Source organism: Sander lucioperca, chromosome 21, assembly GCF_008315115.2.
Source record: "Sander lucioperca isolate FBNREF2018 chromosome 21, SLUC_FBN_1.2, whole genome shotgun sequence".
In the NCBI taxonomy this organism is placed as follows: domain Eukaryota; kingdom Metazoa; phylum Chordata; class Actinopteri; order Perciformes; family Percidae; genus Sander; species Sander lucioperca.
The window spans coordinates 21,524,601-21,668,779 of record NC_050193.1 but is presented as its reverse complement, the minus strand read 5'-3'; the positions used below and the strand labels follow the sequence as shown (position 1 = coordinate 21,668,779).

Below are 144,179 nucleotides of genomic sequence, written 5' to 3'. Positions count from 1 at the left end.
CCGCTGTTCATGTCCTTTGTAAACCAAAAGTCAACGTTGACTTAATAAAACTTATGTACGCAAGTTAATTTACGTAGCATACGTACCAAGTATTTTTTTATGCCTAAAGTTAACCAAGTAGTTTTGTTTCAATTCACAACTTTAACCATGTGTTTAAAACTGGAATGAGGACGTGTTAAAATAAAATCTGGGAGAAAATACGCTTCCCTTGAAAGGCAATTGACAATGCAGTTAAGTTGTATGTAAACGTAATTATTAGGAGACAATGCCGATGTCAAAGTCCGATGTCAAAGTCCTGAGCTTTGTATGTCCAACCTTCCCCCCCCAACCCTCTCTCTTCTGTATACAACTATATATATATATATATATATATATATATAACATACAGTACTGAAAGGATGTCAAACAATCAACCTGGACTTGTAAAAACGTCGTCAGTGAAGATTTACATTTCCTCCAAACCATGATGGCAAAGCCAATTACTAGTATATAAACATCATTTTTAGGAGACAGGAATGGCAGCAGTTGAGGAAACAACTCCTGACAAATCTTCCTAAACTGCTTTGACTACAACCATTAACATTACAATGAGTCAACACGTTTAGCCTTCTGTTTGGCCTTGTGTTAATTCAAATAAGAACATAAATTCAGTCTGGTCTTACACTTCTGTAGATTGAAAACCTACACTGCATTAATCAGTTCATGCTCCATGTTTAATTATGATGATGAATAAATATTGATACGACCCCGAATTACATTATCAATGCATCACAGTGGAGACTTTATTAAATATGAAAAGCTACTAAATGGCTGGAATGTTCTCTAGCCTATGTGAGAAGTGATGGTGCAATCAGAGGTGGAGGAGATTTAAGATGCTTTATGTCAGAGAAAACAGATGAAAGTGGAAGGATTTGTGTTTTCAAATACAAGACAAGGTTCATTGTTTACAGACATTACATGCACTTGATTTAACACAGGAACAGGGACATAACCAGCCCCCCCAATCCTAGAGTTGGCTAGAGTGCTGTCAATCTGACAACTGTGATTTCCATTGGATCAGAGCAGTGTCACTTGGCTCCTGTTCTGCCAATCTTCCCAGCCCTTGTCACATGACCAATTAATGTTTCCATGACGACTATCCAAAATTCTGATACCACGGAACCAGCACTGGAATTGTTTTTGAAACAAGTGGCAGACTGAGCCTATAGAACATGTGTATTGTATTTAGATATACAATTTGTTTAAAATGAAAACAAGTGAATATGATGTTTTATTTAGCAGAATTACATTGTGTCCAATATTTCATACATTTCTAAGCAGATTTTCTATGCTGTATTCTGACAAAATGTCCCCCCCTGTGCCACCCCACTTAAAAAATCCTGGAATCACCCCTGGACACAACTTTATGTGAGGGTTTGAGCATATGTCATGTAGAGAGAGTAGGTTGCAGATGAGCACAATTGAGAGAACAAGAAGCCTTTTTGTAATACCAGGAGTAAATGCAAAGGCCCCACGATCAGATCCATTATCCAGATACAGAGCACAGGTTTGTAACAGATATAAACGGGGTCATGGTGGAAATTATCCACAAAAGTTCAGTGCAAAAGGCACAGAGATATTGTGATTCCCAATGAGAAATCAGAAAGGGCTTTATTGCCAAGTATGTTGCACATACGAGGAATTTGTCATGGTGTTGTTGGAGCATGTCACACATACAAATATAAGAAGGATAAAAAGATATAAACAATATAAGTATAAACATATACACACAGTACGTATTAATAACGATAAAATAAATTTAAATAAATAGTAAAATAAGTTAAACAGTAGTGAAAAGGGACACTACAGCAGAGAAGCTTGAATACATCTTCTTTATGTTTTACATTTCATTCACGTAATGTTCAAGAATGCTCAGATCCAGACAGTTCATTGCTTGAATGACAACGTACAGTATATTTAGTTACAAAATATAGACATTCATGCTAATGGGTGGGCATCAGAAAAGTAGATGATGCTGCAGGAGTGATTAGAGAAAATTATATGAATGTTTTCATACTTTGCCATCCCCCCCAACTGAAACTGGATCGCCATTGGAATACATTTTAATCAAAAAGGTAACTACACCCATATAGGGGTTTGATATTCAAAACACAGATTTTGTGTTGAGTATTCCTTTAAGTTGAGGTTTAACGAGCAAGTTATTGCTGTCATACAAAGCTGAACATCCAAATGATTTCATATACTGCCCTCATGTCACACTAAAGTAGCAAACGTGAAACTGCTCGTTTGTGCAGCACTTCATAAATCATGTCATGCAAGTGTATTTATGTCACCTAGTTTGTCAAAAATAGACCGCCTGTCCCGTATGTAACAGTGATGCCAGCATGACATGAATTATTACGTTCAGTGAGAGGAGAAAGGTTAGTGTAGGAGGCTCGACTTCACTCCTCAGACAAGATGGACCGACAAATAACATAACATCGATCCAGTGTAATTACTGGAATGAACGATTCGGCGCAAAGATGCTGAAGCCAGAGGAGGGAGAGGAAGAGGATGGCAAGCGAGCAGAGGAGGTGTAGACATAACATCTTTGGTGTTGGCTAATATAAATGTGACTTTCACTCCCTAAAAAAACCTTTTCTGCCGCTTTATGTGACGCAATAAACAGGACAGCTGAGAGGGAGAAAGAAGGAATGAGCATTTAATTGGCTGAAAATGAATGTCTCTCTCAGCCCCAAAGATTCATATTTGTTTTATTCTAGTCATGGTGCACTTCCTACAAGCCTCTTGTCACATTTTCCAGCATGCTCGTTTAACCTTTCTCCTCAGATTTACACAGTCAGTCTGCTGCCTCACTGCTGGAGGACCCTCTTCTGGTTCATTTCATGACTTGCCTACAGATGGAACAGTCACAGAGGTACAACTGGATGCTGACAGATTCACGGTTTTCTTCTTCAGTTTGCAATAAATGCGAAATGGACTTCACACCATTCATTGTCTCTGCAAAGGTAGACAGTGATGAAAGACAGCAGTAGTATACACCATACAACTGACTTCAGAAGGAATAAAAGATTACCAGAATTGGAAAATGGGGCTAAAAACGTATATCAGACAAGGGCTGAGTTGTGACGCCAGGGCCCGTTTCACAAGATTTTATAACATGAGATAATTTCCTCTCACATTTGAACTTATTTTTCACTAATTAAAACAGACGGCATGATTGCGACCCGTGCATGAGCATCTAACCCGCAATTTCCACCAACTGCGGAACGGCTGCGGATCGGCTCCGCTGCGTGGCGGGTCCGTGCTCCGCCGTCCTTCAGTACCCACCAGGTGCGGATTTGTTGCGGAACGGCTGCGGCCGTGACTGACAGTTGAAGTCACGAGGACCCACAAGATCTTGCGAATTCACGTATGATCGCGTGATATAACAGGATGTAGTTTCTATAAACAAAACCACAAACTTGACTTCAGGCCCGTCTCTGCCCATTATGACGTTTTCAAGGTGTAGTGCAGGGAAATATGATCCGCCGTGAGCACGGTGTATTTTATTTTGAAAATTAACTGGATGTTTTATTTTGTTTCTGTGCTCGACTTCCTGTCCCGCGCAATCTGCCCTGTGCTGAATTGCTGCGGAGCTCTCCGGCATCAGTCAAAAATAGAAGCTCTGTGTATCTGCTCCAGAGGGCTGCGGATCGCCGGAGCTTGGACGGAGTCAGAACGCAACCGTTCCGCAGCCGTTCTGCAATCAGTGAAAATACACATATTGACTTTAATGGAAACCTATTGACTCCGCCGCCATTCCGGAGCGGATCCGCAGCCGTTCCGCAGTTGGTGGAAATTGGGGGTAAGAGTCCCATTAGACATGCAAATGTATCTCCAAGGGGTGCTAACAAATTGATTTTGTGAAATGGGCCACTGGTATTTGCAGAGAACTCTTGCCAAAATCAATTTGAAATACTTGACAGCAGGGTTCTAGGGATGGCGATGTCAGTCAGTCAATAGATCCACTACTTTGGTCCAGATTGCACAAAAAAGTGCAAAGTGAAAAGTAAAGGGATCACCAAAGTCATTAGGATTCATTCTCTGGGAATCATGAACTTCTGTACCAAATTTTATGGTAATCCATCCAATAGTTTTCACTTTAAACCAAAAAAATTCTCAAGAATCACCAAAGTACGTAGGATATGTCATCTGGGAGCCACAAACGATGAACGAAATGTCAATCTAATAGACGTTTCACTTAAAGGGGTGATAGAATGCAAAACCAATTTTACCTTGTCATAGTTGACTAACGACAGTTTGGTGGGTAAATAGGACATACATAGAACCTCAAAATCCCATTGACATCCCTTTCCTCTGCAAATCTCACAATTTGAAACTGCCTCTGAAAACGGGCAAATCTCCTCCTCCTTATTTTGCTCTAGTCTCTACCTTTGTCACGCCCCAACATTTACATAGGCTACACCACTGATCTGAGATCAGGTAGTCTTCTGAATAGGTCACGCAGATCTCAGAAATTGTATACATTATTAATCTGCTATTTTATCATTAAATTCACTTCTGAGACTTTTTTATGCGAGAAATCAACTATGTAGAGGTAGAATATGGGCCGTTTTACGAAAATTGCTGGCTAATTGCAAATTTTGTCCGACTGTGTGTCAGAATTCAGCAACCGGTGCTGCCTGGGTTACTGTCTCGCCGCCCGGCCTGTCCTTCAGACCTCGGCCTGCTGTGAGCTAGATGGAGCTCCGACACAGCCGGCAGCCCACGGTGCTCGATACCTGCGTGAAGTCACCGTTTCTGGGTTACTGGACTACCAAATGCCACTGCCCTGACAGAGCTCCAGGGCCTGCAGCTCTCCTCTTCCTGCTAAATGGCCGGTGTGTGAGTGAGAGCGCAGTCAGCAAGCTTGTTACGCCTGCAATCTCTTACCACAGGTTCCAGTTAATCTTATAATGGATATGTGTGTTGAGTTATTTAAACAAACGATCGGGGAAATAAACGCCTCTTGTCCGCGAGTGAGCTGGATGGAGCTCAATCAAGGAGAGCTAGCTTGCCTCCTCCTAACAAGACCTCTAAAATTCACAAAAATGCATTAAATTGAAATCGGACAAAAGTGTTAGCTAAGCTTTGTAAGACCTTAGGGAGCTGTGATATACATGCCATGACGAAATTCAAACTGTAAATATACAATAGTTATGCCTGCAGCTGGCAGCCGGCCAGCTCCGGAGCTCCGCGGAGCCCCGAGCCCCGGTAGTCCAGTAACCAAGAAACGGTGACTTTCCCCTGGGTATGGAGCCCAGCAGGCTCCCGCTTTCTCGTCAGACTGTCTGGAGCTCCTGAAGTCAAACCAAACCAAATTTGCAATTAGCCATCAATTTTCGTAAAACGGCCCATATTTGAGCTTTATATAGTTGATTTCTCGCATAAAAAAGTCTCAGAAGTGAACAAAATAGCAGACAGACAATGTATAATGTTGCAGTGTCTGAAATATGAGACCTGCCGTCTTGTCTCCAATGTATGTGTATGTGGTTCCTCAACCAATCAGCTCATCTAAATATTCATGAGCATACCATATTTGGAAGAAAAGCTGTCGTTCCAAATAGAGACATTCCACAGGGATGCATAAGGGCCCAAAGAAGAGCAACTGGGACATTTTCAGCCCAACCAATGTTACATACCCTATTAGGAGACCTTAAGGAACAGTGTGAAATACCCTATATAATCATTCTATCACCCCTTTAATACCAAAAATGTTAAGCTCGTTATGGCAAAAAATAAAAAAGCCAGGAGTCAAGAAGGTTATTAGGATTTAACCTCTGGGCATCATGTATGTCTGTACAAAATGTTGTGCCAATCGATTAATAGATGGTGCGATACTTCAAATTTCAAGGCAATCCATCCAATAGTTGTTGAGATATCTCTGTTTGGACCAAAGTGGCACTTCACAATCTCATACAGTAGGTTTGCTTCTCCAACCTTGACCTCTTCAACAGTCATCTCCAGCATGGATTGACCCTTCAAGGCCACAGACCTGGAAGAATGATGATTGCCAGTGTACATGCATGGACGGAGGATTTGTGGCAGCCGAAGCTCGACAATGCGACTAATGAGATTTCAGCGTCATCAATCTCAAATTTAATCTTAGAGGCTGACAGTGATAAAAAACACACACCAACAATGATAATTGCTTCAGCTCCAACATTCAGAAATGTATAATCTGTTCACATGAATCACACGTGACACATTTACATTTATTCAAGGCTATTATCTACATAATCAAAGCTGTAAAAGCTCAAATCACCTCCAGCACAGTCAGCTGGCACACAATGAGTGGACCAATTCCCAATCCACAGCAAAGTCACAAGGTTAACAAACAGATCCTTCATTATAGCAACAACAATCTTCTTCTCCCACACAATTAGTGCCAAAGCTCCCAGCAGAGCCCCGACAGCACGGGGCTGCCGTCTGTCTGCTCCCCTCTCCGTCCAGGATGATGATAAACGTCCTTTCACGGCCCTTTTCTTCCCTCTGCTTTCTGCTGCTGTGCACTCTTAAAAACACCAGACACAGTGTGTTTCCGGAGAAGGCGGTAAGCAAACTAAGCTGAGGCTGCTGAGGATCCCCAAACACATGAAAAAGGAGAACAATGGGTTTCCTTTTTGAAATTTGGTGTCTTCTCAAAACATTATTTTTCATTTCTCTGTGTTATAAACTTTATATTTATATATTTTTTTTTTTACCATTATCGGCCCTGGCATGTTGTCTTCTTGCATTTTCTGCTGCTTCATCTACTCCAATTTAGTATTTCTATCTCTTAAGTAATGTTTTTCTGTACGGTTGCATGCGTTTTCTTTAGAAAACAAACTGGAAAGAGCACAGAAGCTTTGCCAGGTTCTTATTATGGCATTTGTATGGTGTTGTTTTACATGTTACAATCTTAGTTTTTAAACGGTTGTTTCTGTTGTAGGCACAGAAAAAGGTTACAGTGCTTTTATAGCTTACAGTAATAACAAAAATAATAATTATTATTATATGCATTTCCCTGTTAAAGTCATCTTTAACATTCTGCAGGCTTGAAAAGTTGCTATAAGAAGATTGTAATTTGGCATTGGCAGACATTGATAGTATTTGGGTAAATTTAATCTTTCTTAAACTTGAGCATATTTTCTCACCTGTAACAGAATGATCAGATACGACGATCAAAGCCAAAAAAAAGTCTTTAATTGGTAGACTTGATACGCTATTATGTGAGCTTAGTGTATGGTGGTTACTCTGCAGGTAAGCTGGCCATCAAAATAATGATATAATATAATATGATGAAATAATATCTAAAGAAAACCAGAAGCTCATAAAATAAAGAAGCCGTTTCATGACGACTAAAACCTCCCACCCCCATAAAAATGTTCAAAGCATCATCTCAAACAGATGACTCAGTCCACTTGGAAAACTGTTTCAGGTACTGTAACCTACAGCACTAACATAAACCTTTTCTCTGTTGCTTATTGAGCCCATCCAGTAGTTAAAGTTGTAGGGAGTAGGGATGTCGAGGCAGAAGGGGTTGATTGGGTTGTAATGAGGTGTTCAGGAGCTGAACAGTTTGGTCAGGAACGTAAAACGCCTCTTGACCTCTCTGTACCCACCCGTCTTCGCAGCCATGACAACTAATGCTTTAAACAGCAGGCTCATTTTCCCAGCATGTGCTTAACAGTGACGTATGACAGCTGAAGGGGGCCTTGATTCATTGTCATGTTCAATTTGCCCGACAGGTGTGAGCCAAGTGGCTAGTTGAGAGGAGATTCTGCTTGACGGGCCAGGCTTGTCCTCCGAGGCTGAGCCAAGGCAGCCGTGGTCAGGGTTCCCTTCCACGTGTGAATGCGCCAAGGCCTGCGAGAGAATGGATGAGGAACACCCACAGGACGAGCAGTAATATGCTCATCCATAACGCGCTGGGCAAATATCCCATAATTACTGCACACATTGGGGTCCAAACATACATTAGCATTGATCATTACAGCACAAAGCTACCTGTTTGAACCAAGTGATGATACCAATCATAGCCTAAATGAATCACACTTAGCACTAGTGGCTAGTTACCCCAGAGTGATTACTTTCCCAGTAAATTAGAGGCGCACATCTGTCATGAGGTGCTACAGATGCTTTGTACACCCGTAGATCAGCATTACAAACCAGCAGAGGAGCTGTGGATTTCCTGTTGTGGTTGACTGTGCTGAGAGGGACTTTTGTTTTGCTTTGCAGGTAATGCCGTTTCAGTAGAAACAAACTGTTAAGCTTTCCTCCACTCTGTTGGGTTTTCAGAGTGCCTTTTGGGTAAAAGTAAAATATGGCGTCAGTCTCTCCGAGACACACTAGTGCTATGGGTTTTCCATTTTTATGTAGGTCAGCTATGTAAGCTCAACAATTTTTGCAGAAATGTCACTGACCAACGATCTGTCGTTCTTTTTGAGGGGCAGACGTCACAGTTTGAGAAAACAGCTTATTCGGTCTCGTTCAGTGAGTAGCTGCCATGCAGTTTTTTTTTTGGTAGCCTACTTTCTCTCCAATACAGGGGTCATCAACGTTTTTTAAGCCAAGGACCACTTAACTGAAAGAGAGAGAGCAGGGACCCCCGCTACATATTGTATAAAATTGATTTGCATATTAAACTGGGCCTACAATAACGTATAGGGTGGCCTAAAGCCTTTACACATACCTTTTTATGGTGCATAGAATACTACGCTGTTAAAATAATAATTATTGACATAATATTCATCATGTTTAATGTTAAACATACATGTAGCACAGTGAATCCTTAAAGCTTAACTGTATCTGTGGATGGCTAGTGGCTACTTTACCTACAAGGCCAATAAACCAGTCATCAAATTTAAAAACAAATCACAAATAGGCCGATTTATCCTTGTTAATAATATGTTGGACTCATGTTTATGGATATGTTTTGTATTTAAAAATAGAAAATGTTACACTTCATAAAAAAGGTATTGTATACATAACCAGAGGTTTTTGGGCTGGGTCCGGTTTGACTTCTCATTCGGTCCGGATGTGGATCTTGGTCCGGACTTTGAGAAGCCCTGCACTATACCATAAACATCCCAATCCACCATGGAGGATCCAATTAATAATCTCCGTTAACAACGGGTTCTCTCTCTCTCTCGGTCCCACATTTCTCTGCCAACCAGCCCACCTTTCCATGCCACTCTTCCCCTTTTAATTGGCGAGCAAAGACAAGCATCCGACACCAATTAGGAGTCAGTGTGAACAAGAGGAGTTAAGAAAAAGCTCAGGTTGAATCCAGAGGACGCCCAAAATGCAGCCAATCTGCAGCGTTCCCACGGCCGTGAAACAACCAGTGTCTAACACATGCCAAGGCGCATTAGCAGAGATTTAACCTCACTGTTCCCATCTTCCCTCGAGAAGGTAGCAGGAGTGCCGGTCGCCCACGACAGAAACAAAGAGAAGGACAAGAGTAAATCTCTGGACAATTTCAGAGGCAGGAGCAACGTTTCAGAGGGACAAATATTGTGCCGCGTCTCTGTAAATACCAGCCATAAAAACAGACATATTCTTTGGTCCTTGGAGAGCTTTCGAGACAAAGTGGCTCAGATTACGGAGACAGCAAGGGCGGTACGGTTTATCAAATGCACAAACTTGTGGATCATGGGGGTGAAGCGAGCTCTTTGGATGGGACATTAAAGTGATATTTCACTTTCCTCCACCACTTTTACTTTTTACCACGCTATCCAGCAGCATATCCCTCCAGGTAATGAAGTTCATGTCATCCTCGGCTGGTCCAGCCTTCCAACAGATTTCTGTTTCTCACTGCTGATCAATATAAAAGAAACAGGAAATTAGCCTTTTTGAAAACTGTGACTGGAAAAAAACGGACTTATTTGTAATATTTAGTTAAAGAAAACAAATCCACAATTTGAAGTTCAATTTAAAGGTTCCAGTTCCATTCTCATTTTTAGAGCTGCAGCTTTTTGTGCAGCGATTTTGAGCCGAGAATCAACTCGTAAATGTGATTTATGGTCCCATGCAGTCTTTCATCTGGAGCCATGAAGTTGCTGACAGGATCAGGGACAGTGGTGAGAGACAGCAGCGGAAAGCTGAGTCACTGCATCATGTCAAATCTCAATAAAAAGATGAGTAAAATACGACCGTTTGATAAACCTCTCAACCAAACAACAATTATCCAATCACAGGTTATCAAAGAGCTGGATTCCTTCACATGTTGAAGCTAGGATGTCACAATGGAGGTTTGTAACTTAAAAACAATGTTAATTTAACACTAGTCTATATCGACGACGTTCCACTTCCGGGATTGTTCAGGTGCCGCCGGAAATTCCGCCGGATGTCTGTCACCTTCCTCTTTGTGTTGGCATTCTAAACTATGAGGACTATGGTTAACTGCTCCTCAGATCTCTGCAGGGTAAATGCAGACAGCTAGCTAGACTATCTGTCCAATCTGAGTTTTCTGTTGCATGACTAAAAAAAACTTTGAACGTACACATGTTCCACCAAAACAAGTTCCTTCCCGAGGCCATTTTGTAGAGGCAGCGTTGCTCCATCCGATACTTAGCGCCGCCGAAGAAGATTGTGATTGGTTTAAAGAAATGCCAATAAACCAGAGCACGTTTTTCTCCCGTCCCGGAATGCTGTGTGGACTAGCCAGACCCTCCTCTGCAGCGCTGTGGATGAAGGTCTGGCAATGCGAGACTAATTTAACCCCTACCTATCAGCTATCAGAGTTTAGCCTTAAGTTAGCGGCTCTATCCTGTTCTTCATTGGATTTGGGGAAGTTTACACACAAAAACCTTAAAAAGCTGGAGACCGTGTGAAACCAAAGAACCATTGTTTAAAAAATGATGATGAATTCAAATCATAAATCTGTAGTTCTCATTGTAAACTGCGTATGTGGTGTTTGAGAACAAACCTTGACAGTCATAGTGGTCAATTAAGACAAAATACAGATATTCTCTGGAACACTTACACGTCGCCTTGAGCAGAGGTGACTGGGGGCAAGTGAGTGGACGTTAACACGGAGAAGCGACCGTTGACGAATTCTTGGCACATATGAGGCATGATTAAACAGCCTTATTGGCAAGTCATTTGGGTGAGAACAAAAGTCATGGGGGGATGGGTGAGGGGGGAAACACAGCACCTGGAGACTAATTAGCTATGACATCCAAAGCCTGCTATCAATTTGTAGCATACACAAACAGGAGCTCTGGCAGGACTGACCCAGACCAAGGGCAAGGCAGCCAGGGAAGAAAAAAAAAGGAAAGAAGTGCATTGAAGTGTAGAAAAGGGGGAATAATAATTATTACAGTCATGTGACATGAAGACTCCTTTATTTATATATATATAAAATCCAAATTGTTAAAGAAAAACTCCGGACAGCTGACATTCTTATACGTGAAGAAGATTCGGGAGACTTTGACAACTTACAGACACATTTAATGAAATCTTGAGGAGAATTTAGGATTACACAGTACAGTGTAGTGCCATCCCAACTCTCTAAAGTTCCTGTCTTCCTGAAGGTGTATTTAAAGCTATAGTGCGTAGTTTCTGTCGGCCCCATGAGGAATTCTAAGTAATGACAACAAAACTGTTGGCGCGTCCACATGATACACGCCATACGTGATCGCGTACCCCCCCCCAAACCCCTCCTCCACACAGTTGCTAGTAGCCAAGGAGGACACGGAGGATTAAACAAACATGAGGGACTCTTCAGAAGAGGTAATTATCTTCACTCGAGTTTCTGCGCGCAAAAGTCACCGGACTACACTAGTTTCTGAACATAGCCATACTGAGAAATACAGAGAGAGTTGTGTGGTGCTGATAGTCTTAATTAGCTTTGTAGCAACTCATTTAGCAATGGCTTGAACGTAACAGGCGTTCAATAATATCACAAAGTTACGCACTAAAGCTTTAAACTCATGCTGGAGGTCTTAAGTTTTGCTGAAACTTCAATGTAAACAAAGACATTGTGGGCGCCATAAACACTGTTGCTTACCTAAATCTTTAACCCAAACACATCAGCACAGACAGAAAATAATATTGGCCTGCCCGTACTGCCTATCCTTAGGTCTGTGCGTATGAATGTGAGTATGTGTTATGTGTTAAGGATGAGGCAGCACTGTCTTATCATACAGCTGTTACGTTTCCCGTCATCTATGGAGACAGAGTTGAACTTCTACTCTGTGCGGGACAGGTTATGACCGGAATGAGACCTGGGGTTTCACTATGTCAACATGCATAGCATGAGTTCGTAAGCTCAGCTGGAAATTCCACCACAGAAATATCTTCAGGTTTTGGACTGTTGGTTGGACAAACAAGACATTTAAAAATGTCAGTATGGGCTCCATTTTTCACGGTTTGCTTACATTTTTTTGGCTCTTTTAATTTACTCAAATGTATTAACTCTGGTCTGAGAAAAAACAGGCTTATTATTCATTTACTTTTTGATTAATCAGGAAAGTGTTAATTAGATTAGATATATTTCGATTATTTTCCTGGCCAAGACAGCAGCAGCACATATGATGCACATTTGTAATATGATAAATAGAGATAGATATCAGAAAGATATTGTCAAAATGATGAAATAACTATGTACCATGAAGAATTAACAACCGTTCAAAACCTTTGAAATAAAAAGAACATATTTATTGAACACGTTCGGGCTCCTCAGAGGATGAACACCTGTTTCTGAGACGTATTAATGCGTTATGACCTTGAATATTCTTAGAAATAATGTGTGAGTGTTTAGCTCACACATTTTGGTCAACGTAAACGTATCTGCGTGAATTATTAATCTGACATGGTAGTTAAGGGGCCCACACACACACACACAAATAGCAAATTGGTTGCAGGTTGTGACCATCTTCGTGCAGTAATGGCGACTGCATAGAGAGGACGATGAGCTCCCTCTATTCCCATGATTCTTAGTCTTTTGGTCTCACTTCACAGTATGAAGGCGTAGTAGAATGGGGTTTCTCTCAGGGTTAAAGCTTGTGACTGAACCTTCAGAGAAACCCTGGTGTTTACGACAACAGTGATAGTGCCGCTGTACACAATGCAGGAGTGGAGAGGACGGAGACGGGAGGGACAGATGGCTGCAGATGAAAGGTGAGGGGGGGGCGGGGTACAGTATGTCATCAATTCATTTGAACTGCAGCCTGAATCCCAAATGACGCTCCTGTACAATTTCAAAGACGTTGCAACAGATTGAACGTTGAGCCTGCAAGGAAATCCAGGAAACAAGACTTTAATTAGGAGCGCAGACATGCAAATCCATTGCAGTATCAAAGACTGCTTCAATTACTACAAACCTTTTTATTCAGAATATCTGTTGTGTATCGCTGAAAGAGTAGTGAGGATCAACGGAAGTACATTTCCAGGATAATTGCCTGACATGGATGTCCCTCACCTTCCGCTCAATGTGTGTTGCCATTCTCAAACTTTGCGTTCGCTGCAGGAAACAATAACCTTCGAGCTAGCAAGCTACACGCTGAAAATGGCAGGTTTTGAAGAAAATTTGGATCATGCAACAAGACAGGCCTGCATGGTTCTTTCGGGGAATGATTGTAAATATTTATAAAGCATATGAAGAATAATATGTGGACCCCCTTCAAAATGAGATGGTTCATCTTAGGAGGCTTTCCATCAATAAACTTTCAATAATATGTTTGCATGATCTCAGGATTCCACACACACAGTTCAGACTTCAGTTAAACCAACCAGAATTTGCCATATATTCCCTGAGCCAATCACATCATTGCATTCCTGCTTTAAAAACTGTTCTTCTCTCTGCTGCTGTCGGGTGTCTTTTCAGGCAAATCGAGCAATCCTCCAACCCATTCACCTCCAGTCATCATCCACAGCACCCTGGGTCCGCCTCCAGAAACCCCGCTCCCGTAACATCCATCCAGAGCTTCAGGCTCCTTCACCACCACCAGTGTCTAGACTCCATCGGGGGGGATGTTCCTGCCTACTCATGGCTTCTCTACCCCTTATAAAATTATTTACATAGCAATGGAGCCTAATCGCCAAAGGCTCTGTACAGTTCAACCTTGTGCATTATGTGATGAATACACCTACCAACGAAGTCTCTCCTGATTGAAATGACACTGAAGCCAAAGTCAGTGTTGGGACACTGAGGTTCGTCAGTGACCACAGTGGCCTTCATGTCGGCCGTCCCACTGCGGCTGTTTCAGCATCATCACTCTGCAGAGGTTTAAGCCGCTGTCACTTTCACCACTTTGCATTCCGGCTGCGAGTCCTAATGAGGAGCGTGGAGGTGACTCCCCGACCCCCTCCCACCCCGCTGTCCAACCACATCAATCCAAATGATGTCATTTAATCCTCGGTGGACGGGCTCACGATGGAAGCTCCTGGAAAAATGCAGCAGAACCTTTGACCTTCATTTTGCAGAGAAAGACAACGTTATCCAGATGTTGAAAAGACATGGAGAAACTGTTTATGAGTTGTCAAGTGAGTCAGCTGCAGACAGTGACAAACTGTGACTGGATACGTGGCGTTGGATCTGCCCCCAAAAAAGATTCAAGTCATAGCACGAGTGAGTCATTTTGTCACGCTGGAATCAACACGTTCTTGGCTTTGCTGAGAAATTTGATGTGTAAATGTATCAGTGGTGTCGTCTAGTGGTTCTTGTAATTTTGTCATTGAACAACTGTCTGATCCTAGGATCAGTGCTGTGAAATGCCAGTCACCCATGTGGGAACACTGGTACAGCTGTTTAATTAATGCATCAATTAAGGTTTTTATCATCATCATGATTTCATGTCTTCTTCATTGGGAAATCTGTAGTTAAAGTGACAGGCTAAAAAAAAACTGAATTGTAGTGTTGTTATCATGATTAACTAAACATTACTTCTTCATTACAGTACTTCATGTGTGTGGTCCTTCTAATAAAGTGCTGACCTGGTTCATCTTTAACATTGATGAATAAGATACGATTAATGGCGGCAGATGCAGCAATCATCTTTGTGAACAATCAAATGAAGTCAACCCCTCGGTCTGTTTAGGCATCAAATTGCAATTACAAATGCAAATGAAATCATCAATTTGGACTTCATGGAAATCATGATTGAAAAACCTTAATTGATGCATTAATTAACGTATTGCTCCTGCATTAAGTCATGCATGACATACTATTAATCCTTGTACATTACTGATAGTTCATGAAGTACTTCATGTTAATTCATGTACCCTCATTGTTTTTCTGTCGAGCCAATTCTTCCAGAGCTCTTTTCACTTTTAGAATAAAAGACACAAAACGTCTCCACAGCTCCTCCTCTGCTCAGAATAGCTGATGAGTGCCATCCAGCACGGCACAAGACTTGTGGCTCACACATAATGAGTGAAGAATACACTGAATGATGATTAGCAGTCGCCTCTGTTGCCCTCAGGAGGGCACTTTAAATATTAAACAATTAACTTTGTTATCGTTTCCTACAGGTGTGGCACAGATTTCACCCCAGTGAATGAACCCAGACGTGGAGCAGAATTTTAACAAGAAGAAACAGGAACCTGGACACACTTCATGTGTGGTTTGATGGTGTCATTTTATGGGTGATTAACAGAAATTACTTGGTAACAGTAATTATTAACGACACTTCAGCATTACCGGATCACTATCCTGAATTATAGATATACAGGCATAAATGTTTTCATAGCGACTATTATATATCACGGTTACTGAAATACCAACCTGCGCAGGAACCTGCATGTTAATCACTGTCTCCCTTTTCAGTTCAGGTCCAATGAAAAGAGATTGCTCTCATATATTTTTATTACCGACTTTTGTAAAATAGAATAAAAAATATATCAGCTATCGCTTAATTTTTTACGAAAAAATACTCAAGTAAAAAAGTAGACAATTTAAGAATGATGCACACCAATAGAGACTCCAGAAGAAATACATTAGCAGCTTATTAGGCACAGTTGAAGGCCAACGAGTCAAAGTGTGTTTAAAGATGACTGTTACAAAATGGCAGGAAGAAGTAATTTCATAGTTTTGGGGCATCTATTGAGAAGGCCCAGTCCCATGGATGGATTACTGAACGGGCCTATACCGGGCACAGATCAGAAGTGTCACCTGCAAAATGTCACTCAAAGAGAAACATGGGACAACAAAGAGACACAAAACCACGAAAAGATGCACACAGACTTCAAAAAGACACAAAAACAACAACAACAACAAAAGAGGCAAAACTACCACAAAGCCTATGTGTCGTGCTCCGGTGGTGGGATGTCTGTGCCCAGGGGCTCATTGTCTCATAATCCGTCCATGCCCAGTTCCCATAAAACTCAGTCCTGCATTGAGGGACAGACCGGAGCATTTGGTCAAAGGATCTCAGTCACTGACAATGTGATTTGGACCTGACAGCACCTGCTGACGGATCAGCAGGCTTCAGACAGCTCTGCCTCAGCTCACATTCATAGCGTGTCCAGTACCAATACCGTCCCTCCCACGTCTCACAGATGCTGTAGTATTGTGTTGTTTTTTTTAGATTATTTTTGGGGGCTTTTCCCTTTATTCGATAGGGACAGTGGATAGACAGGAAATAGGGGAGTGAAAGAGAGAGGATGACACGCAGCAAAGGGCTGCAGGTTGGAATCGAACCCCGGGCCTCTGCCAAGGACTCAGCCTACATGGGGTGCACACTCTTCTGGGTGAGCGAGAGGCCGCCCCAGTATAGTGTTTTAAGGAGGATCACCTCAAATGTGTGCAGCTGAAGGGGAAAATCTGAAGTCTTGTCAAAGACCTTCAGGGAAAGTCCACTAGTCCCATGTCAAAAACAAACGTAACGTACGGCTGGAAACGTAATTGAGAATACAGTTTAGTTGTATGGGAACGTCATTTTTAGGAGACAGGGCTGAGGAAGTGTAATTTTAAACTTAAATTTTAAACTCTGGGAACCTTATTAAAAGGCACCACGTCTGAAATCCTAAAGGTTATCACTTTAAATCCAAGTTTAGCTCTACAGGTCGGGATTGCAGTATTTGAGGATTTCCTTTGGAGGATATGGCATTTGCCTAGTGCTAAGAAACAACATCATAGCACAGCATAATCATACATATATCTGGCAGAAATACCCAGCACGTTGACACATGACGCCAAGGGGTTCCTGACCAAGCGTCCGTCCGTATGTGACGAGTTTGGAGTGAGAATTCTGTGACAAGTTACTTAGCACATGAAGCTGGCAGCAGAACAACTCTTTTAAAAGGTTAGAAATTATAATAATAATAAAAAACTGAAAAGGTGAGGAGATCCTTGAGAAAACAGAGTTCCTGTCACAAAGTGGAGTTTGCAGCCGACTGTTTGCGTTTGTCTGGACGACGATTCCCCTGACAACGTGACGGAGAGAGAGAAAATACCAGTAGCAGGTCCGACGACGGGAGCTCTGTCTCCAACTGTTTGGTCTTCATGACACTCTGAACACCGACGCTCCTGGGATTTTCTGGGTAGACAGTGACACTGGCTACATGGAGCTCTGCAAACAAATTCACACTGAGGAGATAAAGGCTGCCCGTGGGTTCCCCATCCAACCCTTTTATACTGGAGTTACCTCAACCACTGGGGCTGAGGGCTGTTGCCATGTCTCTCACAGAACTATTTCTAATGAAATAAAATTGTGTTTTTTTTGTGAAATTATTACCGTAAGTAAACTGTATATCACTTTAGCGCATTGGAGAGGTTTTGATAACAATCAGCCAAACTCATGTTCCAGAGGATGATTTCCAGTGTTTATGGTGACCCCTAACACCTTTCTATCACCACCACTGGGACAAAATGTTTCATAATCTGACCATCAGGGTGCCATTGCATTTGACATTCATGCTTTTTTTTTTTTCTTTCATGATTTTAAGATGAAGCCATTTCGGTCAACCAAAAACCTTGAAACAGTCATTTAAGCTTTTATTTAATCGCGGCTATAGACTATCGCAACTCCCTGTTCTCCGTCTGCAGCATAAAGTCTCTCTCCTCTCTACAAGTGGGCGAGTCTCCAGAGGCTGGTTTTACAACGTAAGGGACGTCACCTGTTTCAACAGCCACTAGCGAAGTCCTCTTGTAAAGTCAGCTACAATAAAATGATCCATAATCCATTTATTTCTGTTACAGAAATATAAATGTTTTTTCGCCGATTCATCACTAGAAATGTAACTGTAGCAAGCATCTCACTATCACTAACGTTATCCACATTCATAATTAGACGCAACAAATTATATAGTTAGCTACAAAAAGCCTGGAAGTCAGAAGTTAAGATGGAAGTACAAAGAGTCGTTGCTATGGAGATGATACACCGTCTCGTCACATTGGCTTGAACTGGCAGGTTTTAGAACGCTGCAGACCGACGCGTTGCAAGTTTCAACTTGTCTCGTCGCAAATCTTAAAACATTAAAACATTCTAAATATAGCATGTGCTTAAACTGATATTGATACTTATAACTATCTAAAATAGTGTTTAGCTGCTGCCCCCATCCACAGCAGGACATTGCTTAGCTTCCGTGTCGGTGCTCCTGCCTGCTTCTCCAAACTGGGGGTGTGCCGACCCCCATCTACTGTAGCTAATACACTGACTATTGATGAGTACCTCATACAACCTTACTTCAAAATATCTGAACTATCCCTTTAACACCGGAACACAGAACAACCATTAACTAAACAATCGGATCTCCTTTTGGAGCTTTCAACCACATCGTACAGTCTTCAGCAAAAATCATGACAGAAAAATGCAAAACTAAGACAAGGGTCGTATAAAATAAATGAAAACAGAATGTTCCTTCATTTTTTCCTGTTGGTGCTACCTGCTTCCTTCACCCCCCCAATTTCTAATTTCCCTTTTTGGTAAAGGCCTTTACTTTTGACTAAATTAGTATTCTAAAGTAATGTTTGAATATGGTTGAGATGTCTGTTTTGGTTTTGAAAAGACAATAATCCTGCCATCTGGTCAAAGAGTGAATCTACAAGGGGAGCCGGGCGGGAGGCATCGCTGTATGTTGTGTGTGTTGTGGACTGAGTCTGTTAACCAGACAGGTGTCAGGGTCTCCAGTTCAAGTAAAAGGTTTCTCAGTGAAGGGGGTGAACTGACAGCAGAAAGACGCTTGTTGGCTCAGCAGCTGTATTAGAGAGCTGAGCTGCACGAGACGACGCCCAGGGGCGATTCCAGGATTTTTTAAGTGGGGTGGCACAGGGTGGACATTTTGTCAAAATACAGCATAGAAAATCTGCTTAGAAATATAGGAAATATTGGATAGGATAGAACAACACAATGCAATTCGGCTAAATAAAACATCCCATTCATTATTAATTTCACTTGTTTTCATTTTAAACAAAATTGTATATCCGAAAACAATACACATTTTCTATAGGCTTAGCCTGCCACTTAAAAAAAAAAAAAAAAATAAAAATAAATAAATTCCAGTGCTGGTTCCATGGTATCAGAATTTTGGATAGTCGTCATGGAAACAATAATTGGTCATGTGACAAGGGCTGGGAAAATTGGCAGAACAGGAGCCAACTGACAGTATTCTGATCCAATGGAAATCACGACTACGTACTTCCGTTAAAATATGTGCCAGATTCGCCACTTCCAGTTTCCAATTTCAAACATTGTTGTTCCTAATTGTCACTTAACGTTACACACAAAAAACATAGGAAAATAGGGTCCAGGTTGAAAAAAAAGGGTAACGTTAATTAACTTTACCCTTTTTTTTGACGTAGCTGACAATGCCTGAATAAGACGATGGACGTCATTCACATTTATACAAGGCAGATTTTGTAGGTATCTTGTAAATACCGCTGTGACCAAGAGGAATATACAGACACCGGAAGTTTACACATTGGTGTAGCCAGGTAGCGGAAATGGGCGTGCATATAGCCTATTATCGCATTGACAGCAGTCTAGCCCAACAGATTGGGGGGCCCCCGCCTTCTAGCCCCGCCCTCGCCGTCTTGCAGCCTGTCAGTCCTGCACAGATTGAGAGTTGCAGAATGACAATCTTGTTTTCCTTTTCCATCTGCTGTAAACTCCTTTCACCCAGAGAGAAAGGTTTATTCTCACACTGATATGAACAAAGAAATAAGCTGGCATATAGTTCTCTGAAGCACGCTTCCCCTGCATTTTGTTACACATTGTTAGACATTTGTTGTGGTCATTAAGCTTCCGAACTAAAATTTATCCTGAAGGTGCAAAGACATTATACTGAGAGGATTAGGATTAGACAAATATGGGTTTTTGGAAACTGATGCTGATGCTAAAGTGAAAGTAGTTACCATAAACACACCTCCCCACTGGATGGCAATCCTGCTAAAAAAAGCACAAGGATGCAGGGATTATTGTTTCCCTCAGGATGGAAAAGCCTCTAGAGCAGCATTTAGAACATCAAGTGACACTTTGCTACAATAGAAAGTAATTTTAGTCTCTTTAAGGGCTACAAATAAATCAGTTAATATTAAATAAATGATGAAATACATAAAAAGCCTGCAAACTGATTGGTCTGAGATGGAAAACGTGTAGTGATGAACGACTGCTGGGTTGATGGGGTCAAAGACCGACGCTTGTACGCCTCCTGAATGTAAACGTCACGTTGGTAGCTGCTTGTGCTCGTCTGCACGTTTTGTGTAACAGTTATAAATCATGCACTGACACTCTTAGCAGACGCGACACTAGCAGAATATTCAACTACAGCTTCTGTCAATACATCAGAGAGGAAGAGGAGAAAAGAACAGAGAATGTGAGACATGCTGGAAGTGAGCAAGAAAACTATTTCCAAAGTCAAAATAAAAAGAATACATAGTGTCATACTGGTACAGATCATTCGCTCAGGTGCTCAGCTAACGTCAGTTACTAAACGTATTTTAGACACCTAAAAAAGAAAACCCACCTAAAATCCTTTAAGTGTGCGCAATATTTAGAATATTTTCACCCCTTTACCTTGCCATCAAACAGCACTTTGCGACGGGGAACTGAAGCCGTTATCACCCCTCTCTTCAAACTCACCAGACTCCTTTGACAAAAACATTTCATTTTCGTCATTTTACTTCGCATAACACAGGAGCTTTTTTAAAGCAGCCATATTATGCTCATTTTCAGGTTCATAATTGTATTTTAAGGTTGTACCAGAAAATGTTTACATGGTTTAATTTTCAAAAAACACCATATTTTTGTTGTACTGCAGTGCTCTCTCTCACTGCTGCAGATCCTCTTTTCAGCTGGTCTCTGTTTTAGCTACAGAGTGAGACCTCTTTTCTTCTTCTGTACTATCTTTGATTGCACTTGCACATGCTCAGTAGCTCAGATGTAGATCATGTCAGCTAGCTAGCTCCATAGACAGTAAAAGAAAGGCTGTTTCTACAACTTCAGTCAGTTACAAGGCAGGATTAGCTGGGAGACTTCTAAATGAGGGACCACATGGAAGTAGTTCTTTTGTAGATTATGGTGAACTTGTGTGTTGTAGCAGTGCTTTGCTATTGAGAACGAGGTAGCATGCTACGAGCTAATGGTTGCGGTTAGCCTGCTCGTTTCGGCTTGTGACGTCACAAGCCGTGCTGATTTTGAACAGCTCACCCAGAGACTGAAGGCAGGACACATTCAGAAACTGTATCTCACTCTAAACAGCATGGATGGATTTTTTTTTCAAAGTTTGTATGTGTGTGGAAGCACCAGAGACACAAAAGAACACCCCAAATCCCAGAAAAAGTTTTTTTTTCATAATATGGGCACTTTAAAATGCATGGTAACTATATGGTTTAAGGGACCATTTAGATTTTTGGTTGTATGAGGTTTTTTTTATCCATAGTCCATAGTCTGTATTACCAACAGTAGATTCGATTTTTAGGCCGATGGCATGCTCCCAGTTTGGAGGAGCAGGCAGGAGTTCTATGCTCTCTTCAAAGCCACGTCATTTTACCTCGCAGAACAGGAGTTTTCGATCGGTTAGTTTGTTTGCGCATTTGTGTGACTTTATAAAACCGAAATAACTCTTTAAAACACCAAAGTCACACAATAGCACAAACTAACTAACCTATCGAGGCAGAGGTAGTCCAACAACTCCTGTTCTGCGAGGTAAAATGACGTGGCTTTGATAAGAGCATAGAACTCCTGCCTGCTTCTCCAAACTGGAGCGTGTAGCTTGCTAGCTCGAAGTTTGTTGATGTTTCCCAAAGCGAACGGAGTTTGACAACGCCAACACGCAGACAGCGGAAGGTGAAGCGTGCCGGATGTCAGGCAATTATCCTGGAAATGTACTTCCGTTGATCTCGACTAATCGTTGTTAAACTCTCCATTAGCTTGAATCTTCCTCCACAGTAGACATGCATGGAGTTAGGACTGAACTTTTAAAATTGGAAGTAGCTGCTGAGACAGCTGTGGAAATGTTCTCAGAGTTTGTCTCCTAGACCACTACCTCTGTCCCGCATGATGATCAAGCTGTCAGAGCAGCTCAGTCAGGGCTTGGCTACCATCCCTAAAATACTGTGACCCTAATCTCTCCCCAAGATTTCTTCTAAGCCCTGTTTGTGCTAATGAACCTCACAGCGGCGAGGCATGAGGGAGGAAAGAAAAAAAAAAAAAAAAAAAAGGGTCATTAAAAAAGGGAAGCATCTGTCTAGAATAAAGAAGAAAGCCATCTGTCATTACAAGATGAGACTACACCTGGCTGGTAATGAGTTCCAAATGTGCTTAAAACCTCAGGCAGGGGAAATATTAAATGTGAATGATGTTGGAAAGTAACAAAGGGAGTTGGCAGATGAGGAAGATTGCTACTTTTAATGCCTCTTTGCGATCTCGCCCTTTCGGGTACTTAACTGATACTGCCAACATTCAGCAAACAAGCTCCTGGCATTGCTTTAATGCATTCATGTCTTATCTTGTAGCCACTGTGTTTACTGCCACAGCCTGAAATGACTCTCGTTAGAGAGGCAAGGTGAACACAACCTTTCAGCCTCGATGGTTGTACGGCACGACAGCAGGCGGAGGGAAGAGGCGACCTAGTGAGCGGCCTTGCGACAGGATGCTGTGTCCGATTTCCCTCCTTCAGTGACTCCGGTCTGCAGCAACCACAGTGTCCTGTGTGCTGCTGCAGACACTTAATAAAGGCTGATAGAGTCATAATAGTCTGCACCGCCAGGGCTCACCTGTGGGGGTGAGCAGGTCTCACAGCAGCACCTGAACCAGCCAGAGTAAATCAATCTATATAGTAAAAAAGCTGTGGGCCAGAATGGATTCGACTGCAGATGGTACAGAGTGTGTGTGTGTTTTATGGTCTTCACTCAAGGACAAACTTGGGAGTAGTTGTCCGACCACCCAACTGGCTCTGCAGACTTTCAGTAAAGGGACGACTGCCAGGATGAAACATTGTCTTTTCAGTGGGGACTGCGATCATGCCATCCACACTTAAAAATGGAGCTTTGGAAAGCAGCAGCAGCAAACTGGCAACAATACCACGGTCTCTGGACAAGGTGGAAAGAGCAGGAATGATATGTGCAAAGCAAGACTGAAAAGGTAAAACTCTTTAATATATAAAAAGCTGTATGGTGATGAACTCTGCCTGAAGCGAAAGCATCAGTTTCAGTCTGTGACCGGAAGTGAATGTGTCGCGGCCTGTCGCAGCCCCGATCTGCACGTGAAACCCGATTAGTCACACATGTGCAAAGATGGTTGAGATTAGGCATGGACCATGAATGCTTTGGGTTGGGACAGCCCATTGGTCAGGGGATAGGACCTGAACAAATCAGGCTTCTGGTATGGATCGGGTAGTGACACAGCCCAGTTTCAAATAGAAGTGATTGGGAAGCAAAATCCTGTCTGACTGTATCATTAGTCATACCTCAGAAGGCTCTGGTTGACTTGTCTTTTTTCTCCAACTGCAGCACTACATCACACATTTTAAGTATGACATAGAATTACAACATTCATCTAAAGTTACTGCCGAACATGTGCATAGTAAACAGCGTTCATACATTTATATATACACACACACACACATTTAAATATGTAGAAATAAGGTACAGAGGAATCAAAGGATACATTACGAGAAACATTTCTAAAGAAAATGCAAAACGCATCAAATATACAGAGATATCAGAACCTAACATAAAGACAACACAGGGTACAAGCTACAGACTTAAATTCTGCAGATAATCTCATCTAGTTGCTCCTTCAGTGAAGAAAAGAGCACATCTGCTTGTGCAGCTTTTTAAGTTTTCGTGGAGCAAGGAGTGTAAAAAAATCCAAAATGTAACCTCAGGAGATTTCTATATGTGCCGACAAACAGCAGCCAGTAAGTGCACTGTATAAACTATGCAGCAATTAAACACACTGTGAACTAATTAACCCGTGCAAAGTTTGCATTTCCAATTACACAGTAGCTCTGCCTCCAAACATGCAGACACCCCCCACATACATAAAAGGACAGAGGCTAAATCAAATTACAGTGGAGCAGCCCTGCTGAGAGGGAAATTCAGAGGGGGAGGTTTGGTTTGATAATAAGAAACAGCGATGTCGTATGTCAATACAAACTACTGAGGTGCTTCAGGGAAGATTGAGGTGAACGGAGGTATAAAAAAAAAGATGCCAATTACCTGGAGAGCAGAAGCAAATACTGCCAACCGTGAGTCTGAAATTGTGTAGGACTGAATACAAGAATGTGATATGGCTAAAGTCACAGAAAAGCCGCTGCCGATTCATGCTTTCAATTCCCAGCAGCGAGTTTCACATTTGTATTGGCACCAGGAAAGAAGTGGATTGATTTCTCAAAACAAGCAGCTTGGAAACAGAGTGGTTGTGCTCTTCAGAGCTTGTTGTCCTGCTGTAACGACAGAACTCTGATGTTCAACGAGCAGTCTTTGCCACATTTAAAATTTATTGAATCTCAATGGAAGATTTGCTTTTTGCAACCGAACACAGCTTCATATAAGAGGTCAACTCTGACAGGTTTTTACTCATCTCAACCACTTACCGTATTCCAGTTCCTCAGCTGAAGACGCTAATGGTTACAGTCCTGTTAGTCCGTTTCTTAAAAACTAGTAAACACATTTAAATAAACCAGGATAGTGAAACACAGGCCAGGACTCGGCAGGACCGTTTTTCTGGGAAAATCCAAAGGATGACATTTATGCATGCTCCAGAGTGCCTTGCCTTTCTTCAGCTCCCGTACAGCATCAACAGTATGCAAAACTAGCTAAGGTTAGCTTAGAACAGGAGTCCACTAATGTTATCAAACCAGCACTCACCACAATACAGAATCCAAAACAAGTCCATGTAAGCACAAAAAAAAAAAAGTGTATCTATTGAAGTCCACCTGGCCAAACATGTATGTACATATATACGACTGTCTTGAACAACGTCAGCTAATGACTCCAGACTCCTGAGGCTGATTTGTGTCATGAATTCCACCATTGTTTTTATGTGGTTTTGCTTTGTCACTAACTCTCCTCTCAGGGGCAGATTGGCCATCTGGCATTTCTGGCAAATGCCAGAGGGGCCGGACCATTGTTTTAAATGGGGGCCGGTCAAATGTATGGTTGTGTAATATTAAGCATTTGGCCAGTCGGCAACGGCCGGCCTGGTCCCGACCCAATTAGAGGTTACTTAAATTGGGACGTTCAGTCAAAATCAAGCACGTCACCTTCAAACGGGATCTCTGTTTGCAGGGTTCAGGCTGTACCGGACCCTCCCGGTGATCATTGTGGTGGATTCTGCCTACCCCTCTTTAGGATTGTTAACCTGTGTGAGTGATCTCACCGTTTTGAACTGTTCTGAACTGTTGACTCTGAGTTATCCCAGACAGAGCCACCGACACAGGCCAACATGATTCAACATCACGATCAGCAGCTTACCTTCATTGCAGAGGTTATGCAGGCGATGGCCGCCTGTCTCTCTGGGAACATCTCGATGACCTTCCGTCTCTCCGGAAACATCTCAATGGCTGTCCGTCTCTCCGGGAACATCTCCTCAGTCTCTCAACTGCAGCACAGAGCCCAGTTACTGCCGCTGCTCCCAGCCTTCCGGCCCAGACTCTACCATCATCGGATGCATCTCCTCCAGAACGTTATTCTGGTTCTACTGGTTCTCCTGTTCCTGCCAACCATTCCTCAGAGTCTTCCCTCACGTTTGAGCTCTAACCTTCCGCCTTCCTCACAGTGAGGTCCTGGGAGGCATAGTTTGTGTCTCTTCTCAAAGGCAGAGCTAAGGACCGGGGAAGCGCAGAATGGGTGAGGTAACCACACTGTTTCAGTCCTTATTGACTCCGGTGCAGACACCAGCCTTTTGGACCCTTGCCTCTCAGCTGGGAATTGGAAGGGAGGTTCTGGGGTAGCCCATTCATGCCACATCTCTAGATCCTCTTCAGAGTTGCTGTCACGGTGTCACAGAGAGCAGGCAGCAGAGGCAGGACCCAAATCCAGACGAGGACAGGCAGACTGGTGCAGTTCAATGATTTATTAAGAAAAAGGCTTACAGACAGAGAGACAGAGAGACAAAGGGAAGGCAGGCAACAGAACTCCAAACAGCAATGATGAACCAACAAGAAAGAAAGGAAGTGGACCGGTATATGTAGTATGAGTCACTGATGAGGGAAGTGAGAACAGGTGAGCAGGTGCATGAGCAGGAGGTCAGGTGACTGCAGGGCTGATGAGGGAAGTGGGAACAGGTGTGCAGGTGGGAGGGGATTTCAGGTGAGCAGGCTGGCAAGAGAGTCCGATGGCATCTGGTGGACGGTTCAAGGATGGCAGGTCTGGGGAGTAACAAGCTCCCGAAGTGCAAATAGAATTAATTTACATCTAAGAATCTACGTGTGAATTTTCGTGTATATCCATGGACATTTACATGTCTATTAGTGTGGACACAGTTCCATTACTTCCCCTTCTAGAGGCCGACTCTTTTCCATATCTGCTCTTGAGACCAAGGCAATGGAAAAGTACAACAAGGACTCCTTGGCTTCTGAAATTAGTCGTCCATCATCATCTCCCGCTGGAGCAGGGTTTCTCTTCATAGTGAGGACACATCTCTGCGTCCTAGCATCGACTACAGGGGACTCAATGACATTACTATCAAAATCAGTAATGTCATTCCTTGGTGGGACTGACTAAGATTTGAGGAAGGGAAGCAAGTGAAGGGGGGTGGGATGTTTACCCTCAATCTACCAGTCCTGTCTCATTGTCTGTCTCGCTTTCCTAGGCTCCACATCTCTCCTGGTTTGTGTTTGCTTTGCCTTTTTTACTGCTTCACTCATCCATAAATTCCATTCACTACTGATGCCATTACTCACCACGCCTCATGTTTTTGTAAATAGTGATCTTGTTTGTTTAGCCTGTAATACTCCTAGTGGACATTATAAGTATTAAATTGGTATGACATTTGGTCTCACCAATACCCCTGCAGTCTTCCAGGGGTTAGTGAATGATGTTCTCTGGGATCTGCTCAACAATTCTTTTTTTGTGTACCTGAATGACATGACAACTGTTCCAACCCCTCTTCCTGGTCTAAGCAACTCCTGTGGATCGAGTATGCCCACACCCTTACCAGTTCAGCCACCGGCCTCTCAGCTTTCCAATGCTCCTGCCCTGGGGTTACCAGCCACCGCTCTTCCCCGAGCAGGAACCGGAGGCCAGTTCCACCTCAGTCCAGGCATTTGTCCAGCGCTGTAGTCACACTTGGATAAAGGCTCACTCCACACTCTTGCGCTCTTCCAATCGTTGCCAACGGTCTGCCCAACAGACGCTGCACCCTGTAACACTCGTTCTTTATGTTCCCTTTATTGAAACCTGACCAGGAACAATAGACCCAGGCCAAAAGTACGCTGCATGTGGGCAGGGGTGTCCACAAACATTTGGCCATATAGTATGGCAATGCAATTACATAGTAAAGGAAATATTGAGTTCATAAATGAGCTCATAATTACATAAAATAAGTTTACCCTTCCACATAAGTAATTCTGATAGCAGATAACTGGACTTGTTTAACTGATTTAAACGCTTTAGTTCCATTGTGTCTAGCAGAGTCCTTGCGTCCAAATTCTCCAGTCAGCCAGTGAGTCTTATAAATGATGGGCATGAGGAAAAAAAACTACAAAAGACCCAGATTGTGAGAAAACCCAATTTCCCTCAAGTAATTGAGGTTCATGAGGTTCAGATGAATGAAAAGCCTTTATTTTCTTTGTGAGATAAAAATTAAACAGGGCATCAATTAAAGCGGTAAACATCCATATTAATGACATAATCACAGACTGGCCAAATTATTGTAAGCAAATATAAGAAACAAAGACACAATTTGAAAATACTGTAAACTCAAGGGCAACAACAACAAAAAGTACAAAAGAAATTAAAGAGACAAGAAAAACAAGGATTATAAAGTATTTTGGGGACACAGTGATTGTCAGTTTGATGAAATGGTTCACATGCATGTTTGTCTGGCAAGCTGAGAAAAAACAGCAGTTGAGAAGTTCAGGGCAAAAAAAGAAAGCCCATAAAAAAGGCACAATTCACAACTCCAAACAAGAGTCATCAGAACCACATTTCACATATTCAATATCTTCAACATCTTATTTGTGCCAAAGCACAAACACACATATAGGGCCCTATTTTAACGATCTAAGCGCATGGCGTGAAGCACACGGCGCAGGTGCGTTTAGGGCGTGTCCAAATCCACTTTCGCTAGTTTGATGGCGGAAAAAAGGGTCCGTGCGCCGGGCACATGGTTCAAAAGTGTTGTACTTAGTGTCTTCATTAATTCATAGGTGTGTTTGGGGCGTAACATGCAATAAACCAATCAGAGTGTCATCTCCCATTCCCTTTAAAAGCCAGGCACGTTTGTACCTTGGCGCATTGCTATTATGATGCCGGATTTGCACTGTAATATTTTTATTTCTAATCTTTTGCATGTTTGTGTGCTGCTGCGCTTCCCTGTGTGTAACAAGCATAGTGCGCGCGTGCTGTGCACGAGCCTAGGCGCATTTTACTAATTCACTGTTAAAATAACAATGAAATACTGCACTATTGACTTTAGACCAGGTTTTTGTTGGTTAATGGCGCGACACTTTCCGCTGCCTCAAGATAGCAATACGCCAAGAATTTACCTCAACACACCTCCCTGTAAGACCAGCACGTCCATAGGTGCAGGTGCATTTGCTATTTAAACGACGTGGGTGCTGGACGGGAAATTGACAACTGCGTTGGTCTTAAGCTAGCAAAGACACTTGCGTTGGGCTTTGCGCTGCACTGCGCTGGGTGCAAGATAGGGCCCATACAGTCATATCTTTGTCTCGAGACTGAATTATAACTATCAATCTATGAAATCTCATTCAAATGTTCCACTTCAGGTTAAGAGGAGAAAAAAGACCTGTAACATCAGAAAGCAAACGGCACAAAAGTGGGAACGTAAACATACAAATGACATACAAGATTAAAGTTTTATGGATCTGTGCATGCAGGTACTGTTACAGACTCCACACAGATTAGACAAAAGCTGACAGGTACAGACAGAAGCTCTGCATTGTTTTCTAATAACTGAAATCAGTGATGGTCTCAAAGCTGTGAGAACAGGTCGAGTCCATATTTGGTCCAGCTGACTCAGCTGCAAATTCTGGCTGCAGTTTGGTGAAGACAGAGGTGGGATGGTGATAGTAAAGCCCACAACACCTCGACAACCTTCAATGGTGCTACAAAAATGCTACAATGCATGAGTGGAAATCTTACAGTTGCAGCACATTACCTTTCAATTTAAACTGCATTAAAGCAGTTGATGAAAATCTAACCGCTCCACAAGCCACTGTACACCCTAATACTGGCTTGCATTTTAATGGGCCACAACTGTAGTGACATTTCGCATCAAATGTGAATGAATGAATGGGTCTCTATAAATCATAGTGTGGTCTAGAAACTACTCTCTACTCTAATCTGTAGTGTCCTGAGATACACAACTTCTGCTGTGATTTGACACTATAAATAAAATTGAATTTAAATACAACTGTAAACTAAACGGTAAACTGAAAACTAGTGGTGTTGCAAAGAAGATGAATGAGTGTGTTCCTGCTACCACAATAAACCTAAAGATCCAATTCCTGATAAGAGCTTCAATTTAGCTATTTAAGGGACAAAAAGGGAAGAAATGCTTTTCAAGCAGAGCTGGACAACGGTCATGATGAATACTGACCATATTTGACCTGAGGAAAAGATGACTGCATTATGGGATATGTAGTGTCCATTGTTTTTGGAGCTTGAGTCTGAATGTTTCAGCCTCAGCTGCTTTACTTTTGACCATTCTTTTTAAAATGTGTCTCTTATGGACAGGCTACTCTTAAGAATGTCAATGCTAAAAGTTCCCTCAATGAAAACATGTGTTTGCATCTTGATGTAAAATATTTGTTTTGGTTATGATTATTTTGGTTATGAGGTTGTCAACTATCAAATAGGCTCATAAATGCTGTTTCACCATATAGCCATTAAGACAAAGAAAAGACACAATTTCACCATATCACAACATTTCATACCACAATTCCAGATCATATCTTGGTTAAATATCATTATATTTCTATTGTGTGAACAACAATAGAAAACAAGGTGTGTGGATGTAAGGTCATATTTCCTGCCACCGGTAGGGGTGCTAATTTATGAAACGCCCACATGGGTCGTTTTAGAGGGTAGGAATACAATAAACCTATATCATCATATGGTTGGGCTGACTTGTTGAACAGTGGTCACATTTGGCCCACTACCCTTCACTTTTGGCTACTTTTCCCATAGCTCCAGCTGAAGCACTGTAAATCACTATTATCTTGTAAGGTGTTGGGTTGTTTGATAGATACAGTATGAGGCTGACAGAGTCATGAATGGGTGTTGAGCAGTAAAAGACGGGAGACATATCCTGTGCATGAACTACAGGCGTGGGCGCCTGGTGATAAACAGAGATGGAGCTCTTCCTGGAGGCCTATCTATCAGTGGATCTGTCACTGAAAGCGCTTCATTGTTCACAAAAGGACGAGGAGATCAGAGGCAACGGCGGCTGAGGAATGGCTACACGTCAAGCCATGAAAGAATGATCAAGCCTGATTCGTTCGTTTGTCTTCGTCTGTTGGTTTCTGTTCCAATTTCATTATCAACCTGTGTAGACGCCAAGGAGTTTAGCAACAGAACATGAGAATCAACGTGACAGGCTCTTTTTCTTTTCACTGCTCTGCACTTTCAATTGCTTTAATATATCTTTATTGGAACATTCTGCCCTGATGGTCCAGAGGATAGAGGACATCGAACAGCGTCTGACAGCCCCTGCCCCAAAACTTTCCAGCTTCAGAAATGAGACTTGTTTCCGATAATGTTTGTAACTTTCCGGAACTGACAAGCAATTTTGTACAACTCTTCTTATGACGTAGTTTCAAGCCCACTGAACTTTTAAGATATATATTTTTTGTTAAGCTGTTTTTGTGCAAGTCCTTGTGAAAACCTCAAACTATCAGGTGTTTGTTGACAAAACATCTTTTAATAAATGACCATTTTCAATTCCCTTTCTTTGTTGTCATGCACTGTTCCAGCTTTTGTTGATTGAACAAAAACACTTGACATTTGGTCCCTTTTAAGAAATTTCATAAATTACTCTTAATTACATTTAATATATGCAACAAAAGTCCCATCAAAGGCACACTGTCCAACCAGCAGCAAGTAAGGCCTCTTGTACAGGAACAAAGAGACTGGCCAAACAGATATGCTTTTTTTTGTTTTTTTGTTTTGTTTTTTTTTTTAGAAAGTTCTTGGAACAGTGAGTTCTCATGTCTTGGTGTCAGTCAGGATGATGTTGGCTGTGACGAATATGAGGCAGGAGCCGGCCCAAGCCAAAACAAACCACACCCAAAAGGCGTGGCGGAAGGGAGACTGGTGCTTGTTGATGGCATCCCTGCCCACCACAGGCTCCAGGTGGCGTCGAGATAAATACACAAGGCAGGCCGGGACAATGTACTGGATCCCTGTGCCAGCATAGGATCCTGTAATACCCACCAGGGACTCCAAGTTGTGGGTGCAGAAGGCCACCACGATTGGGGGCACCAGGGTAATGAGGGGAAATACAACGCGGTCCACCACCCATGGGTAGGTGCCTCCGTCCCGGTGGAACAGGGTCTTCCAGTTGTTGCGAAGTGTGACGGCGATGATGGGGAAGTTGGTGCTGATGGTGAAAACTGGGAACAGGCCCAGGAAGTAGCGCAGGAACGGAATATCTAACACATTGCAGTTGTCCGTGAAGTTCAGGGTGTACATGTCGTGCAGCAGCGAGCTGTCGAAGCAGAAGATGGCGGTGAATGAGAGGAGCACGTAGAAACCCAGGATCAGGGTATAGTCCGCCAACACCAGGGTGCCCACACGTTTCTTGTCAGAGATGGGCGTCACCAGCGAGGGCAGGGAGTGTTGACACATGAAGGAGTAGACGCACACCCCAAACAGGTTAGGCACTCCAGAGAAGGAGGCGACTGGTGGGCGGCCCTCGCCGGTGCCTTTGCCAATGCGGATAAGAGCCAAGATGATCATCATGGTGAACGCTGTGAAAAGAACAGAAATGGAATTAAGAACACTGTAAAAGAAGAAAACAATCCTACTGTTGACTGAGAGAGTATATACCCAATCACAATGTTTGTTTACAATAACTTCTGGGTAGAAAATGCCTGCAGTTACAATTTAATGGCGCTGAGCAAACTGGAACAAGGAACAACTGGGTACACTCTCATCTCATTCATCTAAAATGCATGTTTGATGCTTTCATATATTTGAACACTTTCACTAACATTAGGTTGGAGGCCTACAGTGACCTGTTGGGCCTAAAAAAAATGACACCACCCAAACTAGCAGTTACTCCGAACGGAGGTGAGATGTCGCTGTTTGTAACGCTTGGTTTATCAAAGATGCTAGCAAAGCAACATAGTACAGAAAATCAGCACAGCAGAAACGTCAGATAGGTCACACCTCAGTGTTTAACGGTGCTCTAAGCGATGTCACGTGTTTTTTAGGCTACAACATTTTTTGTCACATACAGCAAACATCTCCTCACTATCTGCTAGCTGCCTGTCCCCTGAAAACACTGTAAAAAAAACATGGTCTCTGTAGACAGCCCAGGCTCCACAAATGGCAACAAAAACAAACTGCGCCAACCTGCACAACGAAACATAACAAACAGTGTTCCAGCGTTCCAGCCAATAACCGACAAGAAGGATTTTGGGGTGGGGGTTGGGGGGTTAGTGCGCGGAAGCACGGAAGGCAGGGGGAGGGGACGGGATGAGGAGGAGGGAGGGGCGAGCTAGCCTCAGTTTTGTTTGATAGTACTTTGAACGTCAACAAGAAGTAACTTCACCCAACATCGCTTGGAGCACCTTTAACTATTTATCTTTCAACTGTACAGTTACGGCTGAAAATGACAACAGAAATAAACAAGTTTGCATACCTCCATAATTTAAATCAACTGCCTGGTAGTGATATTTGTGTTAGCGTGACTTGACGTCATGGTGATTTGGTCTATACTTCAACATGTGCGTGGGTTTATACCATCTTCATGTTTTGCTGCTTTCCATGAACTGCATCATTATGTTCTTGTCCAATGCCAAACTCCGCCCTCCATGCATGCAAAAAAGGCAGCGCCTAGCTGCAGTGTAACTATGATTGGTAACAGTTCTGGGTCACCCCGAAATGATCCTTTTATTCAGCCCCTCCCTAATCCAAACACATTTAATCCTCTCTTCCAACAACTCATTCATTCCAAAATGTCCTCTTTATTATTCTACCACTGGGAAACAAAGACATACACCCTTGAATGACAGCCATGTCTCTATCTTTTATCTAAAAGACATCAATGTTGACAAGGTGCAATAGTTCAGGATGCAGTGGCCTTGTATAGTATTTACTGTAGTTTATCCTGTAACGATTTTATGTGCAGCATTTTTAAACACTCACATACATAAAGGCAAAGTAATTGTGATAACTTACAATTGGGCGACTGATGAGAATGAACGTGTGGAGAGCATTTTCCCCCTCGGCTTATCACTGCTTCATACATCATCTGACACTGCCCAAACAACCTTCAACAGATGTCACTTTGCTCATGTCTTGTACTGTAAAGCAATATCCATGTTCTAATATAGTCTACCAATCCTTTCCATCAATCAAGCAGATTTACCACAAAACTGGAACTGGTCGCACCAGTTGTAATGCTGCTTGTTTTTTTCTTAAATCTCTGTGGTTTATCTTTGATTTCTTGTTAAATGGTTTATATCCTTAAAAAGCATTTCGGATTGCCTTTGTGCTCAAAATGTGCTATATAACTTAATTTATTTATCTTTATCACTCTCTCTCTCTTTCTCTCAGACTACTCTCAGATGGGCGCCCACCAAAAGCCAGGGTCTGTCCGAGGTTTCTGCCTGTTAAAAGAAAGTATTTCCTTGCCGCTTTCGCACCAAATGCTTACTCTTGGGGGGAATTGTTGGATCTCTGTTAATTATATATACAGTGTAGTCTAGACCTACTCTATCTGTAAAGTGTCCTGAGATAAATTCTGTTAGGATTTGACAATATAAATAAAATAAAATTGAACCTGGTTTATACTACATTCCAATGTGGCATCAATACTGACGTTGAAACAATACATCTACTGCTTTAGAAAGGGAAGGTAATGTGAATAAAGTTCATTCTCCCAGTGTAGAAGTGCCCTCCAGCTGTTTGTCCCAGAAACATGAGGCGTAAAAAAACAACTCGGGAACATTTCATGGCCTGACATAAAGTCATTGGAGCTAGGTGAAGATAGAGAAGCACCCCCCGTGTGTCTCCACCTCCTGCTGCCGCATCGCATCTCCAATCGATTTCTGGAGATGCCTCTCTGGCAACTAGCATGAGCGAAGCTAAAAAGGAGACCTCTGCGCATGGTATGCAGTCCTGTTCCTGGCTGACACTCATGTGGCCCAGTAAGCCATCTCACCTCCACACACATTCAATCAGCCCTGTGACACCAGGAGTTAGTCATAGCCCTGCGATGGCCGGGAGCCAGCTCAACATCTTTCATCATCAAGCTGTCCTTTAAACACAGGGTGACATTTAGAAGGTACCAGAAAATGACTATAGCATATGCTTTTTTGTACACTCTGGGAGACTGGATGTGATGCATAACTGAGAGAGAGAGAGAGAGAGAGAGAGAGAGAGAGAGAGAGAGAGAGAGAGAGAGAGAGAGAGAGAGAGAGAGAGAGAGAGAGAGATCCCTGCTGTCTTTGATGGATATAGTCAAGAGGGCAAGTACAGCATGTTGAGTGTTGTTTCTGTTTCCAGCACAGGTCAGGACAGTGTGTGAACAGGGTAGAAGGGGGGTGGGTGCAAGCTGGGAACTTAACTTAAAGTTTCAAACAAGCTTTATTAATCAGCTACTGTGTGCTCATGCAGTGGCACTTTAACATACACGAGGAGGATAAAATGAATTATAATTATCAGGGACACAAAGGGAGAAACCATCAGTGACAAAGGATGGAGGCGACTGCAAAACAACAAGATTGGACGCATCTATTGGGGATTAAGTTAGAAACCATAGTACTACTATCATGACTTCTTTTGTAGTGCGTTACAGAGATACAGTATCAAGAAAGAAATAAACAGCATCAAATTAAATAAGAAGAGGCAGGAATACAAGGTGTCACTGACTTTGTTTACATGCTCAAAACTTTAGTTTTTGCCCTTATTCCGAAAAAAAACAAACAAAAAAAACAATGCTCCTACTGAGCTGTTTACACGGCTAATTAAAATGAGTATTCCACTAATATTCTCATTTACATGGAGTTTACAAAATCAGGTTTCTTCAAAGTTTACCACTGGTGGCGGACTTGTTGGACCATGCAAACAAAGCCTCCTCTTTCATTCCTTCAGCCACCTTCTTGAAAATGACGCTGCTGCGATGGTTGCACATACCCAAAAACCGGTTGATATCCAAGTCTTTCATAATGTTTAAAAGTAGGTGTTTTTCTCCTCTTTTTCTATTGGGCATGCATCTCTACCCCAGCCTTGCAAACTGTTGGCTAATTGGTTTGTGTCCAACACTGACTGTAAACAGGTAAGAGGCCTTGTGTCGCAAACTGCTGTAAAAAACCCTGATTAAGATGTATATTCTGAATGAGCTGTATACATGTCCAAAGAATGCTCCTAAAACCTGAATAATGTTGGCATATCCCACGTCTTTATCAGAAAATGCTACATTCTGAATGAGGCCCAATCCTGAATATCCAAACGTAATATGCTGTTTACATGACCGTATCAAATTCAAAATATTGTCATATTTGGAATAATAGTTGAATATAGGTGTACACGTAAACGTAGTCAGTGATGCAAACAACCCGAGAGTGGATAAATCAGAAAACACTATCCTCAAGTTTAAGTGTGGAAGAGAAGTGTGAGGAAAACAATGAAGGCCTTCTTAGATTTGTTTGGGGGGTTGTGTTGTAGTAAAGTTAACTGGCTCCCTAATTTGTGATCACTTACTTTAAATGTGCATACAGCCAAACACACAATATAGCTGTTGATAATTTGTATTTATGTTTACCAGAGGACTTCATTACAATACAATGTGATTTGATAAATGACGTTTACTGATGTACAGGAAACATTTCTGACCTTAGATCCAATTATTATGTAGTCAAAAAGAGAAATATGTAAATGACAAAAACTAAATAATAAGTTCTGCTGTATTAAAACACAGTAAAGGTTATCCATGATGGAGAAAATAATGGGACAGAATGGAGGTTTGGTGTAGGCTGTGGTGCATAATTCTGTTGTTGGCTAAAACAAAAGAGGACAAAGAAGAAGATATTAAACCGGGATTTTTTTTAACCATTATTTTGGTAAAATAATTATCATGAAGAGGGAGAAGGCCAGTCAAAACCAGCTTGTATTTGTCCAAAAAGAAAAAGGAAGACCGGATACAGATTCTAAATGAAAATTAAATTATGCAGGTTGTGAACTTCCATCATTGTTTTTGAGAGGGGATCTTGGAGCCAGTGAAAGGGGAGGCATCACAACCCACAACAGAGGAATATATCCTGATTTTGAACAAACACAGTTACAATCCTCACCCTTGTTAACACTTTCCATACACTTATATCAGAGTAAAGATTTAAGCGCTCTAAAGTGTTCGATATTTAATGCATCTTTGGCTCACAGCCAATGTAATCTCTGGCTCCAGGGGAAAGCTCTGCGAGTCGCATTCCTCCCCACTCCGACGTCAACCCTCCTTAATACAGAGAGGTCAAATGGCTGGGCAACAGCCCAACCTTCAATGACACAGCCACACGGCTGTAGTGCTGCAAATAACGATTATTAATCTGCCAATTATTTTCTCGATTAATTGATACATTTGTGTGTTTTTTTTGTAGAATGTTTTTTAAAAAAAAAGTAAAAAAGAAAAGAAAATGCCATTTACAACTTCTCCAAAGCCACGATGATGTAGTTTGCGTGCTTTGTCGGACCAAAAGTCCAAAACCTAAAGATATACTGTTTACTGTAAAAAAAAAAAAAATAACTCACTTAAATGATGAATCCATTATTAAAATAGTCCAATTGTTGCAGCTCTTCACAGATGTGTGAGAAAAGTCACACAAGATATCTTTATTTAATCTATTTGAGGCCATAAAACAGTCTCCAATTGTCGGCTATGTTTCTGCATTACTCTCCACTTCTTTCTCCCAGAAAACATCTTTAATGTGTGAAAGAGCCATCACTACAATTCATATGTCTGCTCCTTCTGCTTCCTTTGTCTTCTTTCACCATCAAACTCTGGTCTGTCCTCTGAGCACAGCCATCTGTCTGCCTGCTGTACACGACGGAGAAAAAAGGACAGGAGGACAGGAGAATGGGAGCTTTTCTCCTGAATGACACCATCACTTGCAGGCTGTACAGAAAGGAAACAGGCATGGGGCTTTTAATTAAGAGTGCCTCAGGGTGGTTTGGGCACTACTACATTACCTTAAGCTCCTTTTTGCAAGTTCAGCCCAAATTATGATGCTGTAAGAGAGCCTGTGAGAAAGAACAGCTAGGCTGGTCGTACTGGTAAGCCCCCAGTTAAATGTAAATTATGGGATAATAACTACTGTAAATGATATTCAGAATCCCTCCAAATTTCAAAATCTAAAAGCGTAACATTTCTTTTTTTCCTGCCCACATTTCACTTTATGGTAATTAGAGGCAGTGGACTCATTAATCTTACTTAAGACACAGGAACTAACCCCTTATTTTTCAAAGAAATTGAAAGTCAATCAGATGGTAGAGAGGAGCTGAACACCAAGAACAAAGCCTCTAGAATAAAGCTTTTCATAATGTGCTCATTTGTCACCGACTCTCAGCTGCATCACGCAACACGAGGTGGGCAAATCACGTCCGCCTGTGACAATTTTATCGCATTCATTGCATCTATAGTAGCTATGAATCTCAATGCTGAAGCACTGTGCAGCCATGAAATGAGAGCATATTAGCTTTGATCACCTTGACTGCCTTTGAAGGACCAAGGAAAAATAATCTAGTACTTTATTATTTATTTAGCAAATTCAGTATGGTCTCCCAGGTCACTAAATTGATGTAAGCCATATTCAAATACATTACTCAGTGACTATCACAAATGGAAACCAGCAACACATACAAAGGAATACAACAGCCTGACATTCTGTTTTAATCTAAACTTGCCATCTCTTCTCACAGCCATTATTGCCCGCGCCTTGCTTTACGGTCTTATTATGTATTGACAAGATGAAAAAGACCCTTTGAAAGATGACGTTGACTCCCTGATGAAGTCTCATCTCACACATTTCTATGTCACCCACTACAAGCCAGCAGCAACACCCATCTTTCCAAAGATCCTCCAATGGGAAGAGCCATTTCTATATCTGCCAGGATATACAAATTACTGTACATGCACTTTAAAACTGACACGCCACAACAGGAAATTAGTAAATTGAGCAGGTGTCCAACAGCCACATAACAACTAGTGCATGTCCATCTTGCAGCCTGTGATTTATATTACCTAGATGGGAATGGCAATGTCCTTGTGAGGAACGTTTCAACTTTACAACCCTCCAGAGAAGGCTCTTACAGCTGTATTCTTACTGGTAACAAAAAAATTGCTGTTAATCCAAGGCTGGCAGGCACTCTCAATGCTCCAAGGAGTCATTGTCTGCGTGTGGAGAAGGACTCTTCAGAAGAAGAGATGGGATTCCTGGACTCAACTAATGAGGAGAAAATGGTAGAGAGAAAGGTGAGAGGTGATCAATCTCATGTGCGACAGAGCAAGAGAGAGCTGCAGGTTGGCGAGTCTCGCTCCTCGGAGAGAACGATTTGGACACTTAAACGTGAGCAATTCATTGCCGATAGTGAGAAGGTCAGGGACTTCTCTTAATGTTTGAGAGCCGTGGCACTGCTGCAGTTTAAACACTGAGGAAACACATTGTACTCTAACGCAACGCAAGGTTCTGGTACTAGGGATCGACCGATACTGTTTTTTGAAGGCTGATACCGATTATTAGTAGTTAATGAAACCGAGAACCGATATTTGGAACCGATATGCATATTCAGTGAAAATGAAAATCTTTAAGTCAAAATTAAGCTTTTGGAATGTTAAAAACTCCAACACAAAACTAGTTTAAATGCAGAACTTTGTTTAAATGCTTTAAGCAATTATTTAATAAATTAGAAACTTTCAACAAATACACAGTAAAAGATAGTCAGATAGTGTTGTGGCCGGGACACGAAGTCAGAGTCAGTGGTGAGTGAAACCGAAGCAGAGCGACAGACACAGAGCTGTAGCGGAGCCAAAGTTTTAAATAACTATCGTTATCAGGCAAATAAAACGCCGATACATATAATCTGCAAACTGCCAAAAAATGGCATGATAATCGGCCAGGGCTGATAATCGGTCTATCCCTATCTGGTACTAGTGCACTACTGTTTTCTCTTCTTGTTCGCCAATTTAAACATCTCCTCCTCTCGTGGTTTTAGAGCACAGCAATCAACTTATCATTAATTAAGAGACACTCCTTGCGCGCTCTTGGATAACCTTTTAGCTAATTAGTAGCCCTGGCTCTTTGCCCAGTTCTCACCAGGGTGTCAGGGGTTCTTGCTGTGTTAGAGCTCGATCACTTGAAACCCTTTAGGACCGGAATTAGCAGGCTGCTGCCGCGGTGTTTGGTGGGCGACTGGCTGATAAGTGGCTGCCTTGCCTCATAACAACTTGTGTGATCTCAGAAAGGACTATCAGCAAACACAGCACAGAGCAGCACAGCAGTGGGCCTACTGTTTAGCACTCCATACTGCAGCTCAGGTTCACAGGGACGAGGCAGCCAAACTTCATGACACTAACAGCTTCATGAAAACATCAATTAGTCCGCTCACTTAGCCGCAGCGCTGAGAAATTGTACATTACCCACAGATAAAAAGTTTCTTTATAAATTATAGTTATCTAGTTAAAAGAGGTAATAAACAATTATCTGCTGGTGGTTACTGATGGTGCGGTTGGTTCAGAAATTTAAATGTCAGAATAAAAATATACAGAATTAGTTTAACTTTAAAGCAATGTCTTATTCTAGGTTCAAACTCTCAAATATCTCCTGCTGGAACAATTAGTCAATTGATGGGAAATGTCTGATAATCGATTCATCGTTAATCATTTATTAAGAAAAATTTAAAAGCACATTCTCTGGTTCCAGCCTGTCTATTATGAGTATTTACTGCTTTTCTTTTTTATATTATCATTAATTGATGATCTGTGTTGGTTGGACAAAATTAAGTATTTAAACGTCGCCTTGAGCTTTTTAAGTGATTAGGGGGTGAGTAAAGTTTGTTTGTTATTGTGTAACTTTGGTGAATCCAACCCTTTAAAACACCAAAATTACACAAACAAACTAACCGATTGAGGCAGCGGTAGACCAGCATCTAGGTACTATGTAAAATTACTGTTTCTGTCAATGATTCTGGTGGCTTTGAAGAGAGCATACTGTAGATAACGGCATCAGTTCCCTGTCAGCTGTCTAACACCAAGGTAAAGCGGTGAAAATATTCTAAATATAGTGTACACTTAAACCGATATTGATTTCTTGGGTTTCTAAAATAGTGTTTAGCTGCTGCCCCCGTCCACAGCAGTACATTGCTTATAGCTTCCGTGTCGGTGCTCCTGCCTGCTTCTCCAAACTGGGAGCGCGCTGACTGCCATCTACTGTAGCTAATCCACTGTCTATGGATAAGTACCTCATACAACCCCACTTCAAAATATCCAAACTAGTCCTTTAAGCAACAGATAACAAGTCTGAACAAATAGCTTCTTTTAAAACAAATGGCTGAATTCCTCCCTTTTAAACCTCTCTTGCCTTGGAATGAAGGCACCTCTGAGGTAAACAAGGCACTGAGGTCACTGATCATAATTAAAAGCTTAGTCACTGAGTATAGAGCCAATTGATCATGTTCTGTGACTAAAGCAGGAATCCAACATTCCCCTAATCACCTCATCTCAGCAGGAAGTCAAACTTCTCATTACGCACAGAAACATTAATACTAAGCAGCGATGGAGGACAGGGGCACTAAGTGGAAGTCAGATGAGAGAAAGTGGCCTTGATCATGTTGTTATTTAGTTACACTCAAAAATATGCTTTAGTCCTTGGCTGACAACAGTATTCTCATAGAAAGACAACAAAAAGGACGGTGTTATCCAACTTGAAGGGGTTTTCTACCTAGCTATAGGCCCTCATTTATCCACCTAACATAGAAACCGGCGCAGATATGAGAAATCATCTTACGACAGGCTTCACGTGTGATTCGTGAAACGTTCGTATCACACCAATCAGAGTGTAAGAATGGTCGTACATTGATAAATGCAGCAGATGGAAACAATCGTAATTTAAATATCGCCCCAATATATTCTCGGTTTTGAGGCCTCGCCCCTACAATTTACGACATGGCGAGACATAATCCGGCTAAGAAGCGGCACTTTTCAGAGGTGGAGATTGAAACCCTGATATCTCAGGTTCATTTGCACTAACATGTACTATTTGGCAGCCTGAAAAATGGTACTAATGGCTAAGGAAAGAATGCGGAATGGAAAGAAAACACTGATGCGGTCAACAGTGCTGCCGTAGAAAAACAGGCTCCAGCTGAAGTTTATTTAACTTATACATCCTTGACATATGTATGCTATAGTCCTAACTGTAATATACAGGATTATATTGCAATCTCTTAGGCCTACATGTAGGTGTACCTATATTTAAATAAACACAGTAGCGGAGTTTATGCAGTGTCTTTATTTTACTTGTGTTTTTTTCACAAGTCAGAGCCAGGCAATTGTGAGCTGTGAGGGAGAGCGCTTGTCCTCCACCCCCCTAGCTGGACCACCTGGGCTAGAAAAACAAGCCGAAATATGTCGGTCAATGGCAGAAATAAATCGTTCACTTGTGGCCATTAAAGACAAAAAAGAGAAACGAAAACCTAAAGAATAAATAAAAATGTTGTGCATCGTCATGTTTCCTGTATTGAATGTAATTGCCAAACATAACACTATACCTTTTAAAAGCGAGGAATAATATCCAGTCTCTCCCCAGTTGGCGTTGTGCCGGACACTACTCTCTGGGCATGGGGTCATCTGGCTCTATCACTACATTTATGGCACCCTGTTTACCTGCGTGATGTTGTGCAGAACCCCACAGGCTAAAACAATGTTGCAAACTTTTTCTGCCGTGTATAGTAGGGTCCCCCCCGCTGATGCAAGACAGAGCCATCTGCCCTTAATCTATCCGATGGATTGCTCCACCGTAGCGCATGTGTGTGTACGTGTGCACTGTTGTACCGGCGCATAGAGGTCTTCTAAAAGAGCCAGATCTGCCATTGCCGATTAGTGATCAGATCAACTGATGACTTCTCCTTCTCCTGTTAAACTGATTATATGCTGCACCGCATGTCCACAGTGACTCAAAAACTTGCGTACATGAGTTTAAATTTGACGTGATATTTGATCGTAGCCTCCGCTCACGTCCATATTGATAAATGCCGAGCTTTGCGTGGAAATGACCATATGGTTTTACGCTTGTTTTCTGTCGTACGTCCGTTTTGTAAATGAGGGCCATAGTGCGTAGTTTCTGTCGTCCCCATGAGGAATTCTAAGTAATGACAACAACACTGTCAGCCAAGGAGGACACCGAGGATTAAAAAAACATGATGGACGCTTCAGAAGAGGAAATTATCTTCACCTGAGTTTCTGCGCACGAAAGTCACCGGATGACACAATTTTCTGAACGTAGCCATACTGAGAAATACAGAGAGAGTTTTGTGGAGCTGATAATCTTAACTAGCTTTGTAGCAACTCATTTGACAATGCTTGAATGTAACGGACGTTCATTAATATAAAAAAAGTGTAATTGTTCAGGACCTCTGAACTGTGGTTCTGCTGTGCAGTTCATTAAGACCTGCTTATATTTCACTGTCCCCCTGTGAGCTGCATGCTTTCCACTCAATCAGTCTACCTGACCTTCAAAAACAATATCTGCCTCCCTCACCCATTCAAAATGGCACTGGGCAGCTGTGATTTCCCTGCAGGCAGTTTCTTAGCTCCTGTTGTAGTAAAATAAGAGCATTTGATTGATGCAATGACTCTTTAACTTTGTTATTTTTTCTTGCTGCAGAGGAGAACAATGATGCCGTTTTACAACATTTCACATAAATATTGAGTTAATCTCAGGTTGATAATTCTAAAGATGCTAAATTTATTTCACCATTACATTTTTGTGTGTTCTCAAATATAATCTTTAAGAGTTTATATTTAAACATGGGAGTATAAACCATACCTTTTAGTTTTTTATAAGCTATAAATGTAGATACAGGCACATCTTTTAAGTACAGTACCTATAAAAACAAAATATCCACCCCCCTTGGAAGTTTTGTTTTACAAAACTGATTTAATGGGGCTTTTATAACACTGATCAATAAAAAAAGACTACTTAACATCTAAGGGAAAGTGTTAAAAAAAAAGCCACATTAAATCTATTTTAATCCAATGTTGCAAGCTCTTATAAAGAAGCGCGGAAAAGATGCTTCAAAGGAAAGGTAAGTGTAAACTAAGCCGGTGGTAGGATGAGTGTTTCATCAAGAAACACCAAACAAAAATCTTTAGCTTTCCTCTGAAATAAATGTGACAGCTGCTCATGGGAAGCACAGATCTATATGCCACTGACTCAACAGTTAATATAGACAGTAACGCCTCTGAGGATCCAAACAGCTCTCCATGCCTCCTAGGAGAGATGGACAGAAGTGATTAATACTCATTTACTGAGTGAGGATGGCTGTTAACTTATTCCCTCCCTCTCAAACCACTCAATATCAATTAGAGAAGCTCTCTGCTCCTGTCAGTGTTTAGGAGGTGGTCCTTCGGAGAGCGGATATATAATGATCCCTTCTGCTTTCAGTGGGCAGGACGTGAGGAGGCAACAGGTTGCAACAACATTTACCTTTCCATACATTTATCCATATAATGTGTAAGGATTGTGTTGCTTTGGTTTAAGTTTTCATATATATGATTTATTTTTCAGTGCACAGAAGATTTTTGTGCAGTCACAGGTTTGTGTCACAAATGTCAATTGCAACTAATGGTTCATCAAAAAGGTTAAAGTGCTTCCGTGAGTAATGATGTATGTTATATGCATCTTCATTCATCCATACAACAATGTATTATCATACAACCCCACTTAAAAAAATTGGAACGATCCCTTTAACCCGAAGCCACATCTGCACCCCATCATGCTACATGTTGTTTAAAAGTGCTCTAAGTGATGTCACGCGTTTTTTAAGCTACAACATTTTTTGTCACATACAGCAAACATCACCTCACTATCCGCTAGCTGCCTGTCCCCTGAACACACTGTAAAAAAAACATGGTCTTTGTAGACAGCCCAGGCTCCACAAACGGCAACAAAAACAAACTGCGCCAACCTGCACCACGAAACATAAACAGTGTTCCAGCCAATTACTGACAAGAAGGATTTGGTGGTGAGGGTTGGGGGGTTAGTGCGTGGAAGGGAGGGGGAGGGGACGGGATGAGGAGGAGGGAGGGGCGAGCTAGCCTCCGTTTTGTTTGACAATACTTTGAACGTCAACAAGAAGTGACCTCACCCATCGCTTAGAGCCCCTTTAAAGAAGTAAATAATGACTTTATGAGTCACTTAATAAAGATTTCAAATGTGGTTGGTATGCTCTTATTGTTTAGTTTTGTGCATTTTTATATTCAATAAAACAATAGGAACACATGCAAATGCCTCCTGAGGCCAACAAATATGTGACTTTTATTTGCCCTGAATGACAGCACGTTCCCTGTCCCTGAGTTTGAGTTTCATTTTGAACATGACAGAGCACGTATGAAGCATCATTTTCCATGCAGTTGGTAAACAACTGATCACTGGTGTCTCAGGTACTTTAGGTGAAACCCTCGGGTGTCCTTTAGATGTTGAAAATGGCAGAATAGTTGAATGCATCTTTCCCTCTAGTTTTGTTCAAAAATGTAGTGTAATGCAGTGTTTGTAGTGTTAAAAATGTTGCAGTGACCAAACAAAATGCGTACAGATGGCCTGAGCCCAAAACGCTGCCCTTTTGCACCACTTTCCATTTTAATTTAGGAACTAAAGTGGCACGGCGGGGGGAAAAGAAATGACTGCAGTCAGGAGCTCTGGCTTGTAGGTGTCACACTGACCCAGGCTAATGGCTACGCCACTGAAAATCCCAGCATGCTACAGGAAGCACAGCAGCAGGCAGCCACACCATCACTCATGTTTGGTGTACAGAACAGGGCTCACTGGACAAAAAGGTGACTACAGTTGAGCGGCAACGGTCTTGACAAGGCTAGAGCCGAGGGCAGGAGGCAGAGCCCCGACACACCAGCCAGCTGCTAAACCTGACATCCGGCACGACACTTCCCCTCGCAGGGCAGCACAGGTGACTGCAGGTGTATCCAGGAAGCAGTGAGTAATGGTCAGGATGAGAGGTGGGGTCTTATGTCTGTAGAGTGTTTAAGATAAAACAGAGCCAGGCACAAACAAATAACCAGTTTCCTCATTCGGAAAACAGCGGCTGTGATCAGCTTAAATTCACAAGTCACGCCACACACGGCGTATTCAGTAAAAAAGCAAACTAAAAATCTTTTACAGCCAGCTCAAGCCTGCAGGGGATGAGGCAGATTGAGAGTGGTGGGTTACATCGTTTTAAGCGGCAAAAACACACACCTGTAAACACACCTTTGACTGCCAATCACCTGATCTAAAGACACAGTTAGTACTGTAGGATACTAAACTGTGTTACAGTGTTTTTGCTTTCTACATCACACCACCTTGTAGTTGTCCAAAAACACACATACCTACATATATCTGAAAAGAAGAGAATGTCTTTACAGAATATTATGTTCTCTTGTCCTCAAGTAGCAGCTCTTTCAAAAACACTCCAACAAACAGTCTCATTAACTCAAACTGTTTTTACACATGAAAACTAGAATTACAGTCTTGCGGTGGTATGCATCCGCCAACCATTCAAGTTGCAAAACATGGATGCTTCACACACATCTTCAACCCGGCAGCACAGAAGATCTTAACAATCACCATAGTTTCAAGATTAGTGTTACCGACTCAATATCCAACCAAATGTCTTTCCTCCTGTTCTGTGAGTTATGGCGTTGAATAATGGCCAGAAAAGTGTTTTGGCATAATATTATGATGTTGCAGTGAAGTGAAGTTGACCGTTGACATATTGGGTATGAAATGTCATCACTCCATCTTTTTCTCCTATTAGACATTTGTGTAAAATTCTGTCATATACAGCGTATACAATCTTAAATTATGGCCCAAAATGTGTTATGTGAGGTCATAAGGACCACAAAAATCCTGGAGTCCAAGTGAATGTTTGTGCTAAATCTGAAGACATTTCCTCTAGGCAACATTAGCATGTCACATCTCAGCTCAACAACGAGTGACTCAGATTAATCTAGACCAAGAAATAAGACCCTAAAATGTTTTTCTTTGGCTTTTGTCAAAACTGTAATTCATTGTGATGTTCTATACAATTTTAAAATCAAATCACATCAAATTCTATTGGCTGTCCTTTTCTTTGGGTTATTGCTCAAACACATGGACACTAGACACACACTGGTGCCATTTTGAATCATTAGCCAGTGTTGTAAAGAGCGCTGCAAAAGCGACAAAACCAGTCAAATACATAACGCGCCATGGGAGGGTGAAGACAGAAGAGGAAGTGTGTAAGGTGCAGCTAAATAACCCCTGTGTTACGTAGCCAGCCAGTCAGTGGACAGTATGTGGATGCTGCTGTGTTTGTGTGTCGTTTATGCAAGCTAGCACGCAGCAGTGCGGGGGTGGCGGGAGCGCCATGATTCAGTGGTGTTGTGATTTTAACAGCGGGCCCAGGACGGGCGGTTTATTTTCGCCCTGTGAGTGACGGTCCAATCAAGCTTGGGACGGGCTGTCAAGCCTGTCAGGCTGAGGAATGAGAGGAGATAGGATTCAAAGACACAGAGCAGGACCAAACCATGATGGACAGACCTGAGCACAGCAGCTACACAGGCGAGGGCAGGGAGGGAGGAATGAAAGAAACAGGGGGAGACACAGAGAAAATGGAAATATGTATTGGTAGAAAAGTGGGAGGCAGAAAGAGGCGGCTGGAAGAAACCAGTGAAAAGCAAAGAAAAATCTCATGTTTAAAGAAGTCAAAAATTTCTAAATGTAAACTGAGTAATTAGTGGTAGTGAGGAAATATTGCAGGATTAGTTTATTCTTACCAATCCAGCGCATTAGTGAGGTGAGAATCTGCAGATATTTGGTCTTTTGGGCGTTGAAGAAGGTGAAAGGTCCCAACAAGAGAGTGAAGATGCCCTGCAGGACAGACAGAAAGAGTTGATTACTATCACTGTTGTATAAGAACACATATTCTTACCTGCTCAAGGTAAGGCCAATAAACACACAAACCGAAAACATCTTAAAATCACTCTTAAATTATCACAAAAAATGAATGACAGGAACCAAACTATCCAATAACAAAGGCAGTAAGATTGAGAAACCGAAGCTATAACAGTAAAATGTCACCCAGATGCCATAAAGCAGAAAGAGCTTGTCAGTTTGATTTACAGGGGGATAAATATTATGAACATCCGTACAGCCCTGCCTTTGAGATACTTCTAATTTTTAATCAAATGTTTCTGAGACTGAGACAGGAATCCTTTACTTGCTTTGCCTGGGGGCCACTTTTGCCAAATGAGAGATGACCAGGGATCAGTTACTAAACAAACAAATCATGTTTATCCAATATAACGAATACACACAGTAATAAAAAGCCCATAACACATCTTTGTTTGAAATCCTTCTTCTGTCGGGGTGATCGGGGGATCCTTATCTGGCACATTCTTTTAATAAACAAGCTCTATTTTGATGCTTTTTTATGCACTATGGCACTTTATTCACAGTCAAAGTGAAAAAGTAAAAAAAGTAGTGTGAATCCATTTATTTTTATTGATTATAAATGATGATTAGACAGGACACATTGAGACGTGAAATGGGAGGGAGGGAGAGAGAGAGAGAGAGAGAGAGAGAGAGAGAGAGAGAGAGAGAGAGAGAGAGAGAGAGAGAGAGAGAGAGAGAGAGAGGGAATGACATGCAGCAAAGGGCGGCAGGTCGGAACCGAACCCACGGCCGCTGCGGTGTACTTCGTGGGGCGCACGCTCAACCAGGTGAGCTATCCAGGCACCCCAGGAAGTAAACAAACAACGAGGGCGAAGAAGAAGACGGGACAGACGCTGTCGTAAATCTTGAACTGCAGAGACAACGAGAAGATATCGTCAGACGGAATTTATCTGACGTCAGGTGAAAAGGCTCTATTTGCTGAACTTACAAACCGTAGCCCCTTTTACACATGGGCTTTTTTTTTTTACCATTTATTTAGGATAAATAAGGCCCATGCCTTCAACATTGAGGTGTGTTTGCTTGACCCATGTTCATTTTAGCTTGCAGCTCTGTTTTTAATACCCTGACATGTCATTTTGAAACGCCAGTAGAGACGCATCTGCTGTCAAAATCACATCAGCCCTCTCAAAGATAGGTGAACAGATGACCAGGTGGACCGATCCACAGTGTACAAAAAATGTTCAAATCTTCTCAGGCCACAACTCTGATTGCCTATCAGATACTTTTCTTTATCAAGAGCTGCAATCAGAGGCAGTGGCTCAGCTACTGTAGCTCCAATTCCATCAGTTCCCCTCACTCCCCCTCCTCGCCTGACACTCTCAGGTCTGACTGCACACTTTGAGTGGCATGTGATCTCAGGGGCAGTCACTTGTGTGCCATTTCATCTGAGGAGCAGCCTGCAGGGGTTTAAACAGAGACCTCATCCTGCCATCCCTCCATCCATACGCACGCGTATGGGACGCACACACGCCCAAAATTTGCGATAAAGAAATATGTAAAATATATAAAAATAAAAAAAAGCTGTGCAGCATTTAAAATAACGAGGGTGGAGTGTGCAAAAAAAATTGACTAAGGAGTGTGCAGTATAAAGAATATAAGATAATGTGCAATAAAGATATGCAGTGATGTAATGCATCAAGTTAGAGACATGTAGGACAAAAAGATAGCTTCTCAACACTCTATATCTTAGGATTTGGGTTTCCGGAGTGACTTCCCAAATGCTGGGAAAAATCTATTAACGCTGCAAAAAATATTTTCAGCAATTCTAAAAAAACAAGCATAACATTTGTAAAAAGAAGAAAGCATGTTTTTGTAATAAACCTCAGTAACTTGGCACTTTGAGAAGCCTTTGCGGCACGTTTAATCATCAATCCAACCCTGAATGTCAGGGTCGCAGGAATAGATATCACTAAAACATAAGGTCTAGAAAATAGACCTTTTATTCAACCAAGCCTAAACTCACAGGATGTTATTCTCTTTTTTTTAGGGCTAGGGTTAAATTTATGGCTGGGCGATATGGCCAACATCTTCTATCCCAATATAGATAATGCCATATCTCAATAACGATATAAATCACGATATAGCATGTTTTCTGGTAATTCAATAAATAAATAAATAGTCTATATGAAATTAGTTAAAGTCAGCTATTACTTCCAGATGTACAGCTGGACAGCTGGAGTATCTGTGGGTGTGAGAGGGGAAACAAATCATAGCCCTCAATTCTGCTGAATAATGATGATGCCTATGTGTCCATGTATTAAATTATTACCAGCTGTCTTCTTGGCAAAGTGCAGCCTAAGCTCGACCAGAGCCAAGGGATAAATCTGCAACACCTATTGAAGGTAATGAATGAACCATTATTAAGAGATATGTGTCTGAAGAGGAAAGTGAAATTGATGGCAGCTGGCTGACAGACCCCAGTGTTTTAGCCCAGAATGTCTAAGCACGGTGGGTCCTTTCCCAGCAGCTTTGTAATGTAAACTACAGCATGTTTAACCTGAAACTAAATTAAGATTTATTTAAGTTTGAAACTACATCGAATGACCACGTTGATGCTTTTTAGTGCATTTATCATTCATACAATAAAAGGCAGAAAGTTGACTAAACGTGTAACATACTCCAATATTATCTATTCTAAGGGACTTTGCATGTTTTTAGTATTATGTAGTGACTTTTTGGCAAAAGGGTATACATAATCTTTCCTTGATGGGTTGGGTGACATTTTTCTTTACCTGTGCCAATACGAAAGCTTATTTTTGGTTTAACACAAAAATAAAATAATTTTGAGGACAATAAACTTGTTTATCTACAAAAAACTTATTTTGATTTACTGAAATATGCCTAACATCTAGTGCATCAGTGTTTAACACTCTGTAAACAATAACAAGGACAGCTTTGCCTATAAATCTATCAAGTCAAGTCAGTTTTACTAATATAGCATAAAATCCAAAAATGACAAATCTTCCTCAAAGGGCTTCAATATGTATCATCCTTTATCCTGCAGGTGTGTTCAGAAAAAAACGTGAGGTGGATTCTTTTTTTTCTGCATACAAAACATACAATACCCATCAGCACAAGTTGAAAATGTTTTAACCTAAGCAAAAATGTGGCATTTATCTCTGGGCTTCATAAAGATACAAAGACTGAAAGAAAAAAGAGAGAGACTGAAGAAAAAACACACACAAATGTGATTTCTGATGAGTTCTGAAGAAGCCCCTTTCACACATGCACTGCAACCCTGAACATATCTAGACATTACCCCGAATGTCCGAATAATTTGGACCGGACATTAAAAGGACTCTACCCTGCCAGATCCTTAGTACAAAGTCTGTGTAATGTCTGATTGAGCCCATGAGTGAACAGAGCAGATCATTGTCCGGAGTATTCACAGCGAGTGAGTGGGCGTGTTGATGACGTTTCTATCAAGTGAATGCCACGAAACCGGAAGAATACAACCATCTGAGGGTGAAGAAGAAGGGCCTATACACGAACATGCCAAAGAAAATCTCTAACTGGAGAGACGGCAAGAATTGGGAACTTCTGTGGGTAAGGGCTGACGGCTGACGCCGAAATTGTCAGACAAGTTCAAGGAAAGGCAAGAGACTCGGTTGTTTATGACCAAATTACGAACCGGCTACATGATCGTGGTGTAATCCCCGTCATGGGAAAACGGTTATACACACTGGCACACTTCCACACACTGCCAGTGTGTCTGTTGCTAGCTAGCTTACAGCTAACCTCAGTAAAGTTCTTATAGCCTATTTCTAACACTTACATAGATCCTTATATATCAGCTCAAAGAGACAGATCTTAATGCTAGGTCAAATCCAGCCTGCTGTGGCAGAGATAGTAATATGCCTGAGGGTTAATGGCTGATACATTTCTCAACAGTTTCTGGACCCCTCATGAATCAAGTCTGCACCTCCAACAGCTTACAACCTCCCATAAAACCCCATAGTAAACAATAGCCTGAGGACGCCGGACTGTTTAACTGTATCTCAACAACAAGAGCAACACAAGCACAAAACAACACACTGAAAATAAATAACTGCAACACCTCCTCCTTAATAGAGAAAGTTACATTTGCACCAATCACATCACCAACAAAGAAAACAATGTGGCTTCTGGGGATGTGCTTTGTATTTCTGTGCCCAATTTGATTATAGGCGTCATTTTTTTTTGTTATTTCTGTAGATAAGCGACCAAACATTTCTGTTCATGTCCAGCTGTTTTTAACATCAAGCGAAAATGTCTCTCACAAAGAGCAACACAGGAGAAAAAGCAATCACAGGAAAACGATGCATACAGCAGCCTCAATAGATCAGCCTGCATGCAGCCAGTAGTCAAGTTGTGTTCCGTGAGAAATGCATTTTGTATTTCTATATAGGTATTTTTTATTGATTCAACAGATTTTACAGAAAAGAAAATTTACTACATTTTATCATATTTTAAGTTTTAAAATCCTTTAAAATCCGGATCATGATGTCTCTCTTACATTGTGTTTTTTTGTGCGTTTTGTCCGATTAACTTTATATTGCAAATACTCCTACTGACCACCATTTTCAAAGCATACCTTCATCTTTACGTTGAGTACTAAAATCTTGGTATACTTGGGGAAATGGCTGGCACTAATGCTATGTGTAAATGACCTGAAGTTAATGGGCTAAAATATGTGAAACCACCAAGATAGTTCATTAACTGGACAATGAGGACAATCAGAGGAAGTATGTGCTCCCATATCAAAGACTGGAAAGGCTTAGTCCTCTGAAAAAGGAAAAGATAACACTGCATGGGAAAGACAAGAAGGCACAGAACATGAGAGGATTTTGGAGGGGGTGCATGGGAATGGAAAAAGTGTAGAGGAAGTGTGAGTGGGCGAGTGTAAAGGCATCAGATGCCATGTGCTGTAGGGTGACTCAGACCCACAGTGTTGGCATGACCATACCAGAGCAGAGACAAAGACTGGTAGGGTCACTAGAGGCATGGCCAGCAGGACATCACACTTTCTCATTCCACTTTAAAAAAACAAAACAAAAGTGCACTTACAGTATGATCTGGCTGTGTGGGGTGACACAGGAAGCATACAAAAGGTGGGTCCAGTCTAGATTAGACTACAGACTGCTAAAGATGGGTTCATTTCATAATGCATTACATACATTCTCAAACAGTGACCCATTTTTGAAATAGTCTTATATTAGAGAAAGGCCTTTAAAGTGTCCCAATTTTTGAAAAAAATATCATCAAACTTGTCTTCTTTTCTGATCAGCTCCTGTTTTAATTTGCTGCTGATGTTGTTTGCTGTTCATCTAAGCTCACATACTTCATACTACACACATACATTTAGGATAATATAAGTTCCCACAGCACTGATTCCACCAACAGTAAAGTCATGTCATACCTACTGTTCTGACTCAGTAATGATTCCAATCGCTTCTACATTATTATTTTTCTTTCATTGTGAAGATACTGCCAATAAAACTCAACACTTTTTGCACCGATGTTTCAAATTAAAAGCCTACAAGCAATTCCAAACGCCTAATCCTCCCACCCTTTCCTTGTAGGCTTTTAATGCGAAATACTCCTGAAGTGTATTGGTCATTATCTGACAGCCAGCTTATATCTTAGAATTTAAAGCATGTATCATCACAAAGTACAGTAAATAGTTTGCTTTTTAAGGTAAGATTAAGGAGGACCAGGCACGTTTGAATAAGCACCCTAGTCAGCTAATAAGAATAAACAGAGTCAGATCGTCTCCTTTTCTGGTTTCCGTCATGAATGGAAAAAGGGTCACTGTTGATGGTGCTCTGTGACCCACAGTCTTGTGTTTATTTGGTAAAAAACAACTGTCTGGTAAGCCTGGGCTGTGGACACTATCGCTACTCTCAGTAAGTAACATTAATGTAGATTGCTCCTTCTTAAGAAAACTACTTCGTAATTCCAATATAGCCATTTTGTTGGACCTACAATGTGTGGTTCTGTTGAAGTGCAGCAACGTGGCATATAATGTTGGTGCTGAGAGCTTTACATGATTGCGGCTATACATGCTGCTGCGATAAAGAGGCAATTTGTTTTGCACTTCAGACTTTCTGATGTGTAAAATGATTGAACAGATTCAGATCTTCATGTGCCAAACATAAAAAATGAAGCTGCAGACAGAGATATGCAAACCTACAGAAAGAAATCCATTTCCTAGGTGAAAATATTAGTAAAGAAACCTATCCTTAACATTCAGCTAACTCTATGCTCGATGTTGTCATATTATAAACAGTAATTATATTAATATCACATAATACAAGCTTGGAACCAGCATCCCTGTTGGGCCTGAGCTGGGGATAAACAGCAATGTCAGCCGGAGGAATAAAACTGCCAGAAAACAGCAGAATAAGAATGTAACTAGAATTTCATAACATGGACAGATTGAATGACACTTGGTTCCAATGCATTTATTCATTTAATACTTTGTACCAGTTGTTCTAGCAATTTCATCTCACTCATGCTCACAAGGCCGACATACAGATTTTTGTCTGCTTTTTTCGCTTCCTCGCCACAGAAACTGCTTACGTTTCATGCTCAGTTTAATAAATGTCTCAATAAACAAAAACAAATTGTGTCAGGAGAAAAGTGGCATGAATCAATTTTGGCTAGACCCTTTCCCTCCATTACAGCAAGCTGATGGTTGCACACTCATCAACTTGAGCATTTCACTTTTGACAACAAAAACACTCCTAAATATCGTCCATTTCTCCTTCTTCAGTATGAGACAATGCTTTCAACAACCACATGGCTGACTGCAATCACACACTTCACTGAAACACAACCAACGGTGAGTCTGAGATGAGAAACTGCAAAAGTGACCAAAGCAATGATGGATACAAACACTGTCCGAGATCTGTCCTGTTACCTCTCTTTAGAGAATAGAGACTGAAGGTGCATCAGCAAGTACTAGGAAAAAATATTCTAGTTTAACCTGCCTAGAGGTTATAGGACATGTTTTGTAAAAGGTAAGAACAGAAGGAGTGGATCGTCAAGATTGAAAGGAGTTAAGTTTGCATTCTTGGACGGCTCTGATTTCAAATAACTACCTTTTCTTGGGACCCTAACCCTTTATACAGGACTGTCACAACATGTGTTCCATTGTCAATCAAACACACATTTGGTTCTTTGGTGGTGACACCATCATTATTTTGGCTCCCAACGAAACACCTTTGTTGCCGAACCTCATTGCTAAACTAAGGTCTCATTACAGACCATGACCTAAATCATGACAAGGCCCAGAGGACAATATCTTTTTATCATTATGTCAAAGCCAGAGGGCCCAACAACCTACCACCACCTAAACCTAATGCTTTACTTTCCATCTCTCCACATCGCAGCAAATAACATCTCAAAGCAGCCAGGGTTACTTCACAGGGCCATAGTTGCACAGAAATCAGTTTAGGATACACACCTACTACTGAGTGCGGATGAAAGATTGGATGTTTAAGTTTAGGACACTGACCATGTAATCGCAAGAACTCTAGTTCGAATCCAGCTGCGAACCTTGTTGCATGCCATCCCCAACTTTCTATCCCCTTATTTGCCGCTTTCTATCTTTTAAGAGGAAAAAGTACTTTTAAAAAAAGTAACAAAATAACATCACTTTTCTACAACTTTTCCAGCGCCGTCTGTGACGCTGCAAAGTTATAATTTGGGAATAAGAGATTAATGGGGCTTAGATATGGTGAATGATCTCAATAATGGTGAAAAGCCGCCGCCAACTGGCAACCCAGGCTGTAGCTGTCAATCACTTTCAAAGTCAATAAAGACCAGTGTTTCGGATTTGCGCGGATGAGAGCGTTCAGAGAGTAAGGAAAGGAATTTAATTGGCATTAGATTGCGTCACTCAAAGCTCACGAACCAACCCACTGGTCTCATTAATCGCCATATATGTAAGCATTTCTCCTGAGCCACGTGTTGCGTATGCTCTTCATCCATCACAGTTAGGCTATATAAGTCATCCCCTGACCATCCACCCCATTTAAGTAATTAAACAACATATTTTTCCTTTTCTTTTCTGTAGGGTCGGCCAAATACTGTGATGGTACAGATGTCCTCAGGCTCTTGGATGTCACTGTAGCTGAATTTATATCCAAGAGAGCCATATGAAAGCTTTGTTCAGGACTGCCAAGTTGTCAGGCGCTGGTGAATTGTGAAATTAGGGCGAGCAGAGGTCACGCTAGGGGGAAAATAATAAGTGACCTGGTGGTTCCATGTGGTGGTCCAGCTTGGACAATGATAATCCCTCCACAATCAAACAGAGAAAGACAGATTAGGATTCCCAATCCCTACAGTCCCAAGATCCCAAGCCATTTGTTTCTGATGTTAATCTTTATTCCAAACAGATTTCAGACAGAAAAGGGTGACGTTCATGTTGATATATCAAGATTACCTCCAGGATAAACCAATTTTAACTCGAAAGCATGCGTCCAGCTGGTATTTATCAAACTAACTTCAACCTGCAGCACATCTTCACCCGTTTGTGATTGACTAATATCCTCTAGATTTCAAAACATTTCTTTTCCACCACATTTTGCTGCCCTGATTAATTAACAAAAAGTGAATGTGCTATTAAATTAATCTGTTAAATCAGACAGAAGCAACTCATTATCATGGAAAGAGAAGGTTTACCTCAGTCGATAAATATGTGGTCTTTTATATGCAGAACCTCAATTTTCATTTTTCCTGAAGCTTAAAGTTACTTTACCGATTTCAGATCAGCTCTGTGGCATCTTTGTGTGGGCAGTGTGTTTAGATGAATGGTGTTTGGCTTCCCTGGTGACAGTGCATGGAGGAGCGGAGACCTCCAGTGCTCCATTCTGTGGTGGCTCGGTGCAATGGCACCACAGGGGGAAGCCAAACATCATTCATCTGCACACACTGCCCACACTGCCATGACACAGAGCTAGATTTATATCAGCAAAATATCTCTTTAATGTTATATTTTATAAAAGTATGTCATTATAGGAGGAACTCTTGATTTCAGTTGAGGCAGCACGCCTCCACATTAAAACACTTCCTGTCATTTAGCCTACTGTAATTAAAAAGAAAAAACGCAAGACAATGTTTTAAGATACATACGCTGTCTGTTTAGGCAAGCTATTAAACCTACATAAATGCCAGCTGTAATTAATTCCTTGATGGATTTCACAACAGAGAAATACAGTATGCAGTTGCAATGCAGACAATTAAATTAAATTTATTTATTTATTTATTTAGTTATTTATAGTGTTGAATCATAACAGAAGTTATCACAGGACACTTTACAGATAGAGTAGGTCTAGACCACACTCTATAATTTACAGAGATCCAACCATTCCCTTAAGAACATGCATTTGGTGTGACAACTCTACACCACTTGAAAAACCGATCTGGGCTGACTTCCTCACCAGCAGAACAGCTGAAAAAACTGCAATAATTCAGGACCTCTACAACTCCAAGCATCATTTAACTTTAATTAAGACCTTGAGTTGAGACCTTGAATGTGTAAAGTATAGAGTGCAAGACTTTTTTTCAGACAGTTTGACAGAAATTAAGATATTGCTCACATTCCCAGTGCATATCCACAGTCTGCTTTGCTTTCCATTAGGACTAATTCAAATTAATCAGCAAAAAGAAATGAACCAAGTATTCAATACACATTGAAATGGCTTATAGCCCTAAAATACTGTATATATATTTGTCCAAGTTCAGGAGGAGTCAAACCCTAAAAAAATACAGATTATTTAGATTTCCAGACAATATTTCATCCTAATGATGAAAAACAAAATAAATTGCTCTGTGACTGCATGATGCTCAGAAAAACACTACTCCATCAACATCATATACACAACGCAATGAAATATTGGATATTATGGGGCAATTCATTGCCTTGGTTGTGACATGTATGATAAAAGACACCTAACCTGACCTGACCATGGTGGTATGGAATAGATATGGCATAAAATAGGCCATAAAAGCCCAAGAGAAACATACAAACCCTTATGAATGCAATAACAAGTCCACTGATTCACTGAACACACACGCAGCAGAGAGGAGAGGGAAGTAAGACAAAGATGAACATGATTGTGGGGAGGGGTGGGCAGCAGGGATGGAGCAGGGATGGTGCCTGGGAGGCAACACAGCGCAGTTAAAACCATATTGGAACTATACGTTTGTCAGGATGAAAAAGAGCCCACCTTCAGCCTCATTAATCGCCAGCAAACATCTGCATCAAGCAAGCATAATTAGCATAAATAAATAAAATGATTTGACTATTTTAAGAACCAGTTAATGAAACAAATTAAAATATATGGTTTTATTTTTAGCAGTACAAAATAATAATAAATGAAATAAACCTATGTGATATAGCACTTTTTACAGAACAAAGTAAAAAAAAAATCTTCGCAGGAGTTTATTGCGAATGCAAGTGCTTTCATCAGTGGGCCATAGGCTCAATCACCATTGTGTTACCTCATTTGGAGTTAGATAGTGACTGAACAGATATTTATTTGTATGAAAATCTTCAAGATCATACCTTTAGGTAAAAAAAAACAACACACCTATGGCACAGTGCCAGCATGTATCAACTCATTTTCTAGAACTTGGCCTCTTATCATAGTTTCGTAAATGTTTTGCAGGTTGCTGTGAATAGATTGGTTTCTGTTATAATAAGCCACAGTGCAGGCAAGACAAAGTCAATAGCGAGAACGGACGTCAGACAGACTTTCAGAAAACTTGTCAGCTTCTGTCTTGGTGCCATTTCAAAGTGTTAAGCGATCCAAAGCCAAAATGAGTGACAAGTGTTTGCCTGACAGCCTGGACTGCACATTATGCTGACTCAGAAGGTAGAACAAAACTGTAAAAAAAGCTAATAAGCTGATGACTTTAAAAATAAAAAACATTATCAACAAATGAAAGATATAGGGTCAAATGTTAATTTCTCAGAGTGTGTGTGCACATTTTTGTGTTTTATTAGATGAGACTGTATAACTGAGGGCTTATCTGCTGCCAACAGAAGACTCTCCATCCATCTCTTATGTCACCATCTCTGTCAGCTCTGGATGCTGCTCCCACCCCTCTGGGTCTTTGGGTCACCAAGCTACATAACTTTAACTTACACAAAGACACACCAATTAAACCCCATACTGTACACACATATAGATAAATAAATAATGTTTTCTCTCACTCTGAATACGCCCTACATCCAAAAGACCAGTAGTCTCGTTTTGCCAGACCTTCCTCCACAGTGCTGCGGAGGAAGTGTCTGGCTAGTCCACACAGCATTCCGGGATGGGTAAAAAACTTGCGCTGGTTTATTGATGTTTCTTTAAACCAATCACAATCATCATGCTAAGCACCGGGCAGAGCCACGGTGCCACTGCAAAATAGCCTCGGGAAGGAACTTGTTTTGGTGGAACGTCTACATTTAAAAGTTGTTTTAGTCGTGCAACAGAAAACTCAGGTTGGACAAATAGTCTAGCTAGCTGTCTGGATTTACCCTGCAGAGATCTGAGGAGCAGTTAACCATTGTCCTCATACATCCACCGGAGTTTAAAATTCCAACACAAAGAAAGCGGAAGGTACCGGACATCCGGCCGAAAAGAGTGAAATCTGGTGAAATTTTTGGCGGCAACGTAGCAATTCCGGGATAGTCTATATCGTAGATATAGACTAGGAAACCAGTGATCCAGGCTGTGGATGAACAGTCAGGCCAGGAGGACTCAATTCACAGGAGCAAATCTTGGTCTGACATTATTTTGTACAATCACTCAATAAGAAAGCACATTAAAAGTATTCTTCTTATTTCGATGATTGGTCAGTGAAGGATGCTACTACGACAAATATGAGGTTAAAACTAGGGCTGCACAATTTATATATATATTTTTTTAATCGTCACTGCAATATCAACTTGCTCAATAATAGGGCTTTGACTTTTGCCCCAAAATCATATTCGAAGTTCGTTTGTTTATTAATATTAATATTCGATTATATTCAAATATTTATTAATAATATTTTGACCATTAAATGCCTTCAGTAAGACCTATATTGGTATAAGTTGTATATGTTCTGTCCACCAGAGGGCAGTGTATCAGTCAATGTCAACAGGCAGGCAATTATGTTTTCAGAAGGAAAACACATTTACGCAACTGTTTTTTTTTTTTTTTTTAATGAAAAGTCAGACCCTGGATTAAACACAAACAGTATGCTTTCGACAGGAATTTCGGAGCTTTCACTGTAGCCTACGTAAGTGGTCTGATGTTCATACTTGTGCGCTGGTGTGTGCATCGAGCCGGCGTGTGTGTGTGTGTGTGTGTGTGTGTTGTGAGAGAGTGATGGTGATTACCGGTAGCTTCAGAGTGAGTAGTGACTCTAGAGTCCTAGTGAGAGAAACAAATCGTCTCCCCTGTGTTTTCTGACCACGGTGGGAAATCTGTAGCAGGAAAAGTTAACCCTCTCCTTGATTTTACGTTGTTTATGGAGAAAGAGAACCAGGAAATGAGTCGGGGGAAACCAAGCCGACGTGCGTCACTGCGACGTGTAGTTACATTTTGAAATGCGTGAAAAAGCCTTGGAATCTGAATTGAAAACAAGGTTTACAAACAAACACATTTACAAAAAATAATGCCCATAACAGGTTCGAAATTCAAATATTAAGGGCTGCCAAATATTCGTTCGAATATCATTATTTTTTTAAATATTTGAATTATATTCGAATAACGAAGTTCGGAGTCAAAGCCCTACTCGCGGTAATTAGTGGTGCCTTTTATATTCAATTCAATGTTCAATTTGTTCAATAAAAGAATGTTGGAAATGATTTTCTTTCATTTGTTTTAAATTCAACAAGCAATTTGTTGTATTTTAGCAGAATACTGAAAGCAGCAGAAATGCAAAACTCAGTACACTTTACTATCTGTTTATCTATCGTAAATAATATTATCATATTTTCCTCATATCGTGCAGCCAGAGTTAAAAAGTTAAAAAGGTGAAACACCTGGTTTTTGAAAATCTGTTATTATTTTTGCAACAAAATGATGACAAAGTGATGTGATTTTTCACAATTTTTCACCTTGTGCAGTCAGAAAGAATAAAGTTTTACTGACCATCACGGCATGCAGTTGCAAATATTGAGTTGGGTACCAAACACTATTTCAAACTGAACAAATTCCAATTTTAGACTATTGTATTTAGGGAAAAAACGCTTTTAAGCTGCATACATTCGGACAACTTTTTACATTTGAGAACATTGATATCTTTTTTGAACTAAAAACATTCTTCTAAATAAACTCAAAAAGCATCTTGGAATTAATATTTAAATTCTTGAATTGTATTTCAAACAATACCCAGCCTTGGGCATATAAAATAAAATAATTGAACACTGTAGTAAACACTACAAGACTACACAGCATAGTATAATGCATAAGCGTAAGCTGTATTCAGAAATATTTTGTGGGTTATTTTACATGACCTAACACCTGAAGAATATTTCTTGCTGCAGTATCTCGCCTCGTCAGGAAATGTCTTTCTAATGTTATGTTTTACCTACCTATGTTATGTTTACCTGACACTGAATACTGCTATACATCAATACGTGCTGCTGTTCTGCCTGAGTTGACAATGGAAAACAGGACTTCAGCAGTCACAGAGCGCCTTCTGATGCATGTCTCACTGCCACTGCTGTGTGGGCTGACAGACAATAATAGAAGTGCCTGTTTGGACACATGTCATAAGCTGTCAGTGTGATTTAGCCTTGAGTGTAAGGGAGTAAATATAAGGGAGTAAATGTCAGTAAGCGAACCAGTGAGTGAGTCACTCGGAGTTGGCGATTCTCCTTATAGAAGCAAGCAGGAGGCAAGACAATGTCTCATTTATAAAGGACTCAGGATAATTCGCTCACTTTGTCAGTAATACAGCTGTTGAGCACTGTGTGCCATCGTTGGATATCCTGATCACACTTAAGACCTTGTTTGTACGTGTGCATATTGGTTGTTATTGCCATGCATTCCTCTTGTCCTACAAAAAAACACAAGCGAGCTGTATAACAGGGCATGAAGAAAATGTGGTTTAAACACCAGCAATGCTTCTTGCATTAAACATTTTTGCTACCTTGAAAAACAGCAATGATCAGTAGTCAGGCTTAATTTTTGACTGCAATCTACCCAGGACAAAATCCACCCATAATGTATCTAATATGCAAAGTATAGATGAACAAAACAAGTCATGAAAACTGACTTCAGCAAATGGAAATAGAAGACACAGTATGAAAAAAACTCATTTAAAGAGATGCTGATATAAGAACATCTATAGACAAACTCTCAAAGCATCCATCTCATTTGAAACCCATCCACCGCAGTAGCCTGTACTGTTAATTAGGTTTGTGGCCCTTGAGACTGCCATGCCTCCACACGATTAAAGCTAGGACTCTAATGAGGGGAAGGAAGACAAACGGAGAGATGGAGGAGGGATAAAGCGAGGGCAGAGATGCAAGGAGAATGTATCATTGTGTTTCCTGAGACAGTGCAGCACCGGTCGGTATATTTTAAACCGTGTATAAAGATGCGATGAGAATTAAACAAAGGCTGCCAGGTTTTGGGGTTCACTTCTGACTGGGGCCATTATGCTAAAAATGTATGCAACCCAAGAGTGCAGGTAAATTAACTATGTGACATTCATCTTTAGACTGTACAACAAACCTGATGGGAAAAATATAGAGGGCAGACATCTTGTTTCACTACAGTAGGACTGCAACTAACGATGGTTGTCATTGCCGATTAATCTGTTGATTTGTTTCTTGATTAATCGATTAGTTGTGTGGGCCATAAAATGTCAGAAAATGTCGATCAGTGCTTTCCAAACCCCAAGATGACGTACTGAGATGTCTTGTTTTTTCCACAACTCAAAGATATTCAGTTTACTGTCAAAGAGGAGTGAAGAAACTAGAACATAATCACATCTAAGGAGCTGGAATCAGAGAATTCTTCCTTTTTTCATAAAAAAAGGATTCAAAGTGATTAATTGATCAGATCGATGAAATTGTTGGTGATTAATTTAGTAGTTGACAACTAATCAATTAATCTTTGCAGCTCTACACTGTGTTACTAAATCATACTAATCTCATCAATGTCAACCAGAGACTGTTGCCATATGCAAACAGAATCAGGTGAGATCAGGTGGAAAAGTTAATTGTAAAAAATAATTGGTCATCTGCAGTGTGATTTAGCAGGAAATTAGGATGTGCCCACTTCCGTGATTTTATTAACAACAAAAAAGGTCTTTCAGCAGAGACGATCACCTTTACATTTAGCTTGTTGATCTTGTTTACAAACTCAGAATGATAAAATTAAACAAAGATGCAGAAATACAAAAACTAAGAAAAGCGGTTACACATTGCAACCCTTATCCTTTAAACATTGAGGTCCTTTGATTTGTGTTGTGCTTTAAAAAAGCTAGTCATGTTTGTGTATCGTGAGATATATAACTTATGATCAATAAGAAAAGTCTATTTTGATCATGATACACAAACATGGCTGGGATCAATAAGGTAATATGAAAAATGAAATTATTTTGGGAACAATTTTTCTATTTAAAATGTTAATTAATATAAGTGCTGTTTAAGGGGTAGACCAGACGTACAATTGATAAAAGAAAAAGATCAAAATCGATGCAGCTGATGCCATTTAGACCTCGTTTACACAAATATTAAGTGTCTTTAGTTTAGGTGTGAGGTTAGCAACACCATGAAGTGTAGTAGATTATGAGTAATGCAACTGTTTTTTATTTTAATGAACTCCTAATGCCGCTTTTCCACTGAATGGTACGGCTCCTCTCTATTCGACTCGTATTTTGATTTTCCATTAGCAAAAGTTGTGGATAGTACCTGATACCAGGTACTTTATTGGTACCAGCTCGGTCGAGGTTCCAAGTGAGCTGAGCCCATACTAGAAGGTGGAGTTAAAACACTGCAGACCACTGATTGGTCAGAGAGAATCTTCACCAGCGCTGGACATCCTGCACAAACCCGCCACTTAAATATCATAAATGGACTTTAAATAGCACCTTTCTAGCTTACCGGACAAATAGCTTTACAATTTGCCTCTTATTCACCCATTTACACACACACACACACACACACACACACACACACACACACACACACACACACACACACACACACACACACCCCAATGGTGGCGGAGTTGCCATGCAAGGTGCTGGCCTGCCCATCATGAGCAACTTGGGGTCCAGTTGTCTTGCTTAAGGTCTTAACGGCCGCAATTTCTTTGATTCACTCGACCCAGATTTAAAAAAATGGCAGCTCGCAAACTACACTGTACACTAGGGCGTACAACTGACAAAGTCATTGTCTGGTTTGTTTGGTCCTCTGTTTGGTTGCTGATGAAAGGATTCATTGAGTGTCGCGTTGAAGATGATGTCACGGCAGTTCCAGGCGGGGTCGCTATGCTGATCAGCTGAGAATCCTGCCTACACTAAGGGGGAACTATCCACAGTGAATAATGAAAAGAGAAAATTGCTGGTACCAAAACAGTGAGTTTAGTCAAGCAGTGCCATACCATACAGTGGAAACACGTACTTTCGATGACAGTAGTCATCACATTAACAATTCACATAGCATGGTGTCATTGAAAATAAGTGCCTCAAATGAACTGTGCATATAAACTCATTATCACTACTTTGATATATGTGGTTATACTTTCAAACCTGGTGCTGCTGTATTTAAAAACATGTATTCATTCCTATTGAAAGGAAAGGACAGTCACTTGTCAAAGTAAACACTGATGAGCATCCAATTTGCTGCAGACTTTATGGGCTTTGAACAAGCTGCTGTTTCCAAGACATTTGCCTAATTAAAACTCATAATGTTCAGTTCTGCTCCTCAAAAAAGAAACCATTACACACCTACCTAGGTAAAAATAATGAGCAACAACACACACTGAAAATTTATGACAGACTTGGGACATATCTGGGGAGGAGATGAGAAACGATAATTTGTGTGGTTTAATAGGACGATGGTTATTGCACTCGGCCCATCATGCCAACTATTGTAAGAGGGAGGCAGAAGGAGGAGGTAGCAGGTAGCACTACAGTACGGAACAATTTCCTCCTAAATTAAACTAATGATCAACCTTCAGAAAAAATAAATGAATTAATCAACACAGAGGACGTTTTGTGAATATGTCAAGACGCAATTGAAAAAGACAACTATTGGATATTTCATTTTTCATTCTGGGTAAGGGGCACAATGTGTCAGTGGACAGCACTTCAGCAGCTGCTCCCTAAGGGGCAACTACAGAGCACCATGACCTGACTACCCAATCAATTCAGAAAGACACTTGAGGTGGACCGCTGTGGCAACACCACAATAACCCACAAAAACATGCATCCGGACGCATAATGAGCTCAAGGTTACACAGAGTCTCAGTGTGGACAGCTATTTTAACCTGTCTGCATTTTAAACGTGGCCGTGAACTGCTGTACATTTCACAGAAATCGTGTTCATTTGCCTTCAGCGAGTGAAACCATTACATCCATCTGAGTGTCCTTGTACCAGATAACCAGCTTTATACTCTTTGCATCCGGCATGTGGATTTGTCTTCCCCTCCGTGCTCTCCTTCATTCCAAAAAGAAATCATAATGGAATGGCCTTATTAAAGCAATAAAGGGGACAAATGAAGTACCTTTACTTTATCTTAAACTCCAAGGAGAGATGCTTATAAACAACTGTGTCACATGGAATAATAGTCACCAAATGTATGTATTTGACTGGTGGAAACCGAATAAAAATAAATAAATTAACAGAGGAAAAAGAGAGATAGTTTTTTGACACTAGGGCTGGCTACCGAATTCAATACTTTAAAGGCACCGACCGAATTGCCTCTAAAGTATCAAGTATCGAAAAATGCCATTAAAGTCATTTAATACACAATTTCAATACCTAAGTAGTAAATCTCAGAGTCAGTGAGCCAATAAGCACGCAGCATGCTTCTACCAAGATCTAATAATGCCGCTGATTGGCTGTCTAACGTTACACGTCGTAGAGACAGGCAGGAAAAACTACGTTACGCACAGAGACAGGGCTCAAGTGGTAGGAGCTGAAAAATAAATAAAAATATTTGTGCCGTAATGTGTAATGTTGTAATTTCTTTTTGTTTAATAAAATTGGTATAGAAAAAAGTATCGTTTAGGAACCGGTATCGAGGTCATGGTATTGGTATTGGTATCGGTACCGATATCGAAAATTTTCAAACAATACCCAGCCATACTTTACAGTTGCATCTAGCTAAAACTAAGACAGTCCAATCTCCTCAAATATTACGTTCCCATACAACGAAACGGCATTCTCAATTACTTTTCGAGGGAGACATTTTTTTCTGGCGACTGAATGGTGAATGTTGCGAAAGGGTCACTGTTTTCAACGAGTGGTTAACATTGTGAATTACAACAAAACTACTTGGTTAGGTTTCGAAAAAGATGATTTGGATTCAAATAATGTTTGTTACGTAAATTGAGTAAGTTACATACGTAGGGTAAGTACGTTAAGTTAATAAGTCAACTTTAACACTGCTACGCCTCTGTTGGCAGTTGACATGTAGCCAGGCCTTAAAGCATCCCCTGCTTTATCGTCTATTTTAAAATAAATGGGACCCTAATTTACTAAATAAACATTATACTGTATTAAAGAAGACTTGAAACTAGTGATTGAGACCATAAACTCATTATGAAAATGTTTACCGAGGTAATAAATCAAGTGAGAAGTAGGATAATTTCCCCATAGACTTCAGACTGCGAAGCGGACTTCTTTTTGCAACCAGTGGTGTCACCCCCTTCTGGAAATTAGATATAATGCAGGTGTAAGGCACTTCCGCATTGGACGCTCTGTCAATTATTTTTACAGTCTATAGGCCACACACATAAACACTCAGGATGCCCTTGAACAAGCAAAAGTGCTATCTAATATTTCTATTTCGGTTTAATAAAAGCATGATGTATGAGTGCATCCGTTATCTAATACAAACAAGTCCTCATAATTAATCATTCAGTTTATCAGGCTGCAACAAAACGGGCTGAATTACTTGCTAAATCTAAAGAAAAAAAATCCACGGTGACCTGTGTCTCCTTGACAACGGCTCCCTCATCACCCGTCATCCCAGCGCCAGCAGGCATCTCCACCCCGTCTCGATCCGCTGCTCTGATACGGCTTCCTGCTGCTGTGTGGAGTGGACTCCCCCCCCGTGTGGATTGCAGGCCCAACACTTCTTCCTGCTGCGATAATCTCTATTAAACCATCTGTACTGTCGTTTTCCCACAGCTCGGGCTCCAACTGGGAAGGTGGCTGCCGCTCGACTACAGTATATACCTCCTTACTGTACACATGGAGTGCTTCAGCCATGTGTAGTTGATACGTAGGATGGCAATTGAATCTTATCCTAACCAGCTGTACTCAGTATCGTTATTCTGATACTGGTACTTAAACAATATGAGCTATGTAAAATATGAAACTGGAAAAATGTGGCCTCAACAAGCCAAGGTTCAAAAGACTTCTCTATGAAGACTGTGAACACATACTGGATAATTTTTTCTTTTCTTTCAAAATTACAGTTTCATATGACAATACAATAGGCAAAAATAACTTTTCAGCAAGTAGTTCTGGAAATGCAGCGAAATCACTAAAACTAAGACCAACAGGGCAAGAAACACAAATAGTCAGTTTTCACTTTCGCTGTACTAACTGTAGTTGTGCTCACACGGTGCAGGAATCCTTGCAATAAAGGATAATTACCGATAGTTCAGTTTCCAATTTTTGGTTTTACATTCAAATAGTGTTTGGACTCAATATTATATATGATTCTGGTTGATGGTATGAGAAGTGTCTGTCGTACAAAAAGGGTATAAGAATATGCAACAAAGAAAGAACTCTGCGCTCTTGATTAAACATGGTAAAAGGTTAAATAGCTACACTGCTTCCTTCAGGGTTACAAAATCATCCCACTTGTCACTTTATTCAATATCTGACAAAAAGATGTGCACCACAAAGGTCTGTGTCACTAACAGAAAGCAGTGCACTCAACTCATTTTAAGAGCCTACAATATGTAATCATGCAGGAGCATTGTTTGGTATACATTTGCTCCTTTCCTGTGTAAAGTTGGTGAAGCTACACATTAAGTGAAGAGAGCACTTCTATCATTGTAAGTACATCACTTTTGTTGAATTTTATATCTGTTAACAAATCCCCAAAACAAGTCCGACAGGCAAAGATGTCAAATTATTCACCCAACCTGCTACTAGTTTTTATTTTCACACTTTTAACTGTGTGTAACAGGCTATAACACTGCAGTCAAAAGATGGCAGGAGGCCTTCACAGGGAACGGCCAGCAAGGTCAATGAAAGTCCTCTTGGAATACATCTTTATTAGTCAGTTAATTAATCAAGCAGCTCAGTATTGAGGAAAGTGGCAGGCTGGGTCATTTCTAAACTCCTAGGGGACTTCAAATGAACTTTATTTCAATACATCAGACAGCGTATGACTTAATAGAAACATACTATAATTGAAACATCTGCATGAAGATAAGCAATGAACAATGCCGTGTAAGCATAAACATTCTTTGAGCTCATATACTGCATTGATTTTCCATCACTTTCCACATGCTGGGAGAACAATAAATCAGCCATTTAAATTGTACTGGCTTTCCAGCCGGGTGGAGTACACTGACCACTGCTTGGCTAGTCACTGTGAAAAAGCCCCTGCGGTGAAATCTAAAAAGAAAACTTAGCAGGGGACAATCAAGGACAGAGAAGTTCAATTGAGGTCTCAGGAATCTCTGCTGGAGCTGAACAAAACTCAAAAAGACCTCACTGTTGCACAGCCGCTTAATCTTTTCAATCAAAGCTGTGTAAAGGGCCAGGATCAACACCGAGTGCTTATGTTATGCAATGGCCTCCATCATCTTCCCTTTCACACCCCGAAAGCCAACAAATATTGTAGATATGGGAAGAAAAGCCCTCCAGCCGTCCACTCGGGCAGCAAACATGAGAATCAATCAGCCGCACAGCAAATCACGGTCAATTGATGTTCTTAAAAGCTTTCAGAAGCTCGGTTGAGGAAAATGGCTGTGATGACATGCCTGCTTCTGATAGTGCTGTGTAAAGTCAATACTGATTAAGTCAAAGATCTGACCTCATGAAATATCAACCGGGCAGCGTTGGGCCTTATTATCACGGAGTAATTAGTCCATCTCTTTGTGAATTCAGCACTGAGGTCTTTATGAAAATGGCAATGCCTCCTATAATGAGAGTTTGATGTGCATAACAACATCATTCTGCGATGGCTTATGGCCTCTGAAAGCAGGGTAAAACGGAGCATGACAATACCGGGCAGATCAATGTGAAGATTATGCAGAATTTAACTTTGTGGAAACACACATATACCCCAGTTTCCCCTATAGGCTGAGTGTCAATATCAAGGCTGACACTCAGTTAATGTGACAGACACATGATAAAGAAAAGGGGCCTAAGGCATGGAGCTAAAAAAGAAAATGTGCTGCCTAAAAACACTCTGAATTCAAACGTGCCCTCCAGGTGTTAAAAGTAAGAAACAAGGGTCAGGCAATCTGTAAAAAACAACACAGTTCAAAAAACTGGTGGCAACATGTTGAATAAAAACACAAACATGTGCCATAATAATATAATTATATATTATATAATAATAATAATGCCAACACTCAAAAGTGAACCAAACCAGGTTCCAGTGGGGTTTTTTTTTTTCACTTTCCCTCATCCCTCCTCATTTCCTTAGTGTCTAGCAGGAGGGCTGTTGGAAAAGGTCTAGTCATCTGTACAGGGGCAGCTGTTCTCAAACCTTAAAATAACCCACAATCTGTTGTCCACTAAGAACAAAGCACCCCAATTGCCGTAAGCCGCCATCTGGGGAAAACCTGCCAAAACTGTTGAAGAGATTCACACAGAAAAAAGTCCACACGGAAGGGACACCGACGAAAAAGGTCAATGACAAGAAAGTCCTGGCTGTTTAAGTGCTCTTAAAGACCCAGTGAAATGAAAATACATTTTCCTAGTTTTAATCCTGTGTCCTTGTGTTACCTGTAGAAAATAAAAACAAGATTAAAAAATAACAAAAAGATTTAAAAAAAAAACAACAAAAAAAACCACCATATGCAATATGGAGAGAGATAGGACAACCCAGTTATAGGACAATAAACGTGTTCGTGTACACGAATCAATAGATTAAATTACGTGAACATTTTACGAATTGGGTTGGATAGGAAGAGATGTGTTTGGATATCAGTGGGGAAAAAACTTCCAAAACAATGTGACTGAGGACTAATTCATTCGTCTCTCTCTCTCTCCTCCTGATCTAACAGGTGAGGGAAGTGTGTGTGTGTGTGTGTGTGTGTGTGTGTGGAGCCAACAGTCTCTGTAGCTCCGTATCACCATAAACTCTAAGGGCCCTATCTTGCACCCAGAGCGGCGCAGCGCAAAGCCCGACGCAAGTGTCTTTGCTAGTTTAAGGCCGACGCAGTTGTCAATTTCCCGTTCAGCGCCCACGTCGTTTAAATAGCAAATGCACCTGCGCCCATCTGTGCGCCCATCTGTGCGCCCATCTGTGCGCCCATGGGCGTGCTGGTCTTACAGGGAGGTGTGTTCAGGTGCATTCTTGGCGTATTGCTATCTTAATGAAGCAGAAAGTGATCGCGCCATTGACCAACAAAAACCTGGTCTAAAGTCAATAACGCAGCATTTCATTGTTATTTTAACGCTGGCTTCACCTCGTGGAGTTTTGGTGGCATAGTGCTCAATCCATATATGTTTCTTCTCCTGAAAATCTCTCCTTCCTGCTTAGCAAATTTGCCATCATAATAGCAATGCAAAAAGGTACAAACGCGTCTGGCTTTTAAAGGAAATGGGAGATGACACTCTGTTTGGTTTATTGCATGTTACGCCCCAAACACACCTATGATTAATTAAGACACTAAGTACAACCCTTTTGAACCATGCGCCCGGCGCACGGACCCTTTTTTTCCACCGTCAAACTAGCAAAAGTGGATTCGTACATGCCCTAAATGCGCCGGCACCAGGCGCTTCACGCCGTGCACTTAGATCGTTAAAATAGGGCCCTAAGCCTGCCCACTTCTTAGCAGTCTGCTCAAATGCAAAGGATTTGATTTAAATCCCTCCTGTAAATGTACACCGTTCAAATATTCCGTTTCACTGAGAAATACGTCACAGTACAGAAGCAAAAGCAACTCGAACTTCTGTTACGCTGGGACTTTAAGGATGAATTAGATTAGTGCTGAAATGATATGTTAATTCATCTATGAAGTTTAAGGGGTTTAGGGCTGCAACTAACGATTATTTTAATAATCGATTAATCTGTCGATTATTTGATGAATCGGATAAAAAAACAAAAAAGCATTAATTTACTAACTCAACTCAATACATACTTACATACATACTTGTTGTTTTAGTTAATAGTTGTGTAAAGGTAAGTAACCCAAAGAGCAGATACAGACCACACACACGTTCACTTGAAGCTTATTCATTAAATTATTACCATCATTGTACTAAGTGCAAGTTAAGTTCATTTATACACCACATTTAAGCACAGCTTAAGATGACCAAGTGCTATAAAAGAACCTTAAAATGAAATTAAAAAGTACAACACACACAAATATATTTGTCAACAATAACTGATATGGGACAAAGCACAGAATATATACATGACAATAGATTGAAAAATGAATGGGCCAAAAAAGGCAAGTGAATAAAAACGTGTCTTTAGTCTTGCCTGCTTTACTACTGTTATTAACGAGCTAACGCTAGCTTGTCAAGCTGGATAACGAGTAAATACCACACCAGCACCACTGGAGAGACGTTACGTTCCTCACGTCAAAACAGAACAAAAGTAGGATTCTGTAGTGACTTATCCTTCCGTTGAACTCCCTTCCTCCTCATCAAGGACTCCAACATGTTTACGTTTTAGGTGCTGAATCATCACCGTGGTGCGCCCGTGCCATGCCATGTCGCTTTTGCTTATCTTGCAATTAACACGTTTTCGATTTATTTAGTGTGAAATGCTCCCACACGTTGGATGACTTAGGTCGTACTGATTTCTCTGCCTCCGCCATGTGTTCCAGAACAACGTTACGGGTCTCTCTGGTCTCTCTCCGTATTTCCTCTACCCCCGCTCTGCTCTTTTTTCCTTTTCTTTCGCTCCGCGCCGCTCCGCACGGCACTCAACTCAATTGCTTTTATCTCCGCGACTGAGTGGCGTGTTGCGCGACACAACGAATCGATAATGAAATTCGTTGCCAACTTTTTTAATAATCGAATTTTATCAATTTTATCGATTCGTTGTTGCAGCCCTAAAGGGGTTACTTGCTGCTTTCTCTGTTCCATATCATTGTAAACTGAATATCTCTTGGACTGTTGGTCGGAAAAACAAAAACCACCAATGCACCAGCTTTGGCTCTGAAAACCTGCAACAGGCATCTCAGAGACAAAAGGTATCATAGTAGAGCGGCTAACCACAACAATTGTGCATTTTATGAAAAAAGCATGACATTTCTAACATAGTAAGTGCATACCATAAGGTTTATTTTCAGATGTGGAGGGAAGTCAGATTTGACCTCTGAGGGCCGTTAGAGGTCAAATCCAAGATGGCCACCAGTCCCCAAAGTCTAATGTTCAAAATCATTTAATTTCGGAACCAAACCGTGTAAAATAACAGTTAAGGTGTCATTTTCAACTAAATACGGGGTGCTCATTCATTTGGTGATATTTTTTAGATCACCAGAATTTAAGAACATTCAAATCTAACCTTGACCTTGATATATATGAATATTCTTGACCTCTAATGGCCCTCAGAGGTCAAATCTGACTTCCCTCCAAATCTGGAAATAAACCTTATGGTATGCACTAGTAGGTTAGAAATGTCATGCTTTTCTCACAAAATGCACAATTATTTATAATATGAGAGCTTATCCACTCTACTATCAACACATGAACAGATTACAATGAAATGAATCATCTTGTTGAGGCCTGAGATGTGACCACTGGAATTTGCGGTGATCCTCAAAATGTTGTTCGGTCAAGATGAAGTCCAGCAGTAAAAGAGAAGTGAATGAAAGCTTCTGAACAACAATTTATCCTGCAGGACTCGCCAGGGAAAGCCTCCGCCCATCAGTACAGCAGCTCTCTGTCTGACGTCAACCTCTCTTACTCCCTTTCTCAGCACCCACACAGGGATTAAAGCTCTTTAGAGCAACGCCATAATCAGGCTCCTCTTTAATCTCTTGTCATTTTCTAAACACTAAAAATGTTATGGCTGCAGTAATGTGCATCACCACTCATGATTCCCCTGGACACAACCAAAGCAGCTCCCTTATCATAGACTAGTCCGAAACATAACCCAACTACAGTACAGGCCCCCATTGGCGTCCAATAATCTACATTACACATGAATATGTTACTGTACTGTAACTACAGTACAAATAAAAAAGTAGTTCAGTAAAAAAGGAAGAAAAAATTACATTATTACATCATATACAAATTAAAGAAGTATATGATTTGGTACTAAAGTAGCATTTATATACCGTCTATGTGGTAAAGAAAGCTCAAACGAGAACAACAGAACTTAAAAATGACTGTGATATTAGAGAAACGTATCCAGTAGCAGCATACAGTATGAACATTCAATCACTTCTTTTAAATGTAGAAAGAGATACAATTTAGAGAAACTGCTACTTAAAAGAGAGGCCTTTTGGATGTTTTAATTGGGTTTGGAACATTTAACGTACAATATGTAATTTTCTGCCACTCAGGGACGGAACGATGCCGTCATTGCAGTCAGCTTCTCCTGGTTAGGATTCTTTCAGCAGTCATCGTTCAGGAGCTTTTTACCTGGAGCCAAATTATCTGCAGAGGTCTCCTCCTCTCCAAAACAAACGGACCCGCTGATTAAAACCGATAAAAACCCTAAATAAAGCAGTTTCACGTTAAAGTTACACATGTCCGATGACTAAAATCCTTGATCTGGTTAAAATATATAGTTAAAACCCATCAACATCTAAAATGTGTATTGTAAAAATGTGGCTTAAATTGCATAAAAAGTCAATTTATGACAGCTTCGGGCAGACAACCATCAACAGGCGACTGCGACTTACTTAGAAAATCCAGTAGTCAGGCCTTTCCATAAGTGTGGAGATGGACAAGGTTTTGGTATTCTGTGTTTCGAAAAAAAAAAAAAGGTTGAAAGAATATGCAATCTGCTATTTTGTACTGAAAAATGGAGATTCTGCCTTCTTTTATTTAATATACCGTATGTGCTTTCCATTGCTGACTGGGTTGCAGGATGTCTAGGCATTTATACTCACTTGATATATTTGTAATAAAAAACTAATAGGTTTGAAATAAATCAGTTCCATTTTGCCCCCAGCTTCCATCATCCCCCTAAAAATACTAATTATGAAAATATTGGTACATAAAAATGAGGTAATGGGGTGAAAAAGGTTATGAACCACTGCTTTATACACATTTATTTGTACTATATTAGTCAGGGATGGTTTGGTCTTTGCATGACAAACCCTCCTTCAAACTTATAGTCTATTTCTTTTATAAGTCTATTATTCAGCTAGCAATTTTGAGCATGGCTTCACTGAATGACCCCTCGGAAACGTTGTACCTGTGGAAGACCTGAGTGAAAATGGTCTGTTCTTCAGTTCGGTTCAATACTGTGGAAGAAGGGCACTTTGTCCTTGCAGCTCAGCTCGCAACACTGAGAATACAAAGGAGACCAAGTGGATTGTGGGTGGGGCAGGTTTTGATAGCTCTTTCCACAGGGTAGAGAACAGCTGAGGAGAAATATTAAATTATTTAGACTCATCATTCAGAGTCTGGGAGAAGTCTCTAGGCCAGATCCTCTGACCCTGTGAAGGCACAGACCCAGAGTGAGGAGACAGTCCACACACACTGTACAGTATGCTTACAGGACCCGCTCAATGTTTCATCACAGCTCAATGATTTCTGATATATTTAAGAAAAGGTCAACCAGAAGAAGAAAGACAATTGCCAGGATAAGAACGTATGACATAATAAAATATATGCCGAAAAAGCCCATAATGTCTGTGAGCAGATGGATCGACGACTAACATCAAAAGACAAAAAATCTTCACCTGTCATCACAGGACTGAAGGTATTTCTCAGCTGCAGCTGAGCATTTAAATCATGACACAATGTACATAAACAGAACAGCTGCAATATCCACAGGTGTTTATAGTTAATGTGGCTGATTGGACCTTTTCCAGGAATGTGTGGGTGTGGTTAGACTGAGAGATTGACATCTTCCTGAGTCCCCTGTTGTGACAAGACAAATGACATCTTTTTCATCCTTATTTGTAGAAAGAATTTGTGACCTTATAAGTAGGGTTGGGTATTGTTTGGATTTTTTACGATTCCGATGCCGGACCGGTACTTTTAAAACGATTCCGATTCCTAAACCGATTCTTGAAAAACTGAAAAATGCCATCAAATATGTAATATGTTTACTAGCGATCACGTGCAGTGAATGGTTAATATGCTTTTACGTCTGTTTTGGTGAGCCCAGAGGGAAAGTAGCCTACATTAACGGTAGCTAGCTAACAGTAGACTACAGAGAAAGTGTGATATTTTTACGTCGGTTTCGGAGCGACAGAGGGAAAATATTTCAGTCGACAAATTAAGTGGAACCGAAATGAGGAACCAAAATTTATATTCTAATCCGGTCCAATTCCTACCGGTTGCGTAGGAACCAGTTCCATAGTGGAACCGGGTTTCGGTACCCAACCCTACTTATAAGTTCCCATCAAAGCTCCGGCCCACCTTCAACCTGAAAAGAGTCTAATCAGCCAGAATAACTGAAAACACCTGTGTGGGTGTTCAGAGGCTTTAAAGACCAGTACTGCAATGCAAAATTGGGCCACATTTTGAGAGTAAGCAAATAAAATCTAAGGAATTCCACTTGAAAAAAAACGTCATTACGAGAATTAACATACACATGTGGAGAACTATTTAAGATGTATGGACGCAAAACAGACTAAAAGTTTAACCATCGGATGTTAATTTGCATCGGATTTGCTGAGATAAAGACAGGAATTGATTAATTAAAAATAATGAGAAGTCAACTTATTATTATGATATCAGAGTAGAAAATATTACGGTGACAAACACCATTAAAGCTCATCTGCAGGGCTGCATCTGATCCGATCCATCGATACTGACTGGATTCTAAGCAGATTGGATATTAGAAGTGACGACCCACATTTAATACAGTTACCGTTGATCCTCCCTGCGTGCGTTTTACAATAAATGCATTTTAGTGTGGTAGGCCTTTACCATAAAACTGGAAGAGCTAACAATGACACTTTTGGTTAGCTAACAATATCAAAGATTCCATCTAGTTTGTTTTTTTTAATGCAGTTGTTTGTTCAGGCTATCATTTTGAAACATTGCATGAATTAAATAACTTTTATTACATGTCAAATAAAGCTTGATAAAGACGAACGGCTCAGAAAACAAAAACTGACAAGGAACATGCAGAGGCGTGTAGAAGGTTTGTATGGTCTGTGACTGGACACAGTACCAGTTATCATACAGCAGAAACAGTGTGTTACATGTCTGACACAAGCTGAACGTGAGGTTGTGTCTTGGTATTATTTTGAATGCATTGTAACGCCACAGTTTCATAAACCTTCAATAAAAATGCAATTTGCACAGGTTTAAAAAGGATTTTGGTGTATGAGCTTCTCCATTTGCAGTTAAGAATGAATGAGTAGCTACAGCCTCATGTTACCTTTCTCTCTCATTGAAGAATAAGTTTAATCAATGTCACATAGAGACGTTTCAGATTTTAATTTTGGGGGGGAAAAGAGCACTATTTGCAGTTCTTGTACGAGTATAGTTTGAAGGTCAGATCAGTGTGTCCCTACTTGTCAGTGTCACTGCTGTAAATATTCTTCAGTGCTACATATCTACTTCCCTGCACGGTCATGATGAAACTGGAAAATTAGTCTGCAAATCTGCATGTGTAAACAAATTGACCGGAGATTACTAATCAGCATTATTTCAATTTGCCAACATACAGTAAGAGGCTTATCCCATTAGGAGATAAAAGGGGAAAAGTTAATTTATTGGCACATTCTTTGGGGGTCTGTTCATTCTATTAAATTTGTGGCAAGGATAGGAAGCAGAGAGAGAGAGAGAGAGAGAGAGAGAGAGAGAGAGAGAGAGAAGGAGGCTGAGAAATTATACAGGAGGAGATCAGCAATGTCGCTGTGCAAAGTTAAAGCTCAAGTGGAAATCACAGAGTTTGGCTCGCTTAAAACTTCAAGGACACACACGCTTCCTGTGTGCTGCAGAGGTGGTGAGTCTCGGGACGTTTGAGTGAGGGAGGGACTCAGAAGACAGAAAACGTTGTCAGAGCTTCATCCGACAGAAATGCAGGCACGACTTGACACATTACACCTCGTTCACACAGGAGATAAAAACATCTATAGACAAGTTGCAGCTGGGCTGTTTGAGCCAAACGTGTACTTTTGCCCCTGAATCCCATGTGAAAACAAGCTGTACGTAAATTGTTCAACAATCAATCATTTCAACCTCTTCTTTGTAAAAAAATTTAAACAATCCGGTCAGTCTGTATTTTCAACCTTATTTCCATAACTCATTTTATGAGTGGATCTGTGACTGAAATGTCAGAGATCCTGGAAATATCAATGCAGAACCATGATAAGCAGCCTGAATCAGGGCTAGCCTTGGAATTGACTGCGGTTTTGACTACAGTCCTGGACTATGCTCCAGTTCCCAGGACTTAAAAGGAGGAGGTGGATAACTCAGTCGTTCACAAACTACTTGGCAAGAAAAACCAGGGAGGTGAACAGAGGTACGTGCATGCTAAGAGGAATCAACACTTACCAGAAACACCCGGTACGCATCTTTCCTCGAGACAGAACCCCAGCAGGGATCTGTGTCGTTGTACTTCACACTTCCAGCGCTGCAGGAGTGGTTTCCACTGCACAGGAAGTACACAAACAAACTGATTTCAACATTAAAGCCCAACCTTGTGAGATGTTGCCATTGGAAAATAATGCACACTAACAGGCCGTCATCATCATTTATATTCAAAGTTTGAACTCTCAATATAACTCATCATGGAAAATGTCTGAGTAGCAGAGGTTATGAAAACTTGAGTGTCTCTCAAAAGTAATCACAAACCCGATCACTGCTGCGTGACACAGTTTTAGTAGAATCTGTCCATGCTACTAAGTAATCTGCGGTGGGTGCCTTTGGCAAAGCAAACTGCTTTTGAAGTCTCAGTTACATCTCACAATTATTTTCTATGGAAGGTTAGCAAGGTTTGGACAAGTGGAAGAGAATTTAACACGATACGACAGCATCAGTGTGGTGCGCCTCAGGACAGGATGACGTAGGCCTGCTTTGTCACAAAAATTAGAAGAAGAAGAACTGACTGTTTCAGTTCTTCTTCAGATACGTAATGAGGGTAAAGTGAAAGTATTAAAAAACACAGCGTCAGTCTAGGTAATCATTTATTTTTCTGTCAGTGTGGCCTATAAAAAGGAAGCTTTAATTAAAAAGAATCTCGGTGTTTTGTGTAATTGCAATTTAGAGCTAAGGTTGGGTGGACAAAAACACAAACAACGTGGATCGGGTTTACATGTTATAATACGGCGGAATTTGAAAACGCATCTTTTTCTTTCAGTTTTTTTTGTTCTCCATCCACAACAAGTCTGTTTTTCACACCCAAAATTAGAGCTTCTAGTCTCCAGACTCGATAAATGTGAAAAATCAAAAATTTTGAAAATTCATTAGCTTTTGAAAATGATATCAAATTCAAGACGACTATTTTCTGTTGCCTATAACTTTCTCTGTAATCACTGAGATGTTAAATCCTAAAATAATCATTTGAATAGCACAAAGGTAGGAATGACTGTTCTGTATCTGTTGTCTCACAAAAGAAGAAAGAAAGATGTTAATAAGAACGAAGTAAATCACAAATTTAGCTGTATTACAACACAGTATAGATAACCACAGACATACAGACACACAACGTAGAAGGTATTTTGTTTGCGTGCGTGGTTGAGATCTTTACAAAAACGACCTACAAATGTTTTTTGTTTGAAATGTATTTACCTGGTTAAGTTTATTCTAGTCAACTCTGAAGTCAGAGAAAGTAATTGAGACAAAATGGTGGGCAGTTTATAAAAGATCATATATTATACTTTATACCTATTTTTGAAACTTCCTGAACCAATCAAAGACATCACTGTGAGAAACTGTCCCCATTCTGAAATCATCTCACTAAACACTAAAGGGGGAATGACTATTTCTTTAGTCCAGGATCTGAAGGGCAGAGTCAGTAACTACAGTATATAAAATAACCTTATTCTCACTCAGTCTTGCCAGCGGACTTGCAATAAAAATCTGTCTGGAAGCAAGTCAACATGACCCAGACACCAGGAGCACCGGTAAGAGGTCAGCGGGCCTAAAGGCCTCGGTCAGCAAAGCTTTATTGTCTTAATCTTGAGTTCTGAAGGTGATTACAGGACCAACGTGTCTGGGGAAGAGGAGCCAATAAGATGAAGACAGATGTGTTCTAAGTAGCAAATGTTCTTCAAGGAGAAAGTCTATAAAACCCATCTATATATGTTTTACTTCACAATATAAGTGAGAATGAATGTGATAAAGTGAGTATATTGGTCTTACCAGGCGACTTCCATTAGTGATATAGGCACAGCTGCTGCGTAGATGGCCAGGTCTCCGTACAGATAGACTATAATGCAGATGTAGAACATATTGATGCCAACTGAAAGACAAAAATGAAAAGAACAAGGCATGAATGACTCAGAGTTGTTGATGTGAATAAAATCAACAGACTCTCTGAAACTAAGCAATGTCCTGCTGCGGACATAGGCGCAGCAGCTAAGTGTATTTCAAGACACCTAAAAAAAAAAAGAAATCAATATCAGTTTTAGTGTACACTATATTTAGAATATTTTCACTGCTTTACCTAGCTGCAGAGGCCCTTTACAACAGGAAACTGAAACTATTATGTCCATCTATGCTCTCTTCTAAGCCACCAGAGTCACAAAAGAAGTAATTTTACCTCACAGAACACGGAAGTTGCTGGTCTACCGCTGCCTTCATCGGTTAGTTTGTTTGTTAGTTTCGTTAGTTCCTAACCCTTTTAAAACACCAAAGTCACAAAATCACACGGCTTCAGTTCCCCCAGTATAAACTTAAAAAGGGATTCCTGCGGTGAAAATGTTTCTGATCTTCTTTTTTTAGATCTAAAATTTGTTTAGCTGCTGCTTTGTCCACAGCGGTACTCAGTACTCCTGCCTGCTTCTTCAAACTGGAGGCGTGCCGACCCCAATCTACTGTAGGTAGTACACTGACTATGGATGAGTACCTTACACAACCCAACTTTAAAATATCTGAACTATCCCTTTAAAGGAACATGAGATCATGAGGTGACGAGCAAATACATTCTTCATCTTCATCAGCTGTCCAAACACTTAAAAATGAAATATAGTTGAGGAACCACGTGTGTTAAACTTTACTACCATGGTGCCATCTCTATTAAAATGCAATCTCATCCACACCTCCGCTCACTACATCCCTCCATCCCTTTTCTGGGACAGCAGAGGCACATCTTATTGGTCTAATGAAAAATATTAATAGCATTAATTAAAAAAAACTAATCACTCCATGAAATACATTTTCCCTGTCAGCCTTTACTCTCCACAGCAACAAGCTCATCACCATCTGCCCTTATCTTTTCATCCACTGGCCGGCCCCGGTCCCAGCCCCAGCTGCCTCTGCCAGGACAAGATGGAGGGCTTTAACTGGCAGACAGATCATCACAGTGCACCACACATCAATCACACTCTTGAATTCTCAGAAGGGGGTTCACTGAACCCCTCAGCTAATTCATTACTGCCGAGGAAATTAGAGCATAGAGTCCTTTAAAAAGGAATAAAAAGTGACACATTCACAGCTACACTGATTCTTATATGAATTAAGGTCTGAGAATGCCGATCAAACAGTTAAATTAGGCTGTGAAAGGAGTTGAAAAAATAAGGATCTGGCAGCCTAATAAACATCCATTGATCTAGTTGCAAAAAAGCTGTTAACAGAAAGAAACCAACATCAGAGACTACAGAGTACTGCAAGTCAAAATTACCTGATATGATTATTTTCTCGATTCATTGTTTGGTCTATATAATGTCAGACAATGTAAAGAAACAGTGACTACACATCACAGAGCCTTATGTAATGTCTTCAGATTACTTGTTTTGTCCGACCAAAAGTCCAAAACCCCAAAATATTGAATTTAAACTGATACAAATCAGACAAAAAGCATCAAATCTTCACATCTGAAGAGCTGGAATCTGAGAGTGTTGACATTTCTGGTTAATAAAAGAAATGTATGGCTACCTTTTTTTGGCTTGCGTATGAACTGTATTAAGGACTGTATTGTTATAAACAGCCAATAACGTAAAGTTAAAGCCTCTTTGGCAAGAAGCCACAAAACGCCAACCACTCAAAGTAACACAAAACTGAAAACTGAAACCAAAAACTAAACAAAAAAAGTGATGAACCTCATTACATGAAACAGAAAGTCATATTCTAAAATATTTTACTAGTTCTACTTAAAAGTGGTAATGTGCCTTATATGTCATTTTGAAAGTAACCCAAATAAATCAATAAAAGCATTAACCGAGATTGAATGGGGCAATAAATAGGGATGATTGCACTGATGGAAGGAATTTGAAATGTTGTGCTTCAGCCTTCTTCATTTGTATTTAGTCAATATTATGATAAAAGATGCAAGTAATGTAAAAAATGACATGACAGCTCAAAGAAATTTTGTTTGAACTTTTTAACTGTGAAAATGTATCGGACACTATTTTTACCTTTGCTAGTTCCTTCCAAAATATAACGTGAGGAATGCTTCATTTCTAGCTAAAGCAGATTGTGTTGCATAGCTTTACAGCGCGTCTAACATTTGAGAAGTTAAATGAAAAAAGGTTTTCTAGAAAAATATGTTTGTATTTCTCATAGTAGACATGGGCCGGTTACCAGTTTCAAGGTTTTAAAAAGTCACGGTTTCAAAACCACTAACATTTTCCGTCATACCGTCCCTAAGGTATGAGCTGTTTTTTATGAGTGGTCAAGGAGAGAAAGTGCCATTTAGTAATCCCTCTCCCTGCCAGTGTGCAGTGTGTTTCAAAATAAAATACATTGTGTTCAATGGAAAAAAATGTTGTTTTAACAAAACATTTTAAAGCTGTAATTGCAATACCGCGATACTGTGAAACGGTGACATTTGAGGCTGAAGGTTATCATACCGTCAGAATCTTATACCGGCCCATGCCTATCTCAAAGCAAGGTATCAAAAGTATGGTTTTGGTATCAAAATTCAGGTATCGTATCATCAATGGCATGGACTTTTCAAAAATACCAGAGTAATTTGTAGAGTTGCATAAATAAACGGTGAATTAAAAATGCATGTATCATTACAAAGTCACCATTAAGATATTAATAAAGACAAGTTTTGGATGGTTTACCTGTATACTTTTGTCATGTGCAAGTGTAGCATCAAAAAGATATAACTCTGGTACTTATTTTCATGTAGGGATGCAACGATCCAATACTGACTCAAATAGCTGGATCTGGTATCGTGACAATGGGGCAGATCAATTCAACTCTTCCTAATTATTATTTCATAAAAAACAATTCAGTAAATTTATATATATATGTATTTGTTATATTTTGTTTTACAGTTAGGAATGCAATGTTTAAAGCTATAATGCGTAGTTTCTGTCTCCCCCATGAGGAAGAGAAGAAATGACAACACCACTGTCGTTGCATCCACATGATACGAGCCTTCAGTGAGATGTGGAGATCATAGGCTTAATTAGCTTTGTATCAACTCATGTGGCAATGGTTTGAATGTCGTGCACTATAGCTTTAAGTCTAAGCCTGATGTTGGTATCGAATCGGTCCTCAGTATCGGACGATACCCAAAGCCCAAGTATTGGTATCGGGACTGAAAAAATCGGATCACTGCATCCCTATTTTCACACACCCTCAAATGCAAAGTTCAGTATAAGTAGTTCTGTAATGAAGCAACTGATGAAATACTGACTCAAGTGCAATTATACTGTATATTGTGTACGATAATGTGAAGCATATTTTAATATCTATAATATAGTTCAAATTGGACAGGCACATGTTTTAGCGTTAAAGAAAAAGTATTATTTCTCACATTGCCAGCTGAAGAAACAAACCCTTCTCTACTCTGCATAATGTCTCCTGTGATACAACATTGGACGAGGCATATTAGTGTCTCAGTGGCAGATAGCAGAAACAGGACGTACTGTACTTTGCCGCCGCTGTCAGTAAGTGATAGCAAGGCGGGAGCTCTGCATGACCATGGGGATGCAGGCCTTCACGGCACTGTAACTAATATTTCCCAATTACCCAGAGCCACGGGGCAAAAATGCTGCAAAATGGGTCTGCACGTAGGAGCCCGGTCTTTCACGTAGCTGTGTAACGAATCCCTATCCATCATCACTTTGCTTCTGACTGACAGCAGACCTGACAACCTCTCTGAGAGCAGCCACAGCAAAAAGCCACTTTTATTACCTCATACTATAAGGATGTAATACTGTACATTACATAATAGGAATGGACAAATGTTATTTTACGTTTCCTATTGTAAGAAGTCTGCTTTGACCTCCTGTAAGGTCACAAATAGCTTGCGCTGCTGTCCCACTGAAAGCCCCGGATATAAAAAAAGAGGATTTTAACTTTGAATATTACCTCATTAACCTTTTTCTCCTTATACTCGAATTCTACTTCTTGTGGGAATATCAGAGTCAAAACTTGATGAACTGAGATTATAGGCTTTCACAAATCAAATCTAAATTGAGCCATCCCCTGATGCAACAAGACCATTTACAATATGTCTCTAAAATAAGTAAATAGTACAGTACAGACTCAGAAATGGCCAATGTCAACATAACTTCTGTGTGATGCAGGTAACCTTTGTCAGTGCAATAAAATAACAATAAATCAATATTTAACATCACTGAAACTAGGGCTGCAAAACAAGGACATGTAACAAAGGGTTTAAAACTAAGACTAAATAAAAAAAAAAAAATAGCTGACAAAATGAAGAAAGAAAACATTTTGACTAAAAGTTGACTAAAATATAACGACTTTTCGTCGACTTAAACTGGACTAAAACATTTTGAGTTGTCGTCGACTAAAACTATGGAGGATAGGAATGACTTAAATGTGACAAAAATGAATAAGCATTTTTGTATAAATACTAAGACTAAATCTAAAATAGCTGCCAAGATTAACACTGTACTGAATAATTGTAACTAAGTACTGAGTAGGACACTTGAATAAGAGACTTACTAGCGCTCTTTGGTGGACAAACTATGTAACGGCAATTTTACAAAAACATTTAAGGCATCGCCATACGGCAACCGAAATATGTATATATATGCAAATGCCAATATACATTAAGCTAACATGGAGCATTTTTTTTCTTTTTTCTTTTCAACACCCGGGTAACAGCCTTTTCACCCTGTTGAGGTAGATCATAGATGCTATTTCTTCTTTAGGCTTTAAGCAGAAGTGACATATCCTGGACATACCTCGGCACTGTGCTTCTTCTATCAAACTGCCTAATAAAAGCCACTTAAAAGAAGCAAGTATCCTCCATCTTTTCACTGCTGTGCAATCATGCAAACACACCTTGAACCCAGACATTAGTTTCCTGCTAAGCATGAGTCTTACAAAATCTGAGCTACTTCTATCACTTTCTCCCCCATAGCTCCACATCTGCCTCTAAACACCGGGAAGCAGAGCTGAGGTGTGAAAGGCCTAAACTGATTCTAAAGTTACAACATAACAGGACATTTATTTTAAGAAACAAATCAAGCTTTCATGGAGCGAGTTTCTATCCTGGGACTCAACTTGTAATATCCATCTGTTTGGTTGATCACAGTTAGCCATTATAACACCCTCTCTGAAATTAAAGTGCATCTCTTACAAAGCTGACACAGAAAAGTATCGTAGCAGTGGCGTATGGAAAATGATTGGGCTGCAAGCTTTTATCTTCCCAGTGGCTCAGGCACTCCAGATTTTCATTTTGCCAGCGCTCTCAATGCACAAGTATGACATTTAGGTAAAAAGTCACTTAAGAATTAAAAATGAATGTGCCCATGTTTAGCTCTCATTAAAAGATAGAAGCCTGGGTTACAGCGGAGTAAATCACTATTCGCTAAGGGTGTCACGATTTCGATTTTAAATAAAAATCGACCGAAATTAAGTCACAATCTCGAATTTCGAATTAAAAAATGGAATCGTCGATGCTGCCACGCCCCCATGTCGTATCTGGTCGGCGTGCCAAGCGGAAAAAACCATAGACAGTATATAGAATGGACCAACAGATCCCGTTGCTCTGGACGGAGACCAGTGAAGGATATTAGAAGCACTTTTCCGGTGAGTGCTGAGCGTTACTGCGCAGCCTCCAACTGAGAGAGACGACATAAATGTGACGTGAGCAACCTGTCTGAAAGTTGGAAGTCTTCTGGTAGTTGTGCCAAGAGAAATCTCAATCATTCCCAATCTTGGAGAGACGGAGAGCGTAGGTATATGTAAGGAGATAACATAGGCACAGGCTAATCATTGCTAACTAAAAAGCTAGTTAACATTAGTAATTAAACCTAAACAGCTAATGTAAGTCAAAACTGTCTGCGAGTTTCTCCTGTACTATACGTTAATTATGCTATTATACTATGCGACAGTAAGTCGCGTGGTTATGACACAATCGTTAGCCTATTTTTACAAAAACGTCTGCTACGGAGCCATAACGTGAGGTACAAGGTAATGGAGCCTTTTATACATTGTCGTGTTTCTTTAGAAATAAACAATGGACAAATAAGAGTCTTTAAACGCTTCAGATGTAAAGTTATTTGCTGTCAAAGTGACGTCAAAATGAATGGCAGTCAATGGAATGCTAACGGGTGGGGGGGAGTGCTTGTTAGCATCAAAATGGCGCCATAGCATCTACGCGTTGTGAGGAGAAGCTTACCACCTTGAAAAAAACACGTGTAGCCTGCTCAAGGTAGCCCATTTCCTGATTGATTCTACCACCACTCCAGTGGAGGCGCTAATGAGCTTGATTACTACACACACAGTAGCAGAAGAAGACCAGCTACACACACACACACACACACAAAGGAACATACAACGATCGCACTCAGCTTGAGCGAAGCGCTGCCCGGCACGAATGAGGTAAAAAAACAGGAGTGAGTCGGTTCATTCTCCCGGTTCAGTGACACTACTCAGGTTAATTAACCAGCTCTTCGGTCAGTTCGTCAACACTAGTGTTGAAGTGCTGCGAGTCAGTGAACCTCCTCTAATTTAGCTACAGCCAGTCAAAAAATAGCATGGCAGGAAACCCATCGACAGAACTTGAACCCCCTCCTCTTTCACTGAAGTCGCCGGTGTGGAAGTATTTTGGATTTCCAGTGAGTTACGTTGACAACGTTCGCGTTGTCGACAAAAAAGCCACAGTTTGCAAGCTCTGCTATGTGCGTGTACCATATTCTTCCAATGGCAGCACAACTAACATGGCAGTTAATCTGTGTGGTATATGTTCAACTGTTCGGAAATAGTTTAAGACACTTAATTGTTCAGAGAAGACTATGGACATGGCTGTTTTATTGTTTTTTGTTTGTTTTGTTGTGAAATTGAATGTCATCTTCTGTGAAGAAGACTGCAGTTACAAAAGAGAAACTAGATGGCAGGTTATAGATACAAGTTAATGTTACATTATGTTGTTAATAAATGTTTTACATTTGACAATGTAGTGTGGTACATTACGAACAAAGGTCAGATATTATATTGCATAAAAGCATAGTCTAAAAATGGCATAGCAACCTGTGCTTTAAAAAATATATATATGTAAAAACCGAGAATCGAATCAAACCGTGACCTTAGAATCGAAAATGTAATCGAATCGAGGATTTGGAGAATCGTGACACCCCTACTATTCGCTGCCACGGTCCTCCGTATGTCAGGGGAGGGACGGCACAATCCTGCTGTTTGCACAGCCACAATGTTAACCAGTACATCACATCACAGACTGAGAGAAAAGCTGAGACAAGATGCCGATGCAAGGACAGCGCTCTGTCAGTCTCTGTCTTTGTGACTTTAGCCAAAGTCATCTTCTTATCTTTCAAATCATCAATGTGAAGGTTATAGTAACACCTTTCCACAGTGGTGCAGATAAACCAGCCCGCATCAACATTCCTGTCAGTGGCTGCAGGTCAGGCTGATACGATACTCATGGCCTTCTTCCAAGCCTGCCCTGCTGCTGCTGCCATGTCAATTTCAGTCCAGGAGGAAGTCAAATGCCCTCTAAGAATGCCTCTTTTTAGAGCAGCAGGAGAGATGCCTTTTAATTGCCTGCAAAGGTGCAGGACAGAAAGACAGCGGGCAGTCACGCCTACTGTTTATTACCTGTGAAGAGTGGGGAAGTGGTGTTAAAACTGTTTTAACGTCCTGTTACTTGATGGACTTGTTTGCACTCTTTGTTATTTAGCTGCTTGAACTCGTGAAGAAAGAGCTGAATACAATTGCCAGTCCAGACTGCAGTTTGCCCTCAGTTGTTACCTTTGCTCCGCTTTCCAAGAAAGACAAACCACTGTTATCAGATGTCGACATCGGTCTTCGCACACCCATAATCCCTTGCAATTTAGGTTTGTTTTCTAGAGTTGGTTTGAATCAAGTTGTCACTTCTAACGAACCGCACAGCCATTCCCCTCGGAAGAGGACTGAGATTTAGATTTTCAGGCACTTTGCTGTAATTGTAAACATCCTAGATGTACATAAATAGCTTCTAATGTGCTTCTTCTTTAATTTAAGAGATTATTTTAAATGCAAATCTATAAAGTCTGAATGCACACTGACCAAGAGGCAGTGCCTAAATAAAGAATCTATAGGGCTGCAAACTAACAATTATTTCCATTATCAATTAATCTGCTGATTATCTTGATTAATCCTTTAATTGTCTGCTCTGTAAAATCTTGAAAAATGCGCATCACGTATCCAGAGCACAGGTTGAAATTAAAATTGCTCGCATTTTCTGACAAACTATAAATAAAAAAATATATTGAATTTATTAACATAGAATACTAAGTATCATTTCAGATACAAACGAGTAAAACATAAACTCAAACTGATTAACTCAATTCAATTTTATTTATAGTGTCAATGTCAAATCATAACAGAAGGTATCCCAGGACACACTCCAGACAGAGACCTAGACCACCCAAAGCAGGCACAATTAAGAATTATATTGTTTAAATATCACCATATTTAAACAATATCGCGTCTCCACCTCTCTCTAAGACAGACGGCTTTCCACTCCTCCTACAGCGTGGCTGTTCAGAACAGATATAAACACTTTGGATTTCCAATATGATCAGACAACAAGTACGTACAAACTAGTTCTGATCGAGCATAATCTGAGCCTACATCCACAGCAGAGTATCAAAAAACTGGCCTGAAAGTACTACAAGTTGGCATCGCATGTCTAGCAGATTTTTGTTGTTTGTTTTTGTTCTTTGAGCAGATAGCTGCAGATTTTTTTATCAAATTTTCAACTTTGTTAAAAAGGTCAACGTTCTTAAATGGTTTGTTTGTGCTAAGGCAACATTTAACATTTGAGACAATATCTAAGAATGTAAATGACAACTTGCTGGACTTGGTAATTGTTTTCATTTGTGCAAAAAATGGAAGCTCTCACACGGGCATGAAAAATGAGTATATCAGTTAGAAAGTGAGCAGGTCGGTGCTGTCAGAATGGACAAAAGAGCTGCGTTTCCCCCTCGTACAGCATGTGCTGGGACTCGTGCCCATCTAATTCATTTCTGATTAGAGTCACTGGGCAGCTCTCCCATAGTATGGAGAGAGAGAGAGAGAGAGAGAGAGAGAGAGAGAGAGAGAGAGAGAGAGAGAGAGAGAAAACTAATTTCCTTACTACGGATCGATACCTCCACGTGCCTCACCTGCACACAGCCTGTTTCATGGTGGGAAAGGTCATCAGCAAAGATGTATTTTTTTTTTTAGCACTTCACCTTTGACGAGCAGGACAGTTGAGCGGAGTGACAAGAGGCTGGATGGATGGCAGCACACTGCAGCTTTAACAGCGTGAGCTGCATGACGGGCACGCATGAGTGCGTTCACACGTGTGGGTGTGAACACGAGCCGAGTGCATGTGTGTGTGTGTGAGACAGTGTGTGTGCGTGCGTGCCGAGTGCTCCACCTAGTGTTGAAACGCTGAAGGGACGGAAAGTGTCGGCACAGATGATGCTGTCAGAGCTTTGACCTTTTGTTGTTGCTTTATCCCTGCGACAACAGGGACGCCACAGACTGTTGAGTCACTCGCATGTATTTAAACAGAGAACGCACACAGACAAGGGGAGGGAGGGGATGAGGAGAAGGGGGTGCTGCATGCAGACACGACCAGGACAATGTACTGAAATGAATGAGGAATGTAAAGCCGCGAAAATATGAGATATGAGATACCGTTGTTGAATATCGCAGTAACAATATTACTTGCGATAAATGAACAGATATTAAAGTGTACTCGGTTCTGCATTTCTGCTGCTTTCAGTATTCTGCTAAAATACAACAAATTGCTTGCTGAATTTAAAACAAATGAAAGAAAATCACTAAAAAAAAGAATGAATGTTAAATTTTCAAGTGCAATTTTCTGCTTATATTTTCTTTCAACTAACACAAAAAAAAATCTCTGAGTGTCTATTGCGATATGTTGCAGCCTTTTGCGATGTGTATATTGCGCAAGTTGATATGGCGATGACGATAAAAAAACTACATATTGTGCAGCCCTAGTTTAAAGGTGACTGTGATTCTGCTTTTTAATTTGCCATCACAAGTTAACGGAGGGTTCACTAGCGCCTAAATCATTCAGGCAGCCTTAACATCTCTGCCACGAGTACAGGTTGTACCCCCCCCCTCTCTCCCACATGCACATTAGGGAGATTAACTGCTTTGATGGAGTCTCAAACAGGTACAATTACAACCAAAGGCAATTTATCCATATATAATTACATCCAATCAGAGAGCCAGCAGCCTTCCTTTGTGAATGTGAGGATCGGACATGAAAGGTGTAAAAAAAAGTTAATTCGGAATCATCCCACACAACCTTCACTGCGCCTCCATAAATGTTACACGTGGCTAATGACGGCGGCGTCTGCAGGTAATTGAATAATGGGCCGTGAGAGTAGAAGCTCGAGGCCAGAGGAATATTACCTTTGTTGAAGAACATGGAGGCCATTTGACCCATCTCAACCCGCTCCAAGATGTCGAATTGATCGGCGTGACCTCCGGATCTCTCTGTGAAAACATGGAGGCCATCGGCAGTAAATAGCATGCACACAGGAGGCACCTAAATGTCAAAGGGCAGCCTGGTGATTTGATTGGACTTTCTTCTCTGAAACCAAGTCTTGCATTGCAAGGCGTACACTCACTGTCACAGAACATTTAGAAACACTACAAATATAAAGTGTATATCACATCCTACATTACAATTAAGCGGTGTTTACATTCAATGCTTAGCCTATAGAAGTCTTCAATAGAATAAAGCACATGAGCTGGATGTACCAGAAGCAGCAGTGCAACATGACTCCTGGCCTACTGAGACCCCAAACTCTGGTTTAACAGTTTTACAGACTGATCATTTCATATTATAATAATTATACATTATTTATCATATTCTGATAATAAAAGATATAACATAAAATAGGTTAAAAAGTGATTCAAAAACTACAAGTTTGTTGTTCTCCATGGTTTGATTTCATTTAGTGGCTAAACTAAAGTAATGCAACAGCACTCCCATTTTACATGACAAAATAAAAAGTTGACCATTTTATTATCTTGGCATATATTTTCTCAATATTTAAGATCATTTGAACAGCTTAAAATCACAGTTTGATGACCATCAAAATATTGTGTTTATTTTAACACACATTTAATAAAAAAACTAGTACAAATGTAAACTATAGAGCAGTAGCTAAGAATTATTTTCAGGGTGTCAATTACAGAAACACAGTTGAATGAGTGTAACTGGTCTCACACTGCCTGTAGCTCCTCACAGCTCCGAAAATGTCGGTGCAAATTCCCAAATAGGTGTTATTTTATCAAACGGATGACATCTATCGAATCAAAAGGCTTACTTTCTCACCTAAAATGCATAACTTCATGACAGCTTCTTTGTTTGAGTTTAAAAACAGCTTTTGGGCAACTACAGGATAGCAAATCTAGCGACACTGAGCTAAGTAATAGCACTTCCGCTCTAAAATGGAAGTAGGATTTGCCGCAATGCGAAAGTGCCCTAGTTCAGGCAAAGAATAAAGAGAGTATTAGTTTATTTCATATTCTATTTGTTATACTTTATCCGTACATTTTAAATTGCACTATTTTATGCACTATCTTACAATCTAGTTATATTTTTTTACATGCAATTTCTTTTTTTAATACATATTTAGTGAGCATTGTTGGAGGGAGCCTATGATTTTCATTGACAACTTTTTGAATTTTTTTTAACTTGTTCATTTTGCTAAATAAAATCAAGACAACAGTAACAAGGAAATTAAATAATAAAAAAATAAAGATTGTGCAGGTGAGATTAGGAAAACCCCTATGGGCTTATAGAAGGAATCTCACCTAAGGAAGAGAGGAATAATATAGAAAATGAAGAACTACAATTACAACTGCTTCTGTATTGCTGCGCATTTTATAATAAATAACTTGAAACTTATCTTGGTAAGATATTTAAAAAGTATAAAAAAAAAAAACACTTGGATGACCCTCAAGGAATCTAGTTAATTTTGACTAGAAAACATCAGCAAAGGTAAACCTTTAAGAGTGCAGTTTACTGCTTTCTCCATCTTCTGATCTTCAGACACATTGATTTACCAGCACCAGTATTATGTCCAGTGCAGTCTAAGATGGTTTGTAATAAAAACTATGTACCATAAACATTAAAATGAACCTATGATACTCACGAACAGACAAGATAGGCTTGGTTTCTGGCTCCGACCGTCCTCGCACCATGACATCATCATCCGAGTACTCGGAGGTGGAGTCGCTGTCATGGACCTGTGGAGACAACATGAGTGTGTGAAGCTCGGTTTTAGACGCCTGTTTTCCTAATTTCTCGACATAAACAACAGTCAGTTTACAAGCGATTAACACGGTGCTTATTTGCTCTGTATATGTGACGCAGGGGGGAGACAACATCTGGAAATTACAAGCAACAGCTGGGACACACTTTGCAGAATGGAGCACTTCACAATTCACACCGATAGCATACCCGCACATCGCTTGTTATCATTTCACAAATTCTCTGCATTAATGCCAGTTAGCCATCGATGATAGTCAACTTTGGGAGTGTCAGCATGAATGAATGCAAGACACGCTTGCCGGGTCCGACGGAGGAAGAGGAGATGAGGAGTGACAGCAGCTAATGGCTCGGTGACAAACAGCAAATATAAGCAAGCCAACGCAATAACAGATTAATGTGCAGCTACGGATCAGACGCTTCCTTTATTGCTGCCTCAAGGCATGAACAAAGTCAAAATAACTTTGTAAAACGCAGTCAAACACCAGGCTGAATCCTAATCTCTACTCCATGCAGGGGAATGTGAAAAGAAAGCGGAGCAGTTTCCCATGATGCAACCAGGACGGAGCAATGGCAATATTAGTACACATAACGTACCACGTATTGTCTCGAACTGGCTGAAAGAAATTAATTAAAATTAAATTATGAAATGAAAAAGGCCATCTGATTAAAAAAGTTTTAAGTCTTACTAACTATACTGTCATTTCTGAGAAAGAAAATGATAGCTAATGGAAATTTGATCAGAAGGCTGCTGGAAAAGACAGTACTAATTACAGGTGAAAGAAGAAGATTTCAATTTTTACACTACCAATTTATTCGTTTTAATTAGTCGCTTGTGTAATCTAGAGTGATTCTCAAAGTAAGGTCCGTGGACCCCCCCAGGGGTCTGTGGCCCTCTGCCAGGGGGCCCGTGAAAAGTTAATTAATTTAAATGATCATTATATATATATTTTTTTCATTTTGTAGAAAAGGCTTCATAGTTCAATGAATGATATTTTAATTTTTAAAATCTAAAAAAATTATCTGACGAATTGCATATTATTTAAAATAATCTGAATCCGGGTTTTATTTAGTCTATGAATGCTCTGCGAGTAAAACACTTCACTCTTGGTGTGTGTGTGTGTCTGTGTGTGTGTGTGTCTGTCACTTTATGAGTTTTTTCAACATTAATACGAGTTCCTCCAGCCTGCCTATGGTCCCCCAGTGGCTAGAAATGGTGATAGGTGTAAACCGAGCCCTGGGTATCCTGCTCTGTCTTTGAGAAAATGAAAGCTCAGATGGGCCGATCTGGAATCTCCTCCTTATGACGTCATAAGGGGAAAGGTTACCTCCCCTTTCTCTGCCCGCCCAGAGAATTTGGCCCGCCCATGAGAAAGAGAGAGACATCATGGCTTGCAAACAAGCGAAGCATGGCAGTTGGTCAAGGCCACACCCCCCCCCACCCCCCCCGGACTGGCTCTAGTAGCTGTAATTCCGCACCAAGGCTGAATTTCGGGAAAGAGACTTCAGATACAGTATTAGGGGACCACTAAATATATATATATATAAATATATATAAATTTATAAATATAAATATAAATATATATAAATAATATATAAATAAATATATATATATAAAATAAATTTATATATAAATATAAATATATATATATATATATATATATATATATATATATATATATATATATATATATTGTGATGGCCATTTTTCACCATTTCCTGACAAAACCGAGAAAGTTTAATTTAACAGATTTATTTAAAATTATTGTTAGTTGCAGCTCTCATATAGAGGATAAAGTTTCTAATAATAAAAATAATATTAGACGAATCATTTACATGGGTTTAACTTGAAGGTTTCTGTTTGTTAAACTGAACACAACTAACTAAACTCTAATAACTTTTTAAAATATCATCTCTAGTTTGCCTGTAATTATTCCCAAATAACAGCTCTTTCTAAGAAACTTCCTACAAAACTATTAGGAAATGACAGATAAAAAAAAAGTGCTGCTGTTATTTCTTTAAGGATTTGTAATATTTGGGGAGAGAATTAATACGATCTAGTAGCACTCCACTTAGCCCAGCAGAGGGCAGTCACATCCCCAGCCAGTGCCAAACATTAACTATTTAATCAGAACATCACTCAGGCTTAGATGCAACACAACTCAGTAAGGTGATATTTTAAGCTACACATTTATGGATGTCCTATAAAGAGTCTGTTCACATCACAAGGCCAAGTTTGATACTGTGCTTTATCTTTTTCTTTAGTTTTCCATATGAACTGATGACTTTTTTCTCCAGCAGGTAATGCAGACAGAAGGACTATTATATAACTCACGGTGTCTAGGTTCCACCTTATACTGTATGTGAGGCTTTCTTGGAAAACACACATGATGATGCATCGCTTTATTCGTTAATATGCTTCGCTTAAGCAGAGAGAAATGAAAAGCATTCAGCGGTAAAGGTTTCCAGTTTCATCCCTCCTTTCTTTTCCATTACGTGGGAGGAAAAAAGGCTGAGAGGAGTACAGGAGCCATGAATCAAGGTGAGTGTTTGGGGCTCAGTTAGAGCCGGGCTATTGTACTCTGGCTCATAACTCCTCAACTGGAAACCCACAAGCATCAAGCAAGATGAATTCTGTACCGGGGGAGAAACAAAAAGCAAAGGCCGCACCATTTTAAGTCTTTTTCCAAGTCAAAGTAAAAATGATTGAAAACTTGGTTGTCTCCCTTGGTAATCGTGTACAGTCCTTTACTTACATCCAAATTGGGTTTCTTATAGACGGGTGGCTAGAGACACATTTCACTTGTGCTACGATTGGACGATAAATAAAAAATACAGCTTCCTATTAAAAAGGGGAATGTCTTTGCAGGCTTCAAACATGAAATATTTTATTGTCTAGTAAGTTTTACTGGGCTACGAATGAAAACAGTCATTGTTTCTCTCCAGAGAAGCTCAAGTGTGAAAGAAGAGACACCCTTGTGGTAATAAACTTCAGTTTAAATAAGGAAGACATCAGGGATGAGAGAGGTCACTCAGCTTTGGTGCTACAGAGATACCGTGAGCTTAAAAATGGGATGTTTAAGCAAACTGTTTTTGTAATGCCTAATATGAGATGTGAGCCTCACTTCAGTTATAATAATGATATAATAAAGAGTATTTCGTGGCTGTATGTCGCAATGTTAATGATAGAACACAGTCACTGTGGGGAACCACAGTGACTGTGTTCTTTCATTAACATTGTGACATACAGCCACGACTATAATTAATATGGCCTGATCACGTGAAATACATCCTTTTAGTGTTACAGTCAAAGAAGTCTACAGTATGTCCTGTCTCTCCCCAACATGCTTTCTGACACAAACCGGGCCAAACTCATATGTGTAACCAACATCGCTGCCAAATGAATCACTCTCCCCACTCCCACACTCTCAGATCTCAATTTTAAGGCCATCACACGCATCGCAACCACAATAGCACAGGACAACACACACCCACTCGGCACCATACTGCCCTCCGGACGCAGGTACAGGACACTGAGGTGCAAGTGAGCTCGCTTTGGCAAAAGCCTGGTGCCTGCAGCCATAGCAGCCCTAAACAAGAGACCCAGATAAACCACTGCCACTTTGTCTGTGTTATTCCCCTGCACGTCATTCTGTTATGCAGTGGTGGAAGAAGCATTCAGATCCTTTACTTAAGTAAAAGTACTAATACCACACTGTAAAAATACAAGTAAAAGTCCTGCATTGGAAATGTTACTTAAGTAAAAGTATGTAATTATCATTAGAGAAACTTAAAGGACAATTCCAGCGCAAAATGAACCTAGGGGTTAATAACATATGTGTACCGAGTCGACCGTTCTCTGGGATCTGTTTTCATGCTAATCAAATGTGTCTCTAGCTTTAAACAAGCTACCGCAAACGGGTGGTTAGCTGCTAACGCTACCTTTCGGGGCAGATGGTAAATCGTCATTCGACTGCTCATGACTGTTTTCCAAGATGGCGCCCACATGTAAGCATAAACACTACTGTCAAAACTATCTTTTTAATAAACTGTCTATACACTTACAAAGTTCTCAATGCTTCGGTTTACATGTAGGGTCCCTCATTATACTACCGTTGAAGTGTGGTGCTATTCTGAGCCTTGTTAGTGGTATAAAATAGCGATTTACCATCTGCCCCGAAAGCTAGCGTTAGCAGCTAACCACCCGTTTGCTGTAGCTTGTTTAAAGCTAGAGACATATTCGATTAGCATGAAAACATGTCCCAGAGAACGTTCCACTCGGTACACATATGTTATTAACCCCTAGGTTAATTTTGCGCTGGAATTGTCCTTTAAAAAGTAAAAGTACTCAATGCAGAAAAATCCTCATATTTTAGAAACTGGAAACGATCCAAACAGTTCTGTGTTGTGATCTAATCATTTCAGCTGGACTGGTAGGCGTGTATATTGTTGGGTAGATTAGTTTATAATAAAACATCAGATTGTATAAACTACATGTGTTTTGGGTGCAAAAATCTTAATGTGTAAAGTAACTAGTAACTAAAGCTGTCAGATGAATGTAGTGGAGTACAATATTTCTCTCTGAAATGTAACGTAGTAGAAGTAGAAAGTGGCATGAAAAGAAAAGACTCAAGTACCTCAAATTTAAAATTACTGGAGTACATGAACAGCACTTACCTACAAAATATGATGCTAGAACAACACAAATCCATGCCTGTGTAAAAATCTGTACCATAGCAGGATTTGCAAAAGTCTATTTGTAGGAATCAATTAAACAAACTTAATCCACCGTGAGCCAAAGGAAGAAAGGATAGTTCTCATTAATGTGTCTTGCAGTGTGCTTCTGTATAATTAGACCATCACTCTCCCTGACTGCAGTCCCATTTTGGATGTGTGTTTATTTTGACGCTGATTATTTCACCGGTCTGTTATTAGCTGCCTAACCATGCTTCAACATGTCAGAACAAGACCTGTAGGCACATTAAGCAGAGCTCAGGACTGCATGGATATGTCCCTGCGCTGCATTTATACGACCATTAGTTCCACTGTTTTGCCTGCAGGGTGTAAATAATGTTTGGCTTAATGTCTTATTACCCAGACTCTGACAGAGAGGAACATTTACTTCTTATATTTGGTTTGTCTGACACATCCTTACAACAAATAGAAAAGCATCTATCTGGCCAACATCCTATTAAAGGTCCTATGACATGCTGTTTTTTGGATGCTTTTATATTAGTGGTCCCCTAATACTGTATCTGAAGTCTCTTTCCTAAAATTCAGCCTTGGTGCAGAATTACAGCCACTAGAGCCAGTCCCACAATGAGCTTTACTTAGGAAGTGCCATTTCTGTGTCTGTAGCTTTAAATGCTATTGAGATGGAGAGGGGGGGGGCAAGGTGGAGGGTGGAGGGTGTGTGGCCTTGACCAACTGCCATACTTTGCTCGTTTGCAAGCCATGATGTCTCTCTCTTTCTCATGGGCGGGCCAAAGTCTCTGGGCGGGCAAAGCAGAGAAAGGGGAGGTAACCTTGCTCATTATGACGTCATAAGGAGGAGATTCCAGATCGGCCCATCTGAGCTTTCATTTTCTCAAAGGCAGAGCAGGATACCCAGAGCTCAGTTTACACCTATCGCCATTTCTAGCCACTGGGGGACCATAGGCAGGCTGGGGGAACTCATATTAATGTTGAAAAACCTCATAAAGTGACATTTTCATGCCATGGGACCTTTAATGAAATTTAAAAAAACAAAGAAGGAAAAAAAAAAAAAGTTTGTTATCTCACCTCTTCTCGCTCTCTTCTCTTCCAGCGCAGCTGAGCGTTGGCCGCCGCCATCGCCTCGATCACAAACGTGGTGGTCATGTAGCTGGTGAAGGGAGAGGAAAGAACAGGTTAACAAGAAGCTTTTAATGACACAGAAATGAAATATGACTGGTTGTGAAGTGTAGAAATTGTTCCATCATTTTTCTGGCCTTGACCATTGCAACACTATGTTGGAAACTGTGGTTTGTTTGTTGGCTCCATTAAAGCTTCTCTGTAAAATGCTGACGGTTACCTGTTGCTTTAAGTGAAAACACGTTCACGTAAATGTCAAAAATATAGTTCATTTAAACCCCCAATCACTGATTTGTTGGTTTACAATTTGTGAACCCCAACTACCTCTTCTTGTGGGAAATATCTGTCTCTTTAGCTACTAAATGCTATGATCACCAGCTAGTCTCTAACTGTGTTGGTCTGCTGTTTGCTGCAGGTATAGTACAGTGGCAGTGTACGGCTTTTCCTCTTACAACAACGCTATGAGCACTGAGAGTGAACATGAACAGTAAACAATGAGCCGAAACTCACTATAAAGCTCTGTGAAGCTGAGAGGAGCAGCAGTTATTATTAAAATATTGATTATGGCATCTTTAAATTCTGAAAATAGAAAGACATGAGACAAGACATTTTCACATATAAGCATGTTTTATGTTGAACATTTTTTTTATATGCACCCGTTTTGACTTTGCGATAATTGAACGAATCATTGTAAACCTTTTTATATCGGTTTTATTACAATTATGTTTAATGGCATCTAAGTTTTACTTTATCACAATTCATATTTGGCTGCAAGTGAGAAACTGGCTACACACACAGCACATACTGAATGCCTTTTATTTGACCTCACCTTTTAAAACTGATTTTGTTTTCATATTCATATTTTGAGCAACATTTCTTACTTTAGGGCCAGATCATGCAGCATGAATAAGTAAAACAAAATCTACACACTTTTCACTGGAAAACACTAACATGATTGACTTTGCTATCTTGATATGATTAAAATCTGGCCCTTAAAAGTCCTCTGAATAATCACTTTTATCTTAGCAGGGAACAAACATGATGTTCAAACACATTTTCAATCAATCGATTTTATTTGTCGCATGAAATAGCACGAGGTACAATTCCAGTGAATGGTTATCCCATCAGCTCCCTAAACTTGTGCACGATTCATCCCGAAGCAGAATGTGTCCGTCAGATCAGCGCACAGAAAAAGAGTCACCCGGTTTGACGGCACCGGCACTCCAGGTTTCTGCCAAGTCTCGGCAAAAGGACACCACAGCTCCCGACATCCCGCTGGAAACCAATGGAGACCAGCTCACTGTCCAGCACCTGCACACTGGCCGGCAGAATGCCCAGCAGAGAAGCTCACCGACTGTGTTTAATTCCTCTGTGTCCCCTCTGATGTAGAGATGGACGCAGAGATGGTCTATTGTAGCCATAGGTCATAGCTGGTGATAGCCATCTTCCCCTTTTCTCTGTGTTAACATTTAGAAACTTTGACCGGCTAGGTCAGCAGAGTCAGCAGGAGACTGGTGAGTAGATTTCCCTATCATGATAAGCAACTCATTGTCATGAGATGGCCGCAGATATGGTCGTTAGCTTGAGCTCATCTTCTGCACTTCTCCTCTCCTCTGTGTTTAAGCTCATGTTTACATTTCAAAACGTGGACCAGCCAGGCTAGCAGTCAGCAGGAGACTGGTGAGTTGATTTTTCCTATCCTGATAAGCGTTAAATCTCATTGTCATAAGATGGCTGCAGAGATGGTCTTGCTAGCTTGAGCTCATCTTTTCCACCTTTTCCTCTGTTTACTTCATCAGCTAGCTGGCTAGCTAGCCCATGCTCGCAGAGTCGGCAGGAGACTGGCAAGTTGATTTCCCCGATCCTGATGAGCGACTCTTGGCCACATGCTATCACCGTCAACCACAACTTATTTGTAAAATAGACAATTCAACATTTTTGAATTTTTGCACAGCTGATTGAGAGGTGACTGGAGACTTTCCCCATTCTTCTAGAACCTAAAACGTTTATACTGAATCTGAATATAAACTAGAAAAGAAGGCAGTTGGTTTGTTTCCGTTGTCTCTGTTGTTGCATGCGGGACAGAACGACAGGTTATGCATGTGGGAAATGGTAAGGAGGTCGGGTAGAACAAAACTTACCTCATAAATCCTAAAAAGGCGATGAGTGATAAACTAACCACCCAACCGGCTGTAGCGAAGGCTTTGGGCATCGTCAAAGCTCCTGTTCCCACAATCAGATTGAACATATACACCAGCCCCACCTGGAGAAGACATGAGCAGGATGAGAGGCATAAGACATCTTCAAGTATAATATGGCTGCTGACATTCAGCAATCATTTCATTTTCTGCTGTATTATACTTGCTTAAAGTGCTCATCTTATACTTTTGGGCTTTTCCCCTTTCCTTTCTTGTGTGTATATATATCTTTTTTGTGCATGTTATAGGTTTACAAAGTAAAAAAAGCCCAAAGTCCACCCCAAAGGGACTTACCATCTCCAACAGAAAACACTGTTCACAAACTGCTCCAGACAGCTCTATTGTGTCCAGCCTTTACTGTGACAAACGTGTGTCACTTTGTAACCAACGTTATAATGTTCGCCAAGCTGCTAGCGTGGCACTCCCTCATACTCTGCTTCTGACTGGCTAGTAGTCCTTACCTAGCTACTGCGCATGTGCGACTCCCAACAAAGATGGAACAGAAGTGAGATGTCTCACTTTGTAGCTAAAACAGAGAGCTCAATACACAGGGTGAAAAGAGGAGCTGCAGCAATGTGCAGTACAGCAAAAATATGGTGTTTTCTGAACATTAAACCATGTAAACCTATTTTGATATAACCTCTAAATACAATTATGAACCTGAAAATGAGCATAACATAAGCACTTTAAATGCTAAATCTCAAGCACTACAGTATTAGGTGTTCCTCAGGTTGATAAAGATCAGACTACTTGCTGAATTATTCAGCCCTTGTCAAGAATGACAACTGGGCTACTTAGATAGCACTACCTCCTATCTGGAAGCAGAGTGCTTCAACGATTCAAAGCTTTAACCAGCAGAACTTAATCTTTGTGGAAACGTCATGCTGACGTTTGCAGTGTGTGAATCAAATGAGTTGTCAAAACTGAGTTCAGACCATAAACACGCCTGCTATGTAAAAAGAAGGATGTGTAAGCAATCTAACTTCCTCTTTATTCTTCACTGCACAAGTCTCATATGCACCATCCCTTCTCAAAAAGACATTACTCATTTGATTACCCAAAGAAAGTTTCACTTGAAAAATGTTTACTAAGTGTTTAAAACATAATGAGCAGTGGAAATCAGTAGCTCGAAAACACAAGGTAATGGTTAAAGTACCTGCAAGTAATCAGAGAAGAATACTACAACTTCTTTACCTCAGAGCTCTAAGTGTAAACTGTGATATAACATTTTAACTGCTGCAATCATGAGGACTTTGCATTCAAAATGTATCCACTGCAGCTCCTAGCCACCGAAATATGTCATTTATTGACAACTCACAGTTTGTTCAGAGCTCTCCCTTTACAATTAAATGCATGCCTGTGCTTAAATAATAATAAAACAAGAATTAACCACAGCATCCTGCATGATACTCACAAATGGGGAGTAGGGTTCCCCGCTCTCTGTAATTCCACCTGCCATGATTGATGACACAGGTCCTCACCTAAAAGGAAAAAACAACAGTTGTTACTACTACTACAACAACAACAACAACAGTGATAGCCAGTTCGATCACTTTCATTTCTTATTCAACTTTACTTTACTGGCATCAAAATTAAGTATTGCTAAAAACCTGTTGTTCAAGGTCTATAATGTAAGAATAAATATTGGGAATGTAAGAAAACAGATTTTAAAAAGTGGTTGATCTGTTTTCTCTTGCATTGAAAAAGAACTCCAGTCACATATCTTGCAATTTAGTATTTTTATTACCGTTGACAAAAGAAATGCGCTTATACTAGACATCATTCAAGATATGTCTTAATCTTTAAGGACCACTTTTCAATTCGGCATGCACATGATTCACATAGCACCACATATTTTCATTGCAAATCGTCTTTTACCAAAAGTCTACCGACCACTACTGTGTAGTTCGGTGACAGAGAGTGTGGAGGCAACTTAGAAAACAGCTATTATTTTCATTTGATTCAGGACAGTGTTTTATTTATTTATGGACTACAGAATGCATGTCATTAATGAAAGTCATTATTGAAAACAAAAGGAAACACTTCTCACCTTACTTCTTCCCAGTGTATTTTGCAAATGTAGCTGCTAGGCTAACAGGATGCTCCAAGCTGTCATGTGGCTCACTAGCTAGTTGAAAAAAACGCAGAACTTTGCCACCTAGCTAACATGAGCTGTTTTCCTTGTAAGATAGTTAGAGGGAAGTCAGTGTGAACCAAATGTTTGGAGAAAAACACCTCCCACTGGGCTAGCACGGCTCTAGCTAAGTGAAGCAGTAAACTAAACAACCAGCTGTCAGCTGACCTCCCTCTAAAATAAACTCACACTTCCTGTAGTAGCTTTCAAAGTAAAACCTTCTCTGTCTAACTTTAAAGGTTGATATGAGAAAGCTTTTATTATGAAGGCTAAATGGTATTGTCTTATGTTTAGCCAAAGATAGCTTCATGCACCTGTTAGTTGGTTTGCTCGGTCGGTAGTCTGTGCGGTAAAAACAAATCACGAGGTCCAATCACATCCGACTGTGGGAGCATGTTTTGTTTAACTAATATGTCTAGTCATATGACACATGTACATGTCATATGACATGCATTCCTGTCTGCACTCTGAGCAGTGGTGGAATGTAACTAATTAGCCTACATTTACTTAAGTACTGTTAAGTATAAAATTGAGGTACTTGTACTTAAGTATTTTCCATTCCATTTTATATCTTCAGCAGCAAAAATGCCAATTACCCTCCTGTACTTTTATTTTGTGTCACGTATACAAATATATATATATAAAAAAAACGCCAATATAAAGAAGAATCAACTTTATTTTAATCCAACACATCATATAATTGAAACATTTAATAACATGCTGTATATACAATCAATTTCATAATCTTCTTGTTGCAGGTTGTGAGCTCATGTCTGAAAAGATCAGTGAGATCTGTTCTGCACTTTAAAAAATAATTATAAGAATAAATAAAGGACAGAAAATGTAGAAGAAACATTTAGGGGTTAGAAACAGTAATATATATATATAGTTACAATAGTTAATAATCCCATTGTAATCTCATTTAAGAGCATGCACTGGCATAGTATACACATATCTAATTCAGTGTTTCTCAAATGGGGGTACATGTACCCCTAGGGGTACTTTGGAGGACTGCAGGGGGAAAGTGACATTGCAAAATGTTTTTCAGTTACAAGGCTGTAGTTACTTCTACGTCTTTTTTTTCTCCATGTTTGTCGCTTTTTTCAAAGTTTTTCTCACTTTTTTTTAATTTGTCTCTTATTTGAATTTTTTGCCACTTTTGTCGCCCTATGCCTTCCTTCTTTCTACTGTGTTTTTTTTCGAAGTTTTTATTACTATTTTCGACCTATTCTTGCCTTACTTCCTTCTTTCTACCGTCTTTTTCCAAGGTTTTGTCGGGTTTTTTTTTTAAAGTTTTTGTCGCCTTTTTTGATCAGCATTTAAATGTTTTCCAGGTACAAGGCTGTTGTTTAGTAAATCTATCGATAACATTGCTGTATTGTTCCTCTTTATATAGACTTTTTTTTTCTACCAAAAATTATTCATGCTGGTTAGGGGGTACATGACTTAAAAAAACTGTTCAAAGGGGGTACATTATTGAAAAAAGCTTGAGAACAACTGATCTAATTACTATTAATATATTGTGAAACCCACACTGAATACATGTGTCTCAAAAAAACTGCAACAGCTACCAAATAGAGGGTGAAGAAAACAGAGTCTATGATTTGGGCCAGTCTTCTGTAGTGTCCAGGCTTTATCTTGGTTTTGTCTTGTCCTTCAGCTTCCTGTCGAGCGGCCTTCACTTCCTCCAGGATTAGTTTCAGCAAGTCGCGATCATCGGGCTGATCCAGAGGAAAGGAACTTTTCTCTGGGGTCTCTTCAGCTCCACCAGGCTCTGTGTGGGGAAGGAGAAAGACAATTCAGCATGCTAAATAGGAAAATGCAAAGTTGGGATGTGAACTGCTTAAAGTGGCTATAATCAATATTTGCATAATACCAATGTATGAAATAACAATGTAAAAACAATGTGACAATGTAAAAGGGGTCACTCATGATATTATGTCAGATGTGACGTCCAAGTTGCCTAAAAATCAAGGAACCCTAATTTTAAATGAAAGGCCCACTCCATCTGCATTGTTTTCCGGGATTTTCAAATAGAAATGCCAACTAGCAAAATAAGGGCTTCAGTTCCCCGCCTTAAAGTGCTGTCTGACGGCAGGGTAGAGCCGGTAAAAATATTTTAAATATAGCAAAACAATAATTTTACCTCGCAGAAAACTGGAGTTGTGGGTCTTGCACTCCCTCGAACGCTAAGTTTGTTTGTGTTATTGTGTGTGTGAATGTGTCTGCTAGTATTTACACATTATGTCATGTTTGATAAATTTGGTTTGTTTGATCAAAAAGGGGTTTAGTAGAAAACTTTCAATCTGACAACAAAATATCTTACACAAATAACAAAAAAACATTTCTGTCTTTAGTTGGCAGAAAGTGTACCTTTGTGATTGTCGGCTTCCAGCTGAATATCCACTTGGGCATTAACGGAGCTTTGAGCCTTGTTACCACAGCAACCGTTGAGATCAATTAGGAAGCTCACCAGCATGGTCTCCAGAATGCTCAGCCCCACCATGGCGAAGATCGTAACACAGTACCTGGCTAGAAAAAGGTGCAGAGACATTTGCGGTCAGTGTAGTCTTGCCAGTAGGTCTGGCTAGTCCACACAACATCCTGGGATGGGAGAAAAATGTGCTCTGGTTTATTGGCATTTCTTTAAACCAATCACAATTGGCATGGGAGGCGCTAAGCCCCGGACGGAGGAATGGTGCTGCTGCAAAATAATCTCGGGAAGGAACTTGTTTTGGTGGAACATGTGTACGTTCAAAAGTTGTTTTAGTCGTGCAACAGAAAACTCAGATTGGACAGATTAAGAGCAGTTAACCATAGTCCTCATAAATCTACCAGAGTTTAGAATGCCAAATCAAAGAATGCGGAAGGTGACTGACATACGGCTGAAAAGTGGGACATTGGGGGGAATTTCCGGCGGCAACTGAACAATCCGGAAATGAAACATCGTCGATAGGGGCTGCATCTCATAACCCTCATTTGATAGCACCTCAACTCCTCGGTCCTCAGCTGAACCGGAACTTGTTCTGTCCCTCCTCCGTGAAGGCCGTCTCAAAGCTCTTATTTCTGCCCCGAGGACCAAGCATCGAGGAGGGATCCCCGAGGAGCCATGAGCAAAGATACACGAGAGCAGCCTTCCTGGAAGCCATGCAGCTGAAAGCCCATGCCAACTCTGCCCATACAGCTGACCAATTCATGTAACGCTTCAGAGGAAAGTACATCTCATCCCTATAAAACACATTTGCTCGTTGCCTCTCTCCTCCCATGATTACCTCGCAACTCTCCCGTGCCTCCTCGGTGGGAGGGACTAAGACGCGAGGAAGGGAGGCAAGTGGAGGAGTCGAGGAAGCCATTTAAGGGCTAGAGATTCAGCCATAGACTATGGTCAGCGCAATGTTGTTGACACCAGTAAAGCAGATGCTGAAAAGTTAAATCTGTGGCCTGAGGTCTGCGCGGCATCTTACCTATCATCGGCAGCCTGTCTTCAGTAGAGGGCAACATGTCTTTAAGAATCAGCAGTAGGACGGAGATGGACAGGAGGACAGTCACTTTGAAGCTCAGCTTTTCACCTCTGGCCTCACTGATAAAGAAGGTGGCCAAATCCAGGACCAGAAAATACAACAGTGGCACGATTAAATTGATAACATAAAGCATTGGCTTCCTGCAGAGTGTAACCTGAAAAAACAAACAATTCATTTGAATATAAATTAGAGACAAACAAACACAAACACACACACACACACACACACACACAGATATGTCTTACACATATTTTCTTACCCTGTATATAAGTTTGTTTCCCACACCTTTGTAAAAAGACATAGAAACAATGTCCATGTGAATGAGTTGCCATTCTCCTTGTGTGACCATGATCTGCTCTGAGATTTGAGTAAGCACCGTGTCATTGTAGACTGTTCCCAGTGTTATAGTATTCGCTGAGTGGAGAAAATAAGCATTCAATAATAATTACATAAAATATGTTCCAAAGCAGTTGATATATCAAGTGCAGTTCATCTGGTGTGCTTTACCTTGTGAGTTCATGGATGAAAATGTGATATTGCAATGTTGCATATCAAAGGGGAACAGGGTGAGATTCATCTGACAGGTGGAGGTCAGCAGCTGACGTGTGTTTGCCAACACCATGCCACTGGGAGACAAACTGACAAATGGACTTTCTTGAATGCTCCCAGCATCAGAGGTACTGAAAAAGTAAAGTAGGTTTTCTTCTTCAAAAATTGACAGAGGTTTTATCAATATAGAGATCTAAACAAGTCACAGCAGCTATCACCAGGTTCATAATTCAGAATCCAACGCTGTACAAATGTCGGTGTTTTCTTTCTCCTGTACATACAAATACACATTCATTTTACTAGTAGAGTAGTAGAGTTATAGTATGAAACACATTTTTATTTTATTTTTAATTTTTTCTCAGCAGAACATCTGTTCTACACAGAAAATGATGCACAAAAAAGGGTTAGGTTAGGTTAGGGTTCACCCAGTAGAGTGTGCGCTCAAATTTGACCCACGGCCCTTAGCTGCATGTTGTCGCCCCTCTCTCTTCCATTTCCTGTTTTCAAGCGGTTCTATCAATTCAAGGCCATAAAAGCCCTAAAAAATAATAAAAGAAATAAAACAAAAATCAAAATGCCATACTCCTCTTGGATATGCATATCTGGGATCCAAAGCATGGATCTAGGGATGGTCAGCATGTTAATCCCACAAAAGTCGGATGAATTCCAAGTTAGGAATTCATTTATCCAATGCTGGGGAGAGAAAAAGCTGCGTTTATAACATTTCCTGACACATGTTGATGAGTGCAAAGAGCCATGACTGTAAGCCTGAAGCCAAACGATGTTGATAACAGATCACTGAGGTTTGAAAATGCACCTAATCTCAACATGATTATGTCTGTATTTACTTAATGTCTTACCATTCGGGTCCAGATGTGACTCGTGAAAGTTTGTGACTTCTCATCCTGCAGAAAATCAGCAGCACCGTGGTGAGTAATTGTGGGCATTTACAACAGTAACAGCATGTTTACTTGAAAGGATCGATTCACTAAAACCCCACATTTTGGAGAATGTAGTTTGTGGTACTGTTGAAATGAACCCTCATTGATATAAAGGAGGTGAACTAAATTCACCTGTCTGTACAACACAATGTTAGACTGCAATAGTTTCAGTTGGGTGTAACCTGTCAACTGAGTGTATGTTAACTAGCACTCAAATAAATTTAGTAAAGTAAAATGTACAATACTTCCTTCTGAAATGTAATAATAGGTACAATATAATCAAAATACTTAAATAAAACACAGGCCTTGAGTAAAGGTACTTTCTTACTTACATAGATACCACAACGGATAAGTGCAAAAAACATATTTGTGTTTCGAGTGAACTGACCCTTAAAAAAATAGAAACGCTCATGAAAGTGATGAACTCTGAAAGCTCAATGTATACACTTAAAATACACTTACCACTTGTAAAATACCACACAACAACATGTCAATCTGAACAAAGGTGGTCTTATTCCAGTATTTCACTGGTCGCACAATCGCTAGAAGATCATTTGTTGTTGTCAGGTTCAAGTGTTCCAGAAGGCCGATGTATGAGCAGTCTGAAGTCTGACTGCTGGACACACCTGCTGGGAAGGAGACAAAAAAAAACAACTTTATAGACAAGGAAAACATCTTCATTCCAACATTAGTGAATCCAATCAAAACCAATATTTTCATTTAATAACTCACCTATTAAAGCAAGAACAGCTAGAGTCCTCAGAGCTGACATGGCTGCTTGTCTTCATCTCAATCTGAGCAAACCCTTTTAAGCTGCAACGCTGTGCTGCATAGCCAGCAGAACAATGCAGCAGTGTAGATTCAATAATTGAATTGTGAGTGAAAGAAATTTTCTCTTTGCTTCTGTGGTCTGTTGGTTTCTGTGAGTTAAGGAACAAAAACACAAATCATCTGTGCATTTCTATTGTTGACCTGCAGCTGAAGCAAAAAGTCAACATGAGGAGATCTCAGTGTAACATCAGTGGAAAGGGTGCCAGTGTGTAAACAGAACAGTTCCCGATGCTAACAATGCCTGTGTTCAAGAAAAAAACAAACAATGAAATGATTCCAGATTATTTTAATTATAAAATGTAAAAAAATAACCTGCACATACTGTAAAAAGAATAGAACAGTAATATCTGAGCAGCACATTGTTAACATGTTAAATACCACCCAGAGTCTCCTGTGTTTGCAACAGATGGAAAACATTTTCCTTAAGCTGGTTTCACACAAGAACAACAGAATCCCAACTTTCTTATTTTTGAGATCGTTTCATCAGAAGAATGAACTTTCAGTATCGTGGCAAATGTTTTTTAACTTGAATATCAAAGTTCACTCTTAAACTTGTGAATAGTAGTTTGACAAATTAATCTTAACTCAAGGCCCATTTACTAACTGGTTCTTTATCAGCTTATTGGCTGATGAAGATGTCAATGAAAGTCTAAGAGAAAGCAGTGGTGGAAGTTTTTTACTTAAGTTTTTCATTTTATACTTCTTATCCATCACATCTCAGAGAGAAATATTGTACTTTTTACTTCACTAGATTTGTTCAATAACTTTAGGTACTTTGTAGATTCAGATTATTGATAGAAAAACATATAAACTAATACATTATGTATTATTAAGCTATTCAGCAGCAATTCAAATGAGCTCCACCTTTACCAGCTGCATTAAAGTAATGAACACATTAATGCATCAATAATTGTAATCCAATAATAAATATTCTGAAATGGGCCGTTCTGCGTTTGAGTGCTTTTACTTTTTGTACTTTAAGTATATTTTGATACCAATACATTTGTACTTTTATTAAGTAAGTTTTTGACTGCAGTACTTTAAAGGTGCTGTAGGTAGGATTGTGAAGATCCAGGACTTAGCCAAAAAATGTGAACATCGACAACTTCTCAGTCCCTCCCCCCTTTCTACTAAAGCCCAAAATGGTCTCCTAAGCCACTCCCCCCACAATGGAGAATGAATGTGTGTGCATGAGCAGTGATTGACACACAGTTAGACACCCCCTCTGGCCATGATTGGTGCATCTGAACAGGGAGCTGTGGATTTTTTTTTAATTACCTGCTTCATGTAGTTCTACTTGAATATAGGGTCAGTTTCAGCAAATATGACAGAAAGTTAGTTTTAGAAGTCTTACCTACTGCACCTTTAACTTGTAACAGAATATCTGTTCATTGTGGTATTTTTTATTTTAACATACAGTAAGTAAAAGGTCGGAGTACTTCTTCCACCACTGAGAAAATGTTGGTAACTGGACCTGAAGCTGAATTAATTAAATAATTTGAGTTATATTTTCCAATTTTGCTAAATTACCATTTTCAAACAAGAGAAGTTAACTTGGACTGTGTCTATTTGAATACAGCCTCTCAAATAGAATACATTGGATAAATTGTATGTGCATTAAGACACAACTTCAGAATAAAAGCAGTTTAACATTTTTCCCCTAAAAAGCACGAAAACCAGTTGTTTCCCATGTTTTGAACCTGTCCCAAAGAACGTCCCTAAATTACCCTCAAGAAAATGTGAATTGTAACGATTCTTTAATTTAAAGATACACGTTATTGTTTTATTATAGGACTAATATCCCCAATCCCAATATTTTCCTCCCAGCTCACTGTTGATGTTTTAAAACTCAACTGATAAGAAGGGGGACTTCCTTAGACACACTGAGCTTCTCTCTCCTCTTTCCATTTGTGTGCATCCATGTCCCAGAAATGTTTGTTACTAACTTAGCTCTGGGGAGCTTATTCCCCTGAGTTGTTATGTTTTTTTTCGCCCAGCATGTTTCCTTGGACGTCCTGCTATGCTCTGTGGTGTCCTGCTGCATCCTGCTACATCCTGTAACGCCCTGCAGTGCCATAAACTACTACGACTACTATTTCTAGTCATAGTTCCATTATCTTTATTGTGACTATTATTGCCACTGTTCATCACACCCCCAACCGGCGTCGTCAGACACCGCCTACCAAGAGCCTGGGTCTGTCCGAAGTTTCTTCCTAAAAGGGAGTTTTCCTCACCACCGTCGCACTAAATGCTTGCTCTTGGGGGAAATTACTGGAATTGTTGGATCTTTGTAAATTATAGAATGTGGTCTAGACCTACTCTATCTGTAAAGTGTCTTGAGATAACTCTTATGATTTGATACTATAAATAAAATAAAATTGAAATTGAATGTGTATTGAGTACTGTAACTGAATCCAGAAGTGTATCTTTAAATTAAACAAATACACTATCACTAACACTGTATTTTTTGCTTTGAATTACTTCATTTCTTAAATGCACACAAAAACAACAGCAACTATCCTTAGATGGCACCACTGTAGCGCCAGCCTGTTTGCAGTTTTTGGTACCATCTTATCTTGTTTACGTGACTATTTGAGTGTTGTAGCAAACATTTATTTCCCACTAGGAATAAAGAACTCAATCTATCTTCGTGTTGTTGTTGCAGAAAATAAACAATAAAAAGACCAACTAAACAGTCCACATAAGTCACTCCGACGTTCTGTTGGTCCCAGAAATGAATAGGGAAAATACCTTCTCTCTCTGACAGCACTGCCATTAGTGTAAACAAAGCCTGAAAACTGATAAAGAATGGCTAGAATTAAAATAGGTCCAATTTCAGATCTGCTTAGAGGTAGTATCCGCACAGATTTGACCGAGGGATTAAAGCTTTGACAATTACACTCCCTTTGCATTATAAATCACTGGCCAGACACACCAAATATCATTTTCAGGATTCTTTTCTTTTCATCTGTAACATCAATGATTAGTTGTATTTTGTTTTATTTTTGTATGTCCAGCCAAGCAGACAGATGCAGATTATTATAAAAGTCCTGGATGCGTTCAGGGTTGATACATGTTTTACAGGTCTCAGGGGTACACATCAGTGGGCAGCTGGAAGTCTTTGAAGGTGTAGAAGGAGATGTCTCCGTGGTCCACTACAGCAAAGACCACTGGGATGTCTCCACTCTGGAAGCTCAGCAGCTTGATGGCTCGCAGGTCCGGCACAGGGCCATCGAAACTGAGACACAATGGAGACAAATGATCTTAGTTTTGTGAGAGACGCGGGTAAATGTGGTCTTCCAATCTAGGAAGTTGTGCTGAATCTTTATTAGTATTTTCTGACCAAAGATTAATCAAAAAATTGAAAAATAAAGATGAGACAAAAGCGCCATTCATCTGCAACCACTGTGATATTTATTTAATTTCAGTCAGATGTCTGTTGTTTACTGTAAGCCAATCTTGAGTAAACATGCCCTCATTCAATTTGTGCGATTGCTTACCTGCACACACACATCCGGGAGTAAGGTTTCCCCGGGTTGCTCTTCTTGAAGTCCGCCACTGAATCAGGTTGGTAAACATTGAAACAAATCCTCCAGTCATCTGAGCCTTTTAACCTGAGCGGACAAAGCACAAGGTTATTCCCTGAATGATTCACTCTCCATATAGTACCATAACATCAACCTCACTGTACAATGAGGTGGTGACAAACACCAGAGCCTCCTTTGTCTCAGAGTCCACGTGTGTTTGTAAATCAACGATCATTAGTTGTGATAGCAGTAAGACGAGCTCCGTTCACATTAAGTCACGTCACGAATAAGGCACGTCATTAACTCCTGTCATTTGTATGCGCTTCTCTCATTTTTGAAAATGTTGCTAAACAATATTTCACTGTCTCACCGCAACCTGAAGCAACACAAACGCAGCCCCTTTGCATTTTTTTTTTTAACATAGGGCTTTTTTTTGTCTAAAAGCCAACTTAAGGCCAGTTTATTCGTCAGCATTGAATCTATGCCATAGATACGGTGTAGATGCGTACCCTATGTCGTAGCCTGACGTGTACCTCCTGAGAAACATAACTACACGTCGGAGCAACACAGCAGTCCCTAACAACTGTAAGTGGTCGGCTTGGTTTCCTCGTCCATGTGTCTCGGTGGCTGGACACAACAACTCCTCTACACCTTCTCTCTTGTGGCATTGCAGCAATCTCAGTTAAAGTAATTGTTGTTTATTAGCTCCAACTCCAACACGAGCCGCTCAGTTGAAGTCGCCATTGTGTGAACATCAAAAAGAAACTTTACACAGTAGTATTTAAACCCTACCGCCAACTTTTGGTGGTCTAACTGCATAGTGACGCAGACACCAGTGCACAAGTATTAATGCTCACAACAACAGTTGTAGGCCAATTGCACAGGGGCTACATACAACTAGAAATCAGCCTCTCCTGATTGAACTGGCATCAGATAAGGCAAATCATTTCCACTTTTGACCAATTTTCAGTGTAAAAACAGGAAAAAAGAAACAACTGATACCTGGACGCCCCCTCGAGCAAATGTGTGGATTCGATCACACTGATTTTATCCAGCAGCTCCCCTTGAAGAAAAAGCAAAATTGAATCAGACACAACTAATCGATGTAGAATAAAATCCAGAAACTATATTAAGTGAACTTTACAGACTAGGTTCACGTGATCTCACCAGTGGGGATTGGTTGTCTTGGGTCATGTAAAGGAGTGACTTCCCTGTCCCACAGGTGTTCTGGTCGGCCTTTACGCTTCCCCTGCCGCCTCGCCAGGAGCTTCCTATACTCCGCCCAGTTTGTGCACTGCTGAACCTTAAAAAGGAATTTACAATGTGATCCCCCATAATCCCATTTTTATATATCACTTGAAAATAAGCTATGATTTCCCAGCTCATGTTTACCACAGAATTTGTGTGGAACCATTTTTCAGTTGCATTTTGATGTTAAGTTGCTACAAACCTCTCTGTCTTTGTTGACGTCCCACCGCCGCCTCCGCTTGTCCTCTTCCCTCTTCTGCTCTTTTGAGGACATCTTCACCTCCCTCAGGTTTATTTTTCGGGTCCAGAGGGCAATGTCACAGACTCCCACAGCCAAAGACCCAGGGAGCAGAGAGGGGTCTGGGGAGGCCAGGCAGCTGGAGAGGCACTTCTGGGATCCCAGGTCTGGGAAAGGGATGGAGCTGAAGTCCCAGCGTGAGGTCCTAGAAGCAGGCCGCTGATCTGGTCGGTCCCTGAGAACATCCGTCATCCACCAGGTCCTGCCCCCGCCTTTGTGTGCTGAACTCGCAGTGGCAGTCTGGGTGCTTGAAGTCTCTGGAGACATCGTCAGGTGTGACTCAGGACGTTTTTCCTCCTCCTCACCTTTGTAGCCGTGTTTACCCTCCTCCAGTCTGTCAGTTGTGGATTCTTCTTGTGCTTCAGTGTTACTACAGCAAGAGCAAACATTGTGTAACTTTCTCAATTTACATAAAGAACCACTGCGCTGACTAATGAAGGACAGTCTCACATGTCAAGTCGTTTATTACACTTTACAATAGGTCATTGCTGTGGAGTAATCAATGACTTGACCAACAATTCAATATCTTTGGAGATCACCTTGGACCCTGGGAACAGAGATTTCACTATTTTTGACACTTTACTTTTAGTTACACAATTAAAAAGTAACCGGCAGCTCGCTCTGTTGGTTGGTCGGTCTACAAAAATGTCCCAACCTTTTTTCTCCCTAGGATGCTGTAATTTGGCATGGAGGTCAGGTAGGGGTGTGTGTGTGTGTGTGTGTGTGTGTGTGTGTGTGTGTGTGTGTGTGTGTGTGTGTGTGTGCTTGTTTAACTATATTCGTGGGGTCCAAAAACCGGGAGTCCAGTATACTTGTGGGGTCCCGACAGCCTTGTGGGGCCAGAATGCTGGACCCCACAAGTTTAAAGGGGCTGTTTGAGGGTTAAGACTTGGTTGTAGGATTAGGGATATAATTAGGTTATGGTTAGGGTAAGGCTTAAGGTTAGGCATTTAGTTGTGATGGTCAACGTTAGGGTAATGCATTATGTCTATGACGGGTCCCCACAAAGATAGTGCCACAAACCTGCGTGTGCGTGTGTGTGTGTGTGTGTGTGTGTGTGTGTGTGTGTGTGTGTGTGTAAATGCATAAATGTGTGGATGCATGCTGGCAGCTGGGGAACTGTCCGAAATAAGCATTGCCCATCAACTGTCAGATCCATGAAAAAGAGATGGCAAACTGGTTTCATTTATTTCAATTCAAAATTCCTTTCTTGCTGATCAACAGGGTGAGCGGGCGGACCTGCCGGTATAATATACCATTCGATCGGCACAGGCCTAGTACAGGGCATGTGTTTACCTGGATGTTGGACTGGCGCTGCGCTTCCTCTTCAGTTGTCTTCCTGCTCTGTCACGACACTGAGGCAGGTTCAGTTGCCTCGCATAGGACGATGGCTCCGAACTGTAAGAAGCCAAACACACACACAGCCACGTTATGCGCGAAAAATAGACTCGTTAAACATTAGGGGTGGAATGGTACATGTATTTGTATTGAACCGAAACGGTACGGCCGTCTCGGTTCGGTACATGAATTTACACGGAGAATACACGGTATAAAAATAAATAAACCTTGCGTGCAAATTAATTAATGTAATGTGGAACTACTGTTACATACGCGTTTCTTAGGGACACCTAATCTGTAGCCCCGCCTTAGCTCTGAAGCTCCGCTTACATGTCGAGTCAGTCCAGTGAGTCCACATGAAGCAAACTAGTCCCTTCCATATACAACCAAACACGGATGTACTGTAGCTGTATCCCTTCTTGCCTCGACCACAAATGGCTTCCAGGCCCATTTGCTTCGCTGTTTGCTTCGCTGTTAGTTCCGCCATTAGCTTCACTGTTTGCTGCTAGCTCCGCTGTTAGTGTGTGAAGCTAACGCCACAATTCGCCAACTGCTGTGTAACCGAAGCTGCTCTTTTAACACCCCTGCTCTGTGCATTCACATATGAGAGCAGCGCTTGTCTCCCATATCACACTACTAGCTGATTCTAGCCTTCTGCATTTTTGTTATTCTTTTCCCTCCATTGTACTGAACCGAACCGTGATGTCTGAACCGAGGTATGAACCGAACCGTGACTTCAGTGTACCGTTCCACCCCTATTAAACATCCATTTTGACAGGATTCGTCTCTCTACACACTACATAATGAAGTGTGAAGTGTGAAATATCTAAAATGGAATTAAATATGGGTATAGATATTGGATTGATTAATGGAATACACTTCTTTCAGAAAAGTGATAGGCTAACCGACCTATTATCTTATATTTCAAAGCCTGACTGTATTTTCTAATCCTATCTGAATGGGCCGTTGAGATTGTGTTACCTGGGGTGGAACCTGTGCACCACATAGCCAAGCCTCTTCAAATGCCCGAACACCTTTGTGATTAAAAGAGTCATTAGACCAGTATGGCAGTGCAGTCGTCCTTAAGAATATCTGTGGGGACATTTACTTGTACCTGATATTGCTGGAGGCTCACTGTGCTCGAGGACAGAAACTTCTCGTACCCGTCCTGGATGGACAGCGGCAGGTCCCGGTAAAACACCTGCACGTTTCCCTGTTCACACAGCCACTCACAGAGGTCATCAATCAGTATTTTATAGATCACATGTGCTATTTAAATATTACTGAATAACACAACGAATGATGTGTAAACCACACCCTGGGGAACAGGTTTGAACTGCTACTCACACACTCCATCAGGTAGAGAGCCTCTTCGGGGAGGAGGAACTGCTTGCCTTTGGCAGAAAAGCCCATCGTCTGCCAAAACTTCCCCTATGTAAAAACAACAAATGCTGTAAGACACAGTATAATTAGTTGACTAGTGATTTATACGATAAGAGGTGTGTGTATTGAAAGATTGTTTCATTTATTGATACAGTACTCACAGCTGGAGACTGAAGCTCCACAATCTGCTCACTTGGAATCCATGTGGCCTTTACTAGGTTTCCTCTACAGTAAAATAAAACAGACAGTATATATTTCACTGCAGCACAACCTGACACTCAACCCACATATAATTAATCATTATTGACAAAGCATATAATTAAATACAAAAAGCAGAATAGACTTTTTTCAGACATTGTACTACTGTATTTACCTGACAGAGAACGCTGCAGATTTAAAATGTAATCACAAAATAGCACAATGACAATGTGGAGCAATCAGACATTAGTGTCATGGAGAGAGAGAGAGAGAGAGAGAGAGAGGTCTTGTGTCGTTTGATCGTTAACGTAGTGCTACTTTGCACATTTTTGTGGGCCTGAGGTGTATATATCACATTTTAGCTGCCAAAGCTCTGCTGCTCTCTCTCTGTCTCTGGTCCCACTCAGAGCAGTGAGCAGTGGGGGAGTGGCCAGCGGCTAGAGCGGCAAAAGCCAATGTGTGCTTCTTTTACCGACGATATCTTTTGCATTTCTTATCCAAACAACTTGGCACTGCACTTAGTCGTGCCCGTAGCAAGACACCTGTCAAGTTTGAAATCCATCGGACTAACGGTTCAAGAGATATGCGCTTAACACTCACACAGACAGAAAGACCTAGATGTTGATTAATGGAGCATTAAATATTTCCTACCCTTCAGCTTCTACTTTCAATACATTTTACTGGGTTAAAATTAAAACTTGCAGACCTGTGAAAGTTGCTTGACTCTGCAATCCATCACTGTGCACATTTATTCACCTATACTTTTTGCAGAGCAATGAGTGCTTTAAAAAACCCTTATTGTTGATGCATTCAAAGACATTCAGAAACCCAAGCTTTCAGAGTTGTTTGCTAAACGGCAAACCATTTTATATTAGAACCGCAACCCCCGATGGGGGTTTAGCTCTCCCTAATTTTTTATATTATTATTGGGCAGCCCAAGTTCAGAAGATAGTCTACTGGATGCACTCATCAGGTACCACTGATTGGTGTGAAACAAAATCTAAATCCTGCACAGCAACCTCTCTACAAGCCCTATTAACATCTAGCCTACCTATTAAAATAGCACAATATACACTAAATCCGGTTGTTCATTCTACTCTTAAAATTTGGACTCAGCTACGCCAACATTTGCAGTTAAGACAAGCGCTTTTGCTACAGAGCCCAATATGCACCAATCATGCATTCTTCCCTGCCCAATTAGACTCTGCATTTAAACAATGGCAAGATAAGGGCATCGCTCAATTTGGTGATCTTTATATTGATGGTCTTATTGCTAGTTTTAATGATTTGCGTTCTAAATTCAATCTTAAATCAAGCTGACCTTTTTCGTTATTTTCAAATACGACATTTTGTGAACGCCCAAAGCCCATCATTTCCGCATATTCCATCTAAGTCTCCTGCAGACTCTCTGTTTGAAGCTCCCCTCCATCTACAAGGTTTTAGCTCAAGAATGTATACAATTTTCATGTCTTTAAAAAGCGTAGGAACAGACAAAGTTAAAAGTAGATGGGAGAAAGAGCTTGGAACAGTATTTTCAGAGGAGTTCTGGAGCAATGCCCTCCATAGAGTGAATGGTAGTATCTCTTGTGCCCGATTGAGTCTTATACAGTTTAAGGTTTTGCACCGTGTGCACCTAAGCAGAACAAGGATTGCTTCTTTTAATCCTACTTTTAATAAGACCTGTATAAGATGTCACACTGGAGAAGCTGATCTGACTCACATGTTTTGGACGTGCCCTACACTTACTGTTTACTGGTCAACTATATTTGATACACTCTCTCAAGTATTTAACGTACAACTGAAACCAAGTGCTGAATTTGTTATATTTGGTGCTCCAGCTGATGAATCAAATCTGACTCGAAGGCAACTAAACATTATTGCTTTTGCATCCTTATTGGCTCGTAGACGGGTGTTACTACAATGGAAATCTGCGAACCCACCTAAAGCATCGCATTGGCTTCAGGATCTGATGTTATACCTACATTTGGAAAAGATTAAATATTCAATTAGACGCTCCCATAAATTTTCATATGTCTGGCAACCCTTATTATCCTATTTCTCTGCCATAAATGTACTTCCTGGGGAGTAGTGGGATCTACATTGGTACCTTTTACACACACCTCTCTATACGACAAACTCGTGGTCTTTGATGCTTCGGCACAAGTGCTCCAGGTGTTTACATTGGTACACATGTAGGGCTTGTGTTTATTGTTGTATCATTGTTACACTTTTGATTGTGGTGTCCAACCTTTTTTTTTTTTTTTTATTATTATTTTTTTATTTATTTATTATTATTATTATTATTATTATTATTATTATTTATTTATTCCTTTATTTATTTTAAAATTGTATTATTATTATTATTATTATTATTATTCTCATATTTTGTACTATTACTATTAATGAATATTATGTAAGGCAGACTGTTCTGGGTTGGTCGGGGAGGGATTGAAAATGTAAAAAATACAATCTCTGTACAAACAATAGCATTTGTCCCTGAAATAAAAATATATATATATAAAAAATAAAAAAAAAGAACCGCAACCCCCTTGTTTGTTTTTTTTTACAACATTTATGATTGCTTATTGTCTGTCTTTCACAGTCGATGACAACAGAGCTCATGGAGGTTACTCCTGGATGGATAGATGCTACGCCCATGCTACTCACAGCTTCTCCACTCTCTCCTCAGATATGAGGCTCCAGTGCTCATTCAGACTCTGCTCAAGCCGCTGTCTTTGCTCGTCTGAGTCATTGGGGAAGAAGTCCTTCTGTCCTCTGACTGGGATCTTGTGACTCCTGGACCGGGCTGCAAACAGTTCAGATGGACTGGAATTTAAAGAAAGAAAATAACGTTCAGCTTCTGACATTTGATGTCTTTTTATTTTACGAATTGACCGATACTGGTTTTTCAAGGCCGATACTGATACTGATTATTAGTAGTTAATGAAAACGATAACCTATATCTGGAAAAATGAAATTCCAATTAAGTTTGGAATGTTACAAACTCCAACAAAAAAACTTAAATTTTAAAAATGTTAAGCAATTATTTATTAAATTAGAAACGTTCAACATAATACACAGTAAAAGACTGTGTTGTGGGCGGGACATTAAGTCAGACTCAGTGGTGAGCAAAACAGAAGCAGAGGGACAGACCAGTGTTTCCTCTATGTTGATTTTGTAGTGGCGGCCCACCATGGCAAAATTTCTGCCACCACGGTATCAGAAATAGGGCTGTACAAAAAATGTAGTCGCGGTTGCCTTTTAAATGATCCTGCCGCTCACATTGCAATTTAACAACAAGTAGTAGGCCCGTCCAGTTTAACTCCACATACTGTTGTGTTGATGGAGTTTATTGTCAAAACGTTCGCTTTCTTCCGAGTCGACTATTAAACGAACAGCTCCACCAAAAACGTCACCACGGTGGGTCCGTTCTAAATGCAGACCTGTTGTAGATGTTAAGCCCTATAGTTCCTCAAAAAATACGGTTCAATCACAACTGAAAATATGCCTCATTGTGTGTGAAAAGAGGTGAATAAATATATTTGTTTGTGTTGCAGCGAAGTGTCAGTTCCATTTCATATGTAAAACATTTGGCGGCGGTGGGGGGGCGGGGGGCTGGAGGTTGTTGTTCGGACAGATCTGCCCCCACTGCTAAAAGAAATCCTAAAGGAAACACTGCAGACACAGAGCTGTAGCGAAGCCAAAGTAGTGCACTTACATATAAAGATACAGGTACAGATACAGATAATCTGCAGACTGCCCGGGCCAATAATCGGTCTATCCCTACTTTTATCACTTGATAAAGGCAAAACATATAAACATAAACTGAAAGGCTTGGATCAAAATATTGTTTTTAATAACATTTCTTAAGAGTTGATGCAGAGGTGGTCACTCTTACAGTTTTAAAAGACACAAGCCTTTCTCTCTTTAGCAAAGAATCTACTAACATCGGTCTCTGGACTTCTTAAAGAGACCTGTAAATACACTATTACAAAATCAGAATCTACTAAAGATGAAAACATAGGTTTTCTAAAACCTTCCACGAGACTTACATCCTTTAATACTTGCTATATTTTCAAGGCTGAGTTTGTAATTGTCAAAAAAAGTCTCATCAAGGATATTACATGTTATTTTAGTGCATTCAGTAATGTGCTTACCATTTATAATTCTTATGGAAACCAAAATAACCAGTTTTATTAAAGGAACACGCCGACTTATTGGGACTTTAGCTTATTCACCGTATCCCCCAGAGTTAGATAAGTCCATACATACCCTTCTCATCTCCGTGCGTACATACTGGGAACTATTCTCAGAAGGCGAAGCACTGCTACTTGGGCGGAGTGATTAGCGCTAACTCCACGCAAACTCTCTGCTCCTCAACACGGGGCTTCTCAGGTGCTGCGAGCAAATCACTCCGCCCAAGTAGCAGAAGTAGCAGTGTTTCACCTTCTGAGAATATAGTTCCCAGTATGTATACGGTTAGAAGATGGCTGTGTCTCATGTGACCTTGTTATTTGTACAGACAGAGTTACGACACGCACGGAGATGAGAAGGGTATGTATGGACTTATCTAACTCTGGGGGATACGGTGAATAAGCTGAAGTCCCAATAAGTCGGCGTGTTCCTTTAACATCTTACTCCGTAGCACTGTGGAGGTATGGCAATGGGAGACTACTAGATCATGAATACAAGATGGTTTGTTGCATGCTCTACTGGCAACTCTGTGGTATATTTATTTATAATATAACAATTAAAGTATGGTGTGTTTCCACTGTCATCATGAGTCATACTGTATGCTCATGACATGACTCACACTCATGAGACCTGGCCCAGACATGTTATTCAACAGTGGTGAAGGAAGTATTAAGATTCCCTTTTTTTTTTAGATTAATCGTTTGGTCTATACAATTTAAGAAAAATTAAAAAAACAAAAAACAAATTCCATCCCAGTTTCTCAAAGTCAAAGGTGATGTCTTTATTGTCTTTAAGGTGATTGTCTCTATTTTTATCAAACCCAAACTTTAGTTTAATGTGATATAAAACAAAGAAAAACAGAACATTTCCATATTTGAGAGGCTGAAAACATGTTTTCATGACAAATCACTCGATTATTTTTCGGTCTAGCCTACTACTTACAGCTTCTTTTTTTTTTTTTACATCATATGCTTGTATTTGTATTCCTTTTTACAGCTATACGGCATGGATATTTTAGAATGTAGTTATTTATAATTCGCATGCTGTTGTCTATATAAACGTAACGTTACATTAAAATCTTTGCTATTTTATTATTATGTTTCTACAGTATGTCTTTACCATTATTATTTTATCTTTGTTTCCCTCTGTACTCAGGTCTCACTTTGTAAAATTAGATCTCTATCTCAATGCGACTTGCTGATTAAATAAAGTGTAACGTTAACTTATAGCCTATATTTTACTGCAGGAATGTTAACGTTAATGTTACTTGTAAGTTACAGAGGATTTTTACAGTGTGGTAAAGTTATTAGTACTTTTTGAGGTGCTGAATATACTTCCTCTGTACACAACCGAGAATAACCATAATAATTCAAAAACATATCAAGGTAACGTAATGTTCACACAGACGCACAGGTTCTACCACCAATACGCTAGCTAAGCTTACGTTAATGTTAGCTAACAAACCGTCCCACCACAGGACAACAGTTAAGGAGCTCGGACAACGTAAAATATATGACACACAGTCACTGAGCGAGGAAATATCTAAAATGTATAATCCCCTGTCGATGAATTTGCTTATATTTCCCATAACAGACAGCTACGCACCTTAATATTTCACTGTAGAACTGCAATTCGCCTGTCTTGTTTAGGTCCGCCATGTTTACCACATGGCTGCAGTGCAGATTTCCTCTGGGTCCTGAAGCCCGTCATGTTCCAGAGGGTCAGTAATTACACGTAGTTACAAACTTTGCGGAACAGAGGGCGCTGAAGCCGTTCACTTAATACATCCATGGTTGAAGCACACATCTTTTTGTTTTCAAAGAATAAACACAACGTTAATTCAACCATTACATCATGTTTATAACTACCACTATCCACTGATGTGTTTATTTCATCAGACTTTTTAACTTGCAATTATGAGATACACATCTGTGTTTTTATAAGGGACTGTTCTTGGTCCGTGTACGTTTTGATAGTTTGTTTTTTCGTTTGAACCACAAAACAAAATAAGGAGAAACCACCTGTTTTTCGTTTGTAGTTTCAAACCAAAAACAAAGAAACGGTAAAAAAAAAAGAGCCGCTCTCCCGTTTTTGGTTTCTGAATCCAAAAACGAAAAACGACTAAACCAAATTCAAATAACGGTCCGATTTTGTTTTTTTTTAAATTCCTTTTTTCGTTTCTCCGTTTGAATATCTACATTAAAAGAAAGACAGGTTGGCCAAGTGACCCGGAAGTAATAGTAAATATGGCCTATAAAAATAAAAGCCAAGCTTTTAGAACGGTCATAATATGCAGCACTAACGTTATACCAGAGTAACGTTAGAAGAAAAAAAAAATCAATCAATAAATAAATAGGCTTATATAAACCTGGACCGAAAGAAATCTGTTAGCAACAGTAGTTTATTACAGTGATTTAATATCGTGCCTATCCACGTATACATCACCAGTCACGTTTAATGAGCGCATTGTTTGGTTCAATACAGTTGGTAATAGTTAACCTAAGAACTTATTGTGTGTGCAGAGTTGTTACTGTTATATTATATAATTAAATTAATATAATGGAAAAGCTACAGAAAAGTGTTGGGCCCATGGTTGGGCTATCATTGGATACCACCTGATGCATTTTGTTTTTCTAGCACCTCATATTCATTCAAGTAGTCTTCTTTGAAATGTGTACCTTGAGAATGTTTTGTTTACATTCCAGATTGATTATAAATGCTAGTTGTTGTCAGCAATTACTAGGCATATTGGTAATATTAAGCAGAATAGCCTACACTCTTAGAAATCGCTGTATATTTAGCAGCACAGTAGGCTACTGTAAAAATCTACAGTGCAATACCACATTTCTTCATTACAGTAAAATACTTCATTTTATGTTGCATTGTGGGTAATTTTGATGAAGCGGGAATATTTTACAGTATATTTTAGGCTTGCTGTAACCTGGCTGTAATATGCCATGGCAATAATACAGCATTGCTGTAAAAAACGACTCCTAATGTCAGTTACTCAGACAGAACACCAAACTGGCCCCCAGATACTGAAGGAGAAGCCTTGCTAGCGGGGGATGTTTGGAAGTTTTGGTAAGTTTGGTTTATTTTATGTATTTCATGCTAACTTTTATCATAAAGTTTCATGATTATACGCTCAAGTGTAACGTTACCACAACATCGTTCTTTTTTTTTTTTTATAGTGTGGGGTGCACTGGGCATCCTAAAGTTGCGATATCCTCACACTGAGTAATTTTCTAGCTAACCTTGTGACTTTAGTGTGGATAGCAAGTGGCTATCCTCTGAACATATTGTAGCCTACAGTTAATTGCATATCTTGTTTTTTTTTCTCTGAACAAAATACCCTTACATTTGTTCATACTAACTTACTTGTTACAGTTAACGTTACGTTAACATTAGTCTAGCTAGTAAGTACGTGTTCTGCCCATTACTTTCCAGACTCCGTTAATATATTGCTCAATTTAAAAGATCTGGGTTCCCCTTGACACATACATATAGCTAGCTAATACTCCTATTTTATAACGTATGACTTTGTATGACTCCTAAAGAAAGGCTTTTCATTTCAGCTTGTATTTAACTTAAACAGCTATTCTGTAAACTACCTTTAAACTAAAGTGAGATGAAAAAAACCTAGCTAGCTAACGTTACTGTTTGACATCCCGAAACAACGCCAGTTAGCATGTCCACGGAGCTTTTATAACTTATTATTTCATTAAATTAGAGATCTGCTTCGTGAAACATGATGCCGATTTGATCAGAATAACTTAGTGAATTACGAAAAGTCTGTTTGATAATTTTATTTACAGAAATGACTGACAACGAGGCAAATAAAATCTTCAACTCGTTCACTGTCTGAGGCAAACGTCCATTAATATATCATTACATTAAACAGAGCCGAGCTTTACCAGTAAACATCTACTCCTTCTTAAAGATCATTTATGTTTTCTTACGACTCATAAACATTCACTAACTATTTCGGCGATCATGATTTAACATAATTTGGTTTTTAACTTTAACTCCATGTAAAGAGATTAATGATGTTTCCCAGGTAACGTTAATGTTCGTCTGCTTAACGTCGCAGTTTACACATTTTTATTATTACTGATTCATTAAATCGGAGTTCTACAGAGTCAAACATGACGCCGAATTTAACGGTAGCAGAATAACTAACTTATTAAGACAAGGTATTTTTTGTCAGGTAACAAACATCAGTACCTATTGTCTCATAACCAATAATGACATCCAAAGTGAACCCACATTCATCACTATAGTCTACTCATGTTTCCTGGGACACTGTAACAACTCTTTGCTTAATGTTGTTTTATCATGATGCAGGTCACTGCAACCCAAGCAGACATTGAGGCACATCAGATGACCAGACAGACACCCCCACCCTCATTATGATGGTAAGTAAAATACAATCCCTTTATAATGGAATCCAGTCAGTTCCTTTCATTTGTGCAACACAATAGTAATAATATATGTGTATGATTTCAGAATAAAATACTGTAGGTAACAGGTTTTTTTTTTTTATTTTCAGGTGGATCTATTGAGGAAATTTTCATCATCATCAGCAGTGAAACATTTGCAGCTGCCTGCTGCTGCTCTTTGTGGAAACATGTTGAAGGATATCAACACTATCACATTTGACTGAAAGTTGCTGCAGCTCTCTGGGCTGAACTTGCACGAAAAATGTGAATGTCGTTGAAGACAGGAAAATGTTGAAAATTTTAAAAATGTTTAAATAAAATTATTTTTTAAATTAAGAACAATGTTTGGATTGCCTTTTGATTTGTATTTGTTATTCTGAAGTATACCTTATTAGTAGTACAATATTAGTAGCTGGAGATTATTATATAATATTATTTATAATAGTAATGATCAATAATATAGTAATAATTAACAGTAATGTATCAATATTAATAAAACTACATATTACAGTACAATAGCATCAAATTACAAAATACCATAAAAATATAGTAAAATACTGTTTGTGCTTTTACAGTATTGTTATATATACTGTAAATTGCATTACAGTACAGCTGCAGTAGTTTGCTGTAAAATCGATTTACAGTAACCTACTGGCAACCGTGCTACCTGTAATTTACTGTAAATATACAAAGATTGTTTACACTTAACAACTGCCATCATTATGTATTGCTACAGGACCACACTACAGAGAACACCTAAAGTTTGGATAATATTTATGGAATATCATTTATGGAATTGTATTTTTACTTTTACATACACACATTTTTCAGATAAAGTTCATGCAGTGATGCACAGTTCACTTCTCCATCATCTATTGCTACGATATCTGTCATTGCACAGTCCAAATGATATACTGAGCTGCAGTCAAGAGGGAGTGAAAGCAAACAAATGTTGATTGCTTATGCTGCTTAAGACACATAGGTGTACAGACACATTCTCATTTCTTAATTTTATGCCATTCTAAAACATTTTTATGTTAACATTTAAGCTTTCATGAAATATAAAGACAGTGCTGCAAGTCTGATCATAAGTAAGGGCAGTCAAAGTGTGGACAGATGAGGTCACCACCCAGGAGAGCCTTGAGGATTATACATCATCAGTGTGACATCTTACATCAGCAAATGTGTTGATGATGTGGTGATCACCTGACTGGAAACATCACAAACTGGTATGGGATGTGCACGGCCCAGGACCGGAGGGCTCTGCAGCGGGAGATTAAAACTGCTCAGAAGATCATTGGTACCCATCTCCCGAGCATCAGTGATGTCAGTGAGGTGAGGTGAGGTGCCTACGCAGAGCCCAAAGGATACTAAAGGACAGTACCCACCCAGCCACAGCCTGTTCACCCTGCTGCCTTCTGGGAAGAGTTATAGAAGTTTCTGCTGCCGCACCACCAGACTGCAGAGCAGCTTTTCCCCCAAGCTATCAGACTCTTAAACTCTAGTTCATCCTCAGCACTGCTCCACTGATTAACATTAATTTGATTTTAAATAAAATCAAAATCAAAAACCAAATGAAATGAACAACAATAAATACATCTGTATCAGTAATCTTGATTTAAAACAGTTACCAAAGACACCATACAGTCAGTCATATAAATACTGCCACCTGCTGGTAGAAAGGGGGAACATTACGGTGGAAACCACATTAAATATTCATTTAATTATATAATATAGTGCTAACAGTAACAACTCTGCACACACAATAAGTTCTTAGGTTAACTATTACCAACTGTATTGAACCAAACAATGCGCTCATTAAACGTGACTGGTGATGTATACGTGGATAGGCACGATATTAAATCACTGTAATAAACTACTGTTGCTAACAGATTTCTTCCGGTCCAGGTTTATATAAGCCTATTTATTGATTGATTTTTTTCTTCTAACGTTATTCTGGTATAACGTTAGTGCTGCATATTATGACCATTCTAACAGCTTGGCTTTTATTTTTATAGGCCATATTTACTATTACTTCCGGGTCACTTGGCCAACCTGTCTTTCCTTTAATGTAGATATTCAAACGGAGAAATGAAAAAAGGAATTAAAAAAACCAAAATCGGACCGTTATTTGAATTTGGTTTAGTCGTTTTTCGTTTTTGGATTCAGAAACCAAAAACGGGAGAACGGCTCTTTTTTTTTACCGTTTCTTTGTTTTTGGTTTGAAACTACAAACGAAAAACAGGTGGTTTCTCCTTATTTTGTTTTGTGGTTCAAACGAAAAAACAAACTATCAAAACGTAATGTTATTTTGATCTTACGTGTTAAGTCAAAAGTTGACTAAAACCAATGCGCTCTGGACAGGAAGTAACATTAACATGTCAAAATAAAAGTATGAGAGCTGTAATAACTGCCAGAAGAACAATGTACTTTCGCTTTTGCCTGTAGCTTGTCAGATTAAGCTACAGTTAATTATTTAGTGTTATATAAAGTATTTAATTGAGCAACATTCATTAATAGCCACAAAGGGAGTAAGAATGGATATTGTTTTAAAATAGAAATAGGATTACAATAAGTTTTAAATCACATTTTAAATAAAATCTGTATTCCCCTACATTATGTGTGGCGTTATTGACTACTTTTACTCTACTCTACTCCAGCCAGTAAAAACAGACAGAAAATATAAGGGCTTTTTTAAATTGCTCTGCAGAATATTGTATGTGACATGGTTGACCACATTAGCTGCCAATGAACATGTCAATGTGATGAAGAACATAAATTAACAAGTTAATGTGTACTGGAGACTCTTTCATTCTGGTCTGGTCTCCTCAGGCCCTGCAGACTGGACCAGAGTTCATGGTGAGCATGGTAGACCTCCTCACTGCTGGGCCTGTGCCTGGATCACCCAGCTCGTTAGATGTTCACTGCTCATACTAAGGCCTTGAAACAGTAGTTGGCCAATATTGGATAATAAAATATAATAATGTTTATTATATATTGTATGGAGCTGTGGACTCAAGTGGCAAATCTGAATCAGAAAAGTGGCCTACTGTAATATTCTAGCAGTAAACCACAAGTGTGGTCCAGTCTGCAGGGCCTGAGGAGACCAGGATGAGAGAAGCAACATGGCAGCTTCCTCACTAATATGATGAGAGGTTTGCAATGTGGCCCAGTTGTATCTGCAGGAGTTTTTCATCACGCTCAAATTAATGGCAGTTAAGTTGGTCAACCATGAATTCTGCAGAGTTGCAATAAAAAGAAGCCTTTTCATTTAGTTTCTTTTAGGAAGAAACCTCGGACAGACCCAGGCTCTTGGTAGGCGTGTGTGTATGTGTGTGTGTGTGTGTGTGTGTGTGTGTGTGTGTCTTTCTGTCTGTCTGTGTATGTGTGTGTGTGTGTCTGTCTGTCTGTCTGTCTGTGTATGTGTGTGTTTATGTGTGTGTGTGTGTGTGTGTCTTTCTGTCTGTCTGTGTCTGTGTCTGTGTGTTTATGTGTGTGTCTTTCTGTCTGTCTGTCTGTCTGTCTGTCTGTCTGTCTGTCTGTCTGTCTGTGTGTGTGTGTGTGTGTGTGTGTGTGTGTGTGTGTGTGTGTGTGTGTGTGTGTGTGTGTGTGTGCATGCACATACTTGTAAATATGCACAGGTCCTGTGTGTTTATCTTCTGTAAAACTCAATAGTGCCCTGTTGCACTACCAGGTCAAAATTTGCCCGGGAAGACCATAACTGCTATAAAATTGAATAAAACACCCAACATTTTATGAAAGTTGTGAATATTAATTTACTTGCGAAGAGCATGGAAGGGAACAATGCATGTTATTTTTGGTTAATTTGGTTGAAAGAGTGTTAGATGCCTTTTTACTAGCTGGTGTAAGATTAGAGTAACTAGTCAATAACTGCCACACATAGGCTAATAATAGATGAATGTAGATTCCATGTGATTTTAAAATTATTATTAAATAATTAAATACTTTATATAACCCTAAATAGCTAACTTTAGCCTAATCTGACAAGCTACAGGCAAACAATGTTTTCATAAAGTACATTGTTCTTCTGGCAGTTATTACAGCGCTCATACTTTTATTTTGACACGTTAATGTTACTTCCTGTCCAGAGTGCCTTGGTTTTAATCAACTTTTGACTTAACACGTAAGACCAAAATAACATTATAAACGAGACCTGTGTTCCATCAGATTTTCAATGATTATGCACATTATAAAAATGAGCCCGTATTCTTGCTCTTGGGTTAAAACAGAAACATGAATAACAAAAAAACAACAGTTGAAAAACGAGCAGTTTTCCAGTTAATTTTTAATTTGTATGGACATTGGAAAAACAAGAAAACGGAGCTCATAGTTTGGTTTTCCCACACTTTATTTTGACACGTTAATGTTACTTCCGGTCCAGCGCCGCATTGATATGAGCCACTTCTGATCTTCAACACGTAAGCCAATACAAAACAAAAACGAGACCTGTGTTCCATCAGATTTTCAATGATTATGTACATTACAAAAAATTAGCACGTATTCTCGCTGTTGGGTTGAAACGGAAACATGAATAACAAAAAACAAAAGTTGAAAAACGAGCAGTTTTCCAGTTCATTTTTAATTTGTATTGAGATTGGAAAAACGGGAAAATGGAGCTCATATTTTCTCTTTTTCGTTTTTGGTTTGAAACGAAAAACGAAATATCGACCCGTTTTTTCGTTTTTTCGTTTTTTCGTTTTTGGTTTAAAACGAAAAACGGATTATACTTTAGTACCCTGACCCCGGGTGACCCCCCCCCTCAACAAAGAATAATTTGTTTAGAGCAATCTATTTTCCTCCGGTGGTCAATTCCATAAATACAGAACGGTCCTTAAAGTTAATGAATTTGAATTTGCTTGAACGTGCTTCCTCAAACTTGTCAACTAAAGAATATGTTTATAGTCACCTTATTCTTCGCCTGTTCTATTTCCCATGATTCATAACAGGTTCAACTGACTAAATGGTTTTCTACTGCACAAGACTACGGTGATAGTTTTATTTAAGTTATTAAAGTAGTAGATAATTGTTCGGTCAAGATGGGAAGTAGACGGTGGCTACACACCGCCGATGAAATCTCAAAAGATCGTGAAGCCGACCGTATCAGAGTGCCACATCCCTCAAAATTGACAGGTTGGGTGGATGACATGAAGCTATGGCCAGGAGTTAGCCATATTGACATAATTAATTATTATATCTTTTCGGAGGGTGTAGATCGTGAGGAGATGCGCAATTACAAAAGCACAGAGGCCTTCAATTACTTCTATAGTAATAAAGTCGGGCGCATTTTTTTTACTAAAGCATGGAGACTATGTATTTTTGAAAGCACAGGTAGACAGGAGTGAAAGTGCTAACCAGCCTAAGCTTATTGCTAGGGTTATGCTGCAGCAGTCGGGGGTGATAGAGACTGTCGGATGTTCATGTATTGCTGGATTAAGGAGAACGTGCAGTCATGCAGCAGCTATCCTTTGGAAGGTATGAAGAAAAAAATTTTTCCTTTTGTTTTTATCTGTGATTTAATAAAAATAATGTGATCAGATCACTTTTGATGAATGTTTTTTTCGATTTAGTTTAGCGATGTGGGGATGACAAAATCTGAAACACATGGCAAATGGATATAGATCAGACTCTAGTAACATATTAGGTGAATATGCTCATTACAGGTTGAGAATGCAGTTACTACTGGGAAGACAGGGCTTGCATGTACAGATGAGCAGCGCAGGTGGAATGCAGGGACAGTCAGGAACCTTGAGCCGAAACGACTGAGGGACATAAACTTCAGCCACCACAGGGCAGGGGATGAATTTAGCATTAGGGTGTCAGGTGCTCAGCCACTACCAAACACATCATAATATATGTCCCATGCAGAATTTATAAATAATGTAGACAAAGACCCAACAAAGCCACTTTTCCTGTTAAAAAAACAGTCTATTGGGCAAGTGTTAAAGTGTAAAACCAGTAGTGTAACCCTGCAGCCTTGCAAATACTGCATTAGATGCAAGATTTTTAAGACCCCATCAAACCCATGCTGGTTCTGATCTCACATGTGAGACATGTAAAAGTTTCTATGAGTTGTATGTTCAAGCGAACAGTGCACAGGCTTTTACTTTAGAATCTGAAACAAGGGAGCAGAGTTCTTCCGATTTGTGGCAGAAAATTGAGAATAACTGCAAGTTCAGCTAAAAAGGTTCCGTCTAGAGCATCCATTAATCCTGATAAGTTCATGGCAGAGCACGTCTACCCCTCCTTTCGTGGCAACTATGCCACAAATTATGGTAAGGAGAATGAGGTGGTTGCTGGTAATGCACTTCGAGAGCAAGGCATGAGTATTACACATAGGGGCATCGTGGTTAGTGTCACAGAGCCAGGGTGTCAGCCAGCCCAGATGGGGTAATTGACTCAGCTGTCCTACTCGAAATAAAATGTCCTGTCCCAAGTAAACTCCATTCTACCCTCTTGGATCAACTTGACCATAACTGCAGTGATATCAAGCTAGTAGATGAAGTACCACAACTTCAGAAAACAGGTAGCCGAGGATATTACATGCAGGTACAATTAGGCATGTTTTGTGCCGGTCTGAATATGGCCAAATTGTTTATCTGGAGCCCAAATGACACAGTTATGTTCACTGTACCATTTGATACCATACCATACCATTGATTCTGGAGAGGGTAGGACATCTGAAGAGATTTTATTTCTCAACAATGTTGCCCCAGCTTGTGGATGAATTTGTTGGTCAGCGACTGAAACTGCAGAGCAGATACATGAGCATAATGAATTCATAGAAAATATCCCTCAGAAACATTTTATTCAAATCACAAAACAACTGTTAAGTGCTGCTGCTGTTAGCAGTATGAAAAAATTTTTTTTACACAATCAATTCCGTACATTTAAAAATGCTGAGCATAAGTATTGTTGTACATAAGTGAATATTGACAAATACAGAATGTTGTTTATGTAAAATTGTATGCAAATCTGTTCAAATCTATTGTACACAAAGAATAACAACAAATGTCATATAAAGTATATATAAACAATAAAAAATTACAAAAGGCAGCGAGTGTCAATATGAAATATACAGGAGCAATTTATGTAGATGTGTAAAGTGTGTGTGTGTGTGTGCGTGCATGTGTGTGTGTGTGTGTGTGTGTGTGTGTGTGTCTGTGTGTGCGCGCAGATGCAACTGCAACATCAGAACATCACTGTTGTCACTTATCACTCACGGATGAGATCACCCTGTGACAGTTTCTCAGATACAGAACCCAAATGCAGACCAGGGGTCTGTTTCAGAAAGCAGGTTTAGTGAGATGAGGGACACTCTGGGTTTTCTGTTTCAGAAAGAGAGGTAACTTAACCTCAAAGTCAGTTACTATGGTAACTGAGTCTGTGAACCTAACCTGGTCGGGAGCAGGTTTTCTTCAAGAAACCTTGAGTTTCTCTCAGTCTCCTCCCTCTGACACAGCGCTTTTTCATTTCCTCATTCATTCATTCAGTCTGTATCAGGCGCATTTTAGCGCAGTTTGTTACTGTATCTGCATGAATAAAAAAACAGGGTTGGTTTATTAACCATGTTACTATAAAACAACTAATATGACTAAGACTATAAAACGTTTTTTTTTCTCAAAACATAGCATTTCCTTTTGTTGATGATCCCGTTGATGAAGAAGCTGTATTACTTCGCAGGGTGTTGAGATGATATTGAGGCCCTGATGCATTTTAATTTCCAGATAACTACCTATTTGAGCGGTATCGTTTTTCTTCCCAGTCTATCAGTTATGTAGCTTATATAACCTTATCCGTCCTCACTAACGTCACCCATCGTGGACATGCTCTACATCCCAGTAGATTTTTTGTGTCGCATTACATTTTTTTTGCACACGGCAGTTTTCTTTACAACATTGGTGATGCGGAGCATTTTGGTAAAGCCACTGTATAGCAAAGCGCTGTCAGAAGAGTGACTCGCTCTGAAATGTGATTTAAACGTTTTTGTAGTGTTCCCTGGACACAAACCAGTAAGAGACATTAAAAAGGAGTCCCACAGTATTGCAGGTAAATGATGTAAACCCTTTGAAATAAAAGATAACAAATTATAATTCTGTTAATGATGGTGCTGCAGCCTCAGAATGGGATTAGTAGGCCTAGGACTTTTTCGCACACAGTATTGCACCTAAATGAAATAGATTATAGGTTCAATACCATTTCACCAGTAATATTATACTTATGATTAAATATGATATTAATACACTATATTGGAATATGCGCATTTACTCTAGCAATTTTGTCCCACACAAATTCTCTCTCTTTTGCAGCAGCTGCTGTGATTGCTTTTTTAACAAAATACATGTTCAAACTCGCTGTATGTGCGCATGAGTATTTCCGCCGACCCGTTTGTTTGTGGTTGTTGCCATGGTGAATCGTAGTATCATGGCTCCATTCATGCTGCCTTTTTATTGTGGTGGTGCACGTGCATGAACATACTCTGAGTTGATTGAACCAACTCATATCAGTTGTTTGAGTTTCCCATCTCAGGGTAAATCAACTCAGACACCAGGGTTACACTCAGAGTTTGTTAAACCTCCTTCCTGAAACGGACCCCAGGACAAGGTAGGTGGCGAAAAAGGTGAGTATTTATTGAAGAACACAGGTAATGCCAAACGTGGAGACAGGTGAGTCCGGGTGATGGGGGCTGAAGGTGGGGACGAGTGGGTTGGAAGGGGAGAGCTGGGAAACAGGAATCTTGGTGGTTCGATATGGTTGGAGGTTCAAGTTGCCAGGCAGAGGTGGAGAGAATTTCCCGGGCGAAACTGCAGACAAAGGAACAGGAATCAGTTTAGCAACAAACAAAAGCAACAGAGCAGCAAAGCTAACTGACAAAAGGATTAAGCTGACACGCAAACACAACATACTGGTTAGGCTAACGAGCAGGGAATGGATGTCAGGTCACAGCTTATATGGTGTAGAGATGATGATCAGGACCAGGTGTGCAGATTGCTGATGAGCCACAGATGAGTGCAGTTACAGATGATCCTGGGTTTCCCACCTTGCTCCTCCTTTAAATAGTCCAAGATACCAGAGTTCATAGTGATATATTTGTCAATGGCACGTCCTCCATATCCAGCTGAGATAAACATGATTAGGCCACATGGGGCAACAGCAACAAGGTATTTGATTGTGTTGTGCGAGCAGTAATGGCTGTAGGACTCCCCTCTAGAGTCAAGATTTTTCACACAGGTGTTGGGAAAACTTTTCTTGAATGCAGTTAGCATAGTGGCCTTAATGGTTTCTCTTGGGAGCCAGATAATAAGAGGGCGCAAGACCTCCTCCATTTTATCAATCCAGAATGAAAATGAAATAGTGCATGCATTCCCATTATGTTTCCACTGTGCCTGATCACGTGCTCTGCATGTGCACTCTGTGTGCCTACACTGACGACGCCCCCTGAACGCAGCAGCGAGTGCCTGAATGACGCAGAACCTGAATGACCACCTCCTGCCGGGCCCCACATTGGGAGCTAGCCTTTTGGGAGTTCTACTTTGATTCAGGGAACATCCAATCGCCATCAGCAGTGATGTTAAAGGGATGTTCCACCAGGTTTGTCTCCTACGTTTCCTGTGGCGCGACATGAAGGTAGATAAAGAACCGAAGGTATACGAGTGGCAGGTGCTTCCTTTCGGGACAACATGCAGCCCGTGTTGTGCTATCTGAGCCAAGAGAAGATGCCCGTCTGTCAATAGAACGCTGTTTTTATGTTGACAACTGTTTACTGTTTCAACTGTTTAGTCTTCCCTCCGAAGAGCAAGCTAAGAAGTTGGTCAACAGACTGCATTCCCTCCTCATGGCGGGTGGGTTTGAACTGCGGCAATGGGCTAGCAATGTGCCCACAGTCATTGACAACATACCTGAAGAGTCTAGGTCAGAGAGCAGCATCCTCTGGTTCACCCAGGAGATGGCTGACCCCCAAGAGCGCACTCTCGGACTCGTATGGCATTGCAAGTCTGATACACTGCGATACAAGCATCACCAGAATGAAAGTCCAGAGCCCACCATGCGCAACATCTATCGACTGTCTATCGCTCAACAGTACGACCCTCTCGGATTTATCGTTCCATACACCACGAGAGCCAAGGTCATCGTGCAACATCTCTGGGACAAGAAAAGAGGATGGGACGATCCGCACCTACCAGAAGACCTTCTCCAAGCCTGGCAGTTGTGGGAAAGTGAGCTTCCCCAGCTGGCACAGATCACTCTGCCAAGATGTTACACTGACCACAGTTGGAATTGCAGCAACAGCAGTTGCAGCATTCACATGTTCTGTGACGCCTCTGAGCGTGCGTATGGGTCTGTGGCATACCTGTGTACCGAAGGGGAAGTCCATGTTGTCTTCTTGGCTGCAAGATCAAGAGTCACGCCTAAGAAGCAGCTTTCAATCCCCAGGCTGGAACTGTGCGGAGCCCTCACAGGAGCGCAGTTAGCTTCAGTCCTTAAGAGAGAGCTCACCCTTGACATCCAGGAGGTGGTGTACTGGACAGACTCAACCACAGTACTTAACTGGCTTCAGTCAGATTCATGCCGGTATAAAGTGTTCGTGGGAACCAGAGTTGCAGAAATACAAGAGCTGTCTGACCCTGCAGCCTGGCGCTATATCGATTCAGCAACCAATCCTGCTGACGATATTACAAGAGGGAAAACACTGACTCAGCTTGCTGGAGAGAATCGCTGGAGTAAAGGGCCACCTTTCCTTCAGTTGTCGGCCAAGCATTGGCCGAAGGCACCAGAGGGAGATCATACAGAAGAGTTAGAAGAGCTGAGGAAGGCGGCGTTCTGTGGTCTGCTCACAGGAACAACAAGTCCTACAATACCTGATGTTCAGCAGTTCAGCACATATCAGGAACTCCTGGAAGCCACTGCACAGTCGATCCACGGGGCGGCCGACAGCACTACTCAGCCTGTTGCCAATGACTACTCTCAAGCCGAGTTGGCCCTCCCGAGACATGCTCAGATGGAGAGCTTTCCTGAAGAGTTTGCACTAATCAAATCCGGAAAGACCATCCCGACAAGCAGCAGATTGCTTACCCTTGCTCCCGAATACGATGAGTCGTCTGACCTGATCTAGGTTGGAGGTAGACTCCTGAGCCAGGACGTTCTGCACCCTGTCCTTCTAGCCCCCACTCACCCAATCACAAAGCTCCTAATCCAGCACTGTGATAAGCAGTTGCATCACCCTGGAGCTGAACGCGTCTTCGCTGAGCTGCGCAGGAGGTATTGGATATTGAGAGGTAGAGAAGCAGTGAGGAGGCATCAACATAACTGTCATGAGTGCAGGAAGTGGAGAGGCCAACCAGTGGTCCCGAGAATGGCAGATTTGCCCCCCCTCAAGTTTGAGGCTTTTCCGACCTGCCTTCTTTTCAACAGGGATGGATTGCTTCGGCCCTATGCTCGTCAAAATAGGCAGACGAACTGAAAAAAGATGGGGCATCCTGTACAAGTGTCTTACCACCAGGGCAGTCCACCTAGACCTGCTGGCGAATGTGGATTCTAATTCCTTTCTAATGTCCCTCAGACGCTTCATAGCTCGTAGGGGAAAGCCCTTTGAGCTTTTATCTGATCAAGGCACCAACTTTAAAGGAGGAAGTAGGGAGCTGCATGAAGCGTTCACTACCCTGGAGCCTGCCCTCAGAGATCTGCTGGCAGCAGAACAGATCCGGTTCCGCTTCAATCCACCCGGGGTTCCTCACTTTGGTGGGTCGTGGGAAAGAGAGGTGCGATCTGTGAAGACAGCCCTCCGCACCACACTACGAGCTCAAACTGTGTCAGAGGAAGTGTTGATGACTGTCTTGATTGAGGTGGAGAGCATCCTCAACTCTAGGCCTCTGGGCTATGTCTCCACGGACATTGCAGACCCGGATCCTGTCACACCCAACTCCTTGTTGATGGGGCGGCTGGACTCCTCCCTGCCACAAGTGGTCTACCCAGAAATGGAACTGCTTAGTCGCAAGAGGTGGAGACATACTCAAGTCCTGGCCGATCATTTCTGGAGGCACTTCATACAGCATTTCCTGCCCACCTTGCAAGCACGACAGAAATGGAATATTGAGGAAGAGGACATCACCATTGGGACTGTAGTCCTCATTGTAGATCAGCAGGCTCCAAGGGCTCTGTGGCAAGTGGGAACCGTGAAGACCGTCATACCTGGAGCAGACGGCCATGTGAGGACTGCGGTTGTCCAAGTGAAGGATCGGACCTACACTCGCCCAGTTGCACGGCTCATCAGACTGTCTGCTTTCCCCCGCAATACTGCCGAGCCGTCATGGACCCTGAAAACAAATTTGCATACCAAATTTGGGGGCGGCTGTAAAAAAGGCCATGCCCTGTGCATGCATTCCCATTATGTTTCCACTGTGCCTGATCACGTGCTCTGCATGTGCACTCTGTGTGCCTACACTGACGACGCCCCCTGAACGCAGCAGCGAGTGAGAAGCACGGAGGAGCAGACATGCTGGACTTGAGTTTAGTCTGCGGCGATTGTTGATGGACAGTTTCTTTCTAGTGTAGTTTCTATGCGTCCATGGAAATGTAAGTTTAATTGTTGTGTTAGGTAACACACAGTTAGTGTTTATTAGCCGTGAATGTATTTAGGTTTCTGTTAGCCTACAACGGGATTCAGAGCTAGCTGCTAGCTTGTAATAGTCTGTTTAACTGTGTTTTACATTATCATAGCTATATTTCGGTTGTTTATTCTGTTTAAATGCTTGTTATAATTCTTATTTAAAGATTTTTTGGGGCATTTTCTCTTTATTGACAGTTGATAGACCGGAAAGGGGGAAAGAAATGGGGGATGACACGCAGCAAAGGACAGCGGGTCGGATTCAAACCCGCGCCGCTGCAGTACTCAGCCAACATGGGGCGAACGCTCTTACTGGGTGAGCTAGAGGCCTGTGTGGTGGTTGTGGCACCTCAGGTATGCCCTTATCCTCCTGGTCTGTCACTTCTGCTGTTGCTGTAAAAACAGAGCACATAGGCTACATGTTAAACTCTACAGTTTGTCCTTGTTTTCTCACACTGACAACATTACAGTAAAAGCTTATGATAAATGGTGATGGAAGCTCTTCCTCGCTCAGACTAACAACTACCTGGCCCACATAACGATAGCAGCTAGCTCTACGATTGCCCTCAGTGGAGTTCATAGCACTAAACCTACAGTAACATTCAGTGGACAAAGGCATAAACCATTAATGGCCATGTTTTTAACACATTTACTCTATCCAGCGACATAATGGGCATATTGTTCATAAAAATGTAGGTTAGACTGCCCACAGATGACATTTTATTTTTGTAGCAGGCCGGTGGAGCTTGTAAAAATGTAAACAACTGGAGGTAGCTAACTAGCTAACTAGGTTAGCTGTGAAGTGGTGCTATCGCTAACCAGCTACACAATTCAACATTGAAAATGGCTTACCTGTAATTGTACATCTCTTCTTCACCACTGTTCTATCATATCCAAGTTATAATTTTGGGTTGGGATGGTCATCCATGGTGCTTTTGTCAACAAAATGGTGTGAACAGACATACACCTTTTTCGGTGGATGCTTCAGTTTTAGTGCAGCTAACCACTCTAAACGTCTACTCTCTGGCATTGAATGTAGCTGATACGGAACCGGACATGGGCATTCTCTCCTTTTTATCTTATGATCGAAGCACTCAGTTTCTAAAAAGTTTTTTATCTTCTTTGAATTGTTAAAACAACCAGCAACAGCACATGTGGAGCCTGAACTCATTATCTCTATATAAATCCATTCATGCTGTTTAGAGTGAGATACGGTTCCTGAATGTGTCCTGCCTTCAGTCTCTGGGTGAGCTGTTCAAAATCGGCACGGCTTGTGATGTCACAAGCCGAAACGAGCAGGCTAACCGCAACCATTAGCTCGTAGCGTTAGCATGCTAACGCTAATGCTAACGCTAGCATGCTACCTCATTCTCAATAGCAAAGCACTGCTACAACACACACAAGTTCACCATAAACTACAAAAGAACTACTTCCATGTGCGTCCTCATTTAGAAGCTAATCCTGCCTTGTAACTGACCGAAGTTGTAGAAACAGCCTTTCTTTTACTGTCTATGGAGCTAGCTAACTGACATGATCTACATCTGAGCTACTGCACATGTGCGAGTGCAATCAAAGATAGTACAGAAGAAGAAGAAGAAGAAGAAGAAAAGAGGTCTCACTCTGTAGCTAAAACAGAGACCAGCTGAAAAGAGGAGCTGCAGCAGTGTTTTTTGAAAATTAAACCATGTAAACCTATTCTGGTACAACCTTAAAATACAATTATGAACCTGAAAATGAGCATAATATGGCTGCTTTAAATGTCCAGATTGCCTGAAACTCCTCCCACACTGCTCACAGGTGTAGGGCTTCTCACCAGTGTGGGTCCACTGATGATCCTCTAAAGTCCCAGAGTGTCTGAAACTCTTACCACACTGCTCACAGGTGTAGGGCTTCTCTCCAGTGTGGGTCTGCTGATGAATCTTTAAAGAGTTACGTTTAATGAAACTCTTCCCACAATGGTTGCAGGTGTTAGGCCTTTGTCCAAGGTGGATATGCTGATGACACTTCAGATGATCTGAGAAAGAACAGTCACAGCCGTGTGATTTCTCCACAGTTTTGGTAAGCTGATATGGATCCATTTGTCCTCCCATTAAACTCTCCTCCCCTTCACCACACCGTCCGTCTGGATTTGTGGCCGTCATTTTCTATGAAGCTAAAATATTCAGACAAACAAATGATAGAAAGAGTGTAAGAGAATATTAGGTTTCTTTCACACCTGTAGTTAAGTGGACTAGGTGCGATTCAGGAGTGAAGCTGCAACACTGTTGCATTTTTCATTTGGTTCGGTTTGCTTTCACACTGCACTTTGTCAAACGCACCAAACCCTGTAAACACACGTCAAACGGCCAGGCTGTTGCATAGCAATGTAGTTCCATTGAAAATGTCCCAGGCAACTCGCCGAAACTTTCTGGTCTCAGCAATAATGGAGCAACCCCAAATTTATGTGATCTTAGGGTTTTGCTTTGGTATTTCCATCAATCAAATATTGTAATAGAAGGCAGACAGTATGAGCATCTGACAACATGGAGTTGTGGAGCATTTCATCCTTCGAATGAGAACTCTAGCTCAATTGGAAGCAAACCGAGATCCCCGTTTTCAAGCAGACCAGATTTTGTTTGTTTGATCCGCACCAGATTTTGGATAAGCTTTCACCCCAGCCCAAATGAACCGGACTATCCAACCAAACGCTCCAGGGTTCGTTTTAAACGGACCAAACGAGGCAGGTGTGAAAGCAACATTAATTGGTGGAGCTCACCAATAATACAGGAAGAGGTGCCCTGTCAATAAATAGTTTCCCATATTAAAACTCCAGAGAGTGCAGTATTGCACTTAACAAAGACATGCTGTGTTTAAGTTATGTTACATATAAGTGTTTGCATTAAAACACGGTTAAGTAAGTTTCATCCTTCAGTTAACTGATAACATAGCATACAGCATCAGTACTATAGTTCAAATTATTTCTTGAAACTAACATCAATCCTCAATGTTACTGGCACAGGAAACTAGGTGACTCTCTCACATGATGTAACTATCCTAAAGGTTTATGTCATTTAGGGCATTACATTTTTGTATGCCTAGCAATCATTTTCTATGGCTTAATAATGATGGAAATTCCATTGAAATCATGTTGATCTTGAACTTAGTTCAGTTGAAATTTCAACATTGTTTCAATATTCCTGATAATTGAAATACCATTGAAATTCTGTTGATCTGTGGACAGGATTTCAACGTTGTTTCAATATTAAAACAGGGTGCAAAATGATGTAGAATCAACATCAGAGTTCGACGTTGATTCAATGACTTAATGTTGATAACGGAATGTTGATTTAAGATAGTTTCAATGACTGTTTGCTATCTGGGTTAGGCCTTTGTCCAAGGTGGATATGCTGATGACACTTCAGATGACCCGAGAAAGAACAGTGACAGCCGTGTGATTTCTCCACAGTTTTGGTAAGCTGATGTGAATCCATTTGTCCTCCCATTAAACTCTCCTCCCCTTCACCACACTCCGTCTGGATTTGTGGCCGTCATTTTTTATGAAGCAAAAATATTCAGACAAAGAAACACTGTAAGAGAATATTAGGTTGCTTTCACACCTGTAGTTAAGTGGACTAGTGCGATTCAGGGGTGAAGCTGCAACACTGTTGCATTTTTCATTTGGTTTGGTTTGCTTTCACACCGCACTTTGTCAAACGCACCAAACCCTGTAAACACACGTCAAACGGCCGGGCTGTTGCATAGCAATGGAATTCCATTGAAAATGTCCCAGGCAACTCGCCGACACTTTCTGGTCTCAGCAATAATGGAGCAACCCCAAATTTATGTGATCTTAGGGTTTTGCTTTGGTATTTCCATCAATCAAATATTGTAATAGAAGGCAGACAGTATGAGCATCTGACAACATGGAGTTGTGGAGCATTTCATCCTTCGAATGAGAACTCTAGCTCAATTGGAAGCAAACCGAGATCCCTGTTTTCAAGCAGACCAGATTTTGTTTGTTTGATCCGCACCAGATTTTGGATAAGCTTTCACCCCAGCCCAAATGAACCGGACTATCCAACCAAATGCTCCAGGGTTCGTTTTTTACGGACCAAACAAGGGAGGTTTGAAAGCAACATTAATTGGTGGAGCTCACCAATAAAACAGGAAGAGGTGCCCTGTCAATAAATAGTTTCCCATATTAAAACACCAGAGTGCAGTATTGCACTTAACAAAGACACAAAGACATGCTGTGTTTAAGTTATGTGTTACGACCTGATGTCTAGGGGTAAACCGGACGCAACATAATGTGTGCCCTCCCCCACTCTTCCCACTCCCAAACATGGCCAGGACAAAGAATTGCAAAGTAACAGTCTTTTTATTTTGGAGATGAGGCCCCAAAACAACAAACAAAACAATTCTAAAGGCAAACTAAACTTACCTAAGCCAAAACAAAACGTAAATAAAAGACAAAGCTCTAACCTAAGCTTCTAATAACAAAAACAGGAGAAAAAGGGAACCAACAAAAAAAGGACTTCTCACTCCTACCAAACTGCTACTAGCAAATAAGTCAAAGAAATATGTATTCACAGATAAACAAAATGGTTGAAGGATAACAAATCCAAGAACCCAAAACAACCATTTTGACTGAAGGCTGTTAACATTACTCACAACAACTGCAAACGCAAGACACAGGTTTACACAGGCACATGTTGGGAATGGCAGAGTGAAGAGAGAGCCAGAGATCCTGTCCAATGAGGCTTAAAATGGCTGCTGTCCTCCAGACGACCAATCAAGAGACAGCAATCAGCTCTGCTGGACCAATCCGGTGTTCACACCTGTTCTTCATTACCTGTGTACACTCAGGAAAACAACTGATAGAGCAGGGCACAACAAATCACAAAACATGACCCCAGGGTCATAACATATGTTACATATAAGTGTTTGCATTAAAACACGGTTAAGTAAGTTTCATCTGTCAGTTAACTGATAACATAGCATACAGCATCAGTACTATGGTTCAAATTATTTCTTGAAACTAACATCAATCCTCAATGTTACTGAACATAGGAACAGGAAACAAGGTGACTCTCTCACATGATGTAACTATCCTAAAGGTTTATGTCATTTAGGGCATTACATTTTTGTATGCCTAGCAATCATTTTCTATGGCTTAATAATGATTGAAATTCCATTGAAATCATGTTGATCTTGAACTTAGTTCAGTTGAAATTTCAACATTGTTTCAATATTCCTGATAATTGAAATACCATTGAAATTCTGTTGATCTGTGGACAGGATTTCAACGTTGTTTCAATATTAAAACAGGGTGCAAAATGATGTAGAATCAACATCAGAGTTCGATGTTGATTCAATGACTTAATGTTGATAACGGAATGTTGATTTAAGATAGTTTCAATGACTGTTTGCTATCTGGGTTAGGCCTTTGTCCAAGGTGGATATGCTGATGACACTTCAGATGACCCGAGAAAGAACAGTGACAGCCGTGTGATTTCTCCACAGTTTTGGTAAGCTGATGTGAATCCATTTGTCCTCCCATTAAACTCTCCTCCCCTTCACCACACTCCGTCTGGATTTGTGGCCGTCATTTTTTATGAAGCAAAAATATTCAGACAAAGAAACACTGTAAGAGAATATTAGGTTGCTTTTACACCTGTAGTTAAGTGGACTAGGTGCGATTCAGGGGTGAAGCTGCAACACTGTTGCATTTTTCATTTGGTTCGGTTTGCTTTCACACCACACTTTGTCAAACGCACCAAACCCTGTAAACACACGTCAAACGGCCGGGCTGTTGCATAGCAATGTAGTTCCATTGAAAAGGTCCCAGGCAACTCGCCGACACTTTCTGGTCTCAGCAATAATGGAGCAACCCCAAATTTATGTGATCTTGGGGTTTTGCTTTGGTATTTCCATCAATCAAATATTGTAATAGAAGGCAGACAGTATGAGCATCTGACAACATGGAGTTGTGGAGCATTTCATCCTTCGAATGAGAACTCTAGTTCAATTGGAATCGAACCGAGATCCCCGTTTTCAAGCGGACCAGATTTCGTTTGTTTGATCCGCACCAGATTTTGGATAAGCTTTCACCCCAGCCCAAATGAACCGGACTATCCAACCAAACGCTCCAGGGTTCGTTTTAAACGGACCAAACGAGGCAGGTGTGAAAGCAACATTAATTGGTGGAGCTCACCAATAATACAGGAAGAGGTGCCCTGTCAATAAATAGTTTTCCATATTAAAACACCAGAGAGTGCAGTATTGCACTTAACAAAGACATGCTGTGTTTGAGTTATGTTACATATAAGTGTTTGCATTAAAACACGGTTAAGTAAGTTTCATCCTTCAGTTAACTGATAACATAGCATACAGCATCAGTACTATAGTTCAAATTATTTCTTGAAACTAACATCAATCCTCAATGTTACTGAACATAGGAACAGGAAACTAGGTGACTCTCTCACATGATGTAACTATCCTAAAGGTTTATGTCATTTAGGGCATTACATTTTTGTATGCCTAGCAATCATTTTCTATTGCTTAATAACGATTGAAATTCTATTGAAATC

General features: G+C 40.5%; 3 protein-coding genes and 1 long non-coding RNA gene across 7 annotated transcripts; 1 reads left to right on the top strand and 3 right to left on the bottom strand.

Annotated features, from left to right (window-relative positions):
- Positions 1 to 31,128: 31,128 nt before the first annotated feature.
- Positions 31,129 to 102,708, bottom strand: tmem104 (transmembrane protein 104). Of its 2 annotated transcripts, none has more exons than XM_031318819.2 (10): positions 102,438 to 102,708; positions 101,802 to 101,868; positions 100,331 to 100,452; positions 98,139 to 98,220; positions 92,229 to 92,335; positions 90,488 to 90,567; positions 79,826 to 79,925; positions 78,017 to 78,113; positions 47,844 to 47,937; positions 31,129 to 32,571 (listed from the first exon to the last, which is right to left on the bottom strand). In XM_031318819.2, the coding sequence occupies exons 2-10, from the start codon at positions 101,844 to 101,846 to the stop codon at positions 31,808 to 31,810; spliced, it is 1,491 nt and encodes a 496-aa protein (XP_031174679.1). In that variant the 5' UTR covers positions 101,847 to 101,868; positions 102,438 to 102,708; the 3' UTR covers positions 31,129 to 31,807. The 2 variants fall into 2 exon arrangements, with proteins under 2 accessions (XP_031174679.1, XP_031174680.1); XM_031318820.2 differs by having other exon boundaries at positions 90,488 to 90,571; positions 92,242 to 92,335.
- Positions 102,709 to 103,985: 1,277 nt separating this feature from the next.
- LOC116063842 (5-hydroxytryptamine receptor 3A-like) lies at positions 103,986 to 109,499 on the bottom strand. Of its 2 annotated transcripts, none has more exons than XM_031318821.2 (9): positions 108,265 to 109,499; positions 107,995 to 108,161; positions 107,452 to 107,496; positions 107,175 to 107,284; positions 106,550 to 106,722; positions 106,302 to 106,456; positions 105,986 to 106,196; positions 104,895 to 105,053; positions 103,986 to 104,295 (listed from the first exon to the last, which is right to left on the bottom strand). In XM_031318821.2, the coding sequence occupies exons 1-9, from the start codon at positions 108,302 to 108,304 to the stop codon at positions 104,024 to 104,026; spliced, it is 1,332 nt and encodes a 443-aa protein (XP_031174681.1). In that variant the 5' UTR covers positions 108,305 to 109,499; the 3' UTR covers positions 103,986 to 104,023. The 2 variants fall into 2 exon arrangements, with proteins under 2 accessions (XP_031174681.1, XP_035853003.1); XM_035997110.1 differs by having other exon boundaries at positions 107,995 to 108,158.
- A 1,414-nt stretch (positions 109,500 to 110,913) lies between these two features.
- On the bottom strand, positions 110,914 to 122,298 carry tsen54 (TSEN54 tRNA splicing endonuclease subunit). Of its 2 annotated transcripts, XM_031319043.2 has the most exons (12): positions 122,155 to 122,293; positions 119,023 to 119,181; positions 116,319 to 116,382; positions 116,122 to 116,205; positions 115,889 to 115,987; positions 115,756 to 115,808; positions 114,733 to 114,834; positions 113,341 to 113,806; positions 113,058 to 113,193; positions 112,893 to 112,953; positions 111,864 to 111,977; positions 110,914 to 111,601 (listed from the first exon to the last, which is right to left on the bottom strand). In XM_031319043.2, exons 1-12 carry the CDS (start codon positions 122,205 to 122,207, stop codon positions 111,451 to 111,453), a joined length of 1,542 nt encoding a protein of 513 aa, XP_031174903.1. In that variant the 5' UTR covers positions 122,208 to 122,293; the 3' UTR covers positions 110,914 to 111,450. The 2 variants fall into 2 exon arrangements, with proteins under 2 accessions (XP_031174903.1, XP_035852909.1); XM_035997016.1 differs by lacking the exons at positions 110,914 to 111,601; positions 111,864 to 111,977 and adding an exon at positions 112,146 to 112,166 and having other exon boundaries at positions 112,862 to 112,953; positions 122,155 to 122,298.
- Positions 122,299 to 123,326: 1,028 nt separating this feature from the next.
- On the top strand, positions 123,327 to 125,113 carry LOC116063932. The gene is made up of 3 exons (XR_004108403.1): positions 123,327 to 123,630; positions 124,894 to 124,964; positions 125,099 to 125,113. It is a non-coding gene; the product is annotated as an uncharacterized LOC116063932 (long non-coding RNA).
- The last annotated feature ends 19,066 nt before the right edge of the window (positions 125,114 to 144,179 follow it).

Bases quoted from the DNA above. Each gene is read 5' to 3' on its own strand.
- LOC116063842 (XM_031318821.2), bottom strand. From the start codon at position 108,304: ATGTCAGCTCTGAGGACTCTAGCTGTTCTTGCTTTAATAG. The intron at 106,723-107,174 runs GTATGGCATTTT...TTACTTTTTCAG, and splicing joins GATATGCATATCCAAGAGGA to TACCTCTGATGCTGGGAGCA. The intron at 106,457-106,549 runs GTAAAGCACACC...TTCTCCACTCAG, and splicing joins TTCATCCATGAACTCACAAG to CGAATACTATAACACTGGGA.
- tsen54 (XM_031319043.2), bottom strand. From the start codon at position 122,207: ATGGCGGACCTAAACAAGACAGGCGAATTGCAGTTCTACAGTGAAATA. The intron at 112,954-113,057 runs GTGAGATCACGT...TTTTTCTTCAAG, and splicing joins AAGACAACCAATCCCCACTG to GGGAGCTGCTGGATAAAATC. The intron at 111,978-112,892 runs GTATCAGTTGTT...TTGTCCGCTCAG, and splicing joins TTGCTCGAGGGGGCGTCCAG to GTTAAAAGGCTCAGATGACT.
- tmem104 (XM_031318819.2), bottom strand. From the start codon at position 101,846: ATGGCAGGTGGAATTACAGAGAGCGGGGAACCCTACTCCCCATTT. The intron at 98,221-100,330 runs GTAAGTTTTGTT...TCCCTTCACCAG, and splicing joins GCCTTTTTAGGATTTATGAG to CTACATGACCACCACGTTTG. The intron at 78,114-79,825 runs GTAAGACCAATA...CTTCCTGTGCAG, and splicing joins TCACTAATGGAAGTCGCCTG to TGGAAACCACTCCTGCAGCG.